Source organism: Echeneis naucrates, chromosome 9 (assembly GCF_900963305.1).
Source record: "Echeneis naucrates chromosome 9, fEcheNa1.1, whole genome shotgun sequence".
In the NCBI taxonomy this organism is placed as follows: Eukaryota; Metazoa; Chordata; class Actinopteri; order Carangiformes; family Echeneidae; genus Echeneis; species Echeneis naucrates.
The window spans coordinates 11,177,831-11,322,009 of NC_042519.1; the positions used below are offsets into that span (position 1 = coordinate 11,177,831).

A 144,179-nucleotide genomic window follows, 5' to 3' on the forward strand; every position below is an offset into this window, starting at 1 on the left:
CTTCCACCCCCAAGCTATGCATGATGGGAATAGACTTAACATTGGCCCGTTGTTTCTGATTAGAAAATAATACTTATGAGCTTTTGATAATTAACATGGTAATTTTCAACCAGACCTTATTATTTCCACTTAAATTCAAATTCATTCACGTGTATCTCCAAATTTTTGTGTCCTGAGTTCAAAGGCGGAACTTTCTCTCAGGCTGTGTAGTTCCACCAGCAAGTTCACAGCATGAGACTGAGAGCCTTAATTTGGGCCAAGAAAGTCCCTCTAATGCTGCAGCTGCTGTTCTGACAAAGCCCCAGAAGGCATGACTGGCACCTGGTGAGATAATAATTCAATTAAGAAAAAAATCATTTTTGTACCCTGCATTAACTTTGACAGAACTAAGTAAGTTGAAGTGTAAGTGGCAGTGAAACAGTCTGGTTCTGGTTCACGAGTCGCCTGAATGTATATCACATTTTATCTGCTGATTGGAGAGCCAGGTGAAGAAAAAACATGAGCCACAAGGAACCTACATAAATTAGACCGGAGCCGGTCACATATCAGTCTGTGTTAGAGACACCCAAAGGGGGGCTGATGTGACATTATGCATGCAGACCTCCTGGAAATGGGCCACCCTTATTGCAGATGAAGTGAGCAGTTTCCAGGGCTTGAAGTGGCACTCATGACTGAGTGCTACTTCATTCCCTTGACAAGCCTTCTTGAAGCCATGTACAGACATCGCTGCCAGATCTGATGGAGGGTTTGGTTTGAAGTAGATGCATGAATGTATTACAAACTGAATGAGGTGCTCAAATATCGCTGCTCATTCATTCCAGTGCTGCTTGTTTAGCACAAGTGCCAAAAAAAAGTTGCTCTTACATCCCTACATATGCAAAATGTTTTTTTTTTTTTTTTTTTGGCTAAGGCTGATAGCAGCTTTTGGCCGTTTCTGTGTTAGCTGTAATGTTGGAAATTATTTAAAACCTTTTTTTCATTTTCACATGCTCGGGACTTCTGTCTTTGAACGTGGCACATGTAGTGTAAAAGTGGTGGAGTCCCCCTTTAACCAAACATTTTCACTGACAGTAGATCCACATTTCCCACGCAACCTCACAGTTTGTCTGTCCACACAGGTTATTATTATTACTTTATATTTGGGGGGGTGGCAGTGGCAGTTGTCCAACATATAGGAAGTCATTGGTTCAGCTCTTGCAGTCAGCATGTTTATGTGTATCTCTATTGGAAAATACAGCTTCTATTCGAAAACATTCTGAGTGGTCAATAAGAATAGGAAGTGCAGTCTGTTTACCATTGATGTGACTATCAGAATTTCAGAATTTGTGCTAAAATAATTGTTGCACTCTGTTTCACTATCCAACGTGCATTTATTGGTGTTATTGCCAACATAGTTCCTGTAGCTAGTTTTAATGACTTGTTTAGTCATTTTAGGGCTCTAAGGATTATTTTCAAAAACCACATGGCAAGAAAATCTAAGATTTATATTTTTTATTTATTTCTCTTTATTTATCTACCATTTTTCACTCCACAAGTGCAAACTCAGGTCTTTCCCTCCACAGCAAATGGGCTGAAACCACTTCATTCTAGTATGCAAATGAAATGTGATAGCATCATGAATATGCTAATAATCATGCCATATAGCAACATTTTGTACATTTTCTGATCGGTCTGAACATCTTTCCTTTGAAAGTTGTTCATAGAAGCAGCACAAGTTCTCAACTGCATCCTCAATTCTACACATTTTCAGTCCATGGTTCGGGGGTTAAGTGGAAAGTTGGGTGACCTACAACCTACCTCTCCTGTGTGACAGTCAGACTAAACAAGAGACTGGTGGATGGGCTGACAGGAAATGAGGGAAATGGCTCACTTGCCTTCAGCACTAGCCAACTCTACATGTGAATTGTGACAGGAGAGACAGAAGACCATTCAGACTTCAATGTGGCAGGGTAGGGTATTCATCAACAACACTCTCACATAGTCTGAAAGCTGTGTTTAATTTTTAGACAATTTTTAGACACAACACTGAAAATTCAAAGAGAGTTTCTGATGCAAACAGAACGGCTCCACATCAGTTATGATGAATTATTTTGTGTGTTAAACACTGAAATTAAATTAAAAAAACATGTTGGAAAATGTTCATTTCTAAGTATCTGATTTGCAGTTATTATTGTTCCCATTTCCAAATGTTGTCATCAAAACTGCCTTTTTATCTTCTTAACAAGTTTGTTTTTAAATGTTTATTTCAATTCCAAAGCCACATACTGTACTTTTAATAAATATTCAGCTGAACACATTTAGTAATTAGTGGTGAATAATAAGCTTTTAAATGCATCAGCATGTGCAGCTGTCTTCTTAATAAGAAAAAGGAAATCTGGAACTATGTTTCGCCCTATAGGCTGTAGTTCTCATGAGTCTTCCTCTCCCTATCTTAAAAGTGCACACGTGCCCACACACTCACATGTTAGCACCACATCTGACACCAAAAACATAAAGCCTGAAAATTCCCAAAAGCAAGTAGACTCACACTAGATACTACAAAAACACGCAGACCAAAGGGGAGGTGCAACTCCCCAAAGTCATCTGTTCAGGAGTGCTGCCAACACTTAAGAAGTAAAAACAACAAGGGAAGATCCAAACACAGAGGCCTAAATAGTTTCAATCCCTGCAAACTGGGGCGTGTAGGACACTGCTTCTCATAGTGCTGGTCAGTCTACAGTGTTTCAACTCCGGTTAACTCGCTCTTCTTTCTTTTCATTCTACTTCATCACTGCCCACTTTTGCTTTTGGGGAACGGACACTACAGTAGATTTATTGACATTGGAAGGAGATTTAGGTTGATCAAAGACAACAAAAGCAAAGTCTCCAAAATACCAAATAAAGTGTTCCTTAACTTAGTTAAATTTCTTATGTACTAATTTCTGAAAGCTATACTTCTGTGTCTCCATTCAATTATACTTCATCATCAAAATAGAGGGGGAAAAAAAAGCTTTGTTGTCTGAACTATCTGCAGTATTTTATTTGACGTTCACAGCACCTTTAACCATGGTAACCCTCCCACAGCCATAAATCACAGTCATCATTAAAAATGTCATTTACATGACATTTCCAACATCATCACTCAACCCAACATCTCTCTGGTGAATACATCTCATTCATTTCATACCAGTTGGGTCTTTAGGTGAAGCTGTGAGCTCAACACTCCTTTCTTCTATGTGGTTGTGTCTCCCTGCTGTCACACAGGTGTTACAGTTCACTTCATGGACCAGCTTTCCCGCTGAAAATTGTTTTCCTCTCCCTCCTGCATTGTGCATTTGCAATAGCCCCAACAGAACTAAAGACTGAAACCTAAGCTCCTGTCGGCTTGATTAACTAACCTCAAATGGTTCTCATTTGAAGGCCTTTTTCCCCCCCTTCATCATGCCAACTCTCTTCTGAGGTCACCTGTTTTCATTAGTTTCTTCGTGCCAAAGGTTGAGAGAGAGTTTTTTTGATTGAAATCTCATATTCTTTGGATTGAATTGAACACATTTTAAACAAGAGAAATCTTCTATTTGTGCATTATGGTAGGGCATAGAGTTTTAAAACAAATTTTAGCATTTACTATCTGCCTGCAAACACTGAGCGCTGAACTCCTGACTGAGTCACAGGTACCTGTGAGCTGTTAAACCTCCCTCTGAAAAGGTTGTTACTTTTAGAACAGTGACATTAAGCTCATTGTGAGTTTCTTTTTTGCTGAAGGAAAAAAATAAAGTGAAAAATTTAACTATCCTCTTGAGATTTGGCCTGGAGGCGTGGTCCCAAAAGATGACATCACATTTGATCAACCTAAAGAGCTCTACAACTGTAGAAATTCTAGCTCCTGTTTAAAACTGAGCTTAGAACAGCTGTCGTTTCTGCATCAGGCTGCCAAAAAGAATCTCAGGTCTGAAGTCGGGCATACACTGCAGTGTAGCCTTAGCGGGGCATTCAGGGCCATTGTCCTGTCGGGTAGGTTCTCCTGGAGACTTGCCCTGTTTCTACATCCATCTGTCTTTCATTGCTCCGATCTGTGGAATGCGTGGTGTAAATGTTTGTATGGACAGATATTCTCGTCTCTGCCGTTTACAGCTCGTTCAGTATTTCTGATGTGTCCCTTTCATTTCTGATTAATGTCACACTTGCTCTGTTTTGGCTTGGCAGCCTTCCCTTGACAAGGTTATTGCAGAGCTATATTTTTTTTCCATTTTGTTGATATTTTTGAACCCAACCTTCATTTATTTTTTGCTTCAGTTGTGTCTCTGGCCTGTTAGGAAAGTTTTTAGTGGTGCTGCAGACTCAGAGCCCCGTCAGGTCAGAAAGTATTAAAGTGCATGTAGACTCCGGGGCTAAAATGTTTTGATCTGCATTCTATCTCAGTACCATCAGGGGCAACTCAATGGGCTGCAAAAGGTCAGATTTTATTGAAGTGTATGGGAAAAGGACCCTATTTCTTACGTGATTTTATCAGCTCAGTAAATGTTTTCCTCACATTAATGGTCTCAATCATTAGTTTTAAGTCTTCTTCGAAACAACACACTATTCATTAGTAAAATAAAAAGCTCAAACCTTTAGCAGCAGTTCATGTAACAAACCTGATGTCACAGTGCGCTGCTATTTGGAATCAGTGTATTTATACTGGCGCCATGAGACAGACAGTATGATACTTTGGATTTGGTCAGATCTGATGTTAACATCAGTCCCAAATGATGCAATCACAACTGGCCAACTCTAAATGCAGTGTGAACACACAAGACGTATTGAAAACACATCTAACCATGAAATGTACGCTCTGTTGGCATCCGAGCCAAATGACAATTTCTACCATTGTCCTTTTTTCCCTGTAACATCTTCGGGTTGGATGCTTTGTAAGTCACAGTACACGCTAGGACACACTTGCCATCTCTTACTTTTTAAAGTATTAAAGTATAATTCAATTTCATGATTTCTTTCTTCATTACAGCATTTCACCCTGTTTTGACTCAAATTCTGACTTTTATCTTGGCTTTGCAGTTAATCATGCACATTTTCTCTCCTTCAGCCGAATCATTATATACAGTCGCTCGGTATTTTTAAAGATAGAGTTTCAAAGGCAATCTCTCGACAGAACCACTGACGTCAGATTAAGATCAAAGCACCTCATTTTTTTTTGCTCCTGCTCATTTGTAGATCTAAACATGACATTCAAGAAGATTCGCTGCACATACCTGTGTGTCTGAGTTCACACCTGCGCATGTGGAAAAAAAATGCTGCAATCTCCACGTGTGTAATTAACTTTGGTAAAGATGCAAAGCACAACAACAGATTGGTATTTGTTTGACTGTTTATCTCATCATTGTCCCCTGAGAATTTAAATTTCTACCGAGACCAACGTGGGTGGTGTTGGTGTGCGACTCGGGAGAGACCTTTTACCCGCTCAGGTTCTGCCACAGTGTTGGGCCAGCTTTGATGAGACAGTAGATAATGTGTGCGGTCTTGCGAAACAATCATTGAGAGCCTGGATACAGATATTAATTCAAAGCTCTTGTGTTAATTCAAGGTGGTATACACTGCATTAATAACTTTTAGTTAACTTTCTCAGTATCCTTACACAGTATGGTGCATTTACACATGCATATATACGTATTAATATTTCCTAAGTGAGATGAAAGTGGCGACAAACATTCATTTCCTTTTTGATATCTGACAAAGTGAGGCACTCACTCTCACTAAATTCTATTGAAATGCATTCAAAATAATAGTCTTTTGTGCTACAGCTGTCTTTTACTCTCATGGCAGGCTGAAATCTCTCTATCGATGAGCGTTTTGTATTGCCAGCTTCACTTCCAATAACAGTGAGCTGATTACCCCGGAGCATCCTCGGGTTCCCATCACTGTTTTCCATCTCTCAAAGGAGAAATGACACAAACTTTTGAAGACTTCGTTTGCACAAAGATGGCTCTATAAATGGAATGGAAAAATGTCAAGTGCACCGCTTTGTAAAGGGAGGGAATGAGAAAAATGAAAATGCGTCTTCTCCTAGTACAGTGTTTTTCACAGCTTGACTCTGGCACAATGAAGACAACCTCTTGCGTAACCTCTGAATTATTTACATATTCCAGTGGGGGTGTATCAACAGTATTCTCCTATGCCTGGCTGGGTGAGAATGGACACAAACATTCTTTGACAGCTATCATATTACAGTGTTCAACCTCAGACCATGTGATAGTGGAAAGCCCTGTAGAGAAGAGGAGGCTGGTATCCAGCAGCAGGGTCAATACATTGATTGAACCCAGGGACTTACAGATCGTTTAATAGTTTTTGCTAAAGTAGCCAGTGGTGATGCAGGGATTCATCCACAACCCTCACCTTCACAATGATTCTACCAATGAACCCGCAGGGTGTATAATGTATAGTTTTTGATCGAATTGAAGTAAAAATGATTTTTATTTATTTATTTATTTTTGAGAAATGAGAAAAGTAAAACAAAGTGAATCTGCTCTGCTCTGGTTGGTGCTACCGTAAAAAGAGCTTTTCAAGGATGCTGGTCTCCAGGGCACTGTCCTCTATCAATACCAGTTAAAGGCATGTCTCTGTAGCTTGCTAATACAAGGGCATTGGATTGTTGAACATACCCAGATGCTTGTTTCCATTATAAATGAGGTCCTTGGTTTCGGATGCATGACAAAAACGAATATAACCTTTGATTGCACTCTTCTTTCTTGTGTTGTTAATTTTTGAGAAACATCATCACGGATTTCTTTGTAAGTTATTGACCTATTAAACATACAGATCACACATCTACCAGTCATAAAGTTGCTCGGATATTTGTAAGCATAAATTGACACGAACCTAACACTCCTCAATAAATAAACAGCACAATTAAAATAACAATGGAGCTCACATTTGATAATTTGTGGCTCACCATCACCATCATCAGTCTCGGGGAATGGAAAAGAGAAACAACACAGCACAGAAGCACAGAAACAATGCCTCATAGTGTGAGTCAAAGGTTTAACTTATGTTTGGAAGGGATGGGGATGAGGAGTGGGAGTGGGGGCCTGTGGGAGGATGGGCCAGGCCACTACTTACAGACATACATTCACAAGGAAATAACACACGCATAAGCAACAAGCAATAAAGACACAAACAGTCAATTCCCAAATGCATTTAGTGTGCAGTTTGATAATGTGTGAACCCCTCTAGGTGTCAGTAAACTCTTTCAATGGCCTTAAGTTGCCTCTGTAAATGGTTTTATAAGCAGTTCATTGAAGCATGGTCTCCCCTTATCATTATCCCTCACATATTACCACTGATACAATTTATTTCCAGGCAGTTGTGGCACAGACCAATGATTCCCATGACTGATTCTATTGCCTTGGCTAAAAAGTCACATGTCTATGTGCTCTGGTCATGCATTTTATAGTAAACCTCAAGGAACTCTTACATTAGGAAAATCCAAATTAAAGCTCAGTTTTCTTGCGACTTAACTTTTTTTCCAGATACATCCAGTCTTGGCTGAGCAGATTTTAAGAGGTTTCTCAAGACAGAGGATAGTAAAGAGAACAAACACAGGCCAGCTGCTTCAGTTTATTGCTGAAAAGCAAACATTAAACAAGATTCATCATCACCGCTGACACTGAACAAATACTGCCTTTAATCACGCTTGTCAAATAGGATGCTCACCGAAAACAGCTACATTTGTCTCTCTACTTTGTAGCAGAACATGTTAAAAAAACATTCATGCTAAAAGCTCATCACTCAGTATATGATCTGCATCCATACCAGAAAAGCAGAAAACATGCAAAACACTTCAATGCCTGATTGAGTTGTGAATCTTGATTTGATCAACTTCAAAGTAATGGAACAATTCAGTTATTCAAATGCTGATCAAATCAAACGTCACTCAAATTGGGCGGTGGGGCCATAGGTGAGGGTGTTAGGACTTCCTCATGTGTGACATTGATCTGTGGCCAAATGATTTCATGAAAAAGATCAAACTCATAGACCAAATGTATCACCATGTGTCTTTTAGCTGCTTTGTATGTTTGGATTAAAGCGGAGTAGTTTTGTGTTTCCTGATTGGGACATGGATGTGTTCGGTGCTTGCTTTGAAGTTAAGTCTTTCATTTCAGGGTTGTGTGCCATCTCTATCAATTCTTCCTTCGTCTCGAGCCCCACCCAATGAAGAAAATGTTTGCTCACTCTGAGGGCAAAAGCTCAAAATCTCTGACTTATAGGCCGGTAAGTTCTCTCCTTGATCTCAACATTTATGTAACAAAATCTGGGTTGTTCCAAGACTTGAGGGTTACCTGTAAACTAACAACAATCAGAACCTGAAACCAAGCTCTCTGTAATTAAAAGCGGAGTAAAGTAGCTGAAGAAATTTGAGCCTGTTAAATTGACACCCTGCTGTTGATTTGAGGAATCTGTAGAATTAAGTTAAAAGCCTTTCTAAGTCACACAAAACATAATTGATTGTTTGTTTGAGAAATGTTTCCACATCCTAAATTTACTGAGTATTCTTGTCTTCAGCGGTGTGAAGTGTAATGACTTTTCATTCAGTGGCTCTGCTGAATGAAAGGCTGTACTGTGAACGTGCCTCTGAAGCTGCCGTATGTATAGACTTACTTGTACATTACCTATTATAGCATTAACTGAATCAAAAGAAATCTTTGGTCGCCTCCCTCTCCCTCCCCTGGGCCATCCTGGTGAACATCCTCTGTGACCTGTCATATGAGTGTGTGCCGTGTCTGCCATGTTGAGCTAGCATGACCTAACATATCTGTAACCCCAGCATAGGGCAGTTGGTCACATTTTTCCGAACCTGCCTGGGTTTTTTTCCACACCTTAAATCTAATTCTGGAACTGGCAGATTGTTTTATTTTCTGACTGACAGTCACAGAGACAGCATCTGTGGTGGTGGCCGGATAAGAAGTTGAGAAAATGTCAAGAGACAGAGAGCCTATTCTTCTGATGTTAAACTGAGACCAGACCTGGTGTTGAAGTGATGTGCTGTCAGACATTTCAGACTGGGCCTCGTTGATTAGCACTTTCTTACGTACGTCTAAACCGCAGTAGTATGTCTTTGACACGTCTGAAGCCAAACTACAATTGAACAACGGTAAAACACTATAAGAGTGGAGAGTTTAGATTGGTGTGAAAGCGCACGTCATTCATTTAGTTAAACCTGATGTATGTCACACCATAATCTATTCAGCACAAACTGGGATAAAAGCCGGAGAGTAGAACATAAACAGAGGAAAGCTGTCTGCTGTAATTTAAATGAGAAATGCAGCAGGTTTCTGGAGGTGGTGTCTCAGTTTCTCTGTGGGGTTTCAGACGACCACCAGACTGTTGCTTTGCACGTATTCATAGTGGAAAGAGATTGGATAGAGTGTCAGATCATCGATATTATGGTCACATAATTTATGGAAATATTTCTTTTGAGGCAAGATGGTTCATTCACTCCTGAAAACCAAAACAGTCAGTGGACAACAGTGTGAGACCCACTTTTGTTGCAAATGCAATATATTGTTAACAGTGTCTTTTTTTTAATTATAAAATAGAGATAAAAAATATGCCATTGTGCCATTATATTTTTTTGAGGTAGTTGTCTAGTTGTTTAACACCAAATGCTCAAAATTATTTTTTATTAAACATTATAATCAGTATTAAATCAGATTGAAATTCTCGGTTCATTTGTAATGTAAGGACAATTTTCTGTGAAATAAAGAAGCCTAAAAATAAGTGGAATAACAAATGGGGGGGGGGCAAAAGTGGATGCCAGTAGCACTAAAAGTCTGGGACTGAAAGAAGTGAAGAAGAGGGAAACAGAGAAGCCTGCTGGGGGAACATAACTCCACTCCATGTCCCACTGCTGAAATGGGAGGGGAAAAGAAGCTACATTGCAATATACTCTTTAGAATTAATTCACTGTCTCTTCTCCAAGAGCATCTAATTTAGCGCTGCTTGCCTTCGCTACTGTCTCACGCTGCCCCTCGCTCTCCATCCCTCCCGTTTCCTTCATCCATCTCCTTTAGTATCTCCCAGCACCCCCCAACCCCTCCCATGCCATCCACCACTGCCACCTCTTTCCCTTTACTGTCTCCTGCTCTCCTCCTCTGCCTTAGGCCCTTGTTAGACTTTGTATGTGGCAGGTGCAGAGAGAAATAGGGGGGCCTTGAACACGACACTCAAGCTGTCTGATTGGGAAGGAGAGCACGAAAACCTGGAGACAAGGGAGATGAGAGGGGGAGCGAGTGGATATGAAAAACCTCTTCTCCCTCTGCAAGAGACAGAGGGGAATGGGAGAGGCAGCATACTGATGGAACAGACAGGCTGGCAGACTGCTTATCTCCTTATCCATTGTTTTAAAGAGGTTAACCTCATTAAAACTGTGGTTATGGAAATGCTGACGGCTTGATAGATAATAAAACCTCACGGCAGCAGTACATGCTCAGTCTGAATTCATTGATTCTTTGTGCGTTATACTTCAATTTGAGATTATTTCTGTGTCCTAAAGGGGCTTTACCCCCTCTGTCCATTTGAATAAAATGATAAGATCTCTGTTTCCTTGAATGCCTGGATTTTTGCCTGAAGAAAAACAGTAGCCGCACTCGTCCGACTCTGTAACTGGGCCTGTTTTAATTGACTGAAATAAAAACAGCAGTAAATGAGTCAAATATGAGAAGGTCGCTGTGTTTTCCAGCCCGTTGCTCATCCTAAATGGGTCCCCGTGGCCTAAATGAGGATGGATGTGAGCTGAGGAGCATTCACTGGTCTCAACTCAGCATCACGACGAGCCAGGGGAAAGACAAGGGCAAAGGATGAAAGAGGAGTTTAGTCCGAAGGAGGGCCCTGGCTGTGGTGCTGTTTAGATGCATTACTGTGGAGGATTTACAGAACGCAGTTGTACAAACTGTGTTCAATGTGTAGGTCTGCCGCAGAGACTGCGAGGAGGTCAAGGGGCCTGTACTTAGTGTACAGATTTATCCATGAGCTGTGGAGTTGCTGGTCAAACTTCTCAGATCATTTCTCTGTGGTTGTTTTTTCCTGTTCCGTCTGCAGCCAAGTGAAGGCTTTTGTGGAGTGTTAGCATTATAAATGGCCTCTTAAATTGAAAAGAAGGTTTATTTATGCAATTTCTTCTTAATCACATTCACATCTGAAGATGTGGACCCTGGTAAGCTGAAACAAAGGCAGGTGCTGTGATCATAGGAAGAGAGGGCAGCAGCCCATTACGATGATAGCAGGCGTTACTTTCATGAATGACGATGATTTATTAGTCTTGTGTCTATCTACATGAGCACATAAGAAATCTGTCATGATTCATGATGAGGAACTCAGCAACAATTCAAGGTCAGATTGATAAATGTTAGATGTTGGATGATGACATCAACTTCAAGTCTGTGCTCTGCCCTGTTTCTTCTTCAGTTATGGAAAAACATAATAGGAACCAAGATCACAAGTACAGCATTAAACAAAATGCAAAACATACCACAGTAATTGGTAAATGTTTAAATCATATATCAACAGTAAATGGTACCAAGAGAACTAATGAAAAGTCATAGTCTGTGCACAGTAAGAAATCTTCCAGCCGCCAAATTTGGTCACAAAAATGTATTTTTTAATAGTTCAAGGGAATTAATTTGCAAAAATACATAGTGAATGATAGCACTTGATTAGGCCCATAATCGTACTCCCTGCCACGGGTATAAGTTTGAAATTGCCCGAGTGTAATTGTCAGATTCATTTGACCCCAATCTTTGTCAAAATCCAATCAGCGGTGACTGAAATATCCAACGTGGCATATAAATAATCACATTTTATCAAAATGCCACATCCCAATTAGATACCTACAGCAGTGGTGTCTGAATGTAGGACCAGAGAGGACAGCTTAGAAAAAAATCAAGATCTAGGCCATGAAATCAGTTATTGTCATGCATTGGTTCATAATTAGCAAAGCACACTATGGGCAAACAGTTTACCTTTGATATCTTTGAAATCAAAACAACCTGCATGTTTACCAGCGCCAAAAACAGAGCTTGCATTTGTTTCATTTTGTGAGTCTGTGTGTGCGAATTGTGGCGTAGCTGTGAGGGGACTGATTTTGTCACTGAGATGGCATCACAGAACTTCACGTGTGTAGCTGAGATGAAAATTGAGGCTAAGTTGAACATGGCCGTGGTCCCCTGAGTGATGAGTCCTAGTGTATATATTTAGCAATGTCTGCTGTGTACAAGGGATGTCATGAGAACCAATGTTCAGTAGCAAATCAGTGTGAAAGTATGTGTGTAAAATGTGACGGTTGGTTAGGGTTAGGGTTGTTTTTCTACAGTGCTGTTGGTACACTGATGCCACCATAGATATTTGAGATGTGATTCTTTCAGGTCTGATGAGAGCAGCATAACAAAACTGAAAGATTTTATAGTCTTGACATCAAAATCCGACGAACAACAGCAACAAAGGTTTGAATGGCAGCAGCAGGTACACTGCTGCTTCCGGGGTAAAAGCAGCATCATTGCCTATGGAGGCATTTAGTACTGAATGCAGAGTGGCGTGGCTGGATTATATATATCTCCAGAGCAGATCAAATGCTGAGTTGAACAGCCACCTCAAACTTACACTACCAGTCAAAAGTTTGGACACCCTTTCTCATTCAAATGGATAGGAACGTGTGTGCAAACTTTTGACTGGTAGTGTATCTAAGCAGCTCAAAGACAGGCATCGTTGAATCATTTATATAAGTTTTAGCAGAATGACAAGTTTGAGCAGTGATATGCAGTGAATTTGTCTGCACATGGTGTGAAAGATTATGTTGTGGCTATTCACAAATACAGCCGTAGAACTTAATGATAAACTACGACTGTGTATGGCTGTAATGTGATGATTGAAGATTATTTTATCTCAACATCAGTCATGAGCAGCGTGTTAACCTCTCATCTATAAAGTGGCGCAAAGCTTGAGAGTCTTGGCAGGAACCCAAAGCAGCTGATTGATAATCTTTACTGCAACTGACTGTGGATGGATCTTCCTGGAGGCGTTGTCGTGTTACAAAAGCAGCAGCTCTGCCCGTGTCCCAGAGTGGCTTGAGCTTTGGTGAAGTCTGGTGCTCATGGCGGTGCCAGCAGACTCTATCTGGAGCATTCTTGAGTTCTTCTGAGGTTTTTCTGAAGGTGGTTGTGGGCAGATTGTGTTATCTGCCTGCTGCATGCAGGAGAGATGCTCCAATTACGGAACCTCATTTTAGGCCTCGCTTCAGAGGAGAGTGACGTTGGCTGCATGACGTCACCAAAAATTAAATTCTGAAAATACATAAAGAGTCGCAGAAATACCAGTTTGGTGCTTTATTCAGATTGTCTTGACTTGGCTTGTAAAAAAGGGCAGACCGATCGACCAATATCAAAAACTGCATATGTGCTACAGTTTTGCAGGCTGATGCAGTCCTCAGGGATCGCTCACATTCTCTGGTTTCAACCAGACGAGGGAGTGTCTTGTGTGTTCATCTCCTACCATGACATAAATACATTCAGCAAAACCACATTAACCTAATGGAAGAAACAGCTAATGTTTCCTGAAGCTAATAGTAAATCAGTGTGGGTTACACAGTTGTCCCTCCGTTGGAATAACAGACATTGTGGGTGTTTTGTGTGTGACCTTACGTGAAGGATGCTGACAGCGTGGGCATAAGAAAGATCTTTAAATCGATAGGACAGAAATCTGGAAACTAACCAAAAACGTTTAGTTAGTTTTATTTTGCATCTGTGTCTATGAAGAGTAAGATGCTGGTCATTTGTGAGGACTAAAATGCGGCTTACAATTTTATTCTGTTTTTAGATTGTTTTACTGTTAACAGTATTGTTATTCCATTCGTTCATTCATCGTAAACCGCTCATCTGTTTCTGCGTCACGGGGGGAGCTGGAGCCAATCCCAGCTCACACTGGGTGAGGACGGGGTCACCCTGGACCGGCCAACACACAGAGAGACAGACAGAGACAACAACCATTCACACTCACACTCAGACCTACGGACAATTTATGGACAATTTTACCAGTTAACCCAAACATGATGTCTGGACAGTTGGAGGAAAGCCACACAGACACGGGAAGAGCATGCAAACCCACAGAAAGGCCTCAGGCCCGGGAACTGAACCCGTGACCTTCTTGTTGTGAGGCAACAGCACTAAGCACTATTGCAATATAATTCCAATCTCAGTAAGAATTTAATAAATCTTCAGAGTTTATTACAACCACATATTTTAGTTGTTCACTTAAATCTTACCTCTGTTTGTTAATGTGCACAATAGTCTACATTCTGTGTTTTTGAAAAAGTTTATTACACATTACCAATATTTTACCATAACACGCTTCCACATTTACATCTGTGGAAAGGTATAAAATGTTTGCAGAAGATTATCAGCTTACAATGAAATTCTTGTTTTTTTTTTTTTGGTAAGCCTAATTTTTGTCAAGCAACATTCTGTCATTTGGTTAAAGTATGAACATGACAGAGGAATAAAAATGCTGTCTTTGGGATGAGGTTCAGGACCTGCACTTTAAAACTCAACAAGGCTTTCCGGAGAAAAGTTACTTGAAACAGCTAAATTCATCAGTGAGCTGGCTCCTTCCTAAGGCTTGAAAATTGAGCCACGGGGAATGAAAAAGAGGTTTAGGGAAGGCTGAAGTAGCCCATTACACACAATTTAAAGTCACAACCCGGCAGGCTTTATGAAAGTGCTCTTCAGTAGGAGGGGGAGGAGGAAGATGAGGAAGAAGAGTGGTCTGAAAGACAAACAGAGCCCCAGTCGGTTTGCTGTGACCGATGGTGAAGCTCTGTGGCCCCCAGAGTTACCGACCCGGAGGCTGCACCAACAAAAGGACGAAGTGACTCTTCGTTCAAGCAATAAACAATCAACAGCAAAAAACATACCTCAGAAAGTCTCACCTATTCCAAGTCTGAAATATAAAGAGAAGCCATCGTATGCGAGCCAGTACGGAATTAGAATTTCTGCCCCTAAAGAAAAAAAATACTAGAGGGGGAAATTATACCACCATAAAATATAAAACCCGAATGTGATCTAATATTGTTCGATGTGACTCGCGTCGGGCCGAAGAACGCCCCTCAGCTGTGGTATAATGAGCGCACAGCACGGCCTGTCGTGGTGCATCGCTTAATTCATTGACGGGGGTTTTTATTATTATTTTATTTTGGAAATCCAGACAGGAAGCGGTGTCTTATCCAACCGTGGAAGACTTGACGGCTGTTGTCCGGGAGCTTTAAGCGCTCACGTCGGTCTAACACTACATCTCACCACTGCGGTAGGAGAGAGAGAGGGAGAGAGAGAGGGAGGGAGAGAGAGAGAGAGAGAGAGAGACGGCAGACACAGTTCTCTTGTCCCTGCGCGCGTCTCTGTCGACTTTATCACAGAGGAGGACTTTACCTGAGAGGACATACAACAAACAGCTCCCAGGGCAGACCGGGGACAGCCAAGGAGGGACAACTTTTGGCTATTGCTTTTTTTTTATTTTTATAATACCCATATAATTAGATTTAATTGTTGTTGCTGTAACCTTGGGGACTCAGAGAGGATGGGACCGCTTCTCCTTTCCTTCGCCCTGTGCGTCAGCGCCGCTGTCCCGCAGCGTGTGAGAGGTGAGTGGGGAAAAGTGACAGGCTGTCACAGCAGCTTCCACCGCGATCGGGGGCGTCTTCACACGTACAAAGTGGCCCAGTGAGATTACTGACAGAGAGCCTGGTTTCCCTCCTTCTTTAATTCTTATTGCGGGATGGTCAGTGTGTCGGCGCGTTTGGCATTGGAAAACTCACCCAGTCTGTCCTCTGGGGAATTAGATGTGTTTAAAGGGCACTTGTTTGAATCGACCGAAGTGATAATCAGATGTTTTAAGGTGGTGGCAGGAGGAGGGGGGGTCATTCCTTGACATTTTAAGGCAGAATTGAGCTCTGCTCTGGGTATTTGGTGCGCCCTCCTCACCCCGATGTTACTCAGCTCGTTTCCCTCCCCGTTTTTTTCCTTTCCTCCACGGGATGGAGAAAACGAAGCTGTGCGTCCTGGTGTCGATGAAGATACAAAGGACGTCACTTTTCCCTCTTTACCAAACTGAATAACACAAAGTGGGCTCCAGATAGAGCCGGCTCCTGTCACTTACATGAGATCCAGTGACTCCCCCGGTATTAATTGCATCGCAGCAACATTATTGACTGGGATGTCATCACTAGAAGGTTAACTGCGCATTGCAAGTCCAGTGTAGTCTTTCCAGAAAGTGTCAGACAGCTCTGTCTAAAGAGGAGACTGTAGAAAGGTTGAAGCTGGTACTTCACCAGATGAAGCAGCATTCAAATGCTTTTCCACCTTCCCTCCCTCCCTCCCTTTTGTCCTTTCATTTGTCTGCTGATGGTGGTATTTCAGTTTCTGTATAATTTTCCTGGAACAGTACCTGTGGGATTTGTGCAAAGAAAGCGGCTGAAGCCCCTCATGGAAGTGGGTCATGCCATCCTCCCTGTCTGTTCATTTAGCAACATGCATGCCTCAAGAGTCGCACATGCCAGACAGACCTCTGTCTTCTTACCAAGAGTGTGCCTGAGAGCCGAGTTTCTAAGGCTCCCTAAGCCTCGCAGTGTCAACTCAGAGTCATACAAGACGTAATACTCCCCAGTAAGCTGGCATAATGAATGCAGAGGAAACACAGAGAGTCTTGGTGCCACGGGTTGGCTTGTTTCAAGGCTCAGTGAGTTAAAAATACACCGTGAACTAGTCCCCCAATTAATCATATCCCAGTTAAATTTGAGCTATTGTGAAAGGAATTTTGTCCATGTGTTGTGGAACTGTACGGCTGTAACCCCGTCCACAGCGAGGAGCTGCTTTAAAGGGGGATAACAACATTTGATCTGAATGTCAGCATGTCAGTGGTCGTAATGGTCACCCTGGCCGCTATTTTAGCAGCGTTAACAGCTTCATCAGTCTGCCTCCAAAATTCCTCAAGGAAAAGAAAACAAGAAACATCCCAGAGTCCGGTGGAAAAGGGCTTCAAAGCATTCCTGCCTCCTAAAAACGACACAAGAAGAATACACCGTGATAATTCAAAGTGTTTTTGAGTTCCACAACAGCTACGTTTCACTCTCCTTTCCTCGTTGCTCAGAGGTAGCAGATGTCTCCGGAGGACAGCTGCTAACAAACACTCCACTGAGGGTGTCACGGGGCACCTCTGTCCACTGAAAGAAATTGATGGGGCAGAAACGTTCGCCTTCAGGTAAAACAGCCTGCATTGTTTCAAGTCAGCGTGCAATACATCACCTCCTCTGGCCGGTTACTGGTGCTGACACTCACGCATTGTTTGGGATGCTGACTGTCCGCCTGGATAAAACACATGACTGGACTTGTGGGTCCATCTGTATGGAATTGTAAGAAGCTTTTGTGCTTGTTTTGAGTCAGTTTTAATGAATTTTATGCATCTTAATTTTAGTCTCAGTCTTGTTATAATAGCTGGGCAATTAGAGCCTTTTAGGCAAATGGACAGCCATCTGGAGCGGCGATGTGATTGTCGCCAATTGGTGAATCATGATTAGTGTCAATATTGTTGGTCACTGTTCATTTTGCAGTTTTTTTTTTTTTTTCCTGGCCTAACACAGTTGGTGAAGTTTGTCAAACACAACACAGTTGTGGGAAGTTTGTGATTGCTGAAATGACTGTGACTTCAGTTGGACTTCATCATGCTCGCAGACTGTAGATTTGTTGGTTTAAAACTTGAGAGGCCAACAGAAGGCTTATTCCCTGCTAGCAGCGATGACATCTGGTACATTTTGGACAAACAATGAAACAATGGACCTGGCAGGAAATGAGAGGGATAAATGTTGGGTGGATGTAACTTAATATTGTGCTGGACGTCATGGATCCTTGAAGCACAAAGAAATAAATAATTCAGTACGTTTTTGGATGCATGCACAATGAAATATTTGATGAAGTGATCAGACATTCAAATATTGATTTGTTAACAAAATACTGTAGCGGCCAATTATTAAACAACTAAATGTATTAATTTTAATGATTGGAGAATATTGTTCTTCTCATTTTAAGAAAAAACCTCAATTAAGCATTTGCTGGCTAAAGTTAGTAAATGTAGTATAAGTATAACAGATTATGTGTTATTTAAGAAACTAAATATACCCAAGCTTTGGTTTTCAACCAAGTGGATGGACTGATGGTTGATTCAGGTGCTAGCGATCCGTCTAAAAGCTCATTACATTCACTGGACACTGAAGGTTATGGTTGATGTACAGGTGATTTTTAATAACAATGGCTTGCAACCGAGCTGCACTGTGCCCTTCGCTCCCATTGTGAATGGCACAGTGTTCAATCAGTGGAGAAGAAAGGTCACTCCTCTGTCAGATCAGCAGCCATGATAACTACTGGAATCAAATGGATGACAACTCGCGCATAAGAAAACACAACACGGGAAATCAAAACTTCCCCTGCTGCAGTGATGACATTGGCTGCTGTCTTGGTGTTTGTGGAACTTGATTGTACTCTTCATTGTCAGCTCAGTCGCTCCTTAATCCCATTAATACTTGAAGGAGAGTTAATTTGTCTCCAATGCTGACAAGTTAATGGATACAGTGCTATTTGTCTTTGCTGTAGTCGGGTCTCTGCTGCCCTGCCTACATTTCATGCCTGACTTATCGGGAGGGCACTAGAGGGACATTCTGGAGGCTGCAAGGACACACGGTGAGGAAGTGCTTACCAAAGAACTTTAATATGGGCCTGCAATTCGATGGTGAAATAACTTGTTTTGGCCACCGCACTTTCATTTCCACTCTCAGATAGAAACAAAATGAATGCGCCATCGGTTTTGCTTTGTGTCTTTGTAGGTGGATAGTAATATGAAGGCCTTGTTGTTGCTTTAGGTCATGATTTTCAAGGTGACAAAGCTCGTCAGTCTTTCGTTAGTGAGTCAGAGAATGAAAAGGAAGCACATTTAAACATATTGCACAGAGCACAAAGACCAATTGGCAGTAAAAAAAATTGCCTCTTTTTGCACATTTCTTTGTCTATTTTTACCTAATCACAAAATCAATATTTGATGTTCCTGTGCACAAAACTCTGGAAAGATTGATTCAGAATTTTCCCAGCCATGTTGAAGGTCTATGGTTTACTTCAAGCAACATGTAATGTTATGAAGGAAGGCTGGCTTAAAGCAGTGATCTTCTTAGCATTCTATTAAAGCAAGTGTCAAAAAATTTAGACTGTGACCGTGCCAGGAAGAAAAAAGAAAAAGAAAAAGAATGATGAAGCAGAAAGAGCCCCCTGAAAAAGAAGAAAACATCATATGAATGTTTTGTTTGTACTGTCAGTTCATGCTGAGTGTGCTTCACTTTTTCAGATGAGAACATGCTGCAGCCCATTCTTTCACATTTTACACATTCAGAACACCACATGCTGGTTTTAAGTAATCCCGCTGGGTCACAATTAATGACTCAACTTTGGAGGCACAAGCAGGCCCACAGTGCATATCTGTGGCAAAGACAGGAGAGCAGATAATGCAGTTGTGTGATGTCTTGTAACATATTATTTGGCATTGTTTGGGACTTTGCTGAGGCTCATTACTTTCTTCACTCAGGTCTTTTATGTGACGAGAAAAGTCATCCAGACAGAACACATTTGCCTTTTTAACATTATGCAATGTGTAGTGAGTGCATTTTAAACAGCCTCAGCGTCATTTAGGTGTAGTGATCATAATAATAATAAATTTATTAAAGTAGCATTTTTCAAAACAAAACTGTAAAGTGCTTTACAGGACAGAATAAAATCCATTACCAAGATGGCAAAAGCATTATTATTGTGAAAAATAACAAGGCAAAAAAAAAAAAAAAAAAGAATGAAAAGAAAAAAGAACCCCAATGGAATAAAATATCATCAATCAAAATAGCTCATAAAAGATCAGGAAATGGATTCTGATAAAACTAAGGCTTAAGATGAGATTTAAAAGGAGGTCACAGACTTCCAAAGGCTGATTTCATCTGGAAGCTCATTCCACAGTTTTGGCACTCTGATGGTAAAGGTTTCTTTCCGTTTACATTTTAGTTCAGATTCAGGAGTTAGTGAAATACCCCAAGTTGCAATTCCGGTATAAGGGGTGAAAGGTCTGAGATGTACTCAGGAGCCTGGGCCATGCAGCACTGTAAAGGTACGCAATAAAAAATCTTAAAATTGACCTTAAAACAGACAGGAAGCCAATGCAGGGAAGCTCATAGCGCACCTGCGTTTGTAGCCTCAACCGGGAGGTACAACTGAGAGTCATCTGCATAACGCTGACAAGAAATGCCATGTCTGCAGAGGACCAAACCAACGGGAAGCATGTAAAGGGAGAACAAGGTTGGTCCTAAAACTGACCTTGAGGCGCTCCAAACCATGTTGTTAAAGGAATGAGCTATGTTGATGGAGACGGAAAATGTTCTATTTATCAAGTAAAATTTGAGTCAGTTTAAACCAGCACCAGAGTACCTGGTACCTGGCAGAACAGTGGCTTAGTAATTAAGCCCCGCGATCATGAAATATGCACATTAGTAATCATCCTACAGAAAAGTGTGGGAGGCCACAGACACACAGTAATATACTGAGGCAAGGATGTGTGTCACACCTTACCATGGTGTTGGAATAGATTTAGTGATATGAACTTCTGCTATGAACATCATCCTTTCGAATTAATCTTGACATGAGAAAGTCAAAGCTAATCATTACACGCTTACTCAACTGGTAGGAGCAGAACATTTTAATTTACCTGCACATGAGCTTCAGGTTTCAGCTGGGGAATGTTGCTAGTATTACTCACAAGGTATTATCACAGTTGTTTTTGTATTTCTGCAATGTAATTAGGAGTTATGTATGAAAATGTGCAGTGTACAGAGTGCTAAAGTTGTAATGTCAACTTCATAATAGCTTTATCATAAATTCACAATACATTTCTTAACAATAATATTTCAGATGCTCAGGCCACTGCACTAATTGCATTGGCCAAACATTAGGCTTCTTTGCCATTCATCATCAAATGTGGTGTACATTTTTCTAAATAGATAATCCAGTCTGAAGAATTTAGCTGCAGTCCAGCAAATTCCACATTTTCTTTCGCCTAAACATGAAGTGGGAATATACATATTTTATTGTTACTTTCTTATGAGCTCATACCATCTGAAGACCAGAGGGGAAATTTCTGGTCTTTGTCAATCTTTTCTTTGAAAATTCTTTCCACATGTTCAATGCACTGTAGACTGCAGTAGAAGTTCTGGAAGTGTGGTCATTGCAAAGAATCAATAAAGCATCAAGCTAAACGCAGCAGTCAGCAGCAGAGCCTTACAATTTATCGCGCAACTTCATATATATACACCAGTCTATGTATACGCACAGTTTTTTATGTTTTGCTTGTAGGTGCTGGTACATTTTTGTGTGTTTGTGTGTGTTTGCGGGGAGTCTGTAGACAGGAATCTATAGCTCACTGACAGACACCAGGGTGAGTTTTCAATGCATGCCTCATACGAGCCAAAGACAGTTTTCACATTGATTTGATTGATTTGTATTGTCAGAACGGCATCAGCCAATCACTGTCTGTGTTGACAATGAGCAAAAGAGTCCACTTTACCACAGCAGATCGATAAACTAAATACATTATTTGGATTACACGTGGAACTGCAGCAGCCTGTAAATCTGAGGTGTGAGTATTTTCAGCTGTATTTAACCAAAGCTTTGAGACGCAGCTGAAAATGTAAAAGTTTATTTCTTAATTTTTAATGTGAAGCTAGAGGCATGAGTAGATGAACTCTTTTTGAATGATTTTGTCTTTACACCAGAATCAAGCTCCTGAAAATATCTGTTCTCTGTCAGGATAGAAAATCCCTTATGTTGCGCATTCGCTTGTAATATATGTCCATTTTGTGTATGACGCTTTCAGTTTTGCAGCTTTTTTCACTTTAACCCTTCCCTTCAGCATGAAGTATCAACACAAGTTTTTCCCATTAATTCAATTCAGTCTTTCTGCGCCTTTGAAAAGGGAAAACCCAGAAATTCAGTGTGTGATGAATGACAAGTTGTATCCCAAGGCAAAAAGATTTGAGGTTTAAAATTCAATTAATCTTTTTTATTTTCCAGGTCGAATAGAGTTGGATCATTTTTTAACCATAAGACAAGGGGAGTAACCAGAATGTGAAGACAGTAATTTAGTTAAATAAACCCAAAGCTTTCAATATTTCTGCTTGTATTTATTGGACCAGCATGTCGGTTGCTGTAGGCTAAATTTAATCCTGCTTTTGTGCAAATAAGACTGAATTACAGTCATAAGTTTTACTATGGTCTGATAAAGTGTCCCCATTGGGCTCTGCAACACAGGTTCTTTTTTTTTATCTTCACTTCCAACAAATTCTAAAGAGATGGACCACCCAATCCTAAAATCTACTCACTGGGGTTATGAAGTTAATGCAAATTTTTTGAATTCTATTTTTATATGGTAAATAACGCTGAGATACATGTCCACCTAAATTAAAATCCAAAAACGTTATTGCATCAGATGCTGTCTGACTTTTGCTATTCTTTCTCCATCCATTTGTCGCTCTGATTATCTCTGTCATTCCCCACTCTGCTCTCGGTCTGATAAAATGTGCAGAGTTAAACCCAACCCTGATCTGAGGATTTGTTTGTGCGCTTCATCTCACTCCCAGCTTCTTCAGCTCTCTATTTTACGACATTTTAACATAAATTTGATTTTGTCAGTACCTGCGTCGCACATTTTACTCTGTTTGTGTGCGTGCACAGATCTACGGGTTTGTGTTCTTGACGCTCAGAGAAGTAACCTAGAAATGTCATTACAATAAGTCTAAGCAGCAATTCTTCACATTGTGGATGTGCAGTTATACTTTATTTGTTAAAAAAAAAAAAAAAAAAAAAAAAAAAAAACTACATCCTTCTATTAATCATGTCTGCCTGCCTGATTTTAAGCTAAATTGTGCTGAATGCCAGCATGAGGGTGTTTGGTAGGTGACTGATTGAGAACAAGGATCACATCAGCTGAGAAAATATTAATAAAAGTTTCTCGATAGCTTCTTTGATTTTATTAATCTGAAAATGCCCAATTTCTCTTGAAACCCTGTTCCTCCATTCAAATGTGAACCAACTGCCACGGACTAGTGGCAGTGGCAAGTTCTTTTCAAGAGGGTTATTCGAGGTAATGGCAGAAAATATATGCCCTCCATTGAGAACTGAAGAGCAATCTTTTAAAGTGGAATATCACCTGCCCAGATGTTTTAGATTACCCTTGAGGTTGGTAGTATCTGAAGGGAGGACGGAGAGGGAGCAGAAGAAAGAAGCCTGAGCGAAAATCCCCTTTCAAGTGAAGTTCACTGAACAGCAACCACGCACCTTCAAACTTCAAACTGTAACCCATTAGGAAATTGAGAAAGGCTCATTGTCACCATGAAAGGGCAAGGGTTGCTGTAAGGTTTTGGTTGTTGTTCGCTACAGGTGTGATACTGATGGCCATGATGATTTTTCTCTGTAAGTGCAATAGTACAGGCCAACTGAAGTCCTAAAGAAAAAGGTTGTGATATTTGAGGTGAAGCTTCGCCGACAGTCAGGGAATGACAGATATTTGCTGGTCTCCCTGACGGTGACAGGAAGAAGTTGGATTTAACTTAATGCCCACAGACAGTGGGGTGGTTGAACATTGGGCAGTATTCAACTTGTGCGGCTTCTATTCCTTGGTTAATTCCTAAAACCAAGGACAAACTAATTGATGCTGTGGTGACAGGCATTGTTTATGTAAGCGTCTGTTTATTGTGGCAGTTAACACAATAGAGTGGAGGGTTTCCTATAATGAGCATGGAACTCCCAAGCGAGTAATATCCTATTAAGTTACTATATTAACAGATATATCAGCAATTTCACAGTGATGTTGTATTGTGTATTTCTATAAATTGTCCTCTTTATTGACAGCAGCCGCCACATTGAAGAGCAGACAGTTTGAGCCTTGCTGTGTTCTGTATGTGTAATTACAGGGATAATTGTCCCATTAAAGTCATCACTTTTTCCCACTGATTGCTAGCATTTAACTAAAGTAGGGGATCCACACATATAGTAATTTCCTGCACATATCCACCAGCCCCAGCATGCTTTTGGCACTGTCCACCTTGTACCCTGAACACAGGGTGCACTTAATGACGGTGATGCATTCTCACCGCCTCATGGGTTTGTCCCTAACTGTCTCCGTGTTATTGGCTTTTACACAAAACTGGAAAAGGCCCATGACCTGCACAACGATACAAGCCTTAGTAGCCATTTATTTTAAAGAAATCACATTTTGTCTTGCTTCCCATCGATTGTTATTCACCCATGCTCAACTTGTCTTCCTTCTATTTTGCTTGTGCACCAGCCTCACAGTTTGCTCCTTCTATTATTCACCTCTTCTTTGTGGGACTTGAAATATTTACCATGTAATCTTTTCCTAACCTGTCTTAGTTGTTCTCGGTGTAGGTGTGCTAGGCTGTAGATACAGGCTAAAGAATCGTGCTGAAGTGCACAGTGAATGCAGAACTCATAAATCTGTAAAGCCATGAAGAGTGTTCATTCATTCATATTCTACCGCTTATCTGTTTCCGGGTCGCAGGGGTTACAGAGAGACAAACAACTGCTCATATTCAGGGTTCAACCAGGGAACTGAACCCTCCACCTTATTGTTGTGGGGAAACAGCGCTAACCACTACGCCACCGAGAAGATTGTGACAAGTTAAATTAGCAGCTAAAACAGTTCAGAAGTTTAAATTGAACAAATTGTATTTTTAACCAGATTCAGTACACTGAAGAGGAATCTTGTGAGCGATCTTGTGGGATGTCTCACACTTTGTTTGCCAGAGAAACACACACAAACACTGGAAGTGATAATCATAACACAATGCTGGGTTGGGCGAATATTTGTTTTAATGTTGTGACAAAAGCTATTGGAAAGGCTTTCTACTCACTGAGTGTTGGACTCCTGCGTTTCATTTTCAGGGAAAGTGCTTACTTTGATGCTGTCAGTGAAATGGCGGCCCTTTCCATTTCCGACAGAAATGAAGTGCGCAGTAGTTTATTTGTGTCCCCCTGGTCTTTTTGCTTTTGCTTCTACAACTGAAAGGAACTCAGAGTTTAAACAATCACAAAATATACACTGAAGTAGCAGCTGTATAATAAGTTGATGTTCTGTAATCACCCGTGACTGCACATTATCGCTGCTTAAGCCACTGTCCACTGAGGCTGTGTTGCTCAGGAACGGAGCTCTCTCAGTAAATAGCGCCTGTTACATGAAATTCACTGACCAAAGGGTAAGCAGGATGAAATAAATCATTTTGTCAAGGCCTCCCCTTCTCAGTACACACAATGCACGGCTTAAGCTAGCAGGCATGGGGCAGAGTGGAAATGAGTGTAGAAAGGATCAGAGGATGTTTTGGTGCTGCTTCTTTATGTTCTTTATAACATGCATTTTTCACCACTTCAACTGTAAGTACAACCTGAATTTTAGAAACAGGAGCAGCAGTGCAGTGTTGGCGTGTAGAAGCAAACCGTTTCCTGCTAGCGTGTTAAACCTGGAGAAACCTGAGAAAGTCATGCATCTGATTGGTTCAAAGAGGGAGCCTCGCTGACGTGATTTACCTAACTGCACAGCCTTTGTTAACACCTACACTTTTAGCTATCTTTTAGAGAATATTTAAACAGAAAAATATTGTGACTAGGTAAATGCACATACTTTAGACTGAGGTAACATCCATTATGTGCAAGATGGTATTCAGAAAACAAAATGAATTGTGTGACATTTTGGTAGAAGAGGTTTTATTCACTATATTGGTGCATGAGATAAGAAAAAAAAGATGTTGCAGGAGACAAAAGATTAGTGCCTTGGTTTTGAGCTTATTTGCTCAAGCAGTTAAAAACAAAGTTTAATGCGGTTGATTTTCTGCTGAGATGCCGGACATGCACACCACAGTAGCAAATCACCAATATGCTTCCTTATACACAAGATTATTAAGACTGAACCTTCATGCAGTTCATTAACCTCTTTTAGCGTCTCAACCTCCTGGAGCATTACCAGGATAAGGATCAGTAGGATCCAAAACATTTCGACTAATAATTCAACCGGTGTCAAAGGAGAAGCTCATGAGGGGCCAACTAGGAACATTACTTCTACATTTTGCTATTAAAAAGTTTTTCGAATATTGTAATACATTAAAATGGACAAGAGATAACAATATAATGTCTAATGCTCAAAGATGCTGGCAGGCAAATTTAGGTACATTGGGACTTTGCCAGACCAGCTCATTTTCCCTTGTTTATGTTCTGCTAACTGGCTGTTAGCCACAGCTATTTCATATACTGAACATAGCATGAGAATTGAATTGGCATTGATCTTGCTTTGTTCCTCCGTATCATTTGACAAGAAAGAAAAACAAGAAAAACATGGGAATTATTCTCTGTCAATCCAATGCCTTCCCCGTTTTTATCAAACTTGTGATTTTCTTCTTTTCAGTTATCTGTGTTTCTCCCAGTCTCTTCCACACACTCACAAAAAAAAAAAAAAAAATAGCCAAAAGACTAAACATTTGAATTTGCCATAGTGGTGTATCCTTTGTGAAAGTGGAATCAGAGAGATGCTCAGTTTGTGAGTGCATCTGTTGTGGCATAATTTACCTTTCATCCAAAATGCCACATGGAAAACATCCTGACAACAAGAGAGCTAATGAGGTAAACATTTAACAAACAGGGTCACAGAAACGCCTTCATGTGCTGCTGAATATGCATCAATCCAAAAAACAGTGACACAGTTTGTGACTATAATGTATTTTCCCTTTGCCCATTTTTGGTTTTCTTTCTTTGCCCATTAATCTGCGGTGGCACTTTGCATCACAGACACCCTCTTCCTCAGCGCTTTCTGTGAAGATTTGGATTAGATGTGAGCTCCATTTCTTGAAACATGTTTAATGAATCTATGCTTCTTCTGGAACACAAGCATGAATGTGGGAGATCTTGTCTGGGGAGCAGGGGGGGTACAAAAGATGGGAGGTGTCCAAGTTTGTAATGAGGCTAGCAAGGCTCTCCTGGCTCATGAGCAAACTAGGGCATCTGTAATGAGCGCATGCAGAGGGATGTGGTGGGGAGAGCCCAGAGAAAACAGAGAGGCATGTCACCAAGCATGCGGAGCCACGAGCTGCAACATCAGCTGCCCAGTGGATGTTAGGAGGAAGGAGGTGTCACTTGTTGCTTCCATTCAACCAGAAAGAATTTTGGAATTTGTTAATTGCGATTTCCTGCTGGCCTAAACTGTGTTGAAAGTTTTTTTTCCCACAAACCTAACTGGCTTTATTATATATATATATATATATATATATACTAACATTGTTTCATTTTCATTTTAATGTTAGCCTTTAATGTTAGCCTTTAATGAAAATATTTATGAAAGATGTAAACCTGTCCAGGGTGGCCCCGCCCTCACCCACAGTGAGCTGGGATTGGCTTCAGCACCCGCTGCGATGAATTAATGAATAAATAGCAATGACTCTTCTGTAAACATGCGAACAATGGTGTGGTGAATACAGTCGTTTATAAATGAATGTCACATCAATAACACAATGGCATTACTCTCCCCATATAATGAGAATATTGCAAATAATTTTGTGAATTCGATAAAATGTTTATTAAAGCAAATGAGCTTTGCTGGCTCTTAATGAACAAGAACCTGGAATGGGATGTTTATGAATTACATTAATCATCACAATCCATCAAATGGCCTCGATACTATGGTTCTTTTCCAGACTGTGATTTACAACAGAGAGATTTATACTGCTTACTTACTTTTATTGATTTCTTTTTGAGCTGATCATGTGCTGATTGTTGACTTTAAAATTAAGTAAATAAGTGCACGAACAAGAATTTAACAGTATGCTTCTTCTTAACATTTCTCGTTTCTATGCACTTTTTTAAATATACTTACTTACTTACTATTATTATATCTTTTTTTTTTCATCATTGGGCTCTTGTGGATATTTGTCGACTCGGTAGCTGTACCACAAAAGCTGTTGTCACATACGCATGCAACAATCTAAACTGTGTAAGAATCATTACTACATCCTCTATGCTATAGGCCTAAAGGGATTGTAAACGTAAATGAAATACTGCCTCAGTAGTTAACTTGCCACTGGGCCGTTTTTATCAGTTACCCACTGAGGCTGTCACATAAAGTAAATGGCTTTACTGAGGATGGTCATAGGTGAGCCAGCTTTGCCTCAACCTGGTGTTGTGGTCACGCTGGTGATAGTAAATTTTACTGAGCCTGCAGTCGACTGGGTAAGAAACATGCTCAGGCGCCTTGTATTGTGTTTGAAATGCATTGCTGGACCAAATTGTCTTTCCACTGTGGAGACTGTGGATGCCAAAGGCAGCCAATGCAATTTTTAACTACCAGATGTATTAGTTATTCATGGAGGTGGCATGATGCAGGCAGTGAATAATTAACCCTGTAACACTTATATTAGGGGTTGCAACTGTTTTGTCATGATTTACAGTGACGGTGTGAAGTAATAATCTTTTTAATCACCTTTTGTGGATTAACATAAGCTTTGATATATGCATTTAATATCTTTTAATATGGTAATCTAAAATGGCACCATAGTTTTGAGACCATCTCATGTTTTTATTCCATGGACACTTCGAGGTTCATACTGTACAGGAATAAGGGCTTCACCTCAGGAAAGCTGGAGTTCTTGGGCCCATGTTGCAGCAAAATCCTCTGAAACCTGCTGGCCCTTCAGAGTGCATTATTGCTGCCCCTGGCCCCTGATGAGGAGACATATTGATCTTATCCTCACACAAAAGCTCTCCATGCACCTCTGCAGGACTTAGAGTTGGCTGAGGCAGGATGCACAGTAATGACAGCAATAGTGGGCAGAATTGGGGAACAGCTTATTCCTAACGAGGATGAAGACCTTTAGACCAAAGAAAAGAGAGAGGGCAGTTGGACGTTTTTTTTAATTCTTTTCTATTTTTGTTTTGTTTTTATTTAACCCTTTCCTTCAAGCCACTCAGTTCTCTTTCTTTTTACAAAGATCTTCACCACCCTATGCACTACTGCCTTGGTGGCTTTATCTGGGCTTTAGGACTTACGTGGGAATATATCCCAGCACAGCCGGTCTGAAAAGTAAATTTAGTTTATTGTCAGTGTGAAGTCTGGAGAGCAGTGGAGGAGCCTTAAACGATTAAAAGCTTCTCTGAAAGAGATGGTGGTTTGGCCAGAGCTAAGAGACCAGAATACCTCCGGCTAGGAGAAAAGATCTCAGATCCTTTGAATACCATGGTTGGGCTTTGTGGCAGAAGTTGTTTTTATGACAAAGGCTCTGAAGAGAGGACTGTGTGTGCTAAGTCTTTCAGGTGAAGATTACTTTGAGTGAAGCCTGCAACCTCACAGTAACCATACTGCAACCAGAGCATACTGATTAGTATGCCCTGGTTGTCTCGGCAATGACAGCCGGAGGTTTCGGTTAAACTTGTGCAGACCTCACACCATATGGTATGGTGGTGAGGACCAGTAATGGAGTGGAAACAAAAGTTTATTTCATGCCGAAGAACAGATGAATAACATTAAGTTAGCTTAGCTTACAGACACGAGCCAGGGCTTTTTTCATGACTGAGTACCACCGAGGCTGCAAATCCTATTTGGAGCTATTTATTCCCCAAACATAGCAAGATTAGATGGGATTTTCTAAAACTTATATTTTAGTTCCTTTCATTGTGGACCGATCCCCCGTCTCTGCCAAAACAGTTTGATACCAATTAGTGGTTTAGATTTGCATGTCAGAGTTGACCAAAATCAATCTGTCTCAACACAGTTTGATTCTTAAAGCAAAGCAACTGATTGCAATGAATTCTACTGCAAATAAATCACTTCAGTCAGCAAATTCCTTTGTAAATAGATTTTGATTAGTTTGACATTAGAAAATCGCTGGTTATGTATCTCTAAACACGAATACTGGGACATTATGACCTTAGATCCAGTAGCAGTAGAGATCTATTTCAACTCAGAGGGAGGAGGAGTTTAAAGGACAGCCCTCAGCAACTTCATAGGAGAACGTAAGGTTTCTTTCATCCTCAAATGTTCCTGCACTGGAGACCTAGATCTTTTCTTTCTGGACCAGGCCCTCCCAAAAGCTTTCCCAATGCAGCTGCTGGAATGCTCTCTGTTATCAATACTCATTTCATCTGTTTGATGTCCTTTACAAATCTCTGCACTCCCCATCTGTGGTCATCTTTTTCTTTTTTACAGAAGAGCTGCCTTTAAACAGCAGACTTTGCACGTGTCTGACTCACTACAACCACACCGTCTGCCTTTCTTCTCTTCTGTGGATGTTTAGCATTTTCAGCCCCTCTAAACATCTTTTCTCTCTCCTCACTTTCCCCTCCCTGGGGACAGAGCAAGCTTATTCCCTCCAGCTATTATATCCAATTAGGAGGAGTGAGAGTTTCACCCCTCCTCTCTTTCCACGCTAACAATGTGGAGTACCCTGGAATGAGTCAGGGTTTTCTTTTCTTTGATGTGAACAAATTACACTTCAGATTCACACTTGGCAAGGAAACAAAGGTGCAGTTTACGCTTTCAAGTTCGGAGGCTTTGTCATTTGGGGAACAATGAGCCACACAGTGGAAGCAGCAATCACTTGGTTTGGACTGAAGGCATTGTCCAATTCTGATAATTTTTTTAATTTCAAAAATTGCATTTGTATAATATTAGTGTGATTTTTGTTTCATTTGCTTTAGTTTTTTCTTTTTTCAAAATTGTCATCATGGTCTTTTAAACCCAGTTTCTAGAGTACCTTTTCTAGCCTTTCCATGAATAGCAGCTGTTCTGAATTATGGTTATGTCGTTGCTCGTGATTTATTTTTTTTTAGTCATCATATGTTCGAGCTAAATTACTGCATGAACAATTCCTTTGTTTTCAGAGGCCCTTTCTATAGACTACAAAGCAGGGCTGCATAATATAGAGTAGAATACAATGAATTTAAAGACCGCTTTCTTTGGCAAACATCGGGGTACAAAGCATCTTAACATCCAAAGGCTTTCTCTCAACTAATATCACTGAAGTGCACTTCAGAGAATAAAAAGCTGTGACCCGCACTGTCACTGTACAGTAATTACTAATGAAAGAATGATGAATAGAATGAAAACTTAGTTTTGTTCAATCTTTTTAACTACTTTTGTCCATGATATTGTGAAGTGTCGAGTAGCGAAGTGAGAATGAATCCTTTAGAACAGATGGCAGCTCCAGTAGGTGCTTGCTTACAGGTTATCCAAGAATGGAAAAAAAAAAAAAAAATTTCCAGCATGAATGTCTTTCTTTTTTTCCATTTGCTTTGTTTTCCATAGGAAAGGCAAGAAAGGTTCACCTTTAGATTTCCCTCTCAGATAATTAAAGTAAATTGTGGTTTGCCATCCAAAAAGGGCACAAAATTACCATAAGATTGAAACAACATTGAAACAACTTGTGTTTCATAATGGGGTCAGCATGCTCTGGTACTCAGAAGCTTATTTGGTTTTATTCACTGGTCATACGCACTTAGGCAGGAATGGCCTTACACGTACAGTAGACATCACGAAGAAGGTAATGATGACAGCATTTTCATTTTGCTCTGATCTGCTCCTTTACAGTATCTGCCTGTTATAAACGTGCTCTTGCATTGCTCTAGTCTGCTGTTTTGTCCTCCTTTCCTTCCTCAGTCTTTATATTCTTCATCAACATTTTTCTTATTGTCACTGCTGCAGTTATAATCCTACTTGCATTATTCATTTGAATGCAAAGATCAAATAAATATAGATTCTTCCTAAACCTCCTACCTTCTCTCTTTCTATCCACAGTTTATTCTTTCAACTTTATCTGCTATTTTCCAACCCACATAAGGGCAAAGACTGCAGACTGGAATTTTCATCTGATACCGTATTTATATTGCAAGTTATGTTGAATTGAATATATTGAAACCATACCATTGACCATCTGACCCACAAAGTTTCCCTGCCAATGGCTAAGGTCCTATGTTTAACCCTCCTATCGGCCTTGGGGTCAATTTGACTGCGTTGTTCATAGTTGACTTTTTTTTTTTTTTTTTTTTGGCTTCATATTTCCTGACTTTTCCTAAATTGTGTTCCTCTGGGGTCAAATTGACCCCAAGCATGTAAAACATGTCTGTCTGTGTGTTTGACCTCACATCCATAAACCTGCAGGTGCAAACTTGATGCTTTTGAGTTGTTATGTGGCAAGGGTCAGGGAAAGCATAATTCCCATGAGAACTTTTAATACTTTCGCTGAAAGCTTGGTTGTATTTCGTTGGGCAGTGTCCATTCTGACAATATATACTGAGGAATCCTGCAAATACAGCTTTAAAAATTTGGGCAGCATGAGATGCACATTCCAGCTATGTCTGAAATGTGCAGGCTTACGCAGGAAACTCCCCTGATATAAGCACCTGAAATCAGTCAGGGCATGAGGGTTGTGCGTCACATGGCTTAAGGATCACATAACACAACACATAACATTACATGTTGTCATTTTTTCACACGTTACACCTTGGGTGAGGAACCCCAACATCTGGAATGGTCTAGACCACAGGCAGGTAACGCAGCAGGTGCCAGGGTGTCCCACCCAAAATGGCTCAAAGAAGAGTATGACTTGGGATCAATGCAAGAAATATGTCTGCAAGGAAGCGTGACGGCATAACTGCAAGACCGTTTCTTTACTGTTCTGGTTCGGTTCCCGGCCTGGGCCCTTTCTGTGTGGATTTTCATGTTCTCCCCATGTCTGCGTGGGTTTCCTCTGTCTGCCTCCGTGTGTTGGCCCTGTCCAGGGTGTACCCCGCCCTCACCCAGAATGTTGGCTGGGATTGGCTCCAGCAGCCCCGTGACCCTTACAGATAAGCAGTAGAAAATGAGTGAGTGAGTGAGTGAGAGTGTCTTCAAGGATCATTCAGTCTTCACATCCTGTGTGGATTAGTCCAGAGTAAAAGTCCAGACTAAAAGCTTGACCGTGACTGTTCACATTCTAGTTTGATTTCTTTCAGACACGAATATACACATTCTAAAGGTAAAACTGTTTCATGTTCTGATCAATGTTTTCATGTTCTAACGTCACAAAATCCTGATGTGTGATCCAAAATGTGTTTGTCTCTGAAAGTTTGTCTCTGAAGATGTTTCACCCGCCCCCAAACACAAAGAAAACCAACAACAATGACAAAAACAAAATAAATAAATAAAACTCTTCAGGTCACCCAATGTCAGCGTCAAACCCAGATAAGTGAAGAGGAGGAGGGACTGGGACTTTATGGTGGCTAACCACAAACGTGTCACTAAAGAAGTAGTAACAAGTTTTGTTCTTCTTTAGTTGCTAAAGAAGAACAAAAAGTAAACAAAAAGAATAGAAATAAGTAAATGAAAGGTCACAGGGCCACGGAAACCAACAGGGCTCATCCTTTCGTGATTATTAATGTGGTCAGTCAATTTGAAAAGATTTGGATCAAAACTTTTCAAGACACATTCTTTCTACTTTGAAAGTTTGGCCTGATGGTGGCACTAGAGGACATTTGCAAATAAGTTTCATTATCAAGGGATTATTATGTATTCAATAAATAAAAAAAGTGCCTGATGCAAAATCTTGGTCAGTAATTTGTTTAAATAATTTTCTAGAGCCCCAGAGATCAAATGTGTTGTTAGTTGAAGATAATAGGAGGGTTAACTTAATAATACACAAGTGGATTAATTTATCAGTGTAGTTTCATGCAGAAGAACAAGAAGCAACAACAGGATACAAGAAACATGGTTCAGAAAGAAAACCTCCCTTTCGAACAAAAACTTGCACATGCACTTCCATGCATGTCAGCCTCCGTGCCAGGACATCTGGTTGTTGCTCATTAAACAGAGCAGCAACTGTCTGCTTGGAATTATTTCTGGATGAATAGTAATAATTGATCTATAAATAGTTTAACTATCAGACTTGAGTTTTCAATCTGTTGCTGAGGCATCTGTCAAGTCTTAGACTTGCTCCTGGCAACATCAGGGATTTCATTTTTATTGACACTTGCCGGGTAAATTTTAAATTTTGCCTTCTTCTGTGTTCTTGAAGTTGCCTGCTATACAGTAGGGTGTTGACAATCCATACTGACCATAGCATGATTGAGACTGTATGCTATTTGCTGACACTTTGAGGCTTTGCACACTGACACTAATAGATTCAAGATCAAAATTCAAAGTGTTATTGCCATATGTACAGTAAAGGATCTTAGGCGACATGCCAAACTTCCTCACCCTCCTCAGGAAATACAGCCGCTGTTGGCCCTTTTTTGACCAGCTGTGCGGTGTTCAGGGTCCAGGTGAGGTCTTCACTGATGTGAACGCCCGGTTGCTTAAAACTGCTCACCCTCTCCATTTCAAGCTGCTGGATGAACAGTTTCTGATGATGCCTCCTCTCCTTCATTATGGCCACTATCATCTTCTTTGTCTCGTCCATGTTGAGGGTGAAGTTGTTGTCCCTCCACCATGACCCCAGACTAGCCTCCTCAGGGCTCAGTGTACCTGGTCTGATGGTATGGTTGGTGAAGGGGAGGAGGGTCGGGTGGCCCAGGTGTGTGTGTGCCTCCTATCTGTGCTGTGGCTGGAGGTCTCAAAGTGTGTGTAGAAGGTGTTGAGGTCATCCAGCAGGCTGTCTGTAGACCTACGGATCCTGGTGGTGGGCCTGTTGTCTGTGATGTGCTGGAGGCTTTGCCACATCTGCCCGGCGTCAGCAGTAGACTAGAAGCCATACGGCCCCTTGGCCGCTGTGGCCTTCCTCAGTCCGTACTTCACAGCTTTGTACTCCAGGCACGCAGCATGTGATGCTTCTGACTGTTTATCCAGGGCTTCTGGTTGGGAAACTTCTTGACTTGTGCAGCATGGTGGGCACAATGTTGTCGACACACGTGCTAATGTGCCCAGTCACATACTCAGCATAGTCCACGATGGTGAATGGTGAAAAATGAATCAGACCTTGAGTATGTCAAAAACACTTCCTTGTTAGTAGGTTTTCTTTTTGTTATGCTTGGGAAAGCATTTTAATGCTGTACCTGAATGAGTAGCCAGTCCACGAAGCAATATTGGATATCGGGACTATGTTATAATTTGCTTTTAAATCACAGAAAAGTGACTCTCCCCTTTCAATGTTATTTGAAATTTCCCTGAAACGCTGCATTTTTCTTAATAGTAATTGCTTCATACATTGTCACATACTTAAAAGAGGCTCAAATAGCTTTTCCCCCACATGTCAAGTAACAATTATTAATGCAGAACTTTACCCTGCTCTCTTGCTTCACAAAAAAAAAAGAATAAAATGAGGATGAATGTGCTATTTACTTCCAAAGACGTAGTGTTCACCACTGCACTTGATAAAAAGGGATGTGCTGCTGCACATGCTTGTCATTAGTTGGGAGAACATCAACAATGCCCTCTAATTATTGTTGGTATTGTTTGTGAGTCACTTCACAGTTGGCCTCCCACTCCGTACCAAGATGATTTATTTAATGCTAATAAGTACAGTAATGATGGAATGCATACTTTTAAGGGTGATGCTATGTGGGAGATAGCTGTGCATTGAGCATCTGCTGGAGGTTGGAGTGTGAGAGTTGGCAGTTGTGTGTGTGTGTGTGTGTGTGTGTGGGGGGGGTTTAGGCTTGTAAAGAAAGGTGATATCTATAGTGCTAATGTAGCACATGTAGACAGATGCCATATGTGGCACAGAGCAGCCATCTAAATCCTCATTTGCAACAAACCAGACATTGTTTTCTTTTTAATTTTCTTGTCAGAATAGGATTAAAATGATACAATAAAAATTCATTGCCAGCTGGACTGAATTCTGTAACTGTCATTTAACGATCAAACAAAATATTTCTTCCACAATTTCAATAGCCTCAATCTGCTTTTCCGAGTACTCTTACAATATGAAAAGAGGAGGGTTCAAATTGTTTTTAATGGTAATACTGTGTGAGAATCGGCATTTTAGCTAGACTATCACAGTCTATGTCATTCTTATTCTGCAGCTGCTTGGCAAGTTGATAGTGATAATTAACACTGCTCATTTATGGCTGAAAATGCATCCAACACTTCCAACAACTGTGGCTCGAATCACATAATAATTAAATGCAGTTCTGTGGCAGATTAAACTGGTTTTTGTGACAATTTATTGGATTCTGTCTTTTTCAAGCTACTGTATCCTGATTAAAATGGCTCATATCTCTTCCTCGCCGCCAAATGCTGGCAAGAAACATGAAAACTCCAACAAAAGTTTCACTGCTTGAGATTCATAAGAAGAGACACTTGACAGACACAAACAGGATTTGTCAGCCCCAGAGAGCGGTGGCTGGGCTGCCAGCATTAACGGTGACAGCCAACTGTCACTCTCGATGCTACACTGCTAAATGTGAAGAAAATCCATAGCCCGAACGTTTTTTTGACTTTGTCGCGGGCCGACTGGCCGGGAAGGTAAGTAAGCCTTATGAGCCGTCATATCAGGCGCAGCTCAATTGTAATGCTGTTTTTACTGGACATATGATCAGCGAAATAACCTATATTTTACATTAGTTTGCACATTTTATCCAAAAAAGATGATTCTGCAACATCATCTACCTGATCTGTAGGACAGCAATATACATTGTCAATTCTAGTTAGTCAGACTAACAGTCAACTTACAGTTTCAGTAAACAAAGTCTGAGTAACCAAAAAGAAACTGTACACCATACTCAATATTTTACTTCATATTTACTCTTGACGAAGTACAGACGACTCGCAATTACTAAATCAAACAATTATAAGTTTCAATCTTATTTGCTGAAAACGTTTACTGAATGATTTCTCCCTATAAAATGTTGTGGGCAGCAGGTCACGCTGTACACGCTGCACACGCCTCCTGAAAATAGGCAAAAAGCCTTCTGCTCTAAATAACTGAACATTAATACTAAGTTCCTCTGCAGCCTCCCAGTGTACAAAACAATCACCAGGTCAGTGTCATCAAACACAACACAATAGGACACGAACAGACACTTTACCCTTAAACGTCTAATGGACTGCTTTCATAATTACAATTCCTGCAATTGTGTTACCACTATAAAATAAAATGATGATACATCAAAGCAACACTTTTGTCTTCATTGTGAAAGCCTCACAGGGTCATAAGTTTAATGCTAATGCTGATGAAACAACAGTGAACGAAAAAGTACATTAAATATTTTACATAATCTCGTCCCACTCAGAACAATATGAATGTAGTTACCTCATCACATTAACGCTAATGGACTATTATATCTTTAAATTCAACATATACATCTCTCTTATGAAAGTTGGCAAATTAAGCACAATGTTAACCGCATAGTCACATTTCAGAAAACTTTCTCTACCAAATCCCTCAGTGAAATTGCCATTTGAAGCAGGTAACAAAATCAAGGGACAAGGGAAGTTGGAAGAAAAGTAGCCTTTGTGTCGTCTTTACTGTTTTAAAAAAATGTCATTTACCGTGATCCTCACAGCTGTCACAAATTTAAGTAGGGCTCAGCTGTCACTTGTAAAAAATGTAAGTTTTCCACATCAAGAGAAACACTGAACATAACCATTCCAGACACAGCACTTTACTGAGAACATCCTACATAAATAGAGAACAAAATGTTTCTAATGTAAGCTGCAACTGATGAACGAATGGAATAGCATTACAGTATCACACCGAAGGCTCTTTTTTGGGGGGGCGACTGTTTTTCTTCAAAATTAGAGTTTTCCTCTTATTTTCTCTACTTTCCACCCTCCGTGAGTCTATAAATATCTGTCAGTTTGTGAAACTGTGACCACAGGGATTGTCAGAGATGATTCAAATTAATTTCACATTCCCATTCACTTCAAGAGTGTCACATTTCACTTTTCTCCTCACAAAAACATATCACATCTGCCATCAACCAAATCCTGGATGATGCTTGGGACAGTGTGTGATGTGTCATGAGGTTTTCACCAAGAAGAGGTTTTTGGTTTTTTTAGGTTTTTTTTTTTTTTTTTTTGGATTAGAATTTGAATTTCACAGAATTTCTGGGTCAGGTTTGAGCTGCATTGAAATCATGTCAGAAATGTCAGAAGCTTGGCTGAGAAAATAAGTTCTGGCAGTAAAATCTGAGACGTTTGCTCATCAGCAGGGGGAACTAACAGTCGCTGCAGTTAAAACTAGAGATTGTGGCTGGACCTTCATCGTCAGGTATTAATAACTTGTTTGTCTCTTATGTGTTTTACTTGTGCCTTTCTATCTACCCCGATCTTCTCTGAGAGCCAGGTGTTGATTTCAATTGGAACACGCTGATTGTGTTTGATACACAGGGAAAATGTGTTGCAGCTCATATTCGCCCTCACAAACCACACAGCTGAAGGTGCAAGGTTATTAAAGAGATGGAGCAACGAGCTTTTGTTATCACTTCTGATCCTGATTCTGATCGTTTCCTCCTTCATGTCTCTCAGCGGGCAGTGTCTGATGTTTAACGCGTTTGCTTTGGCCTCGTAAAAATGTGGTCTGTGCTGCTAAAATCTTTATCATTATGGCTTAATTGATGAAACTAAACAGCTTTTTGTCGCCATGTTTATTGACATTCGCTTTAATCTCTGCTGTGGATTTGTTGGTTTTAAATTGTTTCTTAGTCACAAAGTGATTAAATTCAAACTGCTGTTGACTGAAAGGAGGGATTGCATGAACCCATTTATCATGTTGCATCTATTCTTGCATATGCATGTGAAAGCTCTTTTGCATGGGGCTTGAACCTGTTTGTCCTGTGTAGCAGCTCCTCTATCTCACTGAACACCTGGAGGTCATATCAGGCCTGTGCTGGGCAGGTTGGCTGCTTCCCATTTAGATTATGGATGGTTATTACTCCCTCCTGGCTGTCAGTCAGATTAAACCAATATGCCCCAGGACGGCGGCTTATCATGCAACGGAGAGGACGTTCTCCTGTGGAGGAGGGACCATTTAAATGAGTCATCTCCACAACCCTCCCATATTTTACAAATTTATCAGTACTGTCTCAAGATGTAGCTACATCTCAGATATATGTTGTACAAAACTGAACAATTTGTTATATGATGTTTGTGTCTATCTATCAAAATGGCCGCATGTTGTTGAGATACATCTTCTTCCTACATTGAGAACATTGTCTTACACATCCAGAGAAACCCAAGAAAACCTGTGCTATGAAGATGATAATGATGATAATTGTTATTATTACACATAAAAATAATTGGTAGCTTATTTACTTGCAGAATATTCTGAAACTAATGAATATGGAAGATAAACTTAAGTTGGTCAAAGCAGCTCTCATGTTTTGGATGGTTTTGACACACACTATAACTTTTTTGGGTTTGGTTATACTTCTTTTCGACACACAGTGTAAATCTTGAAAGCTTACAAATCCCTTTATAGACTCACTGCCCAAAGAAATATGCTGGTTTAGCTTTGATGGTAGTTTTTATTGGAGAGGGAAATTTTAAGATCTAATATATTCACAGGATTTTATGAAAAGAACATGAAAAGGTTTTTTTTTTTTTTTTTTTTAACACTCAGAGATAAAACAAGGGCAGTAGTTTCCACCAGAATCTTTGTAGCAGTGGCTTAGCAGGGTAAGTAGAAAACTAGTCTGTGGAGCCACTTGTTGATTCACAGGAGAAGACCCTATCCTGTGACCGACTAACCATGGCCGTTAATAACTACTTTAAACATCTAAACAGAATGTCATTTATATATATAAGCAACTGGGTGTTGCTAAATTTAAAAACCGAACGCCTGTGTAATACCCACTTTTAAGTTTAACCTTGGCTGCAACACAACTTCAAAAAAGATTCATACCTCAGCAACAAAGTAGGTCACTTGGCGGTATCTAGGCATTGTGACTGCTCCAGAAACTATACATGCCCGCTCTGAGGTTTAAGTCTGGATACATTTTTGCGAATTTGAGTATTTGGTCATGGTTAGGAAAGCGCTGTCGTCACGGTTAACAGAAACCAGTGTTGATTGTCGTTACCAGATGGGCCAAGAAAAGTATACGCGTGTCGCATTCACACACCTCGTTAACCCAACCATCCATCCTGACTTCCTCCTTAAGAGGTTTTGTTGTAACAGTGTCACATTATCTGCTTTCGCTACTTAGAGAGGACAGCGAACAGTGCTTGAACAAATGACTGCTGATGTTTTTTAATGAGGACGCTCTTTAACACCCACTCATTAGCCAGCTACCTTGTCACATTAGGCCAGTTTTGCATCTACCTGGGTATTTATCTGGCGCATGTGTGTACATGAGTTGTTACTGTTATTTCAGTGGCACAGAACACATTTTTCCTGTCAGCCAATGAAAGATAATCAGTGATATTTCCACAGGAAATAAGCCACATGGTGCCAATTGGCAGGGGGTGTTTCGACTCATCTTGGAAACATCAGCAAGTGAGCTATAAAGACAGGTTTAGTCTTTTTTAAATGATGTTTTCACCTGCTTCGTGTACTGTACAAATAATAACAGACCTTATTCGCTCTTATAAGCCACCATTTTAACATTTTGAAATTAAAAACAAAACAGAAATAAATAAAATAGATAAACAACCCAAAACTCCCTTTCATGTATCTCTGTCTTCTCAGCGTGTGTAATTTTGTGTGGGTGTGAATAGCTGTCAGCACCCAGAGGCATTTGATTGTTTTTCTTTCTTTCTTTGTGAGTGTGTAATTGTGTGTGTACACTATAAGACTATATGTGTCTGGGGCCTTCCATGCTCGACCCCGATGGTGAAGGAGCAGAGGGAATGGCAGAAAGCAAACTGCGCTAAGTGAAGCATGGAATGCGCTTGGTTTTGGGATTACATTAGCAGTGTGCATGGGAAAACACAAAGGGGAGCTTCTGCTGCCAAACAGATGAGAGGTTGTATAAGTGCTTTGGCTTTGGCTCCTTGTGACTTCAATTAGAGCTGTCTGTCATTGTAAAAATAGTGTCAAACGCTGAATTTCACTTTTTTAACATCTGTTTATCCCAGTGGTGTCAGAGTGAGTAATTTTCTCCTTCAGGTTGGGACTCCTGAAAAAAAAAGAGAAGATTTGTGTTTGTGTAGATTTGTCGAGCTCACCATCTTGGCTCATGTTGCCAGAAATTTAGTGGTACACCAAATAGCAAATCCAACCCACTCCCTTACCCCCAGCAAGAAGAGCCTGCCTTATATTAGATTACCCATATAAAAGCTTTTGAAACCCTCTGAGAACACTTTGTAGAGCCATTTTATTTTCACACCAAAAAAAAAAAAAAACACCACAGGGGGAATGCAAGAGCTGACAGAGCAGTGATGTTCGGCTTTTGAAGAGGAGAAAAATTTTACTTGTGCTTCTCTGGGTTGCAACTGTCTTGGTTAGTTTTCTCAGACATTTACAGCTGCATGAAAGGCCCACATCCATAACTGTCTGACTGTCTGCCTCATGATCTACGTTGCTTCAGCCCTCTTTATAGGCTTATGTTTAATTAGTATTCAGTGGCGGCGATGGAGGCATGAACATGACATTGAGTCATACTTAAATTAGGCAGGCATGCCCAGTGGTGGGCAGCCCCATAAGATGTTGAGAAATTACACATATTTAATGGGAAGCAGAAAATCCTGATATGTTCACGCTTCATCTATCCATCCGTCCATTCTTCTATCCATCCATCCATCCGTCCATTCATCCATTCATCTATCCAACCACTAATTCATCCATGAATTCAACCAACCAACCATCCATCCATCCATCCACAAGCCCATTCCAAGAGAACTGCTTTGTGCTGTAATTCATCCCAAAAAAATAAAAAATAAAAATAAAGCCAAGTTTGTTTGGTATCATGAATTTGTTGCCCTTGGTCTTGTGCCTCAAAAACTTTGTCCAGCTTCCAGGCATATTTTTTGAAACCAATTTTGCGAGTGATGATGGAGATAGAGGGGTTTCATAATGAAAGTAGACAGGCCAAGTCTCAGCTGTGGGAGCTGTTGCGGGGCTCGGCAGCCAAAGATGCAGTATGCAAGTCTCTGTGCCACGGGGGCTAATGCAACACTGGTCCAGAATGATGAACACATATTAGTAAAAGGCCACCGACCAGGACGTAGTATAGCAGCGCTGTTTAATTGGGGGGTGGGGGGGTTGGGGTGACACAGTGCCAGCCTTTTTTCATGACAGAAGTGTGGCATAATTCTGTCAACAGGATGTTGCACCTTTAAGGTCGCCTTATATTCTTAACGCTCCGATGAATTACATGTCAAATATTACTGCACATATGGTAGTGCGCAACGCAACTAATAATAAAGTGTAATCAGCAGTGTTACATGCAGCTGCAGCACTGAATTTGTGTTGTTGTGATAAAGCTAATGTAATTTTTTTTCTCTCTCTTCCCCTCCTCCTCCTCTCTCCTGATCTGTGTCTCAACAGCAGCAGATGGTGAGGAACCAACTTCAGCAGGTGGGAAATTTTTATGCTTGGTAACATGATTTCCCTTCATTTGTGTACGTCTTTGTGTGTGTGTGTATGTGTGTCTGAGAGGGAGAGGCAGCGATAGAGAGAGAGCCACTTCAAATTCTAAATCTTCACCAAGTTCCTTCCGTTCTTCAGTACAACAGACTCCAATTCCCACATCGATTCAGTGATCATGCCTGGTCAGCAGCTCTTATGATTATGTCATTTGGTAGTTCAATTCATGAAGCAGCCCGATTTGAACCACCGTTACTAGCATGACTCAAGAGAAATGTCCAGCCTTTGTCTGGGGCAGAGTTTCTAGATTGTTTTCAGAACTTTGCAGTTCAATTCAGTCCAAATGGTTGCTTTTGACTGATGGCTCTTTATCATGAACCTTCCTACATACCTGACTATAAGGTGTCATTTCCGCGCCTGCATTCGAAAATAATCAGTAGTGTTCATGTTGACTTCAGAAGACCATTAACTTAAGAGTAGCATTAACCAGCGATTTCTACAGCAATTTCTATAGCTCTAAACTATATTGCACTTTATCCAGAGTACAATGCACTCTATCCTTTAATGTGCGCCATTAATATCAATCTGAATGTACTACATCTCCAGTCCCTGGGGGCTACATTGAGTGCACAATTTGTTGCTCTTAGTATGTACCAGCATATGATGGGATGTAAAGAACTTTACTTTTATAAAGTCATATTAATAGAGACCATATTTGGTATTCAGGAGTCCTGTGTCTCATTATTGAGAGAACTAATGTAACGAGAGTTTTATTACAAAAGCAGGACCACAGAGGACAACAGTAAACAAGAACCTGATTTATCTTCATCATAGATGTAATTAAAATGTCACTTCCCATCCTTGGGAAGTACCACATCTGAATACAAACTTCCAGTTCCAAATGCATCCTCAGTATCTATTTGTTTGTTTCTCTGTATCTTTCATTAATATTAATCTCTGCTGGATTATTTGAGATCAAATGGTTTAAAACAAGAATGATTTATTTAAACAAGACATAATACCCACAGAAATCAAAGCAGTTTGTTGTTGTGATGCTAAATGCTGTATAATCTCAGCCTTTAATCCATCGAACATAAAGTTCCATCAGAAAGCGTTTGCAGATCTTCAGTTCATTTTGTTTTTTGCAGCCTTATGCAAAATTCAAGCAAATTCATTAATAACCAATAATGACAGAAAAAAAGCAACAGTCATATATTTTCAGCACTTTTTAAATTTAAAGAATGAAGAAATCACACAGATGCAAGTGCTCAGATTCTTTGACATTTGAGATTTATCTGATGTGCCTCCCCTGCCTTCTTGTCAGCCTTCAAGATCTTTCTACATCTTGACTGCATAAATGCTTGGACATGATGAGAAAAACACACACATATCTGCATAATGTCTCACAGCTGAGCAAAAACCAAGCCAACAAATGCCCGAAGAGTCGAGCCTGGATTGTGTCGAGGCGTGGAAAAGACTGGAAGCCTGTAAAAAGGTTCCCATGTACAGCAACGTCAATAGTTCTCTAACAAAAGCAAGCTATGAGGACAAATCCAGACAAAAAAAAAGAAGAAAGACTTTAGCTGGCTGCCTGGCTAAACTGATCAATCCTTGGAGGTGAGGCGCCACAGTCCTGTGAGGAGATCAGAGAAACTTCCAGGTCAATGCCTCCACACATCATATCTGCTTTTTTTTTTTGTGCAAACTTTCATTGAGGAGAAGCTTCTGTCTGACCACAAACAGCCAAATTGGGGCAATTCTGTGTCTGCAAATCAGTAGGCTAAATTTATTACCAGGAGATGTGAGTCAGGGTATACAAACATCAAAGGGAAACAATGGAGATGAAGTTCAGATGTCAAAGGATCTGACTAATTCAGTTCTTCCTTAATATCAATTAATATGTAATGTGTTGGTAGGAAATGGATCATCGAGTGTTCATTGCTGTGGGAAAAATACATTTAAAGGACTTTCTCAATTTGGATTTTTTTCAATTAAACTGGAAGTGAGCAGGAAAGTTTATTTAAGCAGAATAATTGAAAATGCTTAATAAGCAGATGGATTTTTTTTCTTCACGCTTCAAAACTAGTTGGTAAATGTCAGACAAAAGGCAATACATGTGACAACAGATTTATTCATATTTAATACATTACATCATCTTTACAAAAATAATTCAATCACTAGCCCAATGCTGCTAATCGACAGTTATTTTATAATGCACAATTTTATTTCTACACACTTAACATATTTCAGATGAAAAAGAAAATGAGGCAGAACAAGAAATAATAATTAGATCTGGAAGTGACCTGAATTCACTGTGACTTGTGACCACTGACCTGAAACTGGACTTGAAGAGAAAATAGGACAGGATGACATGGAAGTCCAAATTACTCATGACAGGTTTAAAGAATTTAGCATATCAGCCGCTGTTTCAAAGCAAGCATATCTTTAATATCCATATTCACCCTCTTTGTCTTCTCATTTAAAGGGTGGGGGATATTCTTAGTTCAATTGACCTGTATTTCTTCAGCTCCTGTGTGTATCCATCTTGATTTGATTATATTGATGTGCAATGGTTGAACATTGGCCAAATATCTTCAGCGAATCTGAAACTGCCATTAAAATTGAAACTATGAGGTCCAGAGAGAATAAATTTGAGGTGCGCTCACCTCGAGTGTTAATTTAATTTTGCCTGCTGCCTCAGTGGAAAATTAAAATTGGCTACATTTTAAGGTGACATTAATTCCTTAGGAATAAGGAAGTTTATTTATTTAAGAAAAAAAAAAAAAAACCCAGAAAATTCTTGATTGCAAAAACTGTGACAGCAACTTCGGGCTTAGTGTATAATTTCTTTCCAAATAATCAGAAGCTGTGAGCTGGTTGTTCTCTGGTGTAGTGTGACTCAGTAATATTGATGTTGCATATCACCACGCCTTTGATTTTCTTCCATGAATTATTATGTTTAATCTTCAATGTATGACATTAACATTTATATATATATATATATATATGTGTTTGATTAGTCACAAAAAAATCTGCGCAGTAAAAGTATATTTAAATCTTCCCCCCTCTTGTATTGTCATTAGAAGAGCTGATTTCAATGGGAACTGGTTCTTCATTATGTCTTAAGAGACTCTGTTACTTAAACGCTTGAAGAAGTATGCTCCTCTTCAACAGCCGTTCAAATTATAAATAAAGAGATGGAGATTGCTACAGCAGCTATGCCATCATATGCACACATAATCATCCGAACAGGAATTGTGTCTTCATATTTTAAAGATTTTTACAAGCTTTGTGTATTTATATATATTGTTATTGCGCATCCCAGTGCCATGTAGTTTATGCCTCATGCACAAATCACATATTCTAACTTTCGACTTAATTTCTATCAGCAAGGCACATTTCAAGTTTACACTGAATGAAAAAGGGAATAAACATCTCAACTGTTTCATTTATGTCTGCTGCCAGTTGGATACATTTGAGGGTTACTTTGTTGTGTGCATTCCTTTTTCTTTTTCTTTTCTTTTTTTTTTTCAGCACAAAATGTTTTCCACAGGCTGAACAGTCTGTTTATCAAATGTCTGGCCTAACATCAGTCTGTCAGATGCACATGGCTTCTTTTATCAATAAAGCAAAGTATTCTGGGTATAGGGTGTGTGTGGCTGTCTTCCACATACCATCCACAGACTGCATCTTTCCAGTGGCTGCACATGTACAAATGCCCTGTGTCCAATTTATTACGAAGTCGGAAAGGTTGACAAAGTATAGATAAACTGAATATACTGAAAAAAATTTCAGCCAGGTGTCAGAGCATTAGCACTCAAACTACGGCAAATGCCCTGAAGAGAGAAAAGCATGCACCACTCAGCTTCAAGGTTGAGTGGTAAAGTAGCAGGTTTCAAACTCAGAGAAGCAAGAATTTTCAGATAATTCTGGATTGACCTGCTATGAAAGAACCTCGGTCAGATTATGTGAAATCTTAATGCACTATAGCTGATTTCTTCCTTCAATTTGACTCAACCGTCACAATCAGGAGATTGTCCTTTTAGGCAAGACCTTTAGGAGGCAGGGACATGCTTTGACATTTTCATGGCATTTAGATTCTGACAAGACAACCTCAATTTCTTCCTTCCTCTGGATCTTCCTGGAATGATGCTGATTTTCGGTGTGACCTCTCCCTTCAGATATTTATTTGACATATTCCAAACCATTTTGTTTCTGCATGATTCGTGCTACTTTGAACTCTGAGTGCATTTGTCCAACGCTGTCAAATGCTGAGGTGCTGAAGAGGCAGGGGTGGGAAGGGCACAGGAGGGTAGGAGCCCAAGGACTCATTGAGAGCAGGAAGCTACGGCTACTTCACGCTGAGAGCACTGATGTCATTCTGGTGGTAGAGTGCCAGGTTTCATCAGTTGAGGTGAAGGATGGGTGCAGTGACCATGAGCTTGTGATCCAGCGAAGCCATCACAGAGAAAGAAGCTGGGTTAAAATAGATTTGACACAATTAGGCCATGTCAGATTCTGCTCTGATGTAGCTGGGTGCACATTCAGAGTTGGGCAGCATCATTGTAAATTTCACATTCTTGTGCGAGATGTTTATTTTTGCTATTATTTCCTCCTTTTTCAGTTTTAGTTTACCCGCCCTTAACCTGCCAAGGACCTGTTTGTAACTGCTAACTCAGTGCTGTAGTTGATGGAGTCATTTGTACTGAAATCCAGAGCAGCTTTCCTTTTCAGGGTTGTTCATTTCCGTTGATTCTCCTTGAAATAAAGGCTTATTTTTATCGAGGTTAATATCCTTACTGCCGTCTTCAATGTGAGATCAAATGCTTGTTTGTGGTTAGTACGGGTATTAGATTAAAGATGCTTCCTCAGCTGCTGCTGCAAAGTAAATGATTAGCTTGCCACACAGCATGACCCACTTGACTGGGATCAGCAGAAATCTCAGTCAAGGAACAGTCAATATTGTTTTTTCTGACCTCCTCATGACCCCACACAATCACATTAAACCTAAGTGGACACTAGAGTATCTGTAAAAAGACCCTCTATATTGAGTTTTTAGTGAAATACCTGTAAAATATTGGTGGAATTTTCATAGGAAATAGTTTTTCTCAGTTTCTGTAACGGAACAACAGGCTCAGTTCTTAATTATATCTGTCTTGCAAAGTCAAGTGAGTCTTAAAACCTCAAGCTTCTCAACTTCAGTGATGCATCGTCTTTTAAGCAATGTCATTTATAAGGACTTCGCTGTGTTTAAGATACACAACACAGTACATTATCCTCCTCCATAATGAAATTAGTATTGCTTGTACATTTGGGTTGAGCAATTGCCTGTGACAGCTGTCAGCTAAGATGCAGCATGTGCGCAGTGTATTTTGCGTTAACCCTGAAAGTGTCAGGCCGTTGCGATTGATGTAAAAGGAAACAAAGGATGCTTTCCTGTGTTTAACCATCAGTCAGGTTTTCATAGCTGATTGATTAGCCTCTCTTTGCTGCCAGAAACGAAATCACAGAGCTCATGCCGGACACAACACAAGCTCACATCAATCACAGCGCGAGGGTTGGCTTGTACAGCAGAGCAGCAGCTGACATTCACACAAGAAAGCTGCCAATGTTTCCTCCAGACACGCATCGCACAACTCGCACGCTGGGTGAAATGAGCGTCCACTGACAGACTGATGAGATCTTCCCAGATGACACACCAGGCAATGCCCATTTCCTGGCCTTTTCTTAAAAAAAAAAAAAAAAAAAACTTGCTTGATTTCTTTTTTATGTCTATTTGCTCTAAAATGTGCTCTTGCCCATCATTCACTGCAACCTCCTCTATGTCCTCATTTGAGTATTCACGTTCAAAAAAATGCTCAGTTGGTGCAGTGATGACTCAGCCGATTTATTTAGTACACTTTAAACACTTTACCGAGCAAAATGGCAACTACAAGCAAGAAAACATTCAACGCACTGTCATGACGTGATCATGGATGTAATGTATTCCTATTGGCAAGGCTAATTTGCATTCTCTCTGTGGAATAAATGTTTAAATATAAAATTGGGAGTGACTGATGTGCTGTGTGTGCTGTGGGATCTTAGCCTCGCTCACAGCATCACTGTGGCGGGTCAGCTTTCGATTTCTTTCCAAACACACGGTATAATGTGGAGCGCCTCATCTTGAAGTAAGCTGGCTTCAGGATGGTCATCCGGCTTCATAAATCACACCATCAGAAAATCAATAATTTGAAAATACTTCTTTGTAGCGTTTTTCTTTTTTTTGAGCCTTTTATATCTTAAAGAACAAAATTTCATAATCATGCCATGATTACTCTGGCACACACTCTCTTCCTGGGCCTCCTCCCCTACTTGCTTTCTTTTTTTTCTTTCCACTTTATGCACTCCCTATTAGGAAGGCTGTCAGTATGCTTTGCTGCGACTATGGATCGTCACATCAAAACAGCCCTGAAATCTCATCCCTCCTCTCCCTTCAGAGAGCGGTACCTCAGTGAAAGCTATTATTCGTTCATCTGTTCGACCGATTAGCCACCGTTCTCATTATTACTGATACAGGACCTGGCTTCGAAATGGCATGGCTTCCATAGGATTACCTCATTTGTAATTCATATCCAGAGGCCTCCCAATTCCAATAAGAACAATAATAAGCTTGCTGGTGGTGTTTATTTCTTTTCTTTATTGCGTTCATTTTGCACACATGCATGTTTTGGGCTGGGATGATTTAGAACACAATTCAATGCCGCACCTGTTTTCTTGACATTGGCAGATTTTGTGTTTATGGCTGTTCATTTGTCAGATTGACTTAAGAGGCCATGATAGTCTCACCCTTGAGACTTCGTGTTGCGCATCACTTAAAATGAAATAAGGGAGTTGTCAAGGAACAGTCCACCTGTCACTAGTAAGATATTACCATAAAGACACAAGAATAGAAATTGCATCAAGAGATGGGAGATTTAAAAAAAGGCTCTTATAGCACATAAAACACCAGATCTACTGTTCTCATTGGGTTTTTAATGTTTAAACACATTTCTGAGGATTTGCCACATTCTTATTAATAGCCAAAGTTGGACTTCTAAAGTTGTTCACCCAATCTTAGACCACAAACTTTTGACAGCCTTGGTGCAACTGTACAACTCGATATTTAAAAGATGAGATGGTTATTTGCAAAACCTTGAGATAGGAAACCACTAAGCAGGGGTCAAAGCCTCTGCAGGTTAGTCTGACCAATATTTTCCTTGGCAGTAGTAGATCGCCACGTCGTGGACACTGTCAGTGAAGTAATGAATGGCTTCATTTGGTGATAATTATGTTGGCCCTTGTTGGTCCCAAGGAAATAACAATGTGAGCCTAAACCGGAAAAAATTGAAAGAAAACGGGCACTCTTGATAGAGGTAAAACATTTCCCCAGCTTCATTGTTAATCATTCCAAGAATAACTTTATTTTGTTTTCCTCTTTTTTTGTTTTGGTTTCACTGTGTTTTGTTCCTCCAAAGTATGAATTCATTAGCATCTCCTGGTGTTTGCTACACCCAAAAATTGAAGCACAAACAATGGTAATGATGGATGTGGGGGTTCAGGCTCACCAAGAGCTCATGTGCTTTGTGGCTGTGAGAATGAATCCCATTACAAATTACTGTTTGATACAAAAAGACCTTTTCTGTAGTGAGCGGCGCTGACCCCCAAATGGAGTGCAGGAACTGTTGTGGTCTTGTAATGAATGGAACAGCGGCATATCTTCATAATATTGAGCCTTGGATTTTAAACAGCTTTGACGTGTTTTACATTCTGCTGCCACTGCTGCTGGCTCATTTAAATTACTGTAAACACATTTTCATCAGCGGACTGGGGTTAAGATGCTGTTTTACTGCATTTTATGTTCTGATATAATTTAAAAGGCCTCCCAAACGGTGGCTGGAGAGGACAGAAATAAGCAGGTAGACCCATAAAAACTGATGAACTGTGTCCACTTTTCATTTTTCATTTATTTCATGGGAACTCTTGCCATTGTCTTCATTTTGCACTAAATCATATTTTTGTAGGAAGGCATTATTGGCATCATAAGGTATAAGATGTCTGTCATTGCAGGTAAAACTGCAAAATGATGTTCAGTAATTAACACTCAGAGCAATAGAAGAGAAAACAAGCAGCAGTAGAAAACAAGATAAAGTGAGAGGAATGTGATGCATTTGAATGAGACAGTAAAATGGTGACAGGCCTGCCGGATTAAGTGATACCCAGGAACTGTATGCCATTGGCACACTCTGCCTTCTCAGCATTTATGTGGAGAGCGTCACTCTAATTGGTTTTCTTGGTGTTCAGGACCAATTTGCTGTGTGAAAACCTACTGACCAGATCTTGGACATTGTCTCTGTAGTTTGCTGCCTCATTGTCCAATACGAGTCCCTGTAGTGGTGTTGTCAGCAGTAACTTCAGAACAATTAGAGGAGGGCTGGGGGGTGGAGGGGGATTAAGAGTGCTGGGCTGAGCACAGAGCCCTCCAGAGTACCTGTATGCAGGATGAGGGTGGAAGTGGTGTTTGCTCATTCAGACATTTGTGTTAGTGAAGGACTCTTTAATCCATAAACAGGTGAAGTGGTTAATACCAGGTTATTGAGTTTGTCGACCAGTGTACAGAGGAATTATAGTATCAAAAGCAGCGCTGTGTACAACAAATAGCATTGTGGCGTTGGATGCCCCAGTCGGGACAGGGATATGTAAGATATAATTAAGACTTCATTCTTCACAGATCTGTCTATCCTCCATAGACAAACTGGCGGAGTTGGTTAAAAAACTGATGTTACAGCAACTAAGTTTTAATACTTTTAAAGGCCTTTCACAGCAGTCTCCATGGGAACGAGGGAAACATCCATGTTGGACACATACCTCACACCTGTGTCTCCGTCACCTGACTTAAAATGTCGGGCCTCATATCTGGTCAGCTTCTGCTAATTTGAGCATGTTTGCTTTCATTTGAAATCTTTTGTACCAGCTTCAGTTGTTCCACTCAGTGTTCAGCAGCTCACCTTTCTCTGCCACTCTTGGTATAAGTACATTTGTTTTGGCATGAGCAGTTTTTCATCATCATCATATATCAAAATGAAGTGTTGCTTTCCTGGGAGAGACATATTCAGTGATTCTTATATTGTGCCTCAGGCTGTGGTCCAGACTACAGAGACCAGCTGCAGTCACTGAAATTCAGCCTCTCCGCTGTCAGTTTTGCTTGCCAAACTGTTTTCCTTGCATAAAGTCTCTGCTTCAAATGGTCCCATTTAATTTAGTCTTTTTTCTTTTTTTTTTACTGTAAATCTCTTCAATTGGCAGCCAGCATATACTTTTGATTTGTTTACTTTCTCAAGTCACAGAGTTAGTGGTTGTGAATGTTTTACTTGCAGTTGCCATGGCGATATCCAACCAGACTGAATGTATTACCGAGTGCACTTTGTTCTTGTGTACATGGCAAATGAGGAAGGAGGCGATGCAGACCATTATCAGTCTCACAGTCTTAACTAGTCAACGCTGTGTCCCTTGATCTCCACGCAGGCCCTTGCCATCCGAATCCCTGCCACAACAGAGGAACATGTGAGATCAGTGAGACCTACAGGGGCGACACCTTCATCGGCTACGTCTGCAAATGTCCACCAGGCTTCAGCGGAGTTCACTGCCAACACAGTAAGATGTGCTTCTCCCTTACCTATGCACCTTTACGTATAAAAATATATATATATTTCTGTGAATTATGATCCGTCTGTCAGATCTGAAAGGTTTTACAACACAAATAATGACCTTGAGCGGGGAATAAATGTGGGAAAGCCAACATAAAGTGAATTGCTGTTAAAAGAACAAAATCAGCAAAATGATACTGGGTTTGGTGGAGAAAAGAAGTGCTGAACTTGCTCTCTTTTGCTGGGCATTCGCTTAATAAAGGTTAGTGTCAGAAGGTCTTTGCTGCGTATGAGATAATGCTTCATGTTAGTCCATGAGCATCTTTCACAACCCCAGTTCAATTTATGCTCTATCTTTAAACTGACTCTCTGAACTCCCAAGTTTTGAACACTGTGAAAGTTGGCACAGGGGTAATCGCTGGAAACCGCAACCTGCAAAACATGAGGTTGTACGGTTGCCGCCACCAGCAGCAATTGTAAAAATAGGGGCATGCCATTGAAGCTGTGTCTAACCATGATGTAATTAGAGCTATTACTGCTGAGTTTTGATGTCTTTGACAGCGTTTTAAAAAGAAAAACATGAACAAAGTGGGAAATAGAAGATGGCTTTTCTTAAATTCACAAAAACCTTTATTGATTTTTCCATGTTTTCTCTCAAACTCCTCAGCTAAGCTGTTTTATTTGATCACTGTTCACAGCAACAACGTTGAGGTGAAATAGAAAACTGTAGAAGTTATTGTTCTGAGGGGGTTTCACCGCAAATATTAGATATTTCAAAGCATAGTTGGATCATATTGCTTGCACCACAACTGTCCTGTTATTTTAGACAAGTGAAACTATTTAATTTATTTGAAATAGAAAGGACGTCATAGAACAAGTGGAAATTAAATTATGAAGTTTAGCATTAAGCCTTTCCAGTTGTTTTCCAGTTGAATTTCCCAGATTGGGAAGGCATCATGTACTACAGTAAATCTTGTGGTCTGGTATAAAAACCAAGGCCTTTATGTGTGCTTGACTGGGCATCGCATTAGCCTACACTACATCGTTGTCCTTCATCACAGGTGTGCTTGAAAGTAATGGATTTCATGCATCATGTTGTCAAACTGTGTGTTTAGCTGGATCTTTATTTTGTTTCAAAGAACAAAGAGGGATATATAATCACAAACCATTGCTGTTAAACAAGAACACAAAAATAGAAAATAAAAAACAGACAAGACATGGGCTTTTATTTTGGAGAAGTTATTTATCAGCAGGATAATTAACCTAAACATTCATGTCTTTGGACGGTGGGAGGAAACCCATGCGGGTGCAGGGAGAACATGCAAACTACACAGAAAGACCCCAGGCTTGGAACCGAAACGGCAACCTTTTTGTTGTGGGGCAACAGCACTAACAACTATGTTGCCATGCTGCCCAATCTGAAGCCATTAATAATCTAGCAAGCTCATTGAACAGGATAAAACTGAGAAATGATAATAATATTAACAATGAAAATGCTGTTGTAACATTCAACAAACAAGGCAGCAGAGCAATCTGTATTATCGTAATAAATACCCCCCATCCTTTTTTATGGGGGTAATGATAATGATGCAAGTCTTTCCACTGCTGGTAACAGTTCAAACTACAACACAACTTTTAAATAGTGCATCTGTCGATATTATAAATTCATCAATACACCCACTAGTCTTTGTTTTAATAAGGTCACAGCTGTTGCAACAGAATGTACATCTTCTGCTTGGCGTATTAGCTGTTCATTATAAAATATTAAACTAAATACTTAAGAAAACAAACCCTCCACTTAGAAACTTGACAGTGTTTTGTTTTTTTTTTTTAAGATGGATTTCAGGGTGGACTTGGATTGTAGGATGGTCCTGCAGTTTACTTGATATTTAATCCAGTGTTTTAAATCGGCCTTGGCCCAGATTAGTGTTTAGCTTTGTATAGTCTGTACTATCCAGTTGTAACATAAATATGTGTAGGCCAGCCCTGGCTTTTTACTCCTGCTCTTACCATCTCCGTGTTCTGTCAGAGCCAAATCCAATTTCACACCTTTGAATGTTATCCTAAATACATGCACTTCATATCCTGCTTGTTAGACCAGTTTTATGAAGCACAGCCAGGAATGATGCTGCACATGGACAGCAAGGATAAGTACAAGCTATTTTAGACTGCTTTGATAGGAAGGTACTGTAAGCACTTATGCTTTTGACTCACTTTTTAATCCCCCCCCCCCAAGTGTAGTAGACAGTGATTCAGCTTGCGGTGTTTTCCATGTTAAGGTCAGACATCAGACAATGACAGTTGAATGTGATGGAAGTATGCAGTCAGAGCAAGCAAAGTTTGCTATTTTGATATATATTTGATACACTCAGCCACTGTATGTTTTCAGAAACTCAAAGGTTACTCAAAGATCTCATCAATGTGAAAATCTGAGGATGTATTTCAAACTTTTTCATTAAAAATGTGCCTTTGATTGTAGATTTTTATTTTTAAATTCTTACTCGTTGAGCAGTTTAGTTCATTCCCTGTTTTGAACTGTTGTACAAGACTAACCAGGGTTAAAATTGGTGTCACTGCTTTTATTGTGAAAGCCCTCACTATAGCAAAGTCATTCATCTTCTGAATAGTGTGGCGTCATGTCCCTGTGGTGACAAGTGAACAAGTGCCACGTTATTGGGCGAGCAGCCAAACATTGTAATGAACTGTCATAGTGTGAAGATTGGGAGTGATTGCCTCAGTCGTCATTTTTAGCTCACACATTCTTAGCCCATCAAGGGCAAATGAAATATAAACTCTGGGGATTTTCATCAGAGCATTTTATTTTTCTGTGCTGGATTTTACTGTAATGTCTCAACAAAAACAACCTTGTGTAACAGGCGCACCTCGCGTTGAGGTTGAAAGTTGTCAGATGAGATGAAGATGCGTGCCCTCTTTGAAAAATGAAGTTTGATCAGGAGCATCTGTACCTCCATCTCCGTCTTCTTCTCTCTACATCCTCGCCCACAGTGATGTTGTATGTGGAGTTCACTGCAAATCAAAGAGAAAATTTATGTTAGTAAAAACTATTTCCAGGCTGAATGAACCAGTGACCTCAGGCTGATGGTTATTTGTGTAGAAACTTATACCATCCCTATAAGAAGGAATTAGCTAATTATTTCCCTTATATAATCAGTGGGGTGTTTTTTTCTTGTTTTTTTTTCTTTAGTTTTTTTTTCCTAGCTGGGTCTCTTCTCTTTCTTTCATGGCATTCAAGTACCTTGACCAGATTCCCTCTTGTTGTTTGATCAAGACACGTCTTTGCCTTTCTCTCTGAAACGCAGCAGCAGGGCAGGATTGATTGGGGCTAAATGTGGGATGTATGGGGGGGTTTTCTTTTTCTTCTCTCTTTTTGTGTGTGTGTGTGTGTGTGTGTGTGTGTTAAAAGCACGGCCCCTGTATTTGATCACTTATTGACAGCAGCTATCATGCTGCATTAGCCCTGCTGCCTCCACAGTGTTATACCGCAGGATAATCAACCAGTGTTTATGGCTGTGGCCTGGTACAAAGCCACAAGGAGGCATTACTGTGCATTAGTGAGTCAGTGCACCTCGAGCGGATCACTGGCTGTCTTTCGTCAACTCAGGGGAAAGAAAGTGACTCTCTAAGGACTTGGTCTGTGCTTAGTCTTTTGTACCACATGGAAGACTGCTTTGGTGACCTGTTTCGTGTATTTTCCAGTCAGCAAGGAGGCATCCAGTGGCATTTCCGTCTTCTTTTCTCACTTCCTTCTTTTTCCCCCACCTCATGTTTCATCAGACCCCCTGACTCCTCTGCCTCGCATAGATTTTTATGAAGTGTGAGCATAAGAAATAGACATGACTTATTTTCCACATTCATATCTTTGTTGTGCTCAATTAACCGCCTTAGAACAAAACGATAGCGCAAACAGTAACGGCACAGTCCAAGGCAGCATGAATGAGCATCAGAAGGACATTTTAACCTCTAAACATTGGACTGCAACAATAGACTCTATTAGTCAGTCACTAGGCAGAGGTAGAGGTCCGACAGTTCCTCCCAGCACCCTTTCCGCCCCCATGAACACCCACCACTTCACTGCACTAGCACACCCCTGAGTGGTTACCTGCTCCTCTTCAAGTGAAAAATGACTTGCCCTTCTCAAAGCTGTCAGCACATCACAGGAGGTGACTTTGTGGCGACATATCTTCAGGATGTTATAATGTTACAACGGAAGGGAGGCAGGCACGTGTTACAGTAGCTGGCATATCCTCCACTCTTCCAACGGAGGCCACCAAGAGAGGACAGTAGCTTAGATCGAGAAAAGTTGGTGGGCTTGTGGTTTTCTGCTTCCTCTCACGGTGACTGAGGCAGTTGTTGTCGGCTTCTGGCTGTGAGACTGCACTATTAAAGTAACCCCACCTCGTGATGACACACAAAGTCTTTGTTCACCTTTTGTAACCCTTCAGTGTTTTTAAAGGCATCTCACCTGACAGTCAAATTCTTTTAATTAATGACAGAATTGTTGTCATCTAACAATCAATACAGGGCTTGTAAAGATGCATTGCACATAAAACAGGAAATGCAATTATTAGAATAATATATATTAGCATCGGTCAATATCAGAGATATATTGAAGATTCCCCTCACAGCAGTGTTGGTGCTATCACTCCTGGAGCTGCGTCTCTGACAGTAAATAAAAATGTCAAACCTGTGGGTTAAATGAATGTTTGTTTGCTCCCTCTTTCTGCACCAAACTCTGTTTTGCAGAAGGATAACCATTCTGCACAAGAACATGGACCAATACTTCTCCACAAATGATCTTGTACATCGCTGCTGTGTCTGCAAAATTAGCTTCTCATTCATTTTAAGGCCAAAGCTTAAAACAAACAAACAAACAAAAAAACACTGTTACTATTTTTTATCATAGCTCTGGGGATAAAGTTGTTCGTGTAAAGAAAGCCACTAACTGTCTTAGATCATCTATGCAGTAAAGCTGAATTTTGTTTCAGGGTGTATTTTCACTTTGAGTGAAAAAAAAAAAACTAAACGTTTTGGGGGCAGGCTTAGCTAAACGGATTAAGATAGATTTAACCACAGCTAAAAGATAGTGAAAAAGTTTGTTGAAGAAATACTTTTCCATGGTAAACCAGCAGGAGGGATACTTTGTCCTCAGAAAGTCAACCTGTTTTCCAAATGAACAAGAGGCATCATTTTAGTCATATTGCTTGAGGTCTGTTCTTGTAGATAAATCTGTCTTGTGTTCGCGGCTTCTGGATTACACGAGGTGGGAAAGTTTTAGTGAAACTATGTTAATCTGCACACCAGCTTTATTTTTATGTGCATAAATTAACACGAATAACTTTGAAAATGTGTTAATTTTCTTAGTGTAGCCAGAATTACGCACATTTGTGCCGATGATTTCACGTTTTGCCGCACCTCCCCTCTCTTTAAATCTCAACTTTTCTGTCTCTCTTGCTAAAACGAAAGACAAAACTAAAAAGCCTTGCCAAAAGCCAACTAAAAAACAAAACAAAAAAGGCTGTTTACCTTGTGAGTATAGATTCACTTCTGCTAGAGTTTCCCAAGGTCATCATTGTATCACAGATCTAAAACTGTTCCCCACTCCCTGAAGTGGGCTCAGAATTACTGTGAACACCGGCAGCCCCGCCAGCACCATTACTGTGATGTAGAGCTGTGCGGATACCCTCGTTTCCAGACACCCTCTCAACATTACATTCGCAATCCCACAGCCCACCCACGGCTCCCATTCTGTGGCTACAAAGCTGCATTTACAGGAAGATATGAGTGCAGAAGATCCTGGGGGAAGGGTCCATAGTCCACCAAACATCCAAAGAAGCCACCACAGTCGCACAGCCAAACCGACAAGACGCCAACGATCAACATCTCAGGGAGAGACACTTTTCTTTTCTGTCTCACAGGACTCACTGAAGATCAGAATGGAAAGATGGAAATGCTTGTGGGCCAGCAGTCAAGTTTCAGCTCTCTGAGCTCTTGGTATTTTTTTCCTTCAAAGCAATGCACATCACTGGAAACAGCAGAGATCCTCTTTATGTGGTGGTTCAGTGATATCCGGTCAGTCAATGCAGCCTTAAAATGACTGTTGGTTTTTTCTGTTTTGTTTTTTCTAGAAGAGAAGAAATAGACAATGGTATCAGAAACTGTTTCAGCTGCTGTCTTGTTTGTGCTCATTGCAGTTTTCATCAATATGTGTTGGATGGAGGAAAAGATCGAATTCAGGAATGAATATGAGGTTCTGGTGGTGTTAATGTGGCACTTCACTGTAATGATTCCAAAAAAGCAGGTGTACAATGATGTGAGTGTAATAATGTCAGCCTGTTGTTGACCCTAGCTTGCTTAGTTGAACGTTTCCTCAGGGTTGTCTACTTTTCAGATTCTGTGTAAAAACTGTTGTGGCAGTTGGTTGTTTTTGTGCACAATGTAGCCATCAATCATTTATTTCTCAGATGCATGATTCTTGACATTGTTGTGCAGGAATACTTGGCATCAGCAATTACTCTGAGTAAGAGTTTAATACTCTGTAGGAAACCTTCAGCCAAATCTGGAGCGGAGGAAGATCCTGTCCACGCCGACTGCTGTCTGTTGTTGCAGGTTTTTGGTTCCTTTTTGGCTCAAAATGACTACCAGGGTTTGTGCGATGTGTTTCACTAACAATCTGTAACATGGTACAAACACCAATCCTGATTTTTGACCTAGATTCTGGATGTTATTCATAGAAAGCCCACATGGGTGACTGAATGCCTCTGGATGGGGTGTTAAAGTTCATTTTATTTGTTCGTGGGTGGCTTTCCGAGCATTGTGTCATGGATGTGATATTCATCGTTGCCATTTTGTCGCTTATTGAAGCTGCAGACACATACTGGGATGTTTCCACCAGTAGAAACGGTATCTCTGGATTTTTCCCAGATGGACCTCAATAAATCAGTGGTGCCAGACAAGATGACCACCTACCTATTCCAAGATGAAGATTCACACAACTCTTCACTTTGATTCATTCCTCTTGTGAAGCTGGCAGCAAATATAATCCACATTTATTATTAATTAATTTGGCATGAACTGCAATGACTGCATGAATTGTTGTTTTGGCATCTTTTGGGTACAATCTGCTTCTCCCCATTTCATTAGAGCCTAGTGGCACTGGCACTCATTTGAAAGTTCCAGTTCTCTAACAATACTTTATAAAAGGACAACACTGTTCATGTCTCCTTGTCGTATGTCTCAGAGGGCCTCCATAGGTACAGAATATGCAGATGTGTGAAAATAAGGTTTCAGAAACTGGGCTACGATCCTCCTCTGTGCACAGCGGAGGAATTGGTTTTCAATTGAAAATGTGTAAAATGCAGTAGAGAAAATATGCAGATATATGGATCTCAAAACAGGTCTAGATTTTACATCTATATGCAGTTTAAACTTAGGTCAGGGCTTGTTTGCCATAAGGATTTGTCATGTTTATTGAGAATAAATCCAGTTTAAATGTATTTATGGGGAAATATCAGTTTGAATCTTATAGCTTTAGTTTTTATGGCAAAATATATTTAATCTGTATCTTCTCACCTTGACAGTTCTGTTTGCTTTAAGTGTGTGTTTATGTGTGTGCTTGTGTGTACTATGCGTCTGCACAGTGGATGAACTTCAATCCCAGATCAGCTGATTTTCTTTGGTATCCAGCTGCGGCCTTCTCCAGCCCAGGAGGAACTGACCCCTCTCACCTTTTGTCAGAGGCCATTTTGGATAACAAGCTGAAAGGTTTTTCCAACCACCTTTTTCTGCACCACTGACATAGATATGTTATTTAGCCTTTAAGATGGAACCTTTCACTCGTCAGATCAGAACTGACCTTATTTTTTCAAGTTTATCGAAGACAAAAAATGACAGCATTCACCAAGATCTATTTGTGCTTGGCCCTGATCTTGTTTGTTAGCCTTACGCACATCCTCACACCCTCATCTGTCAGTGCTCCGGCCCATCACAGGTATGTCACCTTTTCCGTGTAGCCTCAGTAAGCATCCATTTCTGCAAATCTTGCCAACAAAAGCTGGTGCAGAAGCATACTTTGAGTAAGGCGACCTTTCTACTTTGGCAAGGTGGTGCTTTGATGGCAAAATAAAAGATGAGAGGTTTTTGTTTTTTGGTCTTGGTGGTTTTTGGGTTTCTTTTTTTTTTCTTTTTTTTTCATTCTGCGACCTTGTTGTTATAATTAATAAATAATAATGGCACAGAATCCCTTTAACATTGAAACTATACGAAATAATGAAAAGGCTGACTTGAGCGCATTCTTGTTGTCAAAACATAGTCTTTTATGTGGGGCCTTGCACATAAACTGTTTTCAAATCCCTTTTGAAAGAATATGAATGTGCAAAATGGCTTTGGGAGAGTTTTGTTTGTGATTTTTGTGCCTGAATTTCTTTGTTGAGATTAAGAGAGAAAATGACAAAAAAAATCAAAAGCATTGGAAATATGCAATTTGGATGTTATGGAACAAAACATCAAAAAATTTAATAGATGAGAACTGCCAAAAAATAATAATTTATATATTTGTTCACTGAAGGGTTTTTTCTTTTTATTTTTCCTCCCTTGTTCCTCCCAGTCACATGGTTCATCCCTCCCATCTCAGACTTGCTGGGAATGAGCTTTTGCCAGGGCTTAATTGTCTACGGCTCCCTCGGTCACCTGCGCTGCACTGTCCTCTCCTAGCCTCTGCAGTAAGGATGGACCTGGCAGATGGCCAAAATATAAATAGAGATGCATTTTCAAATCCCAGGTGCCAGAGAAGAGTTCTAATCATTCCTGCCCAGGGATTTTGGCTGCCACTACAAGGCAAAACAAAGCACTGATAAATGTTCAGCTTGACTACACAGAGCTGCATTAATTCAGGATGGTCAGTGTGTGGCCAAATTAAGTTCAGTGTTTTTTTTTTTTTGTTTGGTTTTTTTTTTAACCCCACCTGAGTTCAGGATTAGGGTTAGGGTCAGGCGATGGAGGGAAAAAAGAGATTTATAGTCATAGGAATGTGCAGTTTAGAAATCTCAACATGGGATTTTGAACGATGACCTGCAGCGAGCTTTTACAGGTACTTTGGCTTTGATTCAATCGTAAATATGACTCAGCATGGAGGAAACAATATGGATGGGTAAATGTCCGTTATGAGGATGGTAGCGTTTTAAGCATTCATGGAATCTCGTGTTCGTTAGCCACCCGAAGAGGATAGTTCATAGAGAGGGTCAGCAAGGAAATGAATTAATAAAATCAGTGTGAAATCACCCTCTGCTGAAACCACTGAGGCATCTTAATTTGGCAGCACTATCAATATTAAACACTCCCTGAGTCATTCAAATGTGACCTTTAGCAAGACCATCTACTTTTAGTGGATGTGATTTTCAAAACATGACCATAATCACAACGCAGCCATACATTGGGATTCATGTGTCGGGTGATTTTGGCAGCCGGAGAAGAGCTCTGAAGTAAATACGCTGTGCGACTGGGCCACATTTCAGTCATTATTTTACAGTTGTTCCATTGTCTGACATTAAAAACAGAAAACTGAAATTGGAAGAACGTTTTTAGGACTGAGCGATATTAGTATGTGAGAGCATAAAGGTAGACACTACGCAGACAGCAAGTATGACACAAGGATGTCAGGGTTTTTGCTAATTGGTTTGTTACAGTAGGTCATGGAGCAATGTTTAGTGACTTTTCCAGCAGACTTGAACTAATTTCCACTTTCCAGTTGCCTCACTGACCATATGGTAGGCTTCTTATTGAAATATCTCTCCAGCACTGGATGGACTCGCTGCAAAATTTGGTAAACATGAATTGTAATAACTTTGGTAATCTCATTATGCCATCACTGGTTCAAAATCTTTATTTAACCTTTGTAGAATGATTTAACTACAGAACTAATGGCATTCTCATCAAGTTCTTTTTGTTCCGCTCCAATCAGCAAATGTTACAGTGTTCATTAAAAATGGAAAACAGGTTTAAAACCTACACTTTGGCTCACTCGTCATTCTGAAACATGTGAAGAACTTCCTTCGGTTTTCTGTCTGTATTTCCAGCCATTTAATACCTTCTAGTAAGTATCTTAGTAATGGTAAAAGCCTTGTGGATCGGACTCTGTTCCACACTAGATCAGTATTCCCCTCACACACCTGCTGCAGAAGCTCCATCTGTAAGCTTAAAACGACGCTTAGGGCTTTCCTCCAAGTGTCATTCTCCCTCCGAGCTCAGGGCTTTTCACATGCTGCACATCCCAGCTTCAGCAGAGCCCCTGGTCTGCATGTCTTCGAAATGATGAGTGTTTGGCTTCTCAGATATTCAAACCTCTATGCAATGCATCCTAAGATATGTTTTCAAGGGCTTTTGAAGTGCAGTTGTGAATAACCTCTCCGTGGGCTAATCCTACTTTAAAAAGCTTGTCCTTGGAATACACTGTTCTTAATCCTGCATTCACTGCCCCATGCATCATCATATCCCATGAAACATACAGCATGTACTGCTGTGAAAACTACCTCGCATATGAGATGAGATTTAAGACGATCTGTAAAGGAGATCAATAAAATCAATGCTCTGGCTAGGCCTAGATGCGTACGACCGAGATTCAAATGTATCACCATGAAAGCGTGTGTCAAGGCTACATCAGGTGATTTGAAATCTCTCTGTCAACTCTCTGTGACTTCATCGGGAATAGGAATAGGGAGCCTGTCTTTTTGTGCTGATAGTCAGTGGCATGGGTAAGGCGAGGACAGATTGACATGATAGATTGACAGTGGAGACAGGCACTTCCTTGTTCTATCTTCCATCTCTGACTCCACTTGGTGAGACAAGGCTTGTCTTGGCCTTGTGTAGTACGGACTAGACACATCTCACTGCACCAGGGGCTGCCAAACACAACATCCAAGTATGAAAGCCCATATACAAAGATGGGACTCTTAGGATATTCCAACATTTCTTGAAGTACAGCATCATTATAGAAATATGCTGAATAAATTCTCATGGGGAAGCAGTCATCTATTCCACACGCCTACTGTACTGTGGATATGAGTTAAGGTATGTGATCAAATGCAGGTGGAGAAAAAACTAGCACACGTCGACTTTTATTGCAAGAAAAGCCGGGCTGTGGTCTGACAACCTGCAGAGAAGTCCTGTCCTTCCCACTGAGTTATAGCCAGATAGCTGCTTTTCATACCAGTCTCCGTCAAGAGAGCTCTGTGTTACATCTAAACTGCCAAAAATGAGGGGGAGGATGGAATATTTGGAAAAGAAATAAATAAGCACACATAAGGACTACATTACATGATTGATGAGCATGCAAATCACTGACAGACCTGAGGGCAGGACAAGATGATGCAAGCTGTTCTTCACAAAACTGCGACTCTATCATGAGCTGAACATGTGTTCGTATTGTCTCATGGCATTAATAAAGTCTTACCATTGACTGGAGATGGCATGTGCAGGGGGAGACGCAGTGATGTGTTGATTTTAAACTGTGTCTGAGCATGAAAAACCCTCAACTTTTCTCCTTGGCATGTCTGGAAGGTCACTGAATGAAACCATCACATGCTGCCGAGTACGTACGAGTATATACGAGCTCAGAACTGTTGATGTATGGTGTGTGCGATGGTGAGGGAGAATTCTAACACAAATGAACCACGTGAGCTTTAGCTTTATGCTCTGTCACCAAACTTCTTAGCCAGTATATATTATCCCAACCCAGAGGAACAGCTGAGTGCCGTAAGTCACAAAATTTATTTTTTCTCATTTTACCCACTCATGAATCAAGTAGATGCATAAATAAATGTAATCTTTTCCACAGTGTCTAATCTGGCATCTGCAGGACCAACATAAATCACATTGAATTAACAGCAGCAGCCCCAGCGCCGTGTCTCAACGGAAGCTCTAGCTGCAAGGGGAGAATAAATGGATGGTTTTGTACGAGTAAGTACGAGTGCTCAAGGGGTTAATTATATGATAGGTGTAAACAAACGTTGTCCACTTTATTCCTGTCGAGCACTGATTTTAGAGACCTGACCGCTGCCCTTGGCCTAGACAAAAGGGGTCAAGAGGTTCAGCTCCTTAGCAGACATCCGTATAGGTCTGCGATGTGAAAGCGGGTAAAACAAATTGAACCTTCCCCTCACCGTGAGAAATGATGCATGACAACTAAATGAACACCAGATGTGGAGATGAAACGTGATGAGACACGTGAAAGCAAGAGTCTTGACCAGCCTCCAATTGTGTGGCTTCCAGTGTCTTGGCAGGGGAAAAAGGCTTTTTACTCAACATCTGACTGTAATTTAACGAGGGAAGTGGGTGAAATGTAGGGGCAGTCCTCCCGGGACATTACCTTTCATTCTCCTAATTAAATTTAGGGGCTTTACAAGTGTGAGAGGATTACAAGCTATTAGCAGGCGTTTATTTCAATTATTTATATGATATAAGTTGGTGTTTGAAGCCAATTTAAGCTTACACTGATGCTATTGAGTATAAACACAAGTCCAACTGATATTAAAAAGCTTCCCATACATAAGCTCTGTAAAATACATTTCCCTTTGTCGAGGAAGTTGTTCTATCTCTAGAAGGAATACAGGACCCTTCACTGCTTTATACCTGTGATTAGGGTTTAATTACAAACTGATAAAATACGATGTCCAGTCTGACTCTGACTGGGTGATTATGAAATAGGCAGATATGTGGTCAGTATCTAGTACAGCAACAACACAAATACTACTACTAGAGATATTTTATGTTGGTATTTTCACAGTGGTGGGCAAATAAGCAAGGACGATTAGAGCAAAGGGAGCTTGGCTACTCATTCAGGTGCAGATTGGACAGATGAAAACATTTAATCTAATGAAATGCTAAAACTGAATATACTGAATATACTTTCCCCTTAATATACCTGGGCAGCCCTCCCAAGTGAGCTTTATTCTTTATAGTAAAGTGGCTGGACAGAAGTCACTTTGAGGCTTATTACAGTTTCCCAAACAACACTTAAAGCACATTTGAGGAAAATGATTCTCCTCTGTGATGAGACAAAAATTGGGCAACACTATGGGCAGAACTCCAACCGTTAAGTCTGACAAACACCAGGTGGAACTCCTCACCAGGCCACCACCATCCCTGCAGTGAACCATTATGTTATGTCTTGAGACTGATCAGAATTGAGGGACGGATGTAGGCCACAGACTACAGAGAGGTCCTTAAAGGAAACCTGCCCCAGAGTGCACGAGGAAGTTCACCTTTCAGCACAAGTGGCATTGGAGCTGAGCTCTATTGTCACTATGTACAGGTCATGCTCTGCAGCTTGGCTCACTGAACAAAGTGTACACATGGGCGATATTTTCAAGACTAGTTTTAACTGTTTGCTGCTTAGCTGTCGCAGTCTCTGCAGCCTTAAAATGTACCGAAAAAGCCTGCTCTTCAGATGATAAACGGTATTATTGCCATTAACACCACTGCTAAAATGACACTGTCTGCACGTCCCTTGGTTTGTCAGCAAATTGGATTATGTCCCCTGCCAACAACAACAACACAGCTCTCAGTTTGGAGGGTAAAGCAACATTCATATATATATTTCTAACATAATTATACAGTTTTCTTTGTCTAAAATATCATACCCCCCCAAAAAAAGGAAGAAAAGAAAAAAAGATCTGTCTTATTTGGTGTCAGTTCCCAGCTACACAATTATTTACCCTCAGGCAGGCAGTTTAATCTCAAGTTTAATACACTTGAGTGAATTTCATCGGTTTGACACAACAGCTCCTCCATTGAATGAGCTGGAGAGAAGACTCATTGGACCGTGTGTTTCTGGTGGCTGTAGCAGGTGCAGGCTCGGCAGAGTTCAGTGCAGCTCAGCAGAGAGGGCACAGGTGACCCCGGCTTTTGCAGGCCTTGTTCTTGCTCCCTGGACACACTATAGCCAATTTAGCGTGCACAGCCAGTATCGGTTCTGACACATAGCACTATTCATCGCTCTCATTATTGTCTGACTGAGACACTTTTTAGAGCGCAATGGAGGGGCAAAGCCAGGGAGCGAGACGATCCAATGGACTGATGAGTCGGACCATTTTAAGGTTATGAGGTTTTCCCTTTTTTAGGGGAGGCATCAAAGATGAGAGGGTTTGAGATTGATGATTAGAACACATAAGTCTTGATATTCGATGGCTCCAATATCTTTGTGTCACATGAAGAACCAATTCATTGATAAAATTTCACAGTGATGTACAATATTGCCATCGTGAAGGATTATGATATGGAGGATGGATAAAATAAAACACATGTATAGCAGTATGTTGTTATTAGCCGCCCTGTTCAGACTGAATAAGATTTAAGTTGGCTTTCCTCCCAATTAGTGTATGTGGACAAAATAACATGAACCTTGCAGTATTATAATCCGGCAGAGTGCCTCTCAAGGCAGCCTGAGATGAATCAGCATCAGTCTGGCACAGTTTCAACAAAAACTGTGTACTATAAATGTGACTAAAGCAGTATTAGTTGAAAGCCAAGTGTGTTGGATTGTGTTAAATTGCACGCCTGGTGGTTTTATTGTCTCCATCCACTGTAGAAATCTTGTTAAATCGTCATGACCAAGATATCACCATCCCCATAAAACTGAAGGCATTAGTTGCAAAATGTTTTGTCCCGTTTAAAGCTATAATGAATATATTTAAATACGGAAAGATAGTTTTGACTGTTATGAATCAGGCGAAGTCCTTGGATGCATGCCTGTGACTGCAACTGTGTCAAAGAAGTTGTGTAAACACAGTTCATTTACCTGACCAGTGGGCTAGCACATCTTTTTCTCCTCCCTTCCTCTCTTCTCTTTCTTTCACAGCTCCCTTCTCTCTCATCCTCTCCATGCTTCTCCTCTCCCTTGGTCTCGAGTTTTTACTGAGTGGATTAACCGCATTCCCTGAAGTAATCCCTTCTCTCCCACCTGATTTACTGGCAATACACTGCTTTTAAGTCTCACTTTCCCTGTGCTGATCTCCCGGGGACTGATGGCCTCTCATAAAAGAGAGGGAAAACCCGAAGATGGGCTGCCTGTGTTTTCTTCTCCCTGTGGTATGCATTGCTCCAGGCTATTTGAGTGACTTGCCCATTTGGCTCACCTCTGCATTTGAACATACCTATGATAAGCAGGATGAACTCAAATAATAACAACAACATAACTTTTATAAATTGCTTCTTTCTTTTTTTTTTTTTTTTCTTTTTTTTTTTAAAGAGGTGAAATAACAGCAGATTGTGTTTTGGACAGAATTAGCTGAGAACTGGTTTGCTTTTGTTTTTGTTTTTTCACTGTTCTGCTACATGTCTGTCTAAATGACATTGAAGGAGTCTCCACAGAGGGCAAACTGTCCATTTCTGTTATACTCAAGAATAAGATGTTCCTTCATGTATGGACATATTCATGCTACAGATCAGTCCACAGATGGTTCCCCATTCAGTTAATGCAATAAATTCAGTGAAGCTCAGTGTGTACATATAATCATATTTCCATTTGTGTGCTCCTCTAAGGCAATTAGTAAAGACCAGGCATTCACTGTACAAATTAATCTGTTGTGGATTACATGCTGAATTGCTGACTGACCATTGTTGGTCCATATAGGTTGGTGTTTTTCAGAGTAATATATGTTAATGAGGTTGTAAGGCCCTCACACTGGAATTAATTAAAACATAATCCCCCCTTTATTGCAGTAACCCTCCATAATCAAGATGTTTCCTTCTGAGAAGTGCTTGTGAGCTCATTTGTGTGCTACTAATGTGTTGTCAGAAGGAGACTAGTTTCTTGATGCTGGCTGTTTTTAGATTTGTAATTATCCCTGATTGTCTTGTGTTAGCTATTTGAAGCAGAGCGACAGCAACATTTAAAGTTCAAGAAAAAGAAAAATCTTTGCAGAAATTGGTTTCAAGCTTGATTCTGCATCACATAAGAAACCAGCTCTGTGCAGCTGCTGAGTTGTAGTGTGTTTGCCGAGCAACACACATTAAGGCCATTCCATTACTGAAAATGTCAGGTTTCTGTAACATCATGCGGCATGGCAGCATATTGGTTAATGCTGTTGCCTCACGGCAAGAAGTCAAGGGTTAAGGTTCCCGGCCTGGGGCCTTTCTGTGCGGGTTAGGGTTACATGTTTGCATGTTCTCCCCGTGCCTGTGTGGGTTTCCTCCAGGTACTCTGGTTTCCGCCCATCATGTTTGCTTTAACTGGTGACTCTAAATTGTCCGTATGTCTGTGTGTGAGTGTGAGTGGGTGTTCGTCTCTGTCTATCTCTGCATGTTGGCCGGTCCAGGGTGTCCCCGCCCTCGCCCAGTGTGAGCTGGGACTGGCTCCTGCACCCCCCACAACCTGGAAACAGATAAGGGCTAGAAGATGAATGAATGCAACTCTCAGATGTCATATTATATATATGTTTAGTCTCCATGATGCAAACCACGTAGACTACATGGTTCCCTGCAGACTGTAGACAATTCTAACTCTGATGTAATTTGGGGAAGATGGGGACTGTGCACAAACCGTGAATTGGAGCTTTAATGGCTTTGTATTAAATGACTTCCAAGATGTCTTGGGGAACAGACCCTGAAGTCAAATAGGCACTCACAAACCATCTGTGCAATGGCAGAACGCAAAGGTACATAGCAAATGTCAGGCACTTGAATCCTCACAGCATTGAGGTTCAAAATAATTGTGTAAACATGGTTCACTTATCCCTCTAATAATTCATATATTTCTTCCTGATTAAACACAAGTAGATTCTGCACTTTTCCTTTTATTAACCGACTTTGCATCTAGTTTAGCGCCAAATGTATTAATCAGCTCTTTTGTTTTGCTCCAGTCCAAATAATTTTTTCCATTCTGTCAAACAGAGACCAGGATCTAATGGTCATATCACAAGCGACAGCAGGCTTTGTCTTGAAGTTTGACAGCAATGTGCTCACAAAATACAGAAATAAGAGCAGTAAATAAAAACGGTGTTAGATTGTGTTGAAGATTAAGTGCATATCCAGGCTGACACCACTGAAATGTCTCCTCATGCGTAACACATAAAATAAAAACCAACAGATGTGTGTTTCAGTTTCAACCTGCATCTTTTTTATTTTATCATCTTATGGGAAAGCTTTTACAACTCAGTTTCATCAAACATCTTTTCATCTGAATAGAATTGTCTTATGGGGCCCTGTGGATTTTTTGGGCGAATCACAAAACATTCCTCCTTTCTCTCAGAGCCTCTCTGTCTCACTTTTACTTAACTTTTTAGATTTTTTTTTTTTGTGTGTGTTTCACACTGCTCTGCTGCAGATTAAAAAACTTACTGCCTCAAGACACAGTACCTCAGTGACCATTATGGGTGAAGACCATGACTGTATTTCCTCTGAGCATAAGATATTCAGTGAAAAAAAGATGTATTTGGAGATATTACAAATGTGCTCAAGTGACTGTTATAGATTTTATAGATAAAACCTCAGAGAGATGAAGTGCCGTAACAGTCTTACTTTAATCATGTTTCACTTTCTTAAGCTTTCCAAATCTCAAACCTAGTTACATAAACATGAAGCCAAAATATACCTATGAGTCACAGATGGCTCAGGGTATGCTTTAGAAGATTAAAAGTATTGTGGCTGCCACAGGCAAGTATAGAAATCATTGGAAATTTGCTGAAAATTGTTCAAAAGCCATTTCCTTCTTCCCCCCTACAGTACCTACAAAAACCGGCTTTCCTGTTAAAGGAAAGCAGTTAATGGGGATGGCTGTATAAGAGAGCAGCAGTAAATTGGTGTGATGAGCGAGGCTGGGGGTCTGTCACCTCCTGTAACTGGTTCGGTGAATCAATCTGAGAAGAGCTATTTTAGAGAGCAAACTGCAGAGCAAAGGTGGTCATACAACAATTTGCCATATTGATAGTTGGTCGTGCTCCCGTCTGTGATATTTGAATGAAGAGACTGCGGGTTATTACTTTTCCTACAATATTATGTTAGAGTGAAGTTTAGTGTTTCATTTTAGTTCAGAAATTCACTAAGATTTCTAAGAAGTTTTGAGTCCAGTGGAGTCTATCTAATTCGCATCAACTGCCACTGAATAAGTAAAATCACTATTACTGTGGCTGGTTAGGATTGCATGTACTGAGTAAAAGCGAGCAAAATCCTCTCTGCTGCGGAATTTGGAATATTATATAATATTATAGAAATGCTTTTTTTTTTTTCCTACACTCAACTCCCAGTGGAAGACCTTTTTGATTTACATCTAATTCAACATGAAGACTGAATTGCATAATAGGAGGGCTGTAACCCCATAATAAATATCTCAAAATACACCATCAGGAGTTCAATTTAGATTTTTAACTCCCATAACTAGAATTAGTGTTTCATTATTAATAAGTCAGCACTTCTGGAAAAGTTTTCACTCAGTTGATTTCTCTGGAAAGTTTGATCTTAACATTACAAAGAAGGTACACTGGGTTAATTGTTCTTAACATTTAAGAACTCTGGCCTATATTCTTTGATGCTCTCCCAAGGAGCAATTTGATTTATTAGTTTCAAGAAACAAGTGTCTTTGTGAGAGCTTCTTGGGGCAGACAGAATCAAGTAACACACAGGGAAAATTCAATATATGCTCACTAGCAATGCATTCTAATGAGGATGAAGTCTTTCTAATTGCTGACTGTCTGCTTTAAATAAATGAATGTTGTTTCTTGGCTCTTCTAGATATTAATGAATGCGAAAGGGACCCATGCAAGAACGGGGGCATTTGCACCGACCTGGTTGCCAACTATTCCTGTGACTGCCCAGGAGAGTACATGGGGAGGAACTGTCAATACAGTGAGTGCTCATGTTTTATTTTTTGTTTTTTTTAAATAGTTTCTCTTTTAACTCCTTTTAAACTTCCCACTTTTTATAGTTCTTACAGTCTTTTTAGCAGTTTATTATCAGCACTATATTATGTAATTGCACATGGGGTAGACCAATGCTTGAACAATTAAATGTTTTATTTTGGATGTGTTTCATAATAATCATATTATTATTGGATTTGGCTAATTTTCTTTATAATAATATCCAAAGGTTCTCTATAATGTCATAAGTAAACTGTGCATTACATTCTGTCTGCTTATTGATAGCAAAGGAAACTATAAAATATAAAGTAAGGGGAACTGGTAAATACGTGTGCTCATGTGCTCATTGTAAGCTTCCCAGGTATAAAAGATATTACTCACAGGGATCGACGGTGAAGAGGGAAAACGGGCATCAGCAACCTTTGATGTAGAGAAGAAAAAAAAAACAAAGTTTGTAGTTGATAAGTCTTCCTCATGATAGTATTTATAGAACACATGGCATATGAATTGATCTTATCTGGTACAGGACAGAAGAGATTACAAGTGTACAGGAACATTTCTCATTTGTTTAAATCATCATCAGCACATCCCGAAATCCATCCAGTGAAATTCATGTGAGAATGTTTAACCAGCGTTCAAACTGTTAGAACGTTAGAACATTAGATACCTGGAAACATGTTTGTTAAAATGTCATCAAAATCTTTGAAAAAAAGCAACTTTTTCTTTTCTTCTTTTTTAGTAGACAACAGGAATAACAAAAAAAAAACCAAAAACAGAACTCTTCACTCTTCAGGAAAACACAGTGAACACTCGCGCATAATGTGAAGTTGCCTCATGCAGCTGGTTGGTCATTTCATTTAACAGGCACAGAAATGTTCCATCTCAAGTGGCTTTCTTTTTGCAAGACGCCAGAAGAGCTGAAAGCCTCTTCAGTGTGTTTCTTATGGCATTGTGAGAATATTTTGTCTGCTCAGTCGAGGAACATATTTGGATTAATCTACCAGTGGACTCTGAGCTCTGAGCCAAGCCTGCACTGTCACAAATTACACTATCAGATTCACTGTCTTAGCTGCGGCGCAGTTCTTGTGCGACAGACTAGACCTCAACAGTCAGGAATTTTACAGCAAATCTCCACAAAGGAGAGAAGACATTTTGCATCTTTTTGAAAACCTGAAGAACAGACCCCTGAGTGAAATTTGTGAGCGGAGAGGAATCAAGAAGCGCAACTGCTTTGATTGGCTCTTACTTGTCAGAAACAAGACTTATTCTTGTTGATTGAAGCTATGCCAAGCTCCATCATTAGTTTAATGATGCTCTCTTTCATTTTCTCATTGAAATTGATATGGAAGCTGTAAATCTGGAAGTTGTGGTGCAGTCTGTATCTCAACGCATCACATTTTTGAAAGTGCTTGCGCTCACATTCAATTTGAAAGTGTAGAAATTTTAGCCCTTTCCAAACGTATCCCACAAGAGTTAAAAGGACCATAAGTCCTACGCCGCTCTCTTAATGTTGACATGAACAACCGCATAAGGCTGGAGTTGAGCCAAATCCACTGAATAGCCTTCGGTATATTTTTTGACAATGCTGCTTCATGTGAAAAAGTAGCCAGAAAGTGAGACTGGATTACTAAGTCAGTGTCTGTGCCTCACTCTTTATCCTATCTTTCAAATATAGACATAAAACGGGCCAAAAAAGTACTAAAAAACATAGAAATGTTAAGCAATGAAATTGTTGTTGCCATTCTAAGTAATATTAACGTAAAATTTTCCGAACCACAGCAAAACTTTTTCAATAGATTCATTATTTAATAGACAAATAGGATTATAAGGATTTATTGGAAAAATTATTTTCACCATTGTGTGCAAGTAGCTTTCATCTTTAGCTTGAATGCCAAACATGAAGTGTGCTGCAACAATTTAGCAACGCGGCCTCATTAATTTGGGGGACTCGTGAGTGATAATTGAAAATACAGAGTTCTGTAAAAAGTATCCCTTTAAAATGTAAACCTAAATTTAGACGTTTCATATTTAAAGTCTGTGTTTGCTAAGACTGCAACATCTTATGACAGGAAGTACAGTCAGGTCCCCAGTGAATACAGCGCTCACAGAAAAAGGTAGAAAGCATGGAATGCACTGTAGTGCAAAGACTCATCATCTCCTCTGACTTGCTCCTTCAGCCCACATTGTGTGTGTGGGCATGTCCCGCACACATTGGTTGACGCAAATTAAGCAGCTGTACATTTGCTGGCAGCGCTGCACCCAAACTGAAAAGAGCGTGACAATAATACCTGAAAGGCAGTAGTAGCGGTTTTGGCTATTGCTTGAATGTTCAGTGATTATCCTCTTTTACCGAAATAATTACAGTGCCTTCACTATTGATTCCCACGTTCCAATGGAAAGCGAGGGGTGAGACGGAGATTCATATCCGTCACTTGCCAACATGAATCAAAATACGTATAAAAGCATGGAATACAATGAGATAACACTTGCCCCAGTTTGGCTGTAACTAATTCAGGCTCTTTGCTGGTGTAATTGCTCGGGGACATTCACGCTTTCAGATATTAACGTGGATTAACTAAAAAGTTAAAGATTCGTGTTGAGGAAAGGTGGTGCTTGTTTAAAGCCCTGTTTCAGAAAAGCTAAGGTTTACATGACTGGAGGAACTGGAGTGGACGTTAAATCCACTGAAGTCCACCAAACTTAGCTGAAACTGACTTTTTCTATTGCTTGTCATAACAGTCATTTTCTTTGACTTTGACAGCTTTGGGTTTTTGTTAGTCAGTGCTGTAGCATAACTCCATATTAAATTCTAAGACACAGCAACACAGAACATTCAACCCCCTTGGCCTGTTTTTAAAACAGCTAGTTTGAGATCACTGTTATTCTAAGCACATAATTGCACTTGTTTGCTTTAGACCACACAGATTACATATAATATAATATGTATAATATAAAACTACACAGCAGCCATACCCACTACCAGTCAAAGGTTTGGACACACTTTCTTATTCAATTGAATCAGAGAGTGTGTACAAACCTTTGACTGGTAGTGTATATGTGCATGTGTGCATATCCATGTTTGTTTATAGTTGAATTTTATTGAAAACCATTTCAATCATTCTTTGCACATTTGGAAAATGACCACACATGAATGGCACACCCACACAGACACCGGCGTCTCATCTGTGCAAATGCATTTATTTCAGTCTCATTTGTCACGTGACAAACTTCTGTTGCAAAGCTGATGTCTGTTTTGTGCGTTTATTACTCTTTCCCTCATCCCCTGGTTCCACTGCATGCTCATTAGTATTGGTGTGCTGCCATTAAATTCGGCTGGGCTGTAATTTGTTTAGGCTGCAGGTAGGGCTTGTGGGAGATGAATTCAGCTGTCACGTCATGCTGGTGCTGGCGTTAGTGATGCATGCTGTCGCATGGCTGATGTATGCTCAGGGGCCAGCAGGCCAAGGCCCGGGGGCTGGCTGCCTCCACCGCTCTGATGGACGGCTGGCAGGCATCTCATTGAGACTGGCACATCATTGCCCCAAGGTGAGAGGAACCGTGGCTTTGCAACACCGCCTTGCCCCAGCATCCGCATAAATCCACGTCTTATGTGGGAGCTGCCTCTGGAAGCACATTTTTCAACAAACATGATATTGTGTTGATGCAACATTTTGCATTAACCCTTATGTCAGGGCGGGGGGAGGAAAAAAATGCACTATTTAAGTTAAGTGATATAGTTTTACGGGGAAGTGTGATGATATTTTGATCACGTTGTCCTCTGTAATTCAGTCTGAATGATAGTTTTGTTCTTCCATGTCAGTCTATAAGCAGAAACGATTTAATGGACTACAAAGAAATTTGCAGACATCCCCAGTGAACTGATCATAATGACTTTCACTGCACCTTCATTTTTCCACAGATCCACTCACAGCTTTTTTTACACATCCAGTATCTCACCTTCCCAACACCTCAAGTATGATCAAAAGTTGAGCAAACATTCATGGTTTTAGACAAAATGCTGTTGCCTAATCGCATTTGTGAACTTTCCCTTAAGTGCTAATTAGCAAATCTAAGGTGCTAATAATCTAAATGGAAATGGAGAACATTATGATTGTGTAGCACTGGAATATTAGCTCACCAAAAAAAAAAAAACATTCCATTGTCTCAAAGCACATACTGCAGCACAATCACAGACTCTTAGCCTTGCTTGACTTTGAGTTCAAAGAAGGAAACATACACAGTGTATAGAGCTATTGAATGCAAGGAATTACATTGATTATTTCTCTTTCTGAAAATATACCCAAGGGTTTCGAATTATATTTTGCTTAGTTATAGCAAAACAAATTTGAATGAATGGGATTACTTAAACAAAACAACTGAAATGCATCGATGTACACAGTCTTTGAAAGACAAACATTAGGGCGAAAATGGAAATGTCAGATAGATCACAGTGGAACACACTGGTCAATTTGGAAAGTCCAAATCTCGCACTCTCTTATTTCAAGCCCTTGGTTTACTATGCTTTAAGATAAAAGCTGTTCATCCAGGCTTCTTTTAGTTTCAGTGTGAGGCTACCGCAGCCACCTACACCATCCTCACTTTAGTCTGGAACTGGTGAGTCACGCGGTAGGAAAAGTAAAGTAAGAGTGATTAGAAAAGCATCTTTGTCGGCACTGTCAGTATAAACACACACACACACACAGACAGACACAGAATCACACACACTCACTTGCACACAGATATACTCCTTGCTCTTTTCTATCCACCACTTGATCCCCCTGGACTATCCTCCAACATTACTCATCGTCTCTGCGGCTCCCTGCTGACTACAACCCCACTGTTTTAGCAGCATGATAGTCATGCTCTGGGTCTGGTTTCATTGTTTCAGTATTCTCTCACTCTTGGATTTCTTGTGCTGTGAAAGTCATCTCACATCTCTGAGCGCTGTCAGTTTCAATTTCTGCCAGTATGGCGTGCGAGTCTTGTCAGTCTGGGTGTCAGCGCCGGGTTTTGAGATGTTTAGATGTTTAGCTTAAATGGCAAGGATTGTATCACAGCTATTTTGTGACCATTCCTCCAGGCCTCCCCTGCAGGCTGGCTTAAACTGACACCTACTGTTTGTCTGGCATGAGTAAGAAGTGCCTTTAGCTGAACCCACCCTCATTTCTTTTTGGGGCACTTCCAAGATTACTTAGTTGTTTGGAATTTAGGCTGTTACACACTATTCTAGCTATTTCATCATCTTTAACCAGACGTGGTTTAATGCGAGAAACCAACTGGGCTGACAAAATTTTACATCATATCCACCAATGTTCACACAAAGAAGCGTTATAAATTTTCTGTCCTCTCTTTTATTGCTCTACTCAATTTTATCCCTGTTGTCATTAAAAATAAACACAGACAACAGAGAAGGTGGAATCCCTCTGTGCCTGTTGTCATTACACAATAAGAAAAGCTATGGGACACAATTTTAGCCACGCATTTGAGGTTTATGTTCAACCTTATTTTAATCTCTGTTATAGAATTAAATGGCCCAGGCTGCAGTTTCAGTTAGTTTCTTTGCGGAGCAGACGGCCCGCCGTTAAAATGCCCAGTAAGAATCAAGCTTGTTAAACTATTTATCCACTGCAGGTTACTTTTCTCCATCTTCAGCATATTTTGCAGTGGATGTTCTTCATCTCTTTGGGTAAGAACATAAATAAGTGAAAAACTGTCAAGCTGCTATCGTGTCCACAGGGAAAACAAGGCAGTAGCTGTGAAATTATTCAGCATTCAATGCAATCATGTTCCATTAAAAAAGGTATTTAAAAATGAAAATAATGCTCAACTGTATTTCCTTGCATTTTTGCCAACTGTATGCTTGACTTGATTAAAACTTGAACATGAGTCATAACTAATTCACCACACAAACAGCTGTGATCCTGTTTGTGTGCACTGTGGGCTAGAAGAAATATAGTGACACAGACGTCTTCGCAGCTTGACTTACGAGCAGAATTGAAATGAGCCTTGCGTCCTCTCTTGCAGCAGGGAAGACCACTTTCTGAACAATGTTTGAGTGAATATGATGTATATTAGAACTTAAAGCTCGAATATTATCCGGTCGAGAGACAAAGTTTAATTGCCAGTGCACAACTGTATCTTGCACAACACAATTTATTCAGGCTGAAGGATTCTGAAGGCCTGCAGCAGCATCTGACCCCTAATCCTAACACTTTTTGATAGCAATATCCCTCAGCCGTTTTCACAACAATCACAACAACCACAGTTGGCCTGTTAAGGTTGTTTTCTAGGCGCGACAAGGTCCTCATTGATGAAGCCTTTCCACAAGCTGACTTTGACTTGGGAAGCAAATTATGCGATTTGCATACATTTCACATCCTGTTTGAATCTGACCTGGTTATAGCTGAACCACACAAACCCCAATATGCCTTGATAGAAAATCGGATGTTTTGTGTCTAAATGTACAATTAGGCAAATCTCATTTGGGGAGCAGAGGCAGAGCGTCTTTTGGGGACTTTCTGTTTAATGTAATAAAAAGGTATATCGCGGAATGAGCTCTATGTAATATACAATGCGGATACACTCTTCTTATCGTCAATCATTCCACTGTGCTTTCACTTCTCACGGGTTTTCTATTATCGCTTCTTTTTTCTTTTTTTCTTTTATTGAATGGCATCACAAAATGTACTTGTTTTGTGGTTCAATAAATTCTCTGTTGGATAAACATTGCCAGAGTCCCTTTCACCACAGGTTTGTCTGTTGAAATGCTCTTGATGTGCAGAGACATACCGATTAGGATTAAGATGGAAAGCAAGCTGTTTATAAAAAAAAGAATGGTGCTTTTCACAGTCACCGTCCTGCCTCCACACTTTCATGCTGCTGCCTGCAGGATATTAAAGTTGTTCCAGACCTTGTTGACTCTGGGGATGATGCTGTCTAAATGGGGCCGCGCTTACTGATGGAGGAGTGACCTGTGGACAGTATAATGCCTGATGAGAGTCCAGTGACTCAGAAGTATTTGCCTTTTTTTTTTTTTTTTTTTTTCAGTGACGACTCAGAGCATCATTAGCAATAATTTTAGCAAGTGACAACTGTCCGTGTCAAGCAACAAATCAATGATGAACTCAAAGAACCCTGTTGTCACAAAGACATACTAGATTCAGTTACACTTATAATAGCTGAGTCAGTAGCATAAGATGAGGAGACTGAGATTTTTGTGTCTGAGAGAGCTAACAAGGATATTGACTGATGTGGTGGAGATACTCGAGAGTAAAATAAAACCAAGTATGGAGGACAAATTGGCTTCATTTTTGTCCTCCCAACAAAAAACAGACAAACAAACAAAAAAAGAGCTGCATTCAAACCACATACTGATTGTCACTCATTTTTGAAGGGTCACCTTTCTTCTTCTCCCTCTCTTCACTCAGGGTGCTCTGGACCACTTGGCATGGAAGGCGGTATAATCTCCAACCAACAGATAACAGCTTCTTCCACCCACCGTGCTCTCTTTGGCTTGCAGAAGTGGTACCCGTACTTTGCACGCCTCAACAAGAAGGGCCTGGTCAATGCCTGGACTGCTGCCGAAAATGACAGATGGCCGTGGATCCAGGTAAAGCACAGTCACAGGAGCCCAGGCCGGGGCCGGATTCAAATGAATTAAGATGCAGGAAAAATCCTCGTTATAGATGCAGTTTGCTCTCTAATTTGTTTTGACTTTTAATTGCTGTCTTCGACTCACATTGAAAAACTCCCAGTCCTTTAACTCCACTTTGTAGTTGATGGCTTGTATAAATTGTTGACTGAAAGAAAAAAAAAACACCCTAACTGTTACGCTTTACAATTAACTAAATATACTGTAAAATATATGGCTCACTTATGGGTAATAAATAGCCATAAAAGTGGAAGCTGGGGGTGAAACAGATGCAGGTGTAGTCAAGTGTGAGGAACAATGTGAAAGGGCATTAGAGTTTCCAGCTAGTGGCTGGTGTGTCTCACTTTGTTGTGATGAATTGCTGAGAGTTACTCAGCTGTGTCTTCGATGGCTCACATGTTTAATAGTGACATGCCCACGGTCAGTGACTGAATCGGCACCTAAGCTGTATTTTGTGTCAGAAGTGGAGTTTGGCAAAAGAGGAGCCCTGGCAACCAAACTAAGGCCTGCGTTCTTGCAATTATTTGGTACAATGATGCTTTCTCTTCCTTGTGTTTTGTGTAAATTCAGATATGCAAACCACTGCAGTGTTGAGATAACATTGATGCATTTTCACAACACTCAGCATTAACATTAATAGTAATCTTCTTGTTATTCATAAAGGAAAGAAAAAATTACATTCAAATCTCTTGTCCTTTTGCAGAGTCAGATAAGGCTTCGGCGACCGACCAGGCTCCATCACACATGCCAACCTGTGAATTATAGAATTAAAATAAATTAGATTGTTTAGATCAGCAAAACAATAATAAATTAAGCTGCAGTCCCACTTTTGTCTTAAATGTAACCTTCTTTCTGGGCCATTAGTGGGTGCTTACTGTCAAACAGCTATATAGACGGATCGATGTGATGGATTTTATCGTGGTCCTGAATCATTTTTTCAGCGACATTCCAGGCTTCCATCCTCACTAATCTTGCCCTGCCAATATCCCAACGTTCTTGTTTCTTTGCCTGTTATAATCCTAAATGATCATTTTGCCCTTGTGGTATTGGACAGTTTCTACCCAAGCTGTATATCAGCTCACTTTGCATTAGGCAATAAGCTACATTATAAGAATGAAGCTGTTGTCCCCCCCTCACTTGATATGATCGGGCTAAAGTTAGTGGTGAATGATTATCCTTGAAATGTGAATCAGGTTATTTTTTCCAACGAAATTGAGATCTTAACTTTGTTATGATTCTTCAGATAGACATTCTTTCTTTTTCATTACAATATTTCCAGTAGGAAGAAAATGCTTATTGGAAGAAAGCAGTGCAATTTTTATTATTGGCTCCTGTTTACACCGCTCCTCTCAGTAACAAATGTAAAAGAGTTAGATCCTAATGCTTTTACATTTATCTAACTCTGCAATATAGACCAAAGACATTGTAAAACTCGAATCAACCTTTTTGGGGCTTCAAACAGGAATGAAGGCATTTTATTTCCTTCCCCAGACTGCACGTCGACCATATCATAATCTGTCTAACTCATCACACACACATTAGATTTGTTTTCAGATCTTTGCCGTCTTTCGTCTTCTCTGTCTACAGATTGTTATGAGGTCTAACACAGTTCTGTCATATCTCATAACAGCTCAGGGGGAAAATGGAAGCGCTTGGTTTCATGCAGCGGATCTCCCTGCCAATGGATGTATGGCAGAATTGTTGTCATGTACAAATGAGGAACTGTTGTATGTGGATCGAAATCAGGATTCAAAGGCGATTAATCGTGCTGCCTGAGCTGCAGTGTGCAAACACAGACCTGTGTAGAACTGATTTTCTGGATTTATGTGTAGTAAATAGTTATACATCAACACCCTGTACTGAAATGACTCTGGCATATAAAACAACTGTCATATGATGTATATTTGTGTTACAGAAATTTGTCCTCAGCTCCAGTCTGTTCCAAGGCCAGACCTCAGTCCAGGCCCACTGTGTGAGTGCACAGTGTTACAGATAGAAAGCTGTGAACTCATTCATTATTTAGACAGTTAATTCATTAACTATTACACAAATTGTGTTTTGTTTTTTTTTTCCTCTTTGTTGTATTATTCTTACACTTGAGTCGCTTCTGTGACGACAGAAGTGCTGACAGCAGCCTTTGAGATGAGCTACTGTAAGACGTACAGACAGTGAACCGCAAACAAAATATATGGAAAAAAATACACTGGGCTCTGACAGCGTGATTGAGAACTTGAAGTTGTTCCAAACAACAGGAGAATAAGAGTGAGACAGGGAAAGAATTGATTTGTAAAAAGGGGGAGAGAGAGACAGTCAAAGAAACAGCCGACAGGAGTGAGAAAAAAGGAGCTTGGCACATGGAGTGGGTGAAGACAACGGAACATAAAACATTCAGCCGGCTTGTTTGACTTTAATGATGCCATGTGGGATGCTGTGCAGGATGCTGTAGGCATTGTGTGTTTCTTCAGAGGGCCTGGATAATTGGGATGTGAGTACAGAGGTGTACAGTCATGTCAGTGCATTGGGATTATGCAAAGGAGTCGCTGGTGTTCTTTTGTAGCACAGAGTGATGTGGCGTGACCTTGTTTGCATGTCCGTCACGTGAAACAGGTTACACTTAGAGTTGACAACAATATCAGGAGAAGGGATGAAAATTGTAAGGTTTTGTCTGGTGCTGCACGTAGCTGTTGGATGTCAGCCAGATTTCAGCCCCCCCCCCCCCCCCCCCCCCCTTTAAACTGCAACAAATGAAACATAGAGCAACATACTTTGAATAATACATCACAGGGCCGGAGAAGCACGGTAAATGCGTTTGTTTGTGTTAACATCAGATGTCGTGCTCGTGGATTGTGTGTGCGCGTGTGAGCTCGCCACTGTTCACAGATCTTTTTGGTGTGAGAATATCAGTTTTCCAGTGCCTCGCTACTACTAGCTCACACATAAAATTGCATTTGAACACTCAAGGGAAATAAGCTGCTGGTCTGACCAATATCAGCAAAATATATCAGCAGCTGGTAGTGTTTGAAGAATGAAACAATCCAAATCACTTGTGAAGGCTAAATGGGAGTATACATAATGTAATGGAAGCAAAACAGTTAAAAGCATAATGTCCAGATGCAGATCTCCATCAGTCTGTTGATGCTTGTTTATCTACACGCAACTTGAAACTTCTCTCTTTTCATTGTAGTGTAAGTTAACTTGTTCAAACATTGTTGAGTCTTTCATGGTTGCAATGTGACCCTGCCAAATGCCTTTTCATCACAGATGATTTTGTAAACACACACTGACAGCAATTGACAGTAATTGAGTTAAGCCTCTGGATACATACACAATAATACCATAAGTGTTTTCTGCATTTTTGTGTAACATTTTTTCACTAAATGCGCTCAGATTTTACCTTCAGCGCGGACAGTTGTTATGCAATGTCTGCTGTGAGCAATATTTGAGTCGCCAACATCACTTTGGGGACCATCTATTCCCAGGCAGAACTGCCTTGTGGGCTTGTTTGTGTCTGCTTCTGCTACAACATGTCAGTGATGTTTGGATGTTGGTCTTTTCTTCATACCATTTAAAATCTTTGAAACTTTGGAACAGACATAATGATAACATTCATATCCAGGACTGTAACATTGGATTGTTTCTACGATGACGTCTAGGAAGGATATGGGGTTGCATGGGCACACATGCAAGGACTTGAAGGCTGCGGTGAGGTAAAATATACCTCACCACAGCATGTGGTTTGATTAGCTTGCGCACCAAACATCATATAACATATTTAGAAACAAACCCTGATGTGATTCCTGGGCCTTAAGTTTTTATCACACAGCAGTGCCACTGGTCTCCTCTGTAGTTTCAAGGGCAGTTTAACATTTATTATGCTTCCATACGTCCTCCAGCAATCTGGATCCAAGTCTGCACAGGCTTTCTCTCCCTTTATATACTCTTGACGTTCACGTGTGAATGCATGTGACCTCTTGCTTCTTGTTGTGACTGAAATAGCGAGGTAGTTCTACAGTACATAGATCTTTGCAGTGCACACAATTAGAGGAGAGTCACTGTGTAGTCAGGTCCATCTTCACAGAAAGGCTGTTGGTTTAAATTTATGTTTTCTCTTGTTTAAATATAGTCTAATGAGCCAGTGAGAAAGTATTAATAAGTTCTTTCCTGGTGTTTTTCATGGTAAAGTATGGTGCTTTTATGCTTTGATTTACTAGAATGTGACATAAATTAGCGAACCGATGCCAACAACAACCGCACAGAATAATTTGAAGACTCCTTCAAATGGAGCGTTTACGTTTTAGTCAGGATTAGGGTTGAGACTAATGACTGTTTTCATCCCTGAAAATAATGTTGCTAATTTTCTTAAGAAAGTAATATTTGTTCTGCCTAAGAAAGTCAACAATACATTTTTAAATTCTTAGTTAACTATAATGAATCATTATTAGTTTTATTATTAGCTATGTCATTAAATAAAGGAAATTCTCAAATCTCGAACCGTTTGCGCTTTAACATTGACTGAAATCTGTCGTTGACAAATAGAACTTGTATCAGTTCTAGTTCTGTACATAAAATAAATTTGCTTCTAACACAGATTTCTTCCGTTCTGGGGTTAGGGTTATATGTAGATTAAAACATAAATGCCAAATTTAAAACTAGAATACTCTCGTTATCTTAATATAGCTTGCGGCTTTCTTCTCTATAATGCAAACGCTACCTTGTTGCTGTCTTTTTTTCTTTTCTTTTTTTTTTTTTTTTTGGCTGGTGAAAGTACAGTCATACTGTGTTTCCTTTAAAATAGTTTCCTGAAGGCAGTGCTTGAATTACAGCTAGAGTATATAGTCACTTCCAGGTTGTCGCTGAGGGTTATATGCTGAACATTTTCTCAGAGTTTTGGGTTTTTCAGGAGGAAAACAGGTTAAATCATGCACACCACACAAACTGGTGGTATTGTCTCTGTGTTGCAAATAATGGTGTGATGTGGAGGTTCATCTTTTCAGCGGCTCATGGATTTCACTCAGAAAACTTCAGGCACAAGATGCTGTGGGTGTGCAGAAAAAGGAAAGGGTGAGGGGGTAAGAGTTCACTCGAAAGCTTGCCTTGCAGTTGTGTCTTTCCAGTGTTCTTTATAGCTCTCTTAATAGCAAAGTTTTAAACCAAACCTAGTGAATGTATGTCTGCAAAGGAAACTGTTGCCTAGCTTTTTTATTTCTTTGTGTGTGTCTGTGTGCTCTTTCTTTTAGTATTTTTGTTGTGTAATGGTAGAAAAATGTTAGTGCAAATGTAGGAATTATTTTTTTGTCGGAGACCAGTGTTTGATTCCCTGACAAGGAACCCCAGCCACAAGGCACCCACTAATGGTACTCTTGTGCCGGTCCCAAGCTCAGTTAAACAGTAGCCAAATCAATCATGCATATTGTAGGAAGCTGACTTGCTGTGGCGACCCCAAATAGGAAAAAAGCCGAAAGAAGAAGAAAAAAAAAATACAGATTAAGTCAATTACATTGAAAACATATTACCAAAGCACTATCCAATTTAGCTTGGAGGGTACTGGTGTGATTCTGACAGTTCAAGTGCTCAAAAATCCAAGATTCTGTGAAATAATATATGGAAAATTACACTAAAATGTTTTTTTTTTTTTTTTCAATCAAACCATCATATACTACATTTGTTGAGATTTTATTTGTGTGTTAGCGTAATCGTTCTCTCCCCGTGTGTGTTTTAAGCAATTTAGGTTAATTGTCTGTCACAATGGGGCATTTTACTTCAAACTGACACATATAACTCTTTGTACAAAGGTCTGCGCACTGAGGATGTTTCCAACGATGCCTCACTCAGACATATTAATGCATCACTATTAGTGCTGAAGTGACAGAGGTGTGTTTCTGAGTGGTCATTAAAAATGTGAAGGCTCACCCCAATTACCCAGGCAGCGGCCTTTTAGTGACAGGGCCTCTAATTAGTCCGAGAAGTATCTATCTCTGTGGAGAAAACTGAGAAAAGTGGAAGAAATGCTGTGAATGAGAAAGAGTGGGTCAATGCGGCTCTGAGGCTCTAAGATTGGTGCTTATGTATAATTAACTTGATACGATGGCTTAAGTATGTAGAAAAATATGTGTAATTGAGTCTTGTCACTACAAATGGATATTAGAAAAGCAATCCATGCAGCAATGGAATTATTAGAGGTTTCTCCGGTAGTTTTGGCCAGTTCATACAAGTTTGAAGAAAAGTGTTCTTTTCTGGTGCTGTATCTGCAAGAGCCAACTCTCTAATCTCTAATGTCCTCAGGAGACGCAGCTTAGAGGTCTTTTCTTTTTCCGTTAATAGAAAGGGAAAGTATAAATTAGTGGGCTCTGCGTATCGGTTTAAGCTTTTGCTCTCAAATATTTTACTTGTAAATTGCCGTATTTCATAGTAATGTTACCATTTCCGCATCCGAAAGTGAGCTCAAACTCCCAGAATACAATCCCGAATATAGTCACATTGTGAGTCAAGTTAGACTTCTATTTCTCGTGCGTTGGCTTTACCTCAGCTTCAAAACCCTAAACTGAAGTACAGACGTGTTTGTGTGCAATATCACATCAAGTTATGGAGCGGACGGATGAAAGTAGCTCCAAATCGATCAATGAATCACTGACCTTTTATTTGCTTCATTTTATTTGTCATCCGACAAGGCAGCTACGGTATTGTCATTCTGAAATTGCTCTGTGTTGTCTTGCCCTAGTTTCTTATCAATAAAAAAAACATTTTGTGTGTGCGCCTGTGAGTGCACTGCCGCACCGCTCCTTATTTACTATAAGCATACTCAGGTTGTCACAGGGAAGTCAGTTAAGAAGCTGCCATCAGCTGACAGTAGCTGTGAAGAAAGAAAACGACAACATTTATTTATTTATTTATTTTTAAACAAGTTCACAAGTTTACTCATAGGTCTCTGGGGGCTTGCTGCTCTTCTCCGATTGGATGCAGGCTTCTGAAATTCAGACAAACAGGACTGACTGAACGGAAGGAGCATCAACTGCAGTGAGCGTGACCCCCAAAGAAATCAAGACAGAAATCATGGAAATGGTACTTCATAGAGGACAAAGATATACATTTAGGAAACCATTGTGTTTTCTGCAGGTTGATGACTTCAGGGAGAGAGGCTGGCTTTTTATTGGAAGATCTTTTAGGAGTCATTAGTTTTGATTAGACAGTATGGTGGTTACTTAGTGTAAAGATATGAAGCAATAAAAGCAACCATGCAATATTGCAGCTATCTTTTTTTCCATCTGACAGTTCATTTGTCCACCTCCTGACTCTAAATGTTGCACTCTGAAGATATTGCACCGGCCTGTAAACACAGAACGATAAATATAGCCAAACCTATACAAGCGCTGCCGAATCTGAGCCCTGTTAAACATGATACCACTAATTCAGGTGAAATGCAGATGAAGGTGACCTGTCGGTGAAAAGGATATCAGTGTAAACCTTGCACGCTGTTGTGTGTATGACGTGCATTCAGCTCAGATTGTAATGGTTGTGTGATGTGTGCTTTAAACAGGAATCCTCATTTTTTCTAAGCTCTTTCTGGTCCTCTTGTATCTCCGAGCGACTTTACATTGGCACTATATTGACAGCCTGCACAGAGTTGACTGAATGGATCTGGTACATGAGGAATGATTAAATGTTCCATTTGATCACAGACTTTATGAATTAGATGGATGGCCCTGACAGAACGTATATGAGGGGTTCGATTGATTCCCATGACTTGCACACGTACGCGCTGCTCATGCACACAGAACTGCATATCTATAGTGTCTGAAAATGAAGCTGTAATTTCTCCAATTTTTTACCCGTTTTTTTCCCAGATAAACCTGCAGAGGAGAATGAGGGTCACGGGCCTAATAACTCAGGGTGCAAAGCGTATCGGCAGCCCGGAGTACGTCAAGTCTTACAAAGTAGCCTACAGTGATGACGGGAAGACCTGGAGAACATACAAAGTCAAGGGCAAAGATGAGGATATGGTGAGATGTGCACAAAAGCACACATACACACCCATTGTCATCTCTCCTGCTCTTTCCTTTTAGCTTCTCGCTCTGTAACACACAGACACACACTTGTACACACACACACACAACAGTGCACTCAGTCAAGGGCAGGGTGGAGGACATGATGAGATGGCTTTTTAATTAGCTAGCACACACCGGGCCCATCTTGCTGCCCCTTTACCCCCTCCACTTTTATGACTTCTAGATTGAATTTTTATACTATTTGGGGATGAACGGCCACCAAATAGGCCACACAGTGTTCTGTCATTCCTGACAGCAAACCACGGCTGTCCTCAATTGGGCGAGCTCCGAATGACCCTGACTTCCAAACTTCTGTTTAAGTTTATCAGTCAGAACAACACGCCTGGGTGTGCGTATCCTGTGATTTTAATTTAATTCCTTTAATTCAGTCAAAATTTGGCACAAAGGAAGCAAGAAATTAGAGTGATCATCTTAACCATAGTTTATGTGTGTAAGCAGCTATAAAACTTGATCCTTGATCTCGTTTTTGATGCATTTTCCTTCTTATTTTACTTTGACCTGTTGCCACACTGCTACAGCTCCCAATTCCTCTATGGCATGAGCACACTGCTCTATCTCTCCCTCTCTATTTCTTTCCCTGGCCCCACCTCACACATACAGAACATCAGTCACTCAGTTCAGAGCATTTCTGTCAGACAATCACAGGTCATATGGATAAAACACTCCAGAAGGTATGGCAATATAATTGGAGCACTAATTTAAAACACACCACTGTTCTTATGAATTACAGGCTCAAATGGTGCGAGAAATTGTCTGTTTTTCCCTGTAATTCTAGCTCATTGACCTTGAATGACAGCAATTTGTCGAGTGCGGAGTAGACACTAGAGACAGATAGACTGCCACATTATGGTCTGCAAAACTGATCTGCTTTGCCATTCTCTCCACCCCCGTCTGCTGTTATTCCATCTCCTGCAACAGATTTTCAGAGGAAATGTCGATAACAATGCTCCATCAGCCAACTCCTTCACCCCTCCCATTGAAGCCCAGTATGTGCGCATCTACCCCCAAGTCTGCAGGAGGCACTGTACCCTACGCATGGAGCTACTCGGCTGCGAGCTGACAGGTGAGCAGGCGCAGGAGTCAAGAGTACAAGAGTCATCATAAGACGTTTGTGTTGGTTTTGTTTGGAGATTCTCAAGGTCAGTCCAGTTAGACCAAATCTCTGTGTCTGTTCTTGCCAGGCTGTTCTGAACCACTGGGAATGAAGTCAGGCCATATCCAGGACTACCAGGTCATGGCCTCCAGCATCTTCAGGACGCTCAACATGGACATGTTCACTTGGGAGCCTGGGAAGGCCCGTTTGGACAAACAGGGCAAGGTCAATGCCTGGACAGCTGGACACAGTGATCAGTCACAGTGGCTACAGGTGAGATACAATCTGGGCTAGCTCTGCTATCTGTTGTAGCTTCTGTAGAGATAAGATCAATATAATTACCAGAAAAAACACACACACAACAGCCGGTCTTTGCCTTGCAGATAGCTGACTTTCACCCCACTTAAGGATTAGCTCTTACCTCCCTAGTAAAGTAATTGATGTTGCGTACATGGTAACACATGCCAGTAGATTCCATTATATTTCATAACGAAGGACTCCATTGACAGGTACCAGTGTCAGTAGTGAATAGGATTCTATCTTAATATCCTACCTCTATTTGCCAGCTCTCAGTATCATTCTCAGAAACAGTCAGTAATAGGTAGTCATCTCTTATTATAATCTGTGCCAGTCTTTCTGAATTCCACACCCACTCTGCGTCAGTTGGAAGGGTTCAGTCCTGCTATCATTGGCTGCAGCCCAGGCTTTCTATCTCTATGAAACTGGCCAATCCATTTGTTTTCTGTACAGTCTCAGGTGGCCGAAAATGCATCCTGTAAGGGACAGGACATGTCTCTTAGTGAACATTTACAACCCGGTTTTTGGAGCTTAACAATATGTGTGATTGATCGAGGCTGAGGGAGTTTAAGATGCGTATCAATCAGACTCAATCATGCCCTGTGTGCCCTCGTGCATGGCCTGATATATTGGATTTTTTTTTTTCCTTTTCTTTTAAGATAAAAGGCAATAAATGCTCTTTGCTTTCAGGGCGAGAAACCATGTCTTGCTTCAAGCTGTAGAACTGATAGCATTGAAGAAATTGCGATGTGGATCATCTTCTCAGGGAATTGAAGATCAGAGCGACTTCTTTGATTTCTTGGCCTTTCTCCTGCACTTACGCTCCACATGCACGCCACCTCCCGAGCAGTGACACAGTTAGCACTCTGCAGTCATACTGACTCGTATGGCTGTTATTAGATTGGTTGGGTCTTGAGTCAGATATGTTTTTTATTACGCTGAAAGCTTTTTTGCTGAGGGTGAGGGTATACAGCGGTGGCTGTGTGTCGAAGGAGACAGGTAGTTAGCTAGGCCACATCCAGGCCAGGGAGCTCAGCTAAGCAAAATTGATTGCTATGGGGAAAGGAAAACTTGTGGTCTCATATTACATGCTGCGCCTGCAGGAAGGGGGTGATGATATACAGATGCGGTGAGAAAATCAATGGCTTCCACTGCCAAAGCCTGTTTCTGCGCACACAGGTGTATGCAATATCTGGCTTCTGAAAATGGACGTTAGGAGTAATACGGAGCAGAGCGATGTTTGAGTTTTATATTTCTACTTTTGGCTATGAACATTTTTGAAATAATGATATGCCATATATGCATATACACATTTATTACACTCCCACCATTGGTGTCTTCTAGATGCGGGTTGCCATGGAAAATAATTGTTTCTCAGTGACATTACTGAATGACTTAAAACCGTAAAGATTAATGGAATTAATCAGCCCTAATGATAAATTAAGTATTCCTATTAATCAAGGCCACTGCTCCGCTGTGAAGTGGAAGCAGCAGGAAAACTCTTTACAGACACTGAATATCAAAGTCATTTCCTTGATGTATAGGAAGCCATCATCTGTTGAACGTTTTGTCCTTTAGCCTGCACGGATTTGTGTCAAGTTGGATTTTCCTTTTGTATATTTTGCTGTTGAGCAAAATTATGTGCTCAAGATTTGAGCACCCTAACCCTAACTTTTTTTAAATGATCAATTCACTGAAGCAAGTATGTCTGACAAGACATTATTTCCTGTACATTATTCCCTTAATCAGAAATTATGTCTTTGCTCTGCTGCGTGATTATATCCATCATAGAAATAGACGAATAAGTTCTGTTCATCCGTTGTTTGAATGTAATGACTTTGAGTGAGATGTTGAGATCACCCGTAATATTACACACAGGGAGACCGAACCAGACTCTTTCAAGATTTTTTGCAAGAGAGGAGCTGAGGTGTCAGACTGAACTGCCAAGAGTTCCACCTAGCAGTTGTTGATTGGTTAATATTGCACATTAGCATGTCCACGTGGCGAAGAGAAATTGTCAGAGAGACAGTAGCTACTTTTCAGTTTCACGTGTCATGAGTATCACCTCACAGCTCTCATTTGTGTTGCAGATGGATGCAATTTCTATCAGTCAAAACTGTTTACAATGAATAGTTACTGAGAAAAACCTGAAAATATCACATATCCAGGGTCCCATAAGTAACACATCACACTGTCCATGTTTTCTTAGCATTGTTCTCTTTCATGGTAGGACATTTTCTGTTCAGAGTTACAGCCCTACACAAAACACCCAGCTGCAGACAGGAGTAGGGATCAACTGTTTGTTTTTTGAAGGCATGACAGGCAAATTTTAGTAAATTTATGTAGATTAAGAAATGTAGAGCAGAGTGCACACAACAATTTTGCAAATGAGTACTGCCAGAGTGGGGGTTAGTATAGGCAGGATTCTGATGAGGTAAAATGTGTAAGCGTAGCAGGCGACGCACTCCATGCAAACAGGAGAGAAAAGCCTCTCTCTCCTGGAACATACCAGACCAAGGAGTGAGCACAAAACTAAGAGACAAAGGTGGCATTACTTAGTAATGCCACCTATCACAGTTGTTGCTGTAAACACTGGCGGGAACACTCAACCAGCATGCCAGTGTTGTTACTCCTTCAACAATTTACCTAAGTGCAACTTTCAATTGCCAGTATCATGGCTTCTTTGCACTGGTTGACAGTTTTTGAGAGTGGCATACCAAGTAATGGAGGCTCTAATTTTTGAGGAATAATGAACGAGGCCCAGGATGTGGATCAGTTTGTATAATAGGTGCTATCACAAAACTACACCAGATCCTTTCCTCCTTTCGCCTCAGGAATCCAGTGATTGTTAATGTGAATCAAGTGTAAGACTGATAAATGGTGCCACCACAATTCTTTGCCAATAAAAGTTGGCACTCATCAGACAAATGGCTGACAGAACTACGTCGTAGCCATTTTTCTGTTGGCATTCGCTAAATCCATTTGTCCATTATAGAGCTGGAGCACAGCATTTAATTGTGTTGAATGATTCTCCAAAAATGAAAGAAATTTCACGTTGACCAGCAGAAAGTAAGCATTATGACATCACAAAGAGCGCTGCTTTTTCATTGTTGTTGCATTTCACTTATAAATATGTAGTAGTATAACTATGAAGAAGGACTGTTATTGCCTCATGGCGAGAAGGTTGTGGGTTCAAACCCTGGGCCTTTGGTCTTTCTATGTGGAGTTTGCATGTTCCTCCCTGAGCATGCATGAATTTTCTCTCTGTACTTCACTGTCACAGTGAGATAACATGTTCACGTTGATTAGTGACTCTAAATTATCCGTCGGCCTGAGTGCACGCAGGAATGGTTGTATATTTCTCTGTCAGCCTTGCAAAGGACCACCTATGCAGCATGCACCCTGCCCCCAGGGTCAGCTGTGATTGGCCCCAGCACCCCCCCCGATAACTGATCAGTACAGATAATAAATGAATGAAGAAGAGTCCATTGCCAACACGCTTCCAAAATGAGGACGGGCCTTCTGGATTGATTCCTTCATGGTTATCCCTTTGGGACTTAAATTACACCCTAGGACTGAGCGTACTTGGTCCGCCACTGACAAAAGCTCTCAGTGTTTTCAACAGTGTGCGAAGGTTACGGAGACACTACCTCACACACACCGTCCTTAACAAACCAACAACCCTAGAAAGAGAGGTGTGACAGTCATTGAAGTTTGTTCATCCATGGAACTGGCTTCCAGAGGAGCTGGCTGACCACAAGTCTGCCAGCAGGCTGAATGTCGTAATAATGATGGAGGCTTGTGGCGTCTAGCTGGGCTCCTATGTTTATATGAAGCATACTGTATTTATGTCTTCACAACTTTTCAAACAAATGCTAAGAGACAAGTAACAGAATCCTGTGGAGTGAACTCAGACCAATGAAATTTTAGTAACTAGAAAACGCACTCAGATGTGACACTGTGGCAGAACTAGGGAAACGAGCAGAGCACATATAATGGTCAAGCAAATGACCACTGACGGACTGTCTGTGTAAAAGCAACCACTGAAATATGTGGACATTAGTGATCTCCCTTTATTGAGAAAAGCGGTGGGCTGATAGAGAGGTAGACTCAGATCTCAGGACAGCCGGAGTCAGTAAAATATATATTTTGCAGAGAGAAACTTTAGTGGATGTCAGTTTTACATGTATATTTTACCATACTATATTTCTCAAGATTGGAAAGACTAAAACAACCATAATCAAAGTTTTTGTGGCTGACAGTACAAAAGAGATTTCAAATATTCTTTCCGCACAGTGTTTCACATGCTGGAATTTTCTGCAGTTGGTCTTGTATTGAAGTGTTCATCATATTCATCACATTATAAGTCTTACATAATAGTATACTTCAAAATTTAAAACAAAGGTGAATTTGACCAGATGTTGGTTAGTAGAGACTCAGTACATGCTGACACTTTGGATAGATTATTGCCTCATGTGCAAAAATTGCTGGAGGGAACAATGAATAGACATAAAGCAAGATGCTTGCATGCCTTCTGTGCAATCAAAGCGAGCATTATCATTACACCAATTTTTCCGAGCACAGCTTCCTAATCAAATTGCTACTTCAAATACAGCACTGCTGACAGCAAACTCTATTTCTTTTAATCAATAGAATTAGAGGGGTGTTTGTTTCATCCATCCGCAGAGAAGAATGGCTTTAATTTGTCCCATTGAAACTATCTTCTCCTCTTGAGTGTTTTATGCAGCAAAGATGAAGCGTTTCCTGTGTAAAAACAGAGAAGATGCCTCAGAGAGTGTAAGAGCATTGTTGCATGAAAGGATTTAAGAGGGATTTTGATCATCGGGAATAATAATGATCATGTCTTTATTTCAAGAACAAGAGACTGCAGTACTTTGGCGAAACTACTTGCATGGGTAGATTGACAGTAAGAGCTTATAGGGAATTGTCAAGGTTGACTTTGTCTTGCGTGTCCTTCAAATTTGATCCCTCCCCCCACTAGAAACCACAGTCCTTAAATCCATGAATTGTTTGGCAGAGCACTGAGGATGTAATGTTACATTCAGCATTCAAATTACTGTCCCACCATGTTGATCCAGTCAGAAACTGATAAAGGCAATTTTCCCTGCAGATGTGACTGTTCAAAGATGTAGTCATGCTAAACACATCCTTTATTCTACCGGCTGCTCGCTGTTTTATCATTATTTGTTCTACTACTCTAAACACAAAGCTGAATCAATACGAACGGCACCTGCAGCCAAGTATTCTTGCTGAACTAATTACAGAAACAGAATGTGAGAGGGACAGCGTCTCCAGGTGGTTTGCGTTGCAATCCGTAAGAAGCACACAACCATTTAGCCACAGCTGTGATGCTGGAAAGAGTATAAAATATATGAATCACTGGCTTGTGCATAGTGTCTAATCTGTCAGGCTGCGACCACACTTGTGTGCATGTAAATTTCATCTTGGTTCAACCTTCACAGGAATTAGTACAACACTGCTTGGAAACCAACACAACGCTTCATAGGATTTAGTTTCTTCTCCAACTGTGCCATCGATTTGTCGGCATAAATGGAAACAAAACAATTAACAGTGTTGTGGTTTTAACACTGAGTTCCCAAGTTCATGGTTCCTTCTGTTTTCAGATACTTTATTTCAATTCAAATTCATTTCTAAGGACAACATATATCTAATATCTCTAGGCTCTTTCCGAGAGAAACACAAAAGTTGCAACAGTGCAGAATTAAAATTGCCTTATAATACATGAAAACCGACAAAATATCAAACTCAGGATGGAAGCCTGTCTACCTTGGAAAGGGGGGAGAGAGTGACGGAGGTGAAGGGAGCAGAAAAATTATTCTACTTAAACACTCAGCCTAATTGTTAAAAATAATAATATAAAATAATAAAGTAATGCCTGCACTTAAAATCTCATCAATGATAGTGGCACAATAATATTAATAATAATATTAATAATAATAAGAAGAAACGGTTGAAGCGTGAGATCCAGGTCATGCAGTTCTGGAGTCAGAGGTATGGCCAGTATGAGGACCAAAAGCAAGAGCATAAAAATTGAAAGAGAAATCGCAAAGTTGATAGCTTGCTGTAGATATAAATGAAAGCGTGAGAGAGGAGAGTGATAGAGAGCGCACGGTGCACCAGGGAGAGTTCCCAGGAGTCCAGGCCTATAGCAGTAACTTCTGAGCTGCGGCACTGCCCACTGTTACAAAGCCTGAGAGCCAGGACAGCAGATGTTACTTTGACCATGATAGACTCCACAGCCAGCTTTTGCTTTTTCACGTGCTCATCAATTTTCAGAAAAGCAAGCTCAAATTTGCACGCTGTGCCCCTTCCACAGTGTGTGAGTTTTTAGAGGAAGGGGGATATTAATTGAGATCTTTGTTTCAGTCTTTTATGGATAATCATGTCAGATGATGTGAGTCTGATACCAGATATTTAAATGCTGTCTACCCAGTCACAGACTTTATCATGCCGAATTTATTCTAATTTGAGCTGACATGATTTCAGTATGTTGCTTCAAAATTTCTGCCCACAGCTATCGCTGATTCAGTCATATTGAGAACATTATTCAAGAATTCAAGAAAGAATCCACACTAATTTGAAAACATGCCTGATGTAAATTTCACTAAGGCATTATCGTCAGCGCTTCATTTTAACCCTATCCCATATTGCTCTTTCTTTGCTCTATTTTATTCATTCTCCCTGCAGCTAGTATGCTGATTCAATTAGCTTCCAAATGAAGTTAGGGATGGGATGGTAAATCCATCCGCTTTTCTCCTTCAGTCGGATGGTGTTCAGTGTCCCTCCCCCCTCAACAATATCTTTAAATGTACAGGTTTGCCTGAAACCTGTGTGATGGTACTCTTTTGTTTTCATTATCCGAGGGGGCCATCTTATCCTCCAACACCACATCTCCTCCCTCTCAGCTAACATAGATGCATTTATCTGTTTTATCTTGGGATGATTGATTCATGAGTCTGCAGCACTGCCAGCTGTAATCGTGAGAGCTGCAGGAATTGTCAGAAGTGAAGGGACCAGAACTTAAATCATTGCAGGATAGATTGGGTCCAATGTGTCCTGCATGCATATCTTGTTTTGTCAGGGTGTCTATAAGCCATCTCTTGACAAACAGGGTATCCCCCTCTCACTTCCATATGTTTAAGTCAGACAGCCTGTTTTTCACCCTCGAGAGTACAGACTGCTCTCCAAGCAGCTCTGCTACATTCTACAGGATTATAGATTCATTCATTCGCAATAGTCCAAAGTTAAAATGAGGCATTAATTCCTTTCAGGATGAGTATTGTCACACAAAAGCACTTATATCCATAATTAGTTTTTTAATTCTTATGATTGCCTTTTTTATTGCGTGTGAAGCACACAATGTTTTTTTTGTGCAATGCATGTGCGTGCATGTGTGTATGTGCACACGTGTGAAAATTTGATATAAATTTTTCATATGCCATGTGATAGGCTGGAGAGGGGAGAGAGCAGTGAGGTCTGATGAGCTGTGTAGTGCAGCAGTCAGTGATTTTATTTTTAATGCACCAATTTTTTAGGACCTTTGAGATTAGAATTATCGTTCTTAGTCCTAAAAATAAACCTTAAAATGGATTTGAGATTGTTAAATTTCTTCCTATTTTTTATATTCTGAGTGTAAGGTTCTGTTGTTGAATTACTTTTTTCTTCAGCTTGAATTATTGTTTGATTTCAGAGAAGAGGTAGACTACTTTGGATTTTATCAGTGTCCTTCACATGTCTACTCACAGTGAACATTAAACAGGGTATAAATCACCCCTAGTTCCTTACTAGTGCAGTGTCAAAGCCATTTTTTCCACAAATGGATCTGATTCCCTCACTTCACTCAGGCTGACATGGTATACAACTCACTGGTTGTGCAGATGCTGCTCTCCTTGCTGTAATAGCTTTAAATGATCCAGACCACCATGGCTGATTTCCTTGCTGTTCTCTTTGCCATGGCCAATTCCCTTTCCCAGTTTCTGCAACCACGTAGATACAACTTGACATACTGAACTGAGGCTCCATCTGCTTTATGGCTGCATGCTCTGAGTGGCCTACTGGAACATAATTTTAGGTCCTGTTTGTGCTCTAATATACTCTGTTTGATGAAGGGCCACTTGTGTTTTTGGGCAAAACAAATTAATTAAATAATAGTTTAATGTGCACTTTGCATTTTAGAGCACTTAAGTTATGTTATTAAATTATAAATGGAACAAAGAAAAAGCTGACCCTGCATGCGTGTTGTAAACCCGTAATGGAAGCATTTTAGTGCAGGCTACATTCAAATAAAGCAGTGGAGAGAAATGTAGCTGATAAGAGCACTCTTATAAGAACGACTTGACTTTGACTCGGAATGCATGACTTCAAAAGGTCGACTCAAGTTGACTTTTTGATTTCAATTTCTACATAATTTCTTTCACTATTTTGCTGTAGTGTTTAGTGCAGCGAAGGCTGACGGCAATGACATAAGCTTTGAATGTACCTTATGATAAATCAAAGTCTTGGAGAATTGGAATCTAGACCTTGGATTAATGCCATGGCAATACTAGTTACGGCTGTTTCACTCAAAACCGCAAATATAAGTGTAATTGAAGGTCAAAACATCACCACTGTAGTCAGGGCATTTGCTCTGGGGACCATGATTGTCTGAATGTGACTAAGGCAGCCAGGAGATATTGAGATGTTTTGGTGGATAAGTGAAAAGAATCCCTTGCTGCGAGATAACAAAATTCTCAAAATTCACCGGAGGCAATCCTCTGGGCAATAAATATCTGTTTTAAATTACATGACCATGACTGCAGGGATGATTCCACCATACCTACAGCCATCCCAGCAGCAATGCTAAAACATTTCAAGCTGTGAGCATGAATTCCCTTTCAGAAACAGGTTCTTGAAAAGGAAATTATTCCGGTCTTTACAGATTGCTATACTCCACACAGCAGATACCATACAAAGATAGAAAAACAAACATTTGTAGAGGAGAGATTTCAGTCACATGCAAGTGTACTGACATGAAGACTGGAGAGCAGCGAGAGGAGAGTGGAGTAATGCATTGCAATGTTATGAACACTGCAATGCATTACAACCATGTAGAACTGTTTACACAATTTTCTGTCTACCACCACTTTGTAATTCACTATCAGTCACCGCACAGTGCTTTTCTCTTATTTATGTCGCCGGCATTTTGGCTCTAAGTGGTGCCTTGTCCGGCCAACCAGCTGCCTGCTAAAACCCATCTTACTCTGTAACAAAGACACATCTCCTCATGTCAGGACAGCTCATTCCACATGGAGATGTTTCTTTCAGTGAAGTGTTTGACTCACATCCCACATTTAGAGTCTAGTCAAACGAAAACCCGAAATTTACACTTGCCTACAACATCGAGGATGGCTGAGGCATCGTAGTTGTCCTCAATGTTCTCAGGCAACCAAAATTACATTCCAGATTGTTCTTTCAATGTGTGCATGCACAGCAACATTTAGACCCAGCTAGTGCCAGAGAAGAGATTCACTGTGTGTGTATTCCTAAAATAGCAGAACTGAGAATGAGTCATCATTTTGTAATGAAAGGTAAGACCACCTCATTAACCACACATCCACTAACAATGTAAGTTTATATTATGTGTTGTTCAATAATAAACTGATAAAATATGTGGTGTCGATCAGAGTCAATGATAGTAGTCATTGTTTCCTAAAGTGAAGCTCTACATTTCCAGGGTATCTCCTTATTCCTTAATTAACTTGAATCCTAAGGCAAACAAAAATCTCTTATGATGCTGAGATAGCAATCTCTGTGTTTGCCGTGAGAATGTCAGATGGGCTTCATTTTAGTCTTTTGTATCAACATGAAGGAGTAATCATGGTCTGCCAGCAGAAATGTCTGAATAAATTTTATCTTCAGACACTTGGATGCTACTAAATATGTTCAGTTCCATTTTGTGTGAAAGGTGGCCTGAAGGTGTGAAAGTGTTATATCCTGGAATATTTACGTTTGGCCGTGAACAGACTCTCTCTTTTGTTTTAATTTTGACCTACAGCTTTTTATAATCAGCACCCTAGATTTTCAATTTTAATAAGTCATTAGGGCCCTCAGTCCACGAGCAATGTTTAGCTACAGGCTTTTGTTTGCACTAATGAACAAAGCAAACAAAATTAATTATCAGTTTCATCTGAATTCTTTTTGGCCGATGTGGTTGGCGAGTTCAATTTAAAGCAGGCTTCACTCTTTTTCATATTTCTTCATATTTCACTCGCATGATTCTGTGCCTTCATACAGAAAAGGTCATACATGTGAAATAAAAACCTTTGAATCTCACTGAGACTTAAACCCTGGTTCATCAGGGTTAGAATTTAGGGTTAGAAAAAGAATTTGTTCAGCTTGCAGTGTGTAGCAGCACATTTCTAAGGAAAAGCGTCAGGACTCAAACCTACTTTTCTTTGCACTCAGCAGAGAAGTGCTGAACTTTTCATTTTCATTTTCATTCACCTATCTGTTCCCGGGACGTGACGGGTGCTGAAGCCAACCCCAGCTCACACTGGGTGAGCGCGGGGTACACTCTGGACAGATCACCAGTCCATCAGAGACCAACAACCAGTCACACTCAGACCTACGGACAATTTAGTGTCACCAATTAACCCAAACGTGATGTTTTTGGACAGTGGGAGGAAGGAAACCCACACAGACATGGGGAGAACATGCAAACTCCGCACAGAAAGACCCCAGGCTGGGGAATTGAAACCATGACCTTTTTGCTGTTGGGCAACCACGCTAACCACGAATCTGCTTTGGCGCCCAATTGCTGTGCTTAGTCAGCCATTTATCTGGAAATTGTCTGACTTAAGTCCCATCCCTCCCATTTCTTTTAGTCATTTTGGGTTTGCCTTTCAGGCTAGTTGAAGCACTAAATATTAAGCTTTGGCATGTGTATGTGTGGCAAGTATTATGTCCAGATAGCAGACAGATCTGAAATCCCCCATAAAAGTCATCGTAATTGGAACTTCATCTGCCCAAAACACAGTGTGGGCCTGTGAAGTCATTCACCAGGGTTTTTGGAGCTGATCTTTTACAATGTATGCAAGCAAAGGTCATTGCATTTCTGTAAACGGTTCCTTACACAAGAAGGATTTAAAGCTGGAAGGTCAAGAGGAATACATAGCTTGCAATTTTTAGTCTAAGTGAAATTATAGATCCTACACATCCCATAAGGATGCTCTCATATCTCCTCAGTTTTTTTTTTTTTCAAAACTCACACCTACACCTCCTTTACTAAAAACTTTTTTTTCCTCTTACGAGCCTCAAACAGATCTTGAACGTTTATATTTAGCACGAACATGACTTAATTATGGTGATATGCCACTTTGTTGAGCATGTAGAGCATTATCACACAAAGATTGCATGATGACGTTTTTTCTCATGTGTCAGTGTTTCAGTGTACAGTATGATCATCTGTCCTGCCCAAGGAGACCAGAGCAGTGTAGCATTGTTATTTTCAAGTTCTTGCTCCAGCTTTAAAGTTTAATGACAGATGCCCTGTCGTGGCATTGATGGGCTGTAGCGCTGTTTTTGTTTTGTTAGGTTTGAACACGCAATTCTGAATTGTGCCCTGTGACCTAAGCAGAGCACGTATAGAAAGTACGCATGCTTACATATATTTAAAATAACACAGCTAAGGGAGAATGTCAAGACGATGCTGTGTATGTTCTGTCTTCATAAAATAGGGAACTGGGCCTTCATTTGGCTCCTTATAAAGGTGCCTTACTCTCTTTATTCTGTGATGGCAAATAGGGACATGAGATTCGCACACCAGCTTATGCCTTAATGAGCAGGGGAGATGAGGTTTTGTCTGCAAGAAGGGCACATGTGTTGCCTCTTTAGATGCTGCTATCAAAGACAAGTACAAATAAGTAATTGACCCCATGTCCTTTTTCAACAAGCAGCTGTATTGTTGGGGTAGCTAGAAGCCTTTAGTCCCATGAATCTCATTTTTCATCTCAAACACAGCAAGCAAAATCCTGAAATTGATTCCTGTGTTGTGTTTCTTTGGAACATCTATGCCACAAGCATTCAGAGATTGCTACAAAGGCTTCACAAGCTCCTTGTTTGTCTGAGTTTACAGCTCATGGAGTATAGAATGGGTTTTGAGAGTGTGATGGAAGAAGAACAGAAGGCGGGGGCCGCAGGAGAGGCGTAGATTTAACAAGCTTATCTCGCTCCCTAATTCAGTTTGGGCCATCAAAGTGTTGTGGAGCTGACGTCGCTAGGGGCGGTCGTATTTTTTGACCGCTACCTGTGACAGCAATTACAGGTTCCCCCTTGAAGCATGCCTTTGTTTTGGTGGCTGACATGACTGCTTGGATAGAGCGAGATTACCCCAACGTTCTGCAACTGGAGCACAATCTAAGCCTCACAATGCGAAGTGTCATGCCTCTCTAAATCAACCAAGCAGCCTGTGTGCCTGTTTGTTTTTGGCCCCTTTAACTGCAGCGTCATTCTCATTATAACAGAGCTGTTGTTAAAAGGTAATCATATACATCACAGGAAATTACGATTGCCACAGATGCCTAAAACAAAACTGCAAACTACTTTATACAAAAAGGGAAGAAGTCCATTTGAAGGAGAAACTTCATGCATAGTGTATCCACAACAAATGAAGCATGTGCACATTGTGAGCAGCATCTGCATAATTACATAACCACAGCACAGCACAGCACTGTGAAGGGTTAAATTATGTGTGCACGCAAACTTCAGTGCCTTTTTTCCCCACTGTCATTAGCTTAACCTCTCGCAGTTTGAGTGCTTTGAGTCTACCCAGCCTGTGAGAGAGCCACTAGTTTGCTTTGTAGTCACTCAGGCATGATTTTGTCCACATGTGTGTCAGGACCCAGGTTTATAGCAGCTTATGTACACAACAGGGGCTTGACATTTAAGAGGGCCCAATACCCGAGCAACACTTCTAAATCTTTAAGTAGCTGGATGGGAAGAGAGGCTCTCGAGCAGCGTTTGAACCATACGAGAGGCAAAAACACAGTGAACGAGACCATCGACATCACATCTGAGGGGGGGGGGGGGGGGGGGAATAGTTTCAGGGCTTTTAAGATATTGCAGGTAATAAAAGTGTGGTGCAATGTGCCGAGATGCACGGTGGTGCTTTGCAATGTGTCAAGTCTGGGAGGTGGAGTGAACCTGAGCCATATCTTATGCACTACTACAATTTGTTTGCTCATTTGTTTAAAGTAGACAGGGCCCTATTTTGTTTTGTCAGAGCTGTGTGACGTAGTATATGTCGGCCTATGTCCATGCCAATTAGTGTGATGTATTGTTGTCTCAACGCTGTGTATATACAGCACAAGAAATAAATCTGCATGCTTATGTTTCTCTCTCTTGCTCTCGCCGTGCTTCTAAATTTTGCCAATATCTTCCCCGAAGCAAAATGCCAAGTCACACCCTCTCTTTGTACATTCTGTATTGACTATGATTTGGTGCTGCCCAGACATATGTGAGACATTTTTATGTTGCCATTTTCAGCTCTTTGTATTGAGGATTTAGAAATACACCTCCCACTGCTTTCAATTATTTACCCATTTCTTTGTCATTATTAATCAACATGGTCTTTTAAATTAAGTTAATTACATTGGAAGTTTTGGGAAATTAACACACTTAAGTTGTCATATTTATTGTTTTATTTATTTTATTTTATTATTGCTACAGAGAGGTAAAAGATATTTCCAGACTTGAACATGGCACAGTGCTTGTATAAAATTCTGTCATCTGCATGTGTGGTGTCATCATTCCAAGATCTAAATAGGTCTCTAAGGCCTTCAGAAAAAGAACAGGGATGCAGATTCTTCTGCCGAGGGATTTAAACAAAATAGAAAATCAATTTATAGATTCTAAGCAACTGCCAGCTTCATTCGGGACTAGCTGCCCCTTCTAAATTACATCAAGAAGAGATCATTTGATGCAAAAAAAAAAAAAAAAAAGTCTCCAACACTTGCTGAACATATAGGTAAATGCCAGTTTATTTTGGAGTGACTTTTGGAGTATGCCCTGGCCAGGTCAAAAGTGAAAGCATCATACCAACTCTGAAGTATGATGGTGAATGAGTCAACATCAGAGTAGTTGAAGATAAAGTGAGGCTGTCTGTCTGAAGTTTTAAGTTGACCTTTTAACATTTTATTGATCCTCAACTCAAAACCCACATTTGATGTTTTGCATAGATTGTTCATTCAAGAAAAACCTTCAAACATCGTGTAACTGAAGCAGTTTTCCCAGGTCAAAAACTTCAGTTCGCCAATGTCAGGGGCACATTTAGGTTCACAGGAGGTTGCAGTATGTCTGCTGAAATGGGTGATAATAACACATCTAACTACCGAGGCCCAGGACGTACAGTGAAAACTAATTTTCCTTTTTCCTTTTTTTCTGAGTATGTCACTTTTGTTCACTCAAAAAAGATCTAATGTTGGCCTGCATAAATATGTTGAAAAAGCATTTTCCATGGGATGTATTTTTTCACGTGGCTGTACATTATTCATCAAACACAAATAACACGGTGGAGAAATGTCACTTAAAAAAACGTTTGACTTGTGTATTCATAATAACAGAATATATTCACTGAAGCAGGGTGAACCAGGTAGAGCTTTCTTTTTTTTTTTTAGTCTTTTTTTGCAATTTGGGCTTCACCACACTCTTAATCCAGCAGTGTGGTGCACTTTTCTAAATAATGAGGGATGACTGGACCCTAACCTGTCAATACAAATAAGAAGCCTATGCACTGGCATCCTGGGACCCTGGTGCTGCAAATTGTTTGCAGCAAATGTGAGAAGGTATTAAAAATTAACCCAAATGGGGCATTCTGGGTCTCAGAAGCTGCTGCAGTGTGTGATTTCTGTTTTGCTGAGGCGAGGCTGTGGACTTAGTCTTGTTGCTCAATATTCTGTGAATAATAGAAAGTGACTTCTTGCGCCCAGTGCCTTTATACAGTAAAACCTCTCATAACTTCAGAAGAAAAAGGCAGATGGTGACAAGATTGGGAAAATGCATCGACTTTGAAATTTTATCCTCACTCTTCTCCCCTTTCCTTTCCTCTACCTGCAGGTGGACTTGCTTGTGCCAACCAAAGTGACGGGAGTCATCACCCAGGGAGCTAAAGACTTTGGCCACGTCCAGTTTGTTGGTTCATACAAAGTCGCCTACAGTAACGATGGGGAGCGGTGGAACGTATATCAAGATGAGAAACAAGGGAAGGATAAGGTAAGTTGCATTTTGCACCACAAAACAAGAAAAGAAACCAAGTTCAACCAGGGCTATCGACATATTGACTGAAAAGGCTGCATATCTGGATACAACACATTTATATGGTTGTGTACACAAAGCAGACTTATTGAAAAATCCTGTGGGATCAGAAATGCACGCCTATGGGTCATGTGAGTACTAAGGTTTTGAATTATATATCATACTAAGAAGGCAAGGGGCATTCTGAGTAGAGAGAAACGGTGTCGACAGAGAAATGCAAAGAAAGGATAGAAACCCACAGAAACACAAAGCAGTAAATGTCAAACAGGTAACTACTAAGAATGGGCATGTCCATTCTTAGACCTGTCTGTTTCTCTCTGCACTTTTCTGCAGCATCTCCTTATCCATGGCTCAAACTGAGGTTGCCGGCTCTGCCCTGCTGCCTCTCTCTGGTCTATGATCAGATAAGAATGTGCTGTCAACCCTGCTCTGGCCAGTCGTATGCTGCAAATCGTGTTTACAGCCCTTCAACAGAGTACACATGTCCATTCCAATTGCCCACAACAGCGGAGACACCACAGGGCTGCAGCAGCCTCTCTGCCGATATCAGGGGCGCTGCAGGCAGCAGGTTGGAGCTAAAGCCGATCCCCCCTTGTCTTTTGAACACTGGCGGCAACGGAAGCAATTTACTTTTCTCTCCTTCTGTTTTAATGAAAAATAAGCCTAGCTTCTCCTGCTTATTGATTTATCGGCAACTGTCAAAAATTAAGAAGCAGAGATTTTGGAGACCGCGTACCTTCCTATTAAACAGAATACTGAAGACTCAGACTGGCCAAGATAATCATTGAGTATTACAGGCTCTTTTTGAAACTACAGGGTCATTTAAGTCTTCACCTATAAGTATAACATGTCGCAAAAATATACATGATCATATGAAGACTGGAATCTCATGAAACAAAATTGATCCATGAACAGTTTGATGTTTTGCCTGGCCGGGGTGGCATCAAGGTGGCAGCAAGCTAAACAGGCTATGCCCAGCACCATTTTCCAGCTTCTCCTAGGGGATCCCGGGGCATTCCCAGGGCAGATGGGATATGTAATGCCTCCAGTGCTTTCTGAGTCCACCACAGGGTCTCCTCCTGGATAGTCGTGCCAGAAAAACCTCCAAAGGAGGGCACCCAGGAGACATCCTAATCAGATACCCAGACAGCCTCAGCTGGCTCCCTTTGAGATGAAGGCACAGCGGCTGTTCCCTGCAGATGTCTGGGCCACTCAGCCTATCTCCAAGGCTGAGCTCAGGCACCATGTGGAGAAAACTCATTTTGGCCACTTCCATCAGTGATTTCTTTTTTTTTTTTGGTGTCCCCCCAAGAGCTCATGGCCAAAAATGAGGATCGAGTGGTAAATCGAAAAGCTATGTCTTCCGGCTCAGCTCTCTCTTTACTACAGTGGTGGAGGACAACGTCTGCACTCCATTTTTCTTCAGCTACAGAACATCTCAATCAATTCATACACTCCTTTACTTGGGCCAGCATTGTATCGCCAAACTCATGGGGGAGGAATCCCCTGTTTTCCAGGAGATCACCATATTTGCAGAGATAATTCAATCTGAGCACTTACAATATTCAGATTCCGATGTTGTCATGCATGACTGCTACCGTTTTTGTGGCTGAGTAACCTCCCAGTAGTTTTGTCAGCTTTACCATATCTAATTTCAAATAATCAACCCTATTTGACATCGTATTTGATTCATAATCTATGGTACATTGATTTAAATTTCACTTCAGTCTATAAGCACATTCATTTGTTCATGCAAATGTCTTTCACTCATTTAAAAGTGATGATGTTTCAGTAGGAAATCATTGGCTTATAGGTTTGTAATGGCTTAAAATGCTTGAGTCACAAATTTTCTGTCATACTTAACTTCATAGTTCTTTTGCAGTCTGTGCACATAAAAGCATCAACTATGATATCTGAACTCCTAAAGTTGATTGTGAATGGTTTGTAGAAGTTATGGGGTAACGTCAGCTGTCAGTTTCAGAGCATGATTGTTATTTTGTTTGGCTCAGTGTGATCTATCTCGCACTGTAATGTGACAGCTCTTTTTTTATTTTTATTTTTTTTATAGTTCTTCTCTATAGCCAGTTATCAATTTATGCCCTTATCCTGTTTTGCAGAACCAGTGTAGCAGCCAACGGTTAAAATATGTTTTCACCTCTGCAGTCAAATTCCTTGCTTGAGGAGTTTATAATTTCCACACCCATGATGATCTCTGGACATGGGCCACTGCAGGCTTAGCATGATTACCAGGCTCAATACTGAGCACAGGAAGCTTTCCAAAAGGCCTGGCGAGCATCATCCGCAATCACACACGGATGGAGAGAGAAGTATTTCTCCCTTCTCTGGATCCTTTTAAGCTTATTGTGTTTTATTTTTTCAATCTCATTTTGAGAAGAAAAAAAAAGAGCTATACCTTCACTACAACAACCACGCGACATCTGATCTATAATTCAGAGCAGATCCAAGGAAAGGCAGTCAGTCTGAGAGTATGCACATGCGGTGCTGTATTAGAGGGCAGGCATGTTTAGCTAAACCTCTAAAAATGTCAATCAGTTTATCCCTAGTAGAGCCCAGAGGCTGTTCAGATGTATGATTCTTCAAGGTGTTTTCCCCCTTCACTCAGCTGAAGTAGCCATTTATGCTAGAGGACACATTTGGCTGTTGAACTCCCCAGGGTGCTCCTGCCACACGGCAATGCTTCACTTGGACAGGGTATATTGTCTGTGTGTGGGTGTGTGCGTCTCCCTGTCTGGTTTGGGCACAGTGATAGAGGCTTGTAAAAATTCACCTCAGCTCCCCCCTTCAGCTCCTGCGAGGCAGCGGCTGCAGGCAGTTACATCTAGATTGAGAGAGGAGGCTTTGTCAGAATGCAAATGTCAAAGCGGGGCACACGACACACACACCGCAGTAACGCTCCATAAAATCCATGGAGTGCAGTGTTTGCCTTTTCTTTGTGCAAAAATCCCAAATACCAGTGCGCTGCACTTTGAAGCAACAAGTAACATCTTCATCTATGGTTCAAACACAATTAAAGTTGAGTACAATGCATTCTTATATATCTCCCTGGCTGCATTCCCACACACACATGCTTTCAACACTGGGCCACTGTGTTGTCTATTGCTGCACCCCTGGCCTTTCCTGCTGTCAATATTTATGCAGCAGATGAGGGCAATCAAGCACTAAAGTAATTGATTTTAGTTGAATAGTTTTTCATTAAGGGGACACCGGGTTAATTAGCCATTAGGGTCCTCAAGTCCCACAGGGTCATATGGTAACCTGCTGCTAAACACTGTAGCTGTGATCATTTTATCATCATTTTAAGGTTATCCACTTGCTAGTGATATTTCACAGTCTTGGGGAACGTGACGTGACGTTTAAACATACTTCTGGATGAATAAAATGCATAACTAGATAACGTATTCCTAGCTCCTTGTAAGACGTAAGTGGCTGTGCATTTCAGCTTGATTGAGTGTAGCCGCCTGCTCTTGAACTTTCAATGAATCTTTGCTGGAGTCACGTCAGCTGGCTCAAGGGGCCAGAGATCAGAAATATCCGGGCAAACTGCTGCCTTGTATGGCCTGTGTTTTCTCTCCAGACGCACACAAGGCCCGCCTTGGCAGTGCAGGACCAGCCTGGAAAATCAATAGTTGGAAGCAGACCGGTGTTCCCCGGGGTCTGAAGACACAAACAGAAATGTGACCTGTATGTTTATGTGTTGACTACGGGATAATATAATTACAGTCGGGGAAGTGAGAGATCCCTTCACCTGGCTCACATGTATTTGACTAACAGGTAAGATGTAAAAACACCTTGGATGTGTGTGTTAGCCGAAGCCAAAGGGTTAATTATCTCAGTTTTGCTGCTGCTTCTGTTTTGCATGTGCTGATCAGAATTTTTTTTTTCCCTCTTCAGTACTGTCACTTTGGCAACACTGAAAAATGTGAAAAAGTATTATTGCTAAAATATTATAGTTGACATTTAGCAAGAAGAAGTACCAGCTGGCTCTTTGTGCATCCTGCCATGATGTCAGGGAGGATGAACTCTGGTCAAACACAGCAGGTCAGGCTGTAGCTGGAGGAGCTACCGCATTTACACTCTGCTCGATCCGTATGTTAGTCTCTCATTGCTGAACTGGGACATAATTACAATCTATTATTTCCTCTGCTTAATGAAACCTCACCGTAATTAAACTCATTTGAGTCTGATACTGTAAAAGTCACTATTTACAGAAGCCAGCAGGTTTTGTCACTGTGATAACTCAACTACACAGTGTGTCAGCTTTAATTAAAGTTTGGCTAAAGCAGTAATAATATGTAAATATGTAAATATGTAATGGCATAGGGAACATATATATATATATATATATATATATATATATATATATATATATATTATAAGCTACTGCACAAGGGTTTTTTATGTTGAAACTTTGTAGTGTATACATACCGACACCTATTTATCTGTGTGTGTGTGTGTGTGTGTGTGTGTGTGTATAGTATTAAAATTCATTAAAGCAGCATGTCACTTGCAAATGAATAAATGCAGAGCAGAAACTTTCTTTCTAACCGGTAATCACAGGAGATGATTGAGTGTAATACAGCTTGTTCATTTGCCGGTAATTGCCGGGATCCTCTCGTCACACTGTGCTGCCATTGGGCTGGACATATTTCAAATGACATATTTTGTTTTATTTTATTCTTCCTTCCCCTTCACTCTGTGTTATTTAATACACTAACAGTCAATGTGAAAACACTTTTAATGCTTCAGTTGCTATTTCAAGATTATTAGTCCTTTTATTTAGATTCTTCACATATCCTGTTGCGGCCTCTGGCAGATTCTTGTCATGTATCAATCAGCAGCAACTTTTATGGTCTTCCTTCATGTTTTAATGTTTTAATACTGTATTGTGCAGCAATATGCATAAATTGCACAGTTATCCTTTTCCTTTATCAAATGTTTACAGCGTTTTCCTAAAATATTCAGCAGGGGAGAATGAGATGAAAACAATTTTTTTTTTTTTTTTTGTGTAGTTGATTAGTGAAATTGTATGCTCCGTGCAGTGTAACAATTTTAACTTCATTACAGAGTACCAGTGAAAGCAATATGCAGTTGGGAATAACCATAAAAACGCACCTAAAAAGGTGTGAAAGAAAATGAGTGTAATTGATTCTTGTCTATTAACATTCTTTCTTGTGTTTATTTGGTGAAAAAGTGCTTCGAGCTGTTGTTTGTTAAATTTGTTATTCAAAATTGTGCTCATTTTCTGTATGAGCAGACTTTATAAAAACTGCAGAATTCCATGAGAAGATTTGATTTTTTTTCCTCTGATTGCTGGAAGAGGGAAAAATGACTGAATGACTGAGGGCTGAATGTCATGAGAAGCAGCATTTGTTTGCCTGTCTGGAGATGCATACAGATCCAAGCTAGAGTATAAATGAGAGAGGCAGGGGGGATAGTGGTCTGCAGGAAGAAAATGATGAAAAAGCGTGCTGGATGAAAAGGTGGCCTGCACTCATCTTTGTTAGACGTGTGAAATGAGGAAAGTAATGAAAGTGTACACCTGTCATATGATTCCAGCTTCTGTCCTCAGTCAACTAACTCTTTTAGAACAATATATGCCATGAAGGAAGTCACGCTAATGGAAATACGCACAGATCTGAGGAGGAGGAGTTAAAGGTTTCATATCTTGTCACATTATTGCATATTGATCTGGGACAATTAGATCCTGTAGAGGCGCCTACCACAGGACCGTCTAATGGCTCACAACAGCATCTGTGATGCACATAAACACACATGGAAACAGTTTTTTCAGGCTTCTGCAGAATTCTGCAGAAGATTTTTGTTTCATAAGCGCTATAATTATATAATGTAGCGCTGTTCGTTTTGCAGGAGTTTTATAATGATGACAATGGCATTGGGCTTTTTCCAATTATAATGCTTCAGGTTCGCACACGCACTGATATCAAGCTTAAGTTCCCTGAAGCTATTATATATTTGAAGAATTACAAAGAGACTCATTCTCTTTGATAGTGACCCCATGAAAAAAGCTAAGTAAAAACAGTAGCTTGCTTGTTGGAGCTTCATATTTTATTTTGCGTCGACTGAAAATGGTTTGTTGTATATTTGGTTAAAAACCAAAAAGTAAACATTTCAGTCAACTAATAAAAACCAAAGATAATGAGAGAGCGTTTGAGTCAAACAGTTTCACTTCATCCTTAAAAGGTTTTCATTTTCATTACTGTGAACATTAAGTTGAAACAGTTACATATATTAAGTTCAGGATTATGTTTAGATTAACTGTGTTATAGTTGAATTTATCATTCTCATGAAACAAGAACTAATTTGTCCATGCAAAAGTTGTCTTATGCGTAAAGTGGAATTATTTTTTGGTTCATTTGGTTAAAAAACAGGATAGACTCCACTGAGTTGTGCTTTTTTGAGTTCACATTGCAAAAATTTTGCGTTAATTTTGTGTTCAATTATAGTTTGACCAATTCTTGTTTTTGCATGGTTTAACTTACCACTGGGAGGCATCTTCATGGTGCCATTACACTTAATGTTTGCGCTCCTGTCTTTCAACAAACACAGATGGAGTGGTGTTTGCTGAAGCCATATTCCACACTGTGTGACTATGGCTTTGAATATTTTGTCCACGTGTCCAAAAACGTTTTTTCTCTATAGTTTCCGGCATGACCATCGTTGTAGCACCTGCTATGATACCACCAATCGTGTGTTGACTGACTAAATCCAGCACCAGTTCCCAGGACCGTTTGACAGGGTGCTGTTTAAGGCTCCGTTCTAAAATTGGGTGAACTCACCCAGTCCTCTCACAGCACCTGCTTGGATTCAGCATAATGATTTTCCATCTCACACAACAGTGACTCCCATTACATCCCAATTACACAGGCATAATCATGTCTGTGTAAATTAAATGATCATATCCTTCAATGAAACATTCCCTGTAGATACAGTTCTTCCTAATATACTTCATTCTGCTGTCTATTAAGCACACACCAACACAAAGCTTCTATTAATCAACAACAGCCCACGTCCCTGTATGACAGTTATGTTCCTTTGTATACAGCAGCTTTTTAATCCTCAAACTGTTGTGTAACGCTTTGTAAAGGTGACGCATTCTTAAATCTCAATGAGCAGCATCGAGTAAATACAATGACATTTTCATAGCTTTCAGTGAGGGATGTGCTCTTGGCCACATGATAACAGAGAAGATGTATTGCTGCAGAACGGACATTAGTCTGTCACGCCATATATTATGACTTTTATGGAACCAAAGCTTGGGGGGGGGGGGACAAGGCTTTGTGTTCATTTATTGCATCCGACAAATCGTTTCTTGAGTGAAAATGGCAAAAATTCAAAAAGATGAATGTCAAAATTAAAAGAAAACAAGGCCAACGAGCGCAGGGTGCATGTTAATAACACAAGCTCTCAGCGAGGAGGAGAAAACAACAGCAGACGCCTGTCACTAATTGTAAAGGTAGGACTTTCAGCTGTGCCGGTCTAACAATGCAAAATTTCCTGCAGGGGAAAGTGCTGATGTGCGCTTCTGTGTGATGCATAACAGGAAAGCGCCGAGAACAGACTCCTGCGAATGTGCAGTTATTGGCAGTGTTTGAAATGAAACAGTGATTGGCTGCACTTCACTGGCTTTTCAGACATTAAGGCCTTCAAGGTATCTGGAGTCTGGAGAAATCAGACAAGAAAAGCACCAGGAAAGTTCTGCACCTGCCTCCCGTTGAAGAGATTTTACCTTTTAAAAGCTTCTGAATATCTCTGCAGCACTGATGTGAAAGGGAAGCATATATCTGATCAATGTTTTTGTATGAAAAACAATCATTGGATGATAAAAAACATTAACGATTCCACCTTTCTGCTGTTTCCACAGGTGTTCCAGGGAAACTTTGACAATGACACACACAGAAAGAACGTGATAGACCCGCCCATCTATGCCCGGCTCATCCGGATCCTTCCCTGGTCATGGTACGGCAGGATCACTTTGCGTGTAGAAATACTCGGATGCACAGAGGAAGAGTGAAGCCCTTTCCTCCATCTTTCTTGCCATTGCCCCCTCGTCCCCCTTGGCATACTGGAGTATCTCACCCAGTATTTCAAAAATAAACTGTGCAACCTGTAAAAAGAAATTGATTTCCAATGGATTTTTCAAGAATAAGTGTTTGGTTGTGGTGGGTTGCTGTTTGTTCTTTTGTACAATGATTTCGAACCTGCCCCTGATCCACTTTTGTCTTTTCGTTCTTCCTCCTTAAAGTGTGATCGTTGTCTTTTTATTCTTCAAGATTTGCCATCCTGTTTGGAATGAACTTCTGTAATATATATAATGGGAGGGGTGGGGTTGGGGCGGCAGGGGCGGAGCTGGAAAAGTGGGTCTCACTGTGGTTTTAACTTGTTGACATGGAAGCTATTGTACAGTATCACTTTTTAACAAGGATGTGAAATCTGTCTGCCGTGCTTCATCGGACATAATTAACCACCATCACACCATAACTAAACTGTCTAAAATACAACGTAGAGATCACACGTTATCACGTTATCAAATATACTTTTACTTTGAAATACTTACACCTCCTTCAGCTATGCTTTTACCCTTATTGACACTGGCATTACTACATCAATGAAAACACTATTAATGCTCTTGTATTATATTTAAAAGACTAAGAAATTGCATGGTGTGTGAATTATAAATGTATACCATGACAAATCATTTACAACCTCTAGCCCTGAGAGAAACTGGCTTTGATTTAGGGACCTATTTTTATGTGCATTTTTAAATAGCTCTGAAGCATTAACACACACTGCAAAAGCTTACTGGACATGACTTGTACCTGAAACAATGGAAAAGCACTGCGATTTAAGGTGATACTGCAACGCTGACACTGAGGTTCATCGGCCCTCTAGTAAATGTCTGCTCTCATAAGGAGTTTCCATTTTTCATTTGAAATGATTTCGTCATCACAACGCTTTTCTAAGCTATTTGGAATCACTGTTGTTTCGGGGTTTGTTTGTTTTTTTTTGTTAGTTTAGTATTTATTTAGATTTATTTGTCTCAGCTGTCAAATGCATACAAATGTATGTTTAATGTCTTAGTCTTGTCTTGGAGATCAAAGTTAAATCTATTAAAAAGCTCAGGATAGATGTCATTAATAGTAACTGGCAAATGTATCATTTTAGGCCACCTATTTAAAGATTTGTGTGTATTATTTGAAATGTCAAAATGAGCAAGAGCAATTGTTTAAAATCCATATATGCATAATTCAAATATTGAAAGCAGTCTTATTTTTTGTTATCCCTGATACACGCTGATTAATTAATTTCTTTATTTTCAAAAGAGAGAACCAGTCCAAGATTAATAATATATTCATTTGAGCCATTATTCCAAACCTACAATGAATCATGGTAACAGAAAAGATGTCTGCAGTAAATATGGACTGTGTCTTTATTTCAGGGAGATTAATCTGCGTTGAAATAACATGGTCATGAAATCTGTGGGTATTTTCACATAACGCCACAGCAGCTCACTGCAGGTTCAGACGGTTACAGGGTGCTGACAAATTTCAGGAGATGAAGATGCCATACGCCCATCACAGTGAAACCTTATGTTAATTTAGTTTTCAGTATACAGCTTCTGCTGTTGGCTGCATCCTGCAGTAAACTGCGATGCTTGGCTGGTTGAGTAAATGGAAATACACAAGTAGCTGAGGTACGGAAGCAGTGTCAAAACTTACAGCCCATTCTGCACGGCTTAAAAATAGACCTGGATTACTCCTGTGGGTTCCGCTCTTGACTAGTTTCCCTAAAGTTCTCAAGTTCTCCAATAAGAACTGAAAGGAGCCAAGTCTACTTCTATGCTTCATGTTTCACTTGGGATTTGTCAGCTTTCAGTCGCTTAACTAACCAATCATTTCCAACTGTAGGAAAACACTGTTTCTTTTCTGAGACTGCAGCACAACCTGAAAGGGTTGTGACAGGAAAACTATATGTAATTTAATCCATCAAAATTTAGTTGTCTGGCTAGATTCGAAATACGAGCGTGTCACTGTTATTTTCATCACTTTATATTAAAACGAATAAAAATACATTGGAATCAAACATTGTGATGAAATGTGCAGCAAGAAAACATCCAGCAAGGCGTCACTGCACAAACATACTGGAGTTTTCTTGGTATTGTTGCGTATCGAGGCATTTTCAGCTGTCATGCCATAAACATGGTTGTTGTTGTCGTTGAACAGTAAATGTTTCAAGTAAAAAAAAAAACAAAACAAAACAAAACAAAAAACGAATGTTTTGATTGGTGTCCGGGTAAGTGAAACTGAGTATTGCTAACTCTATTCTGGTTTGGCTTATAATATTCTAATATATAAATTGTGGACTGTAACGGATTTGATGTGTCTTTAAGAGATGGTGGAAAGGTTTCCTTGTGTCACTGCCAGCTCATTCAAAGACTGACTGTGTGGATTATCGATATGTGAAAGCAGTTATTGGCTGTGAGTAAATGAGTGACTGTTATTCTGACACAGAATCAGTGTAAGCAAATGATTTTTCCCAGATTATTATTCTTGAACAGTTTTTGGATTCTTCAGCTCTTTCTCTCCAAGTAGCTATATCTTAGCCATAACCTGCTCTGTTGGACCTTTGAAGTTGGTTTCCTGTGAGCTCTTATCACTGAGCCGCCCAGCTACAAAGCTTTGATGAAGTTTGCATGAAGTATGAGGTTGGAACACAACAGAATAACGAAGATGTCCACTGGCACATTATCTTCTTGCATATCATAAAAGTAATAGCTTTTACTTCGCACTCACCATTGATCATCTTGTGTATTGTAAAACTTCCTGTGATGGGTTAAAAAGGGTCACAAAGCGGAAACTCATCCTGCCTTTGTATGTCTGCGTCTGCTGATCACTTATTATTTCTTACCTCCTCAGTCTGAGTGCCAATCACTATCTAGAAAACCATACCTATTGAAATGCTGGTTAGGTTGGATCCTGCAGAGGAGAGTTGTGTACAGTCAAAAAAGATGTTGCTTCAAACAAAAGCTCTTTCAGTTTGACAAATAAAAACATATCTGCGAAAATGACACGGTTGGATGTTTTTCTTTTCTCGTAGATCTTGATACAGGATATATATTTATATATATAGATATATATGTGGAAGTGTCAGTCTTACATGTTAATGAATAATAATAATAATAATAATTACAGTGAATTCCTATAGTTTCAGTATTTAGCAGGTCCCAACATGTGCTTGCCATTGCTGACTCAGCTAATCACAACTTTCGCACAAATTCACATCATTGGTAATTAAAAAATGAATAAATTCAAACAAAGGAGTAGAAATACACTTACGCTTTGGGTTGTAATTCATCTGATAAAGAAGTTGTTGCACTGTTGGGCCCCCTACTCCATCAAGCTTAGCTACGTGTCAACACGTTTTACCACATAGAGTTGCCTTCATTGATTTTCTCGGCCCTGCCATTGCCAGTTCCTGTGTCTCCCTGGTGACGTCTCACAGATTTGGCAGGAGATCAGAGCGAGTCACGGGGCCAGCTCGGCGGTGGTACCTGAAATGACCAGTAATAATTCTGTTATCAAAGAGTCAGTGCAGAGGGGGAAGTCATTTCCTCGTAACTCAGGCGAGTGGAGCCATTCAGCAATCAAAAGCTCATTAGAAAACAATCAGTTCAGTCTTGTGTCCTTTCCATTAAAGGTTTATCAGTAAAGATTACATATTCAAACTAAGAGTGACCACTTTTTCTTTTTTTCTTTTTTTCTTTTTTTTTGGCGAAGGGTGAGGACTCTTTAAGTAGATGTTTTGTGCATCCTGCAGCTAATCAATGCAGGGCACATTCACAGTCACACTCTGTGATCTGCTCATTGTGTCTGATGAAAAAAAGTTGCATTGGTCTTTTCAACTATTCTGGGACTTTTAACTCGGTTTCAACTTTTTATCTCCGTTTGCAGCGCTATCTCAGTAAGGTAGAGTAATTTCTTCCAAATGCAATGTTGTCAATTATAAGAAAATAATATCATTGTTTGAATTTGATAGATTCGACTTAATTAGTGCAGCTGGCTGGAGGGAGCTGATAGGAAATATTGTAGTCAGAGCTGTTTGAATTTGTTGCTGTTATCAAAGGGCAAAGGTTTCATTACATCCAGTCGAGCCTGGAGAAAAAAGGAAAGCGACAGGATCATATGAAGATGTTTGCCAGGCACGAAAATAATATTGCAAAATATAATGTTCCCTTTTCTTTTTTTTCTGTCAGGAACATTATCACTATTTCTGTGACTGTTGCTGCACACATTAGGACATTTCTAAGGCATTTCTCTGTGATCTGTTTCAGCTCTTTATTCTTATGATTTTCACATCATAGTGGAGGTTTTTTTATTTTTTTTATTTTTTTACCTTTTACCTTTCTACTCGCAATCCATGAGTATGCACCAGTTCCTGGAATTTTTATCTGCTTTCATGAATGTGTTGTGCTTATTCAACATTTCTATAGTTCTTTGGATTTCTCTCTATTCATTGACCTTTTCTTTTTTTACTTTTAACTTACTCATGAAAAGTGCATAATTCTATAACCACTATCAAAAGGAAAGCCATATTTATTCTGATAATTAAACTGCAAACCAATGGAATGAGTCTCCAGATTAAAAGTGTCACTATATTGTATAAACTGGGGGTGGAGGCAAGCGACACATTAACTTACAAAAGATCTTAAAAAAAAAAATAAGCTGGTTTAACATTGCTCCAATTTAATTCTTGAAAACTCTTAAAGCATGATAAGTCACTTGTATGTGTGAGAAATTGTTATTTATGGTTATTAGCGATCAGGAGTGTTACTGTGATAGAGTGGTTGTACTTTAATAACAAGTGTTTAAAAAATCCCAAAAAAAGAATCCTATCAAATTTCACACAGTGGCATCAGAGAACTTTATGAAATGTGAAGCGGGTTTCATCAGGATCCATTTCAAGCATGTTCCTTCCTCTCTGAATTTTACAGGTTTCAACCATGATGCTACCCAAGCCTGGGATGTATTAAAAGAAGCATATAATGAATCAGAAAGGTTATATTTGAAAGGCCAGAATGAAAGAGCTACAGGAAAAAAAATGTTCACAGAGAGTGTAATATGATCTGGAGTCCCTCTGACTGCCTGTCTATAGAATGCACAAAAAGCTATTTGAGGAAATGTCTGGAGATTAGAGGTCTTGTTCCCATCAGGCGCATGTCCACCCTTACGCTGTAAAACCTTACATTATGAAGTCAGCAGAAATGACAGGGCACAGATCACATTTAATGCTCCTCTGCTGTTCCCGTGTATAGCTGGCTGATAAGTTTAGCAAAGGAGGTCATAGGGAAGCACAGCAGACGCAACGAAATCTCCGGGGACGAGTGTATCAGTGTCAGGGATGAATGATCAAATTGTGATCCATGATGGGCAACATTATTCCGATCCTTTAGATGGCATCCATTTGTAAATTCAGCTTTTGGTTTTTCTGAGGTCTGCTCCTTCCCCGGGGCTGACATACTATGCAATGGGATGAGATGGAGGTCATTTAATTGTCTTACTGATACATGTCATGTGATCACGGCAGCTATCCAAACAACGATAGTGTTGGCAGATCCCTGACTCATTCTGCAGATGGCATAAACAAAATGATTTCCACACGCACGTCTATCTTGACAAATTCATTTAACAACAATTTGTGCATGGCTAAACAGTTTGCACTATAGTTGTCCCACTGGCACACAGTCCTGCATGGATCAATGATTCTAAATTTATTATAAACAGCTCAGGACTTTGGTCCAGATGCCCTGCAGCTCTTTTGCTGAGCATAAGTGGTGCATCAGATTGGGAGGAGGGTGGAGGGGGGGCAGGCTTGTGAGTGTCAAGCTGGAGGGAAATGGAAAATGCTCAGAAGGACGGTGACCTGAAAGAGGTTCTCATTTACAGCTTACAGTTGCCCTATCAGCCGTGTTGTCAGCCATCAGCAAAGACATTATTAATTAAATACTTATTAAGGCTTTCCAGAGTCCGGCGTGTCATTATGAGCAGAAATAGAACAACCGTTGGTTGGCCGATGTGATGTCTGGCAGATAGTTATCCAAGTGATCACCTTTACAGAAAATGTTTACACTGGTCTCTTTTTGGTCGTAGGCACCACCTCTTCAGTAGAGTTGTGAAATGAATATGTTCTTTTTTTTTTTTTTGGGGGGGGGGGGGGGTCTGTTTGTTTTCTGTAATCAGTGTGCTTTGTGCCAGTCACATTCATGGACAGCTGCTAAAGTCGTGATCTCTGCTCCGTGGAATAATGTCCACTCAGCCATCCTCACATTGATCTCATTTCATACCGCATTTGTAATCTAAAACTGTGATGACAAACGCTGTGCCTCAGCCAAAACGTCTTGCATCTGGTACATTAGAGCACCACCCAATGTTTGAGCTATAAATAGTGTCACTTATCATATGGACTAAATTTGCCTGCGTGCGCCTCCGTTTGTCACAATGAGTATTGAGGGCAAGTGAGCTTCAAGTGCCCTGATGCGCTCCTCTTGTTATCCTGTTTGTGTAGTCTTTAGGGAGCTTTGGCAGAATCAGGCCAGTCTTGTGTGTACTCTTCACCTCTCTAATGAAATTGATGCTAATGTAAGTTTAGGTTCAGTTTTTGCTCTGGTAGAACATTCAAGTGGGACAGAAATTGCCACTAAAAAGCTCCTGAAAGAATCAAACTAACTTCACGTTTCTCAGAGAGGTCGCCTACGGTGCCTTCTCACATATACATGCAGCAGAAGCAAGAATGAAGGTCTCCATTTCCTGTGTGTTTCTGCGTGTTTTTCTCCTGAAGAAAAAACGAGGTGTCGTCAAATAGGTATCAGGAGGTCATGTTTGTGTTCGGGACACTCATGCAAGTTTACAAATTTCCCCCAGAAGAGTCATTATTTTACTGAGATTTGTGTATCTCTGCGCAGTAAATGTACTCAGAAAGGGCGAGGGCTTTCGTTCTCGGCTGTCAGGCACAGGTTTTTGATTTTTTTTCTTGAAGTTTAACAGCATTAGTCATGATCGGTTGCTAACGTTTAGATTTTTCCATTCTGATACACTAAAAATAAGTATTTTTTTTTCTTGAACTGTCAATTCAAAGTTGCATTAATCCCTTTTTGGCGCTGTCGCAGTAACAGGTGCTTTTAATGAACCATTAGCTCCCCTCAGCCAGATGGACTATTTCAGAGCCTTTAAGCTGATTGTTTTTGGCCTTGGAGCCTGCCGGTGTCATCAGTGTCGTTTTCAGCTGTGGCACGGCCATCGTTCGCTCTGCTCAGCACCAAAAATCGGACAGACTGAGTTAGCCACTAGCTGGTGAACACTTTGCAGCCGGAGAGAGCCAGATATTTCCCTTCGGAGATGGTGGAGACCACAGCGAAGCGCAGAATGGATGCTGGACTTTTGACTCCAAATAAATGTCACTGTTGCACTGTGCCATCTGGATGTGTAAAATAGGAAAGTGTTTGCTAATACTAGGCCATAACAACTTTGTGGGAATATGCCAGTGTTGCGTTACAGTTTGTACAGCTACCCCAAACTGGCAAAAAGCTCATGCACTGTACATGATCATACTGCAATTTCCCAGTCTGGGATAAATAAAGTATCTATCTATCTATCTATCTATCTATGATATTTTTTCTTCTGACTATAGCTGTAAGGGTCGTCATGCCAGGAGTTAAAGCTGTCTAATAGAAACTGAATGCATTCAAAACAGAATTAGGAATACATATTAAATAGTGTGAAGAAATGAAATGTAACCTTTCATTCTCCTGTTTCTGATTAAGGGAAGGGCACTGTCTCTGGCAGCAGACTGCGGAAAGTTCATGGAATAATCTGATAAACAATGTGGTGAAAAAAAGAATCCTAATGCAAATGAAATGAAAGATGAAGTAGGAAGAGAATAATGGGCCGAGATCATCTATTAACAGTTTAACTTGGCGAGAGCCATTTGCTGCTGTCACTGGATCGAACTGAATTGTATCAGCTCTACATCATAAAAAAAAAAAAGAAAAGCAAACTCCGGACGTTGGAAATCAGAGTTGTCAAGGGTTGTTAAGGAGATGACAGCATGTAGGCGGAGGGAAACGTGGTTTAAGCTTGAAGACAAAATAAGAAAAACCAGCCCTCAGGAGATGAAGTTTTTGTCCCTTAGTGATATGACTCGATGATGGGGCGTAAAGAACTTTGCTCAGACCACATGAAAGATACATGAGCCGAGCTCCAGTGAGCCTTCGGTCCGTGTCTAAAGGAATGTGAGAGTCCAGGGCCTGTGAGAGTCAACTCTTTCACAACTTGCATAAAGCTTCAGCAGAAATTCTGTGTAAACTATTCAGGAGTGTAAGTAATGCCTCCAGCTTTGAGAACACACTGAGACCTTCAGATTCAGGGCAAGCACTTCTTTAGTTCAGCATTCCACACTGCTCGGACAACTTGACTTTCACTTTCCACACAGAGACCGCTTTATTTCGGGTCCTTTGTACAAAACATTGATTTCAGAGATGGGTGCTGATAATGTATGAGAAACAGGTTGATGTAATATTGCTTTCCAAAACTTCGATCATCTTTCTTTCGCTCACAAAAATCATTCACCCAGCAGTTACAGAGACTTTGGATTGGAATGTTGGACTTTACACAATAAATAAATGTGACTCGTTTTTGGAATAAATTAGGACAGCTTGTATCATTGTTGATCCTGTAGGCTTATAAAACTTACAGCCATCACGTCTGACTCGTTTGTCTCGCAGTGTAAATATGCATGCTTTCTGTCGACCCTCGGTGGACCCAATTAGAACCAAATAATATAAATAAAATCCCTCCAGGCAGCAAGAGCATGGCCGTATCTGTAGTGATATGTAGTTGTTGTAACCTAAAGCATTCTGACGGCCTCTATTCCTCTCCAATAGTTTGGCCTTGCATCATTTTGAATTGGGATTGCCCTTCTGTTGCTTACGAAATCTTTTAAGGGGTGCAAAATAAACCAGAACCAACAACATGACAATTTTTCAAGCGTTAGCTAATAATCTGCCTTTTTAGGGACACACATATTGTGACACCAACCTTAATTTATTTGTCTTTGTTTATATTTTCTTAATGGCTTGTTGATCACATTGATTACAGATTCACAGACTGTGAGACTATAATGTATGTTTATACTCTTACTTTTGCTTTCCTTCAAAATGGTGACAATGAGCCTTCGAAAACTTTGTGATTGAGGTTTTTTGTGTTTTGTCAAATCATGTTAGGTGACACAGGGGTCCGGTGTTCCTTTTTTTACATCAATATAGTTTTGATCTTGTACAGACAAGTGAGACTGCAGATTTTGGAATTGTTGTGCAAAAAAGAATCAACCCAGTCAACCTTACTGTTGGATCAGATATTTAATCTTTATGGTTAACTCCTCAGTATCTGGCTAATATCCTTTTATACTGTTCAGCAGGCATTGGGATTCACACAATTCTAAATATCCACCGGCTTGAACACTCTCATCATCATTTCATTTCATGTCGACTCCTCGTTGCCAATGGACTGCATTCAGCCTGAGGCACTTAAAGTGTTTTAATGGGATGATTCCCTCAGATAAGCATTTTGCTGTGACTGGCGATGATTTTGCCAGACTGCCGAAATGATTCAAAACCTGCATACACGTGCACACGCATATTTGTGTACAATGCTCAGAGGTAATGCGCTGAGTGTTACAACAGCTGTGCAACCTCGCAAAGCCCATTAGACCTGCAGGAGGTGAGCGCACCATCACATTTTACTGAGGAAGCTTTTTCTTGTAAATGTGCCGCCTTGTCTGTCCTCTAACATCAGAGATGAATGCATGCCCTTTGGTCACTGTTTGAAGGGTGGCATTCTTATCTAGAGGGTAAACATGCTATCTCATTCATGATCACAACCTCAAGGGCATTTGAACTAGACAGAGATTGAATTCCTGGGTCACTGTGATGGATCATGCTTTGGCTTTTACTGATAGCGGAGTTAAATTGAAAGGGATATTTCAACGAAGGCTAAGGTGATTTTCAGTTTTGCATAGTCAGGTTTTTTTTTTTTTTTTTTTTTGAACACTTCCAACAAACTCTGTAACAGGTAACATAAGGAATAAGCCAGAATTGTGGTTTTCTAAGCAGATGTGTAGAATTAAATCATGTTTAACTGTGATAATGTAACTGACTACCAAGACGAACTTGGAAGATGTTGCAGATGAAGATGTTGCAAACAGTGCTGCCTGGACTCTACCCTTAAAGTCAGTCCTATTTAGAGTTCAGTTATTTTCAGTATGAAATGTTGTGTTGGCATACTTCTTATGATTCACTGAGTTGTGGCTGTGTCATATCTTGAAAGAAACAAAGATAAGCGCCTCATCCCTTTTTCCCTGAATTGTGTCTGACAGAGAATTTTACCTCTTGTGTCTTTCATACATTTCATGTACAAAAAAAACCCTCAAAAGCAAAAGTAAGTCAGCACTATCTGCATATTAATATGTTTTCCCAAAAGCTTTTTATATAAAAAAAAAATAAGCAGACACATCCTCACAGGGAGTCATATGGGTAAACAAACATTTAAATCCTTGCAGAAATACGAAATCCGTATTTGCATAAGCTTTTTCTTTTTTATTTACATTTCAAGATGGCAGAGATCACACCAAACTGGCATGAAAGCCCAATGAGCCATTTGGGTGCAACGTTATACTTCAGAGAGCCTTTCAAACCGACCGCCTTCTCATCTCTGCCAATGAATGCTGCATATTATTAAAACCAAATGCCAAAACATGGGAAGCGACTCAGTAGTTTTATTAAGAGTGAAAAATTGTGACTTGAAATCCATATCAGGGTGGAGGAAAATACATAAGGGGGAGGAAATGAAAAGGAGTAACCACTGATCTCATCTCAACAGTCATACATGTTTCATCACAATGTGCTCAGCGTTGAAATTGAGTTCAGAGAAACCTAATGGAGCTACAGTATAGATGCAGGGAATATTATCCTCATCCTGCGATGGAAACATAAAGCTGATTGCAGGTTAATGGTTGTAAACAGCAGGTAGACTCTAATATTCACTGAGGGTGGCAAATATGATTCAGAGAGCAGCGGACAAGTAGGTTTTCATTTTCAATACTGTCAGAAGGCCACAAGCAATATGTGTGTGAATATGGTGGGAAAGAAAATACAAATTTAATCCTCTTTTCTTCTCTGTTGTGTACTTTCCTGATTCTCTGTGTAAACCTTCTCAAGGAAGAATTTGAATCTTTGGCCGTTTTGCAATTTTATGTCCAACAATTGTTTCAACTTCACAAAAGGAGGGGACAAGCAGATCAGAATAAAGAATAGTCACACCTGACCTTAATTAAAGCTTAACACACCCCAAAAGCTTGAGAGATGAGGGAGGATAAAGAAGAGAATATGCGGCAGGATGTGACTGCAAAAGAGGAAATAACTTTCATGCCTGCAATCTCAATTTGGTCCATCAGCAATCAGAGTGCACCAAAACACTAATGAGAGGTTTCAACGCAGGATTCAGCAGCACTACTGCTGACGCAGATGTGATATGACAGTTAAATCAGCTATGGGAGGAACATTCGCTGGGCTCTGTGTGGTGCTCCGGCAGAGGGATCTGCAGTCACTCTCATTTGAGAAGTTATATGAGAAAAAAAACAAAAAAACATTGTACAGTATTCTGACAAGAATGATCCTCGAATCAGAGGGAAGGAACAATCAAACATCCCAGGAGAGGTGACGATATGAATTACTGAGGTTTCACACACTCTGATGCTACAGACTCAGTTTAGCCATATCCTAAAATCATTTGTTTAGTTTTTTGTGATTTCAGTGAAATTCTGTCCCATATTACTGGTTTATTATACAATGATTAGAAACATAAAAAGAGTAATATTTTATTTCCTTTTAAGGATCTTAATGCGCAAGATAACTGTATCTAGAGCTGTGATGGCAACAACATGGCCTTTTGTGTAAGAAGTTATCATGGTGTATGTCTGCATTTGCATATCTGAATATTTTGGGGGAAACAGAAGAATAACCATGAAAGGAGAAAAAAAGAAAACATTGGCAGGAATAGTGCAACACTTGTCTCCTTCCTCTATACAGAAAACAGAGTGGAGGCACTTCAATAAAGCAGCCTGTTGGGGCAGAACGGGTGGCTCTGCATTATCTGAAAACAGAATATGGTAACTGCCTGAGCGGCGAATCCTGTCCGAGGGCTGCCACAGCAACACAGCCTCATAACATGGACTGTTAAAAGCAGCTATTGCTCTCCAAATGGTGGCATCTGGCCTCAGCAGCTGTCCTCGCTTGTGTTCTCATCTACTCAGGTCAGGCCACCTACCGCGACCTCTCCAGGCTGGCCTGGGGCGCAAACATCAGCAGGACTGGTGCCGCCAGTTGTTAAGCGGCACGGACAGGTGAACTGCTTTGGTCATGTTCAGTCACTGTTCAACTTGTTTCATCTATTTCATGAGCCCCATGTGTAGCACATCACTTCCAGCCAGCCTCGCCTGGCAGCTGAACACTGGTCCAGGCACCGGCAGCTCGACTCTTACCGAGGTCAAACAGATGGGAATGACGGAGGGGGGAGATTCATCAGATTAGACCTGTTTGTCAAACGTTTGCGTCTCATCAAAATGAGGTATCAGTGATGTTTACATATGATTGACGGTGATGATTTCAACCCGCTGACTTTGGCCGATGACATTTTTGATTTGACCTTTTATGGGAATGTTTCGGCATTCATAATTTTACTCGACATCTTGTACTTGGACTGTCTGAAAGAACATTTCAGAAGGGACTTTTTTGACTGGACAACGATGGAAAAACAAAGATAACCACCATTAAGGCAAAAAGAAGGAAATGGCAGATATATACAGAGGAGTGCTGATAAACAAGCCACTGAAGGCACAGTTTGAATCCAATTTCATATGAAATTAGATTCAGTTTTATTCTTATCTATGGACTGTTCCAAAGCAAAGGGAATGTAGGAGTAGATCGAAAGATAAGAACAAGATGAGTTAACAGCCATTTCAGGTTTCCAATGTCCTGCTGGTTTATGATGCTGAAAGACCTGAATGAATTCTCCTTTCTAGCTGGAGAATAAATGGAGTGGTTGAATTGTGGGTAATTTATCCAAGCTAATGAGGTGTAGCATGTTAATATTGACACTTTAAACATTTATATCTGTGTGTTGTGATGTGGGGATTGGTGTGCTGGTTAAACATTGCAAGTCCACAGTGGTAGCGTCGACAGACAAGCTGTGAGCCTGTCTATCAACCGCTGAGCCGCCGGTGTCAACTACACTGAAATAACCGTTGTTATAAATTGAAATGAATCTCTTCAGGCAACTGAGAACATGGTGTGTTTTCTTAATTTTAAATAATTATGCTCTATGTGCACTGTTTGGGGGCATGCCAAGCTAATAATAATAATAATGATGGTGAAGATAATTATAATAATAATATTAGTTACTGCATATTATGGGATTGGTCCTGTATATTGCAACATAATATGAATTTAATTATTGAGAGAAAATAACTAAATATGTTCAACATTTGCATGTATATCGGCGAAATGAAAACGCGCGGCTGGGAATTAGTATGCTGCCCTGACTCACTTAATATGCATCTGATAGCAGATATATTAGTATGTGCATAGCTACATGTTTGTGCTCACAAGCATGGTTGCGTGCCCATTTTCCTGTTTGAACGACGTGTCTGTGATGTGAAGTGAAAAGATTATGAATCATTAGAGTGACTGATCGTGAAACCTAATTTGCGTCTTTTAATGAGATGTATGCATGGGGCAACTATTTCTGCAAACCCAGCCCTGTAATATACAGATGAAATGGAAGTGGCTAATTGTCAAAACGCTGCACGGCCTGTTCCAACCACTTCTATCCCACTACTGAGGTAGCTGATGGGAGAGCGGAGCAGTACGTGGCGCTGTCTGCGAACACACAAGCTTTATCTTCCTCGCAAGCCTGCAGTAGGAACTGTCTGTGGGGTCTGATAAGAGAGCACAAATTAATGACATTTTAATTACGGAGCCGTTTGGGTTCTCTTGTCTTTGTTTCATAACAAGGAGGGTAAAATAACCTTTAGGATGTGTAGAGCGGTTCGCCCTGTCCTTACAGCCCCCTCTGTCCTATAAAAGACAACATTGTAGGGTGCAGTTGACATATCATGTCAACATTCCTCAAAAAGAAAGCACATGCTGTTAATACGAACAATAAAAAACAAACACACACACACACACACACACAAAAAAACGAGCATGACAACATGATAATTACTTCTTATCCAATAGACATCCCTTGTTTGTACCTGACAAGTTCAGTGTCAGCTCTCTAAATAATATTCATTACCTCCTTTTAGTGTTCTGCATATCTCTGTCTTTCTTACTTCCAGATTCTCTCACTTGTTTTCACACCTCAGCCGACTTCGCAGCATCAGACTGTCTGGTTTCCCCCTGGAAAAACCATTTCATTTTAGCTGGAGTTCAAATTTACATTCCTCATTAGTTTTGTCCAACAGTCACAATCTCAAATATGAGCTGCAGCAGTGATTGAAATATTTGCACAGAGGTGTCATCTTCTCTCTTTTTTGTGCTAATTTAAACGCATTAGCTCAGTGTAAAAGCATGATGTCCTTTATTTCAATTAGGCAAAGGTATTGTGTTTGTGTAGACGCTTGACAACATCGTGATAAAGGATATCGACCGTGCCTTTCCGTGACCAGGTTTCAGCCTGACTCTCTTCTGCCATTTGCAACAACTGCCAGCACAAAATGGAGTCTTTGGCTGTTCTTTTTGACACCAGCACTCAAAAGAGCCTTTTTGTATCTTCAAGTAAGGAATTTCCAATACTGTAGTGGAGTCAGAGAGAGGATGAAGAAGACACATGTTAATGGTAATACTTCATTGGACTTCTTTCTGGGTATATTACTGGTAAATTATATTTATTTACTGCAAGTTAAAATTGAAATGTATTGATTTTTTTTTTTTTAAGTGCAAATGCAATTAAATCATGAACTATTCTAGTTATACTGTACTGTACTATTGTCAAGGTTGAGTATTCAGAAACTTAAGTAGGCTGCAGCCTTTCTGGTGGCCTTAAGGTAAATATGAACTATAGCAAGCTATCTTTCTCACAGTGAGGATTTCATGTAATTATGTAATGTCATGTAATTTTTACTCTGTTCACAATCTTTATCTATTTGCATTTGTACAACTTTGGTATGAGATAATCTTTATTTTTGGAGGTATTTGGTCAAAAGCCAACATGTTGGAGTAATTCTGGTCAGATGGTGATGATAGATTAAAAAGTCTGTTGAACCTCAGGGGGGACTTAAAGGGGTGTATTCAATTTCATGCAACTCATCCATTAAAATTTTTAATTTATGCACATTAAATTCACCTCATGGTGAATAAAAAAAAAAATGGATCGCCAGAGTGAGCAGGCTTTATCCTGTGGGAATCATGAATGTATGTAATCCACAAAGTACACTCTGCAATAGCATATATATCTGAAGGGGCAAATCTGTTGGTGGTAAAGGAAATGTCCAGTGATCAAGTTTGATTTATCTTTAGCATGACTAGATACACCGAATGTTATGGTGACCCAGAGGCATAGCAATCTGGTTTCACCATGATCACGTAACCTGGTTTAAATATTAAGACAGTAAACCCTGGAAGCCAGGCCACTTTAAGATGGCAAAGAATTCTACTTGTAGGGTTTCTTCATTGGCAACTGATGGTGGAAACAGCATCACCTGCTTTTCTTGTGTCATTCGAGCCGTTTCACCCGAAACACATCCAGCATATCTCTTATACAGCATCATGGAAGTGAGATGGTGAAACATGTATCATGTGACTTTCCTTCTTGTACCCAGAGAGGGCAGTGCTGCCAGCATAGCAGACATTAGAACATGAAAAAGAAGATGAGGAGAACTCTGCATTTGCATGAAAATAACATTAGTGAAATAGCAATCAGATGGTGGAGGCCCATGCTGAAAGTGTCAGCCTCCTGAGACAAGGCCAGAAATGTATCTTTAATTGAAAAGAGATCGGGGGATAAAACCTTCCATAGATAAGATGCAGGAATGCTTTCATCTTTTCACTCGGTGTTCTCACATTGTCTACTGTTCTTGCTGTTTTCCTCTCCGCTCACTTCATCATTACTTATTTATCTCTTGTTTTTGGCATAGGCTTGGTGGCTACTAGAAGATTTTCAGATTTTAGCACATCTCAAAAAAAGACAGAAAAAAGAAAAAAATGAAACGTAGGCGACCACAGATGATATAACAGATTTAACTAATTTCCAATATTTTAATAACAAGAACACGCGCACCAGATGATTCAATCACGACGCAGGACCACACACATCACACAAGGAGCCATTTTTAAACACTCTCTTTCCTTCACCTGCCAGGTGTTGCTACGTATTAATATTACCGTGCGTGTAGTTAGCTTGAGGTGCTGGGAAGAAATTTATGGTTAAATTTTTCAATCAGCTAACTCTCATTGGATATTGTGAGTTTGTGTCAATATTGCATCACTGTTCCTCTAAAACTGCAGGATTCGTTTAACAGGGGCAGTCCAATCCAATCTGTGGACGTCCCGCCTGTAAACACCCTCAATCAGGATTCTTTGGGCAGACAGTCTGTTCAGACCCAAAATCAGACTAATACCCTTTGCTTTGCTTGTCGTCAGCTATTGTTGTGTTCTGAAAGCAATCACTGTGTGCTGCAATGTAACTTTCTAAGGCCAAATGAGGGTTCGCCAAAATGCAAGAGGCAATTTTTTTAACATATGAATTGCATCAGGCCGAAAATAATTTCTCTTCAAATTATAACAGAATATATCCTTTTGAACTGTTCTCAAACTAGAACTATTAATATTATTAATTATATCAATTTTATATCAATGCTCACCGGGGAGTCTAGATCTATATTTAGCAAAACTGGGCCAAGTAAGCTCAAACAGTAAATGAGAAATTTCCATTGCACACGTTAATATTCGGGACTGCATTTAACAAAATGCAAATGAACTTGTATTCCTACATTGATTTCCCCACATGAATGTGAGAATACAATGATGCCTATGTGCACTTGAGGAGCACAATGAGCACTCTATTACAATTCAAACGTGATTAAAGAACCTTTTGAGCTTCAGAATCAATGTCGCTGAATCACTGATGCCACTGAGGGTACATATCATTCATCAGGCTAAATGAGAATCGGAGCTAACGAGCTAGTCGCGGTCTGCTGTGGTATCGCATTGGGCCACATGGTCCTGCAACGCTGTAATGAGGAGAAATGGCCAAAGCGTGAAGAGAAGCCAAGCGGCGGGGCGAAGGCCACCAATTCCCCTCATCTGGAACTGGAGATAAGGGGCAGATTAAGATTAACAATGTCCAGCCTGTTATAAGACTAATTGTGAGGCACTCAGAGCAGTGCCTAACTTCTGTAGGTAGCACTTCACAAAGGCAGAGGCAGCCCGCAGTAGGCCCACTTGTGATTTGTATGTGTGTGTGTATGTGTGTTACTTGCCCCCGATGTCTTTTCATTCCCGTTCAGAGTCTTCTGAGACCGAGCTAAACCTCTTTCCTCATAGGTTTCACATGTCAGCTATTTCCACCCTGCCCGGCTTCACACAGTAACTCAGCTCCTCTCATCCTCCATTACAGACACTATATTGCCTTTCAGCTGACAGCCCAGTGCCATTATCAGTTCATATCTGTCCAGATCCTAAGAAGTTCGGGATTGGTCAAAGTTTTTGTGACTTTCCTGCATCATAATGTTAGATATTTTGAAGTTGTGAAGTTTGATAGGTTTCCAGCATTTATTGGACATCAAGGCAATGGTCCATTACATGTTGTGTCTTGTAAATGACGCCATGTCCCCTGGGCGTTATCTTTAAAATGAACTTTTCTTCCAGTAACTGCTACATGATAATACAATTACTGTAGTCAGATTTTTATTTTCGATTGACTCATTATTAAAACCTCAGCAGCAGTGCAACAAGCCGTAAACAGCCACCTTAGAAAATACCACTCCACCCTGGTTGCACATATTAGACCTTTGAGGCAATGGTCACAATAACCAGCAGCAGCGTTTCACATGTCATCACGGTTTAAAGACACAATAGTAACCATCAGTTTTAAAGGAGAATTGGACAGCAGTCTCCCGTGTTAAAGTCCAGTGATTTCCATCCACCACAACCCCCTTGAACCTTGTATACATACTGACTTCCTCCTTTGCTCCTATCATAATTACTGTAGTGGTTAGAGGGCCCCTAACAATAAAAGATAATTATGGATGATAACAAGCCACTTGCACACATGAGCTGATGGATTTTGAGGGCAGTTTCCTCTGTAGGATTGTGTTAGAAATTTACAGCTCCACACCATTTACATTAATGTGGAGGCATATAGCGCCCTCCTTAGTGACTGTATGCTCAGTATAATTGTGAGTACAGTAGAGCCTCAGAAATGCTCGATCATAAGTCGAATACTGTCTGCCATTCTTTGCCAGACAAGCTAGTTAAATTTTGGCCCTCTTACTGAAAACAGCTGCCACCTTCAAACTGAAATCATTTTATTGGAACAATAAGATTTTACAACAGCTTTAAATTTCCAGCCGATAAATCCAAAACCACGAGCTGAAAGATACTAAGATAAGCTCAGGTAGAGTTCTGTTAGAAATGTCTGTTCATCTCTATAAGCGGCCCTTTCACTTGATAACAAATCTGATTGACTTTGGGGCCTAAAAGTTTTCAGCAAAAAGAGCTAAACATTCAGAGTAATTTAGACTTCTAAATTTCGCATGGCATAAGAGACCGACTGACCGAATCACCCTCATTTCCATAACATTAACTTGACTCCAAGGAGTGCTTACGAACTCCTTCTGCCGATTAACCTGCATCATTAATCTTCTCCAGCTAATTGGAGGCATCATCGACACCTGCACCAGCTGAGGATAGCTAATGCTCCATACCTGCAGTATCAATCACGGAAACAAAGGAGGACAAACATGAACCTGCGAGGAGTTCTCTGTGGGATTGTGTGAGGCGTGAGACACTGACTGCTGCGAATATATTGTGCTGCTGCTGATGACATCAGGCTTGTAATTTTTTGATCACTGAAGCGATTTTACTGTAGCTTGTGCCGCCTGGCCGTGCACAGAACAAACGATGAGGAGACACGAACCGTTCCTTTTAAAGCTCTTCTCTGCCGTTGAGCAGTGAAGTACAGCCTCAGACTGCTGGGGGGGGGCAGGAAGATGGCTGCTGCGGGTCTGAGTGGAGGGACGTTTCTGTGTGAGAAATATCTATCTCTATAACGCTACATGCTCTGAAGTGTTCGCTTTACATATCTGAAACAGTGCGGACTGCACTCTGTGCTTGTCTAGGTCTATTTAATAAAGTTTCACAGGCAGCCGTACAGTACGGCTCTGTGAGAGTAACCATGAATATCCAAGTGTTCTTTTTATATCCAGCCTTCCCCTCCTCCACCATGCATAATTCATATCTGTCACCTGTGCTCCAGCTGAGCGACTAACTCTGTCTCTATCAAAGAATTTTCTGACCTGTAGAGGACTTGGCTTCAAATCTGGTAGTGCAAAAAGAAGTACACAATCTCTACATCACCCAACCTCCTACCTGTTTAATGTCTTTCTGCTTCAATTGTTTTTCGCCATGCCTCCACGCTGGTTGTGCTGACTTGACTTCATATTTTATTTAGAAAGTGTTGTTGTTTTTAGTTTTTATCAGGGCTAGTTAAAATACATTTCCACACCCACAGCATGTCATGGAGTCATTTTCACATACACATCTGCTTCATGCCATATCTGCATTTATGTATTGGTGTTTTTGGCATTACACAAAATGCCAAATGTGGGTTGGGCGGACTAATGTGGGTTTTTTTTTCCCCCCCCTTTTATCTGCTCATAGAAATTAAATCTAAATGTCATCCAACGTCATTTTATGAAATGCTTTTTTGTGTTCCCACACAAGAAAAATCTAAATTCAATGTGAAGCACCTCTGTCAGCAAAGTCAAGTTTAGGAATGGTGCCGTCAGATTTGGTGGAAATGCATCTGTTATTTGAGGGAGTGCTTTCTAAAGTTAAAGCCAAAAACTAAATAACTTCTTCCAACTTAACAATTAAGTGGGAGCTCATAGAGCCCCTGCAATGATCAAATCAAATCAGATTTATTTATGTAGTGCCAAATCATAACAAAGCTACATTCCAGGTTAACATGTGGCCGGAGACTAAATGTAACCTCATTTAAGAGAAATCAACTAAATAAAACAAACCTATCTAACAAAGCCCTTTTAATCTGGGAGAGATACCTCTACCTGCTGGTTATTGTCAGATGGACACTTCCCCTACTGATATAAAGGAAATATCCTACTAATTAAGGAAACAGAACTGAGATGAGCAAGTTCTTTTTCAAAATAATCTGGTAAACAGCACAAAAAGGACGAAAAACAAAACAAATCCAAGACCTCAAGGGGCAACATCCCCGAGAGGGATCTCTGGGTGTGATCTACAAGGCAGGCAAATGTCAGAAAACAACTCAAGAAATTAGCTACACTGAACGAATACACACACAGAGCAAATAAATACATGAGGACTCCAAATGAATAAATATCCACGACAAGGAAAAAAAAAAAAAAAAAAACAACCAACAGATATTTAGTGGCATAATAACAAACTCAGCAATCAACACAACATCACCTGTGATCAGAAGCCATAAATAGCTGGTTATTACCAATTGAATCTAAACATCACTGCAGGCTACTGCTGGGCTGGAAAACAACTACACAGCCATTGGTCGATTATGGTTATTATGGTTAGAAAATACAACTGAACAAACATGCCAATGAATGGAATCACAAGCAAGAGTGCATCAGAAATATTAGACATTTTCATGCAGAAAAGAGTCAGAGATGTGTTTCTGGTTTTAATAGCACTGTCCCAGGGAGGTGACAGGTCTGTCTGTGTCACAGATGGCTGCAGCTTCTGGAAAAAGATCCCCAACTGAAATAATAACAATAACAATAACAATAATACATTTTGTTTATAGGCGCCTTTCTCAACACGCAAGGACACCTTACAAAACATGACAATAAAATCAAGCAATAGATAAAATACAATCAACGGGCAAACACAAATACAAAAAGCAATAAAATAAACAAACAGAAGTGAAATGGTAAAAAGTAAAAGTGAAAGTGAAGTCATTTCCAGCTCCACATACACACATTAACTGATTAAAGGGAGTAGGCGTTTCGAGGTGGTGTCCTGAGGCAGAGAGCTCCGGAGGCTCTCGACCCCATGGCAGTTAACCGAGCAGGTTGGAGGAAGAAGACCTTAGAGTACGAGTGGGTGTTTTGGAAAGCTCAACAAGGTGGTGGTATTTGACTGGAAGCCATTGGAGTTGCTGCAGGACAGCAGTAATGTTCTCTGGTAACGATACGGGTGGAGGAATTTTGAACCAGTTGAGGTTTCTTGATAGATTTTTCAGGTAAACCAAAGAGAAGGGAGTTAAAGTAATCTAGTTGGGGTTTGACCAGATTGTGGACCAGATGGGTGTCCGGGGGTGTGTCAGATATTCCAATGAAGGCAAGCCTGTCAATAAGGATGGTTGTGGGAGATTGTGTCAAAGCAGGATAAGGATGGTAAGAGTCCAGAGCCAGCAGCCATCATGAGGTCACTGGTGAGTTTAACGAAAGCTTTTTCGGTGCCGTGGAGTGGGTGAAAACCAGACTGGAGCTGTTCATACATGAACATGAGAAGCAACTGTTTTCTCTACAATTTTGGAAATGAAAGGGAGGTTGGAGATTGGACAGAGTTTACTGAAATGATTAAGGTCAGCACTGGGTGTCTTAAGAATTGGGGTTACTGCAGCAGATTTAAGCGATGTAGGGACAGTACCAGAGACGGGAGAGGAATGAATGATCGCAATTATTAGAGGGGCCTGACAGTGAGTGGAAGCTTTAACCAGAGTAGTCAGGAGAGGATCAAGCTGCCAAGTAGATGGCTTTGATTTACGGATGAGATTAGATATCGCAGTAACAGAGGGAAGTTTGAAGCTAGAAAATGGTTGGGAGAAGGAGATTTGGAAAGCTGGGTGGTTGAAGCAGATGAGATTTGAGGGGCTAGCTGCTGATGAATGATTAACGTCAATCTCTGTATCAAAGAATGCCATAATAGAGTTGCAGTAATCAGATGAGCAGAAGTGTGTGTGTGTGTGTGTGGGGGGGGGGGGGTCAGGTGCATTACCTAACCTAATTAAGTCAGCATAATAACTGGATTTAGCCGAGGATAGAGAGCCCTTATAAAAGATAATGTGATTCTTAAACATCTTCTTATGAATAATGAGTCCAGTTTTTCTGTAAAGACACTCCCGTTGGCGACCTTTAGGTTTCAGCTGATGAAGTTCAGATGTAAATCAGGGTGCAGATTGGGTGAAGGAGACAGTCTGAGTTCTTAAGGGAGCCAGGGTGTCAAGGAGGTTGTGGAGGCCATTATTTTAGTGGGAAAGCAGTTCATCCAGAGAGGATAAGTAGAAGAGAAGAAGAAGAATCTTTTATTGTCATTGTACACACAACAAAATTGCATTTTTACGCTGTGTGTATATATATATACAGGCCCACAAGCATATTGTGCAAACATGTGGAGAGGTTTCAGAGTGAATGTGCCGCCACTTCTCTGCGCACCTGGAGCAGTTGTTCGGGGGACGGTACCTTGCTCAAGAGCACCTTGACAGTGCTCTGGAAGTGGACGGACAAGTCCGTCCACCAGTCGACACTCTGCAATTCGTTGTCTGGGCTAGGACAAGAACCAGTTCCCAAGCCAAGTGCCAACCTGCTAGAAGTTCATGCAGGGGAGATTAGCAATACCAGTGTCCAGTGCAGCTAAACGAATGTCTTTGATATCGCAGATTGAGATGACATGGGACAATTTAGTTTTGGTTAGTGTAATATGGACATTAAATAAAATAAGCACATTGTCAGATGGGGAGGTCAGTTGCAGAACAATTAGAAGGAGTGACGCCAGAGCAGCAGATCAGGTCCAGAAAATGACCTTTTGAATGGGAAGGGAAATCAATAAACTGCTGCAATCTGAAGCTGTCAATACACAACATTAAATCTTTAGTGAAGGAATGATTGTCGATATGTATGTTGAAATCACCAAGAGTAATGACAGGAAGGAGGAAGAGAGGAGATGTGAGGAAGAAAGGCAGAGAATTCATTAATGAAGCGAGGGTTGGGCTGAAGTGGGCAGTAAACAGTGGCTATTATGGTCAGAGATGGTCCATTCAGTTTTATGACAAGGGTCTCAAATGACCGCCGTGCTGGGACAGAAACAGGTGATTTTCACAATAGATTAACATGAGACCTCCACATGGGGTTGAGCAATGTAAACAAAGCCCGGGGGAAATGCCTCATTCAGCTCACGCAGGCACAGGAAGAACATGCAAACTCTGCACAGAAAGGCCCCAGGCCGAGACCCGAACCTGCAACCACCTTACTGTGGGGCAACAGCACTAACCACTACACCACTGTGCTGGCTCTGTTAGACGTAACAAGTCATATTTATGGTCATTTATGATATCCTGGAGAAGATGTCCTTCGCCCGAGAATGAGCAGATATTAAACAGTCCAAGGCAGTCCATGGCTAACACTCAGACATTCTCCCTCCTATTGGACAGTGAGCTGAAGACCAGATGGAGCTGATTGGGGTGGAGTTGTTTGTTGGTTGGTTAAAACTGAGTCGGGACCTATGGTGGATGTATTTCTGAGGCCGACAAATGATGTCTCAGTGGAGGTGATGGCTCCCTCAAAGAAGCAACAGTCAATATCAAAGAAAAGCAAAAGCATCAGTGTTTGTATGGCTTTCATTGCAGTAATTAAAGAGTGAAAGGAAATGCAGATTGCAGCCTCTCTACTTACAAGTAACAACTTATATTAGCTCTTTTGAAAAAGTATATTTCGACCAACAAACCAACAAACATTGTGGGGGTGGTAGTTTTCTGATTTTCATGTCATCAACAGGATATAGAAGTTTAATACAATTTTACCTTTTCTACCTGCCAGACTTTTGCACAGCTACTTAAGATGGGTAACTTTTAGCAGTCATAACTGACGAGTCTAGACTGATAGAGTAGATAGAATTTAGCAGAGGGATGAAGGATGCAAAGAGGTAAAATGTGGCTATAAATATAAGTATATTCATGTTACATTGGACTGAGACTTACATTGATGAGTGACGACAGTGCTTTTGTCCACTCTAGAGAGGAAGTTACAGTTTGGATATTCTTTTTCTTTTGGGTCATAGATCGACAAGGTTACTCAGAACATGCCTACACAACTGCAGGCATTTTTCCAGACAAGGTTGAGCTCACCACTGAATCCTTATTGTCCCCAAAAAAAGGACCCCAAACACAGTAATTATTACTATTTAAGTGCATGAAGGCATGCGTGTCTCTGGTGATGGGCAGCCCCTTTAGACAAGAGTGGGCACCAATCACCTTTGATGATGACACCCAGCTGGAAAGGATCCTGAAATACTTGTCACACCTCCCGGTAGTCACAGATGTGACACAATCGCTGCCTGCGTTTGCTCCAGGGACAGGCAATATATTTAATATACTCACATGGCTTGTTCCATGTGGGATGCAGTGAATCACACTATCATGAACACTGAATATAAATTACCACAAAATTGTTTCCCGGTGCCGACGTGAAGTTTGAAGTTTTTCTCAATCTTTTGTAGCTGCCTCCTTCCCACAAACACTCCCCTTCCCATCCAGAAAACTAAGTGCATATGTGGCGTCGGTGAGGATGTGTGTCTGAGAGCGTATCTGTAGCAAATAGAACTGGAGGCTGAAAAAAATGAAGCACCAAGGCAAGTTTATCCCTGCTCAGAGTTGGTAACTGAAGCCGGAGGCAGAATAGCATAGAAACGCTGTCTGCCCCATGGCAGCTTTGGTGCCAGCAGTGTCTTTCTACATATTGTTTGCTTACCCTTGTTCAGGGCAAGACACACACATGTACAGAGAGAGAGAGAGAGACAGCACATGCGAGGTAGAGAGAGGAGAAAGAGAATGTGACTCTGTGCAAACGTGCCTCTCCACTGATTGGTATATGCAAAGAAACAGACACAGTGTTGTTTTTAGCCAAACCGTGGACAGCTGGACTCATTATCAGTGCGCTTGAGTGTTTATCAGTGAGAGTGAATATATCCATCAGTTAATTTTGTATTTGTGACATTGTATAGAAGATATTTCCGGCCTTTTTGCTTTATGGTGTCCTCTGACAGGGGATCAAGGGCAGTTCAACAGTATTTTTAACTTTTTAAATGTCTGTCATATTTAGAGCAGAAAAATAAAGTAGTGGCAGTTAATAATAAGAATAATGTGTAATTTTTATTCTATAAAATTTACTTATATCTACCAACATAACTATTGTTTAGGTGTCACAAGCATTTTTCTTTCTCACTTCTTCTCGCAACACGAGCTAAAGGTACAAAAGGCACGTGGGAGTAAGGCTTGAGAAAAACCTCGTTTCATTTCAGGTTGGTCTTACCTCCTACATGACACTCACTAAGCCAGTCTGATGCACTACATTTGTATTGCCAGTGTGTCTCCTGCAGGCAGAAGAAAGAATATATAATGACACAATGGTAAAGGATAAATGGGAAGGGTGTGTGAAATGAAAAAAAGCACAGAGGAAAGAGGAAGGTAATGAAAGAATGACACAGTAAAGGACAAGTGAACAGGGAAAACAGAGAACACTGCAGGTAATAAAATAAAAATGACCTCAAAGGGAAAGGAAAAATTGAAAAGTAAAGTTAAAAAGTGAAGGGGGACAAGGTAAAAGCTATACATATGCCTATGGGTGGAAAAAAAACAGATATAGGAAGAGAGAGAAAGCGAAAGGTGAAAAAGAAGCAAACGAGGAAAGAATTTTACAAAGTAATAAAATATTTGAAGAAACTTAATTGAAAAAACATTTCTTCAAACTGAAAGTTGGCCCGAAAAGATCAACAGCAAAGAAAGAAATGTATTTGTATTTGATGGATGGGCTCCTCGTGTTGCTGTTACAACAGCAGTGATAGCTGTACAGTAGTTATATTAGGAATGTAACTAAAAGTTGTGGCAGTCAGTGATGGTAAAGTAAGAAATAATACTTTTGACCTAAAGGCAGACAAAGACACAAAAAGAAACATGAACAATAGATGTTACTTTGACAGCAGCAATAAAAGCATGGCAACGAGTTAAATAGGAAAATAGTTAAGGCAGACAGGAAAGAGATTAACTGTAGATAATAATGAGCATCATATGCACAAGCAGGTGGCAGGAAAAGACAGAAACACACGAGGGGAAGTGGAGGTAAGCACGATGAGATTTCATGGCTGATATTAATAGACAGAAAAATTATTTGATGAAGTACTGATGAAAAGATTTTCTTTGAAATGTCAAATCAAATGTAGAAACTGCACTTGTGGATGAACTGTGGTAATGTTGGTTAAAGCAGTGAGAGTTTGTGGAAAGGTGATAGAAAAACTGGTTGTTTTCGTAGATGATTTCAGTAATGACCAGCGTTGTTGTTGTTGTTTTTTTTTGTTTTAGCTAAAACAAAAGGTAGTAAAAAAATGCTTTCTCTCTTTTGAGACCAGTACATACTGAATTTCAACAAAAGCCATTTTATCATCACAATATCGTAAATCAGTAACATTTTCATAACTGACTCAAGGATTCACAAGCCTGAAATCAGTGCCTGGCTGTGAAGTGGTTTTTGAAAGAGATCCAGTACAATGTGGTCTAGATGTAGAAAGAGAAAAACACCAGAGCACTTTGAAGGAGCCAGGATTTGGAAACCAGACACTAACAGCTGGAGCTGCTGCCAATATTAGCAAAGACAAACGCAACTTTACTGCTCTGCTTGAACTAGTGCTTCAAAGATTTGCACAGCAGTTCCTGAATCACTATAATCACAAAATATTTGTTCATCAAATTGTCCATTGTTCGACTGAAGCTCTGACTCTGTAGTCCCAGCCATTGATCGGAAAGACGTGGTGTCTATTTCTCTGGAAGCAAAATGGGCTTTGACAAACAAAAATCCTTCTTCATGATTTAAAAGTTTCCTTGTTGATTTTCTTGTTATGAATTACTTTTTCATCATTAAGCATTTTTGTTGAACGCACTGGGCATGATTCATGAGTCAGACTCGGCACTCACATTTATTATGTGCGGCATTCGGTCCAGCAACTGCTGAACATGATTTGGTCCTCAGAGTGAAAAGGCTCTGAGACAGTGATTGTCATTCAGCTTTTCCGGTTTTTGGCACTACTGTTCATATTGCACTCTGCCATCGGCATCCAGCATCCATTTATTCTTCCATGTGGACTTGCTGTTAAAATAATCACTGTAATTCACATCTCTTAACGCTATTCTCTCGTACTTCCTCCTCATTCTAGGTGCTAGTTGTGAGATTTTGTGTTGCTTTGTTGTAGGCATGTGCTACTGCTGTGTCAAAGTTACTTCTAGGATCAATAAAGCATCAACTTAGACTAGAGCTTTCCCCCAGTGAATGAAAAAACTTGAAAAACTTCCTCAGTGTGAGCGTATCCCTCTGAAAGAATCACCTCCACAGAAGATGGAGAAGAATATGCAGGACGTGATTGCCAATAAATCCATCAAGTCATTGATTTGTTCACATCTGTGACGTGTTGCAGCTCTTGCAGCCCTACAGAGAGCTCAAATGGACTGAGGAATGAACGGATAGATCCAGGAAGTGATTCAGTTCTGTTTGTTAAAGCAAAAGCTTTGCCCTTTTAAAAAGTCATTCATAAGGGCACTTCACCAGCTGGCGTGTTGGAGTATAATTTAAAACAGCTGCAGAGTGGAGGCTGACAATGTTTTGGTTCCCAGTGGATGGAAATCAGCGTCACTATTCATCACATGACTAGAACGGGACAGGCGAAAAAGTCAGGATGGCACAGGAACATATAGGTTAAGATTTTACAAATCTACATATGCAGTTCTAATATGATTAATCTGCATTTTCTCTTCTTTCTATCATAAGTCTAGTCATGCGAGTCATTTTGGTGTCTCATTCTTTTATTTCTCTCCTGCTGACTGTGCTGGCTGCAAATTCTACTTGCATAATGCGTGGATTGAAAACACATGGTGCTGCCAGTGAAAATCAAAGAAGCTCCTCCCTGCAGAGCCCATAAATCTAGAACCTTATTTCACTCTTTATCAACTGCGACTAAGTCTGAGAGCCCCACATGTCTGATCCATGCCCACTGTGCTGCAGTAAGCTAATGGAGACTAGATGCTTTTCCCCGGCAGCCGCCAGCCACTCCTTTCAGTCTGCCCCCTGTGTGACTCTCTGCAGGCACTTTGGTCTCATGCTGTGACATCCACCACCACTACTACAGTCTCAGCCTGTGGCCAGCACTGAATGAAATGTGGAGACTGTAACAATGGAGTCTACAGTACACATGGGACAGAATGGCACAGAAGTCATTCTTTATAGTGAGTCCTGAGGAGAAAACGCTTAATAGTTAAACCTTATGCAGACAATGACACAGTTTATGTGGTTGTGTTGTTGTGAGCAGGTAACTGAAAGTCCTTTTTCTTTTTTTTTACTGTCAGGTTTAGAGTATTTGCACACTGGAGACGAAATATTAATTAGATTCAAAATGAAATTACATTAACACATAAGCAGCACAACATTTCAGTTTCCAAATATTTCTCTTTATGGTGAAAAAGGCTACAGTACAGTAAAGATTCATGGAACCAGGCAATGTGAAACGCTAACCAGAAATATAGCTAACAAGGAAGAAAAAGTGAATGAGAAAATTGAAGAACTGTGTTGCGCTGTTGCAGAAATTAGTGTGACTGTATGAAACTCTGAAGTCCTCAATAGAGTGCTAAAACACTCTATTCAGCTTCCTTCTTGAGACCGTCATTAGCATGCAGATCTTATTGGACTTACTCACCACAGCTCAACAAACAGACTGTTCTCTGTGGTTCATTGAAGATGATCTTCTCATCGAACATCCTTTTCTGGGGTGTCATCAACAGAAAAAGCCCCATGCACACAGAGGATGGCATACAGAGCTGTGCAAATGATTGAGATGTGCGAATTTTTGTATATTAAATAAAAATTTTGTATAATATTTACAGGAAGTCAATAATTGTAATTGTAAATAATAATTCCTGCAAATATGTGATGTTCCTTGGAATGAAGGTTTTTAACTTGTTCACATAACTTGTTCACAGACCTAATCCTAACCCTTTTTAACTGCATTTAGGCTCTGTCAGTATCTTTTATCTAATCTTTATGCAATCAAAGACTGACTAACTGTAGGACTCTGTTGGAAACTTATGATGGGCCGACCAGGGCCCCGCTTGTATTATCTTAGGAAATAGTCCCTTTATGTTTGGGGCCTTTTTATCAATAACAATTTCAACTGTAATTAGTAATTAACATTTTTCAGAAGTTATCCCCATTGCTAAGTATAACAGTATAGCTAGGTTAGCTATCTGTTTTTTTCACATTACAAATGCATGAGAAGTTGAGTGCAAGTCAGGCATCAAATTTAACACCTTTCCTCACCAGGAACTCTCTGGAAATACAGAAAAATTTACTTATTGTTATGTTCCCTTGCTGAAGCTATCATGCTGATGTATTGATTGATGGCCTTCAATGCATACAGTAAGCTACACTGTGCAGACGGCATATTGTAAAAAAAACAAAAAAAAAAAAAAAAAAAAAAAACAGCTAATATGCAAGTGTTGGGTGCTGGCCATTATAGGATCCACAAACCAAGATGCTTTTTCAGTCAGCACTATGGATCCAAACGCATGCATTACATCCAAATCAAACAGCGTTTCTCTTCAGCACACATGGATAATTGCTCATTTCTTACAGCCGAAGGCCATGAATATTATGTGTCAACAAATAAGACTATGAAAGCACTGGCTTATCACTGCTCTCTGCATATGCCTCTTTAAAAACTTCAGTATAGTTGTTCCCCATCAAACCTGTTATTTTATGGTTTGAGGGGATTGCAATGGGGTTTTTCCAAACCATACTTAATTTTTGAGGACTTAAGACATTCATTTTTGTATAGTTCCCTTTGCCAAGATCCTAATTGAGCTCACGTACACTGGGATAGCTCGTGGAGATCAAAGACCTGGGACTGCTTGACAAAACAATGAGTTTCTGTATCCAGCCAGTTGCTCAGTTTCTGCCTGAGCTATGACAACAAACTGAGCAATTCCTTCTCTTATAATTTATTGGCAGATAGCAAATGCCAAACATAATTTGGCACGGTTTGCACTTAAATGCTCTTCAAACACCTGGAAGAGAGGAAAAAAAGTTAAAAAGGTAAAAAAGTAAGAAACCAAACACAAGATCTTAACTCTCACTCCAGTTGCTCTTCCAAACAGACTGAACTGCTCAGTCACTGCTGCTGGCATCATTGCACACAGAAACACACCCTCTCACTTATCTTAGCCACTTTCCAGCTCAGCGTCTCACAGCGCATCACACTAAACCCCTCATCATCTCGTGCATTGGTGTGTGGCAGTGATTGGATAATGACTCCTATGTAAATACCTGAATATTTCAGCGGAAGGTTTTCTCCTCTTCAGGCTGTAATAGGTGCTGCAGAAATTGGTCCGCTGCCATCTTTGAGCTAGGGTTTCCAGGACAACGTAACACAATGCGACCCATTTTGTGTCTGCTCTTGAATAGAGGCCAGTCATCCAAGCTGTGCAGATGGCACATTTAAATTCATTCCACAAATGGTACGCAATTCTGAAGGATCTGTTGTGTTGGCTTTATGGGAGGTTTTCATTTGCATCGTTTTGAATCCAAAGTTGAAAAAGTTACACAAAATACGCCAAACTCTGGAAAGAGTATAGAGTTATAGCAGAAAGTGACAGACAAAAACTGTATGGATTAGAGTTCTCTCATACTTTTCTCTTATATTTTGGCCCCATTCTTCTTTGAAGTCATCAATGTCTACCCATGTATGACTCCCTGTGACCTACAATGGGTCATGAGATTAATTGCCTTGGCATTGCTGGTGATCCCTTTTTCACCTTAAAGTTCTTTAAGTATGACTATCACACAATCGACTGAAAAGTCATGGTCTGAAAAAAGGAACCCCCCCTCCCAAAACTCTCTTCACTCCCAGAATAAAATGCCCAGATGGAAGAAGGAAGTAAGAGAAATTAGACATAAGGAAAGCTACAGTATGGTGTTAGATGACCTTTGCAGCTCAGATACTTCTAAAGTCTGCTCCATGTTGGATGGTTTGTCTACTCATGTGTGAAAGCATTTGATGGGCTCGGGGGGCTTTGGGGGAAAATGCTTGATGATCTACATCTTGTAAGTCCAGAGTTTGGCTTGGCAGAAGCACTGTTAAAACAGGTGTATTTTCACTGGATCTGATTGCCCTTAAAGCAAAATACTCCACTCGGTGAAATCAATAGAATGATTAGAATCACGTCTTGTTAACTTATTCAATTAATGTCATAAAAAATTGCTTTTATGAGGAGCTTTTTCATGATTTCAGCTTTAAGAGGCCAAGCTACAAATAAGAAAAAACATTCATGCTGTCTATAAAAAGTGTAAACATATGGTGCGTATTATCGCTGCTATTGCAGATGAACACCCCCCAAAAAGTGTTTTGCTCTTCAACTTTATTTGAAACTTTATTTTCTCACCAGGCATTTTTTTTGGCTTTTTTTTTTTTTTTGCCTTTTCTTTTAAAGTTATTCACCTGGATCTTGGGCCCACAGGTGAGAAAACTATTTGGTTTGTTTGCATGTTTGTTTTTTCACTTTGTTCTCAAAGTCCCCATACTGAGCTTCAGTAACATGTTTAGGATTAAAGGTGGGGGAGGGTCTTTAATTTGAGCATGTTTTGAGTGAACTTGTTTTCCCATTAACTTTTGGTGATAGGGATTAGGGCCCTTGAACTCAACATCGATGGAGTTAAATGCAGACAGCATCCATTCAAAGGCGATTAAGAAATGGAAATGTGCTGCCTGTTTGTCTCATAACAGCCCCGACCCTGATTTAAATATAGCCTGTTCACTATAACTGATCCCATTTCTTTGACTGTGACCTGGAGTCTTTGCGTTCTGGCCACATTCAATAATGCAGGGCTAGAAAGCAGCAGTGGTGGTGGAGGGGGCAGGAATTAAGAGCCTTCCTCAATACCACTTCACTCCTTCATCAGCAAACAAAACAAAAGGTGAAAGGAGCGGGCTGGAAACGAGATCTTAACAAACTCAAGGCAAAAGACAACATGAGCATAGGGGAGGCCTTGTTGTCCAAATATGCACAGGGTAGTGAGAAACTGAAAAAAATCTCAACTGAGATCACCATCAGATATTTTCTCCCAAGTGTGTTTACTCCATAGTTCAATGGAGAGAGTCTGAAAGGGTGCTGTCAGACCAAATCAACTGCGGGCATTTAATATCATGGTGCAAAGAAGAAAAAAAAGAAAAAGAAAAAGAAAAAGGAATTTCCTCTTTGCTG

The 144,179-nt window shown here is 40.3% G+C and overlaps 1 protein-coding gene across 1 annotated transcript; it reads left to right on the top strand.

Annotated features, from left to right (window-relative positions):
* The first annotated feature begins 15,558 nt into the window (after positions 1-15,558).
* edil3a (EGF-like repeats and discoidin I-like domains 3a) lies at positions 15,559-111,915 on the top strand. Its single transcript, XM_029510354.1, has 9 exons — positions 15,559-15,652; positions 42,530-42,559; positions 52,109-52,237; positions 70,969-71,082; positions 78,521-78,702; positions 86,586-86,741; positions 87,726-87,870; positions 87,989-88,173; positions 111,431-111,915. The coding sequence occupies exons 1-9, from the start codon at positions 15,589-15,591 to the stop codon at positions 111,578-111,580; spliced, it is 1,155 nt and encodes a 384-aa protein (XP_029366214.1). The 5' UTR covers positions 15,559-15,588; the 3' UTR covers positions 111,581-111,915.
* Positions 111,916-144,179: the final 32,264 nt, after the last annotated feature.

Bases quoted from the DNA above. Each gene is read 5' to 3' on its own strand.
- edil3a (XM_029510354.1), top strand. From the start codon at position 15,589: ATGGGACCGCTTCTCCTTTCCTTCGCCCTGTGCGTCAGCGCCGCTGTC. The intron at 52,238-70,968 runs GTAAGATGTGCT...TGGCTCTTCTAG, and splicing joins CGGAGTTCACTGCCAACACA to ATATTAATGAATGCGAAAGG. The intron at 87,871-87,988 runs GTGAGCAGGCGC...TGTTCTTGCCAG, and splicing joins ACTCGGCTGCGAGCTGACAG to GCTGTTCTGAACCACTGGGA.